The sequence below is a fragment of the Semicossyphus pulcher genome, unplaced genomic scaffold (assembly GCF_022749685.1).
Source record: "Semicossyphus pulcher isolate SPU_LCO1_2020_fin unplaced genomic scaffold, fSemPul1.0.p SCAF_4, whole genome shotgun sequence".
Taxonomy (NCBI): Eukaryota; Metazoa; Chordata; class Actinopteri; order Labriformes; family Labridae; genus Semicossyphus; species Semicossyphus pulcher.
This window is the reverse complement of record NW_027211715.1, coordinates 32,584,800-32,688,994: the sequence shown is the minus strand read 5'-3', so window position 1 is coordinate 32,688,994 and position 104,195 is coordinate 32,584,800. Positions and strand designations below refer to the sequence as shown.

The 104,195-nt window shown below is 43.6% G+C and overlaps 3 protein-coding genes across 4 annotated transcripts; 1 reads left to right on the top strand and 2 right to left on the bottom strand.

Annotated features, from left to right (window-relative positions):
• Nucleotides 1-3,450: 3,450 nt before the first annotated feature.
• igfbp3 (insulin-like growth factor binding protein 3) lies at nt 3,451-21,543 on the top strand. The gene is made up of 4 exons (XM_069679623.1): nt 3,451-3,897; nt 7,067-7,317; nt 11,042-11,161; nt 21,410-21,543. Exons 1-4 carry the CDS (start codon nt 3,534-3,536, stop codon nt 21,533-21,535), a joined length of 861 nt encoding a protein of 286 aa, XP_069535724.1. The 5' UTR covers nt 3,451-3,533; the 3' UTR covers nt 21,536-21,543.
• A 4,263-nt stretch (nt 21,544-25,806) lies between these two features.
• On the bottom strand, nt 25,807-28,502 carry igfbp1a (insulin-like growth factor binding protein 1a). 2 transcript variants are annotated; one of them, XM_069679695.1, is made up of 4 exons: nt 27,975-28,502; nt 27,647-27,864; nt 27,228-27,356; nt 25,807-26,948 (listed from the first exon to the last, which is right to left on the bottom strand). In XM_069679695.1, exons 1-4 carry the CDS (start codon nt 28,354-28,356, stop codon nt 26,838-26,840), a joined length of 840 nt encoding a protein of 279 aa, XP_069535796.1. In that variant the 5' UTR covers nt 28,357-28,502; the 3' UTR covers nt 25,807-26,837. The 2 variants fall into 2 exon arrangements, with proteins under 2 accessions (XP_069535796.1, XP_069535795.1); XM_069679694.1 differs by having other exon boundaries at nt 27,647-27,816.
• A 15,970-nt stretch (nt 28,503-44,472) lies between these two features.
• On the bottom strand, nt 44,473-100,663 carry LOC138607124 (adenylate cyclase type 1-like). The gene is made up of 20 exons (XM_069679682.1): nt 100,009-100,663; nt 98,079-98,228; nt 91,087-91,205; nt 86,415-86,526; nt 79,003-79,130; nt 76,463-76,621; nt 74,401-74,542; nt 72,975-73,130; nt 67,050-67,244; nt 63,777-63,874; nt 63,484-63,568; nt 61,415-61,504; nt 59,614-59,891; nt 59,385-59,511; nt 56,274-56,390; nt 50,297-50,443; nt 49,804-49,902; nt 48,056-48,170; nt 47,386-47,510; nt 44,473-47,001 (listed from the first exon to the last, which is right to left on the bottom strand). The coding sequence occupies exons 1-20, from the start codon at nt 100,621-100,623 to the stop codon at nt 46,669-46,671; spliced, it is 3,390 nt and encodes a 1,129-aa protein (XP_069535783.1). The 5' UTR covers nt 100,624-100,663; the 3' UTR covers nt 44,473-46,668.
• Nucleotides 100,664-104,195: the final 3,532 nt, after the last annotated feature.

Genomic DNA, 104,195 nt, shown 5'->3' with positions numbered 1-104,195 from the left:
CCCCTCGGAAATGTGCTGGATCCTGAGAGGAAATGTTTTTAGAAGAAACTGGTTTTCCTCCTTTCGTCATTACAACTTGAATCATGGTTGAGTTGCTTTAGCTTTTTTACATTGTACCCACAAGGTCTGTGACCCGTATAAAAAAACACCTTTGAACAAAATGTCACCAACATGTAATTCATTCAGTTTTATTTGCTACGTATGGATCGTATCCTAGATTACATTTAGGCTGCAGACTCACCAGATTTCATGCACTCGCTTTAGGTATTATCTACGGAAGCCCGATGTGGACCATTTTATTTACTCCAATTTCAAAGGATTTTCTGTGGCGTAAAGACACGTTAAAAAATTCAGATGGTCTCTGTTCCCATTGCCAGTGAAGTAATCTCCTGTCGGTCTCTTTTCTGCGGCATCACCTTCTGACGTCACAAACGCGCCGGAGACGGGGTTAGTAACCAGTGAAGATGTTTCAGTGGTTAGGTCTTTATTGTATCTATTACTCATTCAGTCTGTTTATCTAACCCGGCGCCGACAAATTTGGAACGATGTTCGAACGCTGCTTGGGCTGAGACAGGTTGAATTTGTAGTTGAGATGACGAGGAGTCGCGGAAGTTACGGATGGAGCATAGCATCGCGCCGGAGAGGGGGCGGAGATTGACGTGTCGATACAGGTTTTGTGTTCCCATCAATGCCAACTCTACTGCAGAGTCATTTGACCCGGGTCTGAATGCTGATTGTAATCTTCCCACAAAGCAAAAACGCAGAGTGTTAGCGAGTGTTGACGTTAGCGTTTTTTTTGACCAGTGGGAAAGGGGCTTAAGTGGAGAGCTCAAGAAAATAACTAGAAATGATTTGTTATCACAGGAAAACAGAGTAATTAAAATGTATGGATGCATGTCCGCTTAGGGCTTCCGTAGTTATCGGACCATATGGTTATTAAATGTTATCACAACTGTACTGCTGTTCAGACAGGACCTAATACATCTACCAGAGGCCTGAAGGTGCACACACACTATTGTTAGATCGTTTCAGCTAAAATATGAGACTTCACGGGACCTAGGTAGGAAGTCAGTTTTCTGTTGCTTGTCTTACAGATTAAACAATGTAGATTTAAACTCTCAAAAGGACTTTAAGTATGATGGTATCCGCTAAAGCATACTGTGACCAGCTGTGTTCGTGTCGTCCAGTGAAAAACCCCAAATAACGGTGCTGTCAACACAACCCATGGCACGTAGCATGTTAAATGTCTGTTTTTCTATGAAGTGATACTGTATGCAGGTCATGACGTGGCCAGTGAGTGCGTCGCGTGCCGATGGTATAGCTCACATATGAATGCAGCGTATGTTGACAGCAAGAAAATTTGCTGCTGGAATCACATGTGGAGGAAGGAAACAAATAAATCTGTCCGGATCCTTTCGGTCCCACAAAACCACAAATTATAAAGTGCATTGTGCCAGTGTTGCTGAGCGCCGTCGTCGACTTTTGGTTTCCAATCAGTGATTTACGGCCTGAAGTTTGCTGCATTGTGGGAATGCAACGCAGAGGAATGTCGACTGAGACGCTGCGAAGAAGGACGGATTAATAACAAGACAGTATCAGTTTCTCTGAGGCGGATGATTTGTAAGATGAAGACAAGATCGTTGAGTAAGAAAAAAAGTTCTCTTTTTGCAGTTCGCTGAGACTGCAACGCAGACGGGCTGAACATGTGGTTTGAGGAATGAGATATGCAGGTTTTTGCCAGCAGTTGTTTGATTCTGTCTTCTTTATCTGTTTCATCATACCCAAACTGTCCGCAGGCAAATTACAACACACTCTGTTTTCACTGTTCAAGCTTGAAATCTGAAGGATCCCAACGGATATGCAGCACAAGGTGTAATGCCCTGATTGGTTGATCTTTACCACATGCTGTCTCTTCTGCATTGCATGATATCTGATCAGGCAAAAATGTCCTCAATCCTGCGGATGTCACATCCAATTTAGGCTGTTTATATGTTGACTGAAGACCGGTTTAGGAGCTATCTTTAACAGCACACCGGGATGAACACTCGCGCCTATACTGCACTATCACAAAGAGAGCACAGTTTCCCAATAGACTCTTTTTGCTGAATTTGTTTTAACGGTGAGGGCGCTTTAGGTAAATCAGAAACTGCACGGAGGGGCCGATAATAAACAAGCCAAAGGTCAGGAGCAGAATATTACAGGCCAAGAGAGGGAAAAAGTCAAGTAATAAGAAAACTAATCTTGGCTGTAGACGTTTTCTTGCTACTCCGGGGGTGTTTCCTTACACTCTGCTTGTTTTTCATAATGCAGTCTCAACACTTTTTCTGCTTCTGTGGTGGAAATCACACAATGGCTGATACTGATTGCTTTATTTTCTCAGTGTGTACCCCCCTCTCGCGTTTGTTATTGCAGAACAGGAGGATATGCCGTGTTCAGGGGGGCGATGCTGAGCCCGCAGAATCTGAACATTTTCATTCTAATAATTTTGAAATCCGGTGGGGTCGAATGTGGACGAATACAGGAGGGAAGGTGCAGGGGTCTGGATGCTTGCCACTGATGAGGGAGGGCTACCAGGTCTGCTCAGGGTATGTGAAAGGTGAGCACCACCTCTGAAGCTATTTGGGCTGAAGGGTCAAGTATGCAGTCTGGTCTGCACGTGCCCGGTGGCAGTGGCTGAGGTTCTGACTGACATCCGAACACTGCAGCTTCTGCAACCCAGAACAGTAAAGGATACCTCCCAGCACCGACCATGTGGTCGCGATCAGACACGCACACACACACACACACACACACACACACACACACACACACACACACACATACACACACACAGGTTATATGCAAAGAAATTATTATTCTAGTGGGTTAATATGGAGGCCACCTACACACCTGCCCAGAGGAATGTATTATCAGTACTAAATGTGGGGGGTACTGCCAATGGCATTCACTTACATACCATTGATGGCAGCAGGGGATGTGGCCAGTGGTGTGGAAACCTGCAGAGGTTTAAAAAACAGTCAACGCAGAAGAACCCTGCCCTGCTTATTCCACTTAAACTCTCTCTATGCTGGAAATCTACATGTGCATCATATCTGTGACATTAAATAATATTTATATTACTGAGAGTGAAATATAACCAACACTTTAAGCTGCATGCCATCTGCAGCTCTCCTTTTACAAGAGGCCACATTTCCAGATGGAAACAAACACCTTTGTCTGTTTTCTCAGAACACAGAGAGAGCATGAACAGCGCTCAGTAAATTATTGTAAGGGATTAAAAGAGTTGAGTGTTTGAGCAGCTCTCTCCTCAGGTTGGATGTAGCGGTCCCTCATATCGGGGCTCTCCGTTTACATTATTCATACGGAGGAGGGTGTGACTTGTTGGCTCTTTTTCCGCCTGTATAAAACGAGAAGTTCGCGTAAAAGAAATTACAGATGGAGAAGGCTAGCCGGCTCGCTGTGTCACAGAGAGTCCCCTTAAGCCTACGTGACAACTCACATACTGTCCCTTTGTGACCAGCTTAATCGGCAGAATGCCCGGTCTCTGTGTGCTTTGTCTGGCCGCCGCGCTGGCTGCGTTCGCCCGGCTCGCCGGCACCGTGGGGCCGGTTGTCCGATGCGAGCCGTGCGACGACGGGGCGCTCCTGCTGTGCAAGCCGCTGCCGAAGGACTGCGCGGAGCGAGTGAGGGAGCCCGGCTGTGGCTGCTGCATGACGTGCGCCCTCGGTGAGGGACAGGCTTGTGGAGTGTACACGGCGCGCTGTGGCTCCGGCTTGACCTGCCAGCACCAGCCGGGGGAGAGCCGACCCCTGCAAGCTCTGCTGGAGGGACGGGGAGTGTGCTCCAGCGCCGCGTCCAAAAAGCTTAACAGCATTCTCATACCGGCGCAAAAACAAGGTAAGAAGCGGTGTTTTTATTTTTGCTTTTTCTGCTTTCTGGATACAGCGTTGTTTTTGTGCGTGTGTGTTATGACAGGCGCTCTCCCCATGAGGTGTTGATCTTTGCTGACCAGGTCAGGGGAGCTCCCTGCTCGTGGAAACAGCGATCGAGTGCGTTGTGTTGGTGGATGGTGGATGGGATAAAGATGCTTAGAATTATCTACCGGACATTTAAGGCACGAAGAAACATCTGTCAAATCTATTCCTGGGCTTTTTTGCAGCCTGCCACATTGTTCAACTCTATTTCTCGCCGTGGGGTATTAGAGGAGAGGGTTGACATTGCGCAGGGATGTGCTCGCATTGGCGAAACAAATCCCATAGGCTCCTGAAAGTTTAAGTGGATAACACCAGCTATGGGCTGGAGCTTTACGCAGCAATTAATCGTTGCTTTCCCACCAGGCGGATACTTTTTCCATGCGCGCACAGCTTTGGAACTTCATGCGTAAAATGCAAAATCTAATTTAACAAATTAAAAGGTTGTCCACTGGGGTTTGCAGATAGTTTGTTTTCAGAAAAGTACAACACTGCTCAATGTCTCCTCAACACACACACACATACACACACACACACACACACACACACACACACGCACACAGACACAGAGCCTGGCTCCCTCAAACCAATAGTTAAGGAATGCCACATACATACTATAAGTATACAGTATTTAGCTGAGGCTGAGCGCAGACCATGTCCTTGTCTTCTGTAATGTCCTTATTTTCCTTCAAGTAAAGCTCAGGGATTTTTGTACACAGCATGAAAATATGTGCTGCTGCTTTCCTCGTCCAGGATGTGGGCCAAAACATCTCGAGTGTGTGGCAAAGAGGGGGGATCATTTCTCTGAGTTCCTTATAAGCAACCAACACATATACACTTGCAAGTCATCACCAAGGAGCCCAATCTGCACATTTCCTCATTACATGCTTGTATCTCCGCTCATACTGAGAGACCTTATGTCCTCATGGTGTTTTGTGTGAATGGATGCACGCTGCTCACACTGGTGAAACGGCACACATGCCACCTACATGTGAATACACACTGTTGTGTGTTTAGGCACCGCTGACGTCAGGCCTCCAGGAGCCTCTGTGTGTGTTTTCTTCTTCCTGGTTATTTGGTTTGGCCACAGTAATGTGTGTGGTGTGCAAGCGCTAAGCAGTCACATTGTCATACACACACAAACACTCCAACACATGCTTATTCATCCACCATCGACCATTACCTTGCATAAACAGTTTTGCTCTTCTTACTTTTCCACTTCCTGTCACTTAACTTGTGTTTTTCTCTGTTTACCTTTCTTCCTGTTATTGTATTGCTAATTAAAGACTCTGATTTAAGATCAACATAACTTTATTTTCACTGTGGGAGCAAAGAGATGCATCTTACAGCTCCTCTCAGGGTTGTAAAGTAGATAACCATTAATAACATCAGCGAGATGGGTATTAGTGCATGCTTCTTTGCAGTATCCCCACTATTGGAGATGGAGGAGAAAAAAAAGGTGGGAAATGATCCCAGGCGCCCCTATGGGTCACAATGTGTAAGTGCAGCCCAGTGGTTTCCACCGCCATCAGTCCCCAGCTCCACAGCAGCTTCTCCTCCCAGACATTAACAAGCTCCCCTCAACCGCAGTTTGTGCTGTTTACCCCTGTGCCATTATACAAACAAATTGCGTAATGTGTTTATCTAGAACGCCCCAGACTTCCTTGAAAGGTTATATAAAAGTTTATATTGACAATAAAAATTAATGCTTGCAGGAATCTTACAGAGGGCTCCATCATTTTGGACATTTATGCTTTTTTTTGTCTGCAGAGTTCAGAAAAGCGTGAGAAAGTTGTATCAGGTTAAAGAGCATCTGCTGCCTTCCAACTGGGTCTTGTTCCAGTTGATGCTGTTGTTGACGTCCTTGTTGTTCTAAGTTGTGGAGAGTCTGGGAGACTGTGGAGCCCCACCACGTCACTAATTGATCAGGTGGTCACGGAGAAAGGGGTGGGCTGCCAGCCTGCCTGCCCACACGAACTACACCCCTCCATGCCCGTCCGCCGCCCTCACCGCAGCTCAGAACACAAAATCTGCTTCGAGTTAACGGTTTAAATGTGTTTGGGTGTGTGTTTGTGTGTGTGAGCCGCTGCATGTGTGTTCCTATAACTGTCCCTGTGCTTCTTCGGGACATCTTAGACGGTGGCCTTGTGGCGGGGTGGCCGAACGGGTGGCACATGACTAGTAGTTTAATCCTCTCCTATATCAGGGAGGAGTGTTTGGAGCCCCCTCCTCTCTTCCTCTCAGTCAGATGGTCCGTCTTTAACGGTTTGACAGGAATCTTTGCCAGCACCAAGGGCTATTAATATACCTGCTCCCTCATCTCCCACTTTACCTCTTACTGCCCTTCCCTCCTCCTCTTTAAGCCTCAATTCCCCATCAACACTCATAAACACATACACAACATGTTCTTCCTCACAGTGTCCTTAAAAAGTCTTGTTTACACTCAGTTCCTCTGCGGCTCTATCTCTTGGTCTGCATGCTGTGGAAATTTGTGGATATGAGATCGTCATGTTTCTGTTTATTACTTGGCTCCGTCTCCGGCTCCAAACAGCCCACAAAGCAATGAGCTAACGGTATTTTGTCCCTTTTAAACAGGCCTCTGTTCGACAGTGCAGAGTTCTCTGTTGGATTAAGAGAAGCAGGCACTCATCATCCTGTATTACAATGTTTTCACCAGATTTGTGAACTTAAACAACTCAGGGATTCTGATTCGTAGTTTGAGGGCAAAGTTAGTGGAAAAATAAATGATGATATTTAGAGCTGATTGCCTGTTTTTGTATCACTTGTGAAAAAGAACTCGACTCAATTCATACTTATTGTAGAATATAATTAAATCATTAAACCTCTGAAAACTAAAAGAGCGGCAATTTTACTACTTTTTCCATTGCTTACCACCATCTAAGACCAGGTCTAACTTAAGAACCACTATCTTTATACCCGTCAAACTTGGACCAGATAATCAACAATACTCCAGAGATAGATATTCAACCACTTTCACCCTTAATCTCTGAATGGGAAGCAACAAATTGGAAACCACTTGTTGTGTTGTTCAAGCAGTCTAATTGAAAACTGACACGTTTCCTTTACCCCGACAGAGAACGCTGGAAATCAGGTAGAAGAAGGCTGTGCCAACGCGACCGCGGCGGTCACCGTGTTGCCTGGCGTGGGGACAGTGAAGGGCGGACACAGTCGAGGGTCGATGGACACCAGACCACAACTGCACAACAAGCTGATTCAGAAAGATCAGAACAGGAAGACTCAGAGCTACAAGGTGGAATCAGTGTCAGGAGGAGCCAACATGGACATGCACAACTTCTCCCTGGAGAGCAAGAGGGAGACTGAGTATGTAAGTTACATGCGGAGGAATGTCTATTAAAATATCTGTTTAAAGAGGGGGTATTATGCTGTTCCGAGTTTTAAGAAATATATATAATGTTACAATGTTGGATGTCCAGAATAAACGTGGGTAAGGTTTCAGATCTGTAGGTAAAATTGTGTTGGAGTAATGTCCAGGCTTCTCACCTCCGTCTGCAGGCTGCTGAGAACGCCAGGTTTCACACTGTTTTTTCTACACGCTCCACTTTGTGACGTCACTGTAGGCTTCGGAGAGCTGGCCAATCAGAAAAAAGTGATCTTATAGGGGCGGGGTTTCTTAAAGGGACAGAGCTGACTGAGTCGTTTCAGGCAGAGGCTGTATGAGGAGGGTTTTTTTAACTGTAAATTATGGTAAGCTACTGCACAGGTATCACAGAGTGAAATATGAAGCTTGAAATTAGCGTAATATCTCCCCTTTAAAATCTTAAAGAGTTCATATTTGGAGGTAAAATTGTTACAGTATAGGTTCATTAAAGTAATAATCTGGAAGATTTTCATTTAAATAAACGTCTGTCACTGTCACTGAATGAGGTAACACAATGGTGAGTAAGCCTATGGCCCACTGATGAAAGCCTTTGCATTTGCAGTATAAAGTATTATTACAGACTGGGTGTCTGTGGCGACATTTGCGGAAAAAGTCCCAAACAGTTAGTGACGCGTTTTCCATCAGCCAGAAGTGGTTGGTCTGCCAGAGAGGGTAGGCGGAGCTAAGCGGCTGCTTTTCCGCTCTCTGCAAGTGTTGCGAGTAAACAGTAATCTACTATGGCTGAACAAACAAAGAAAAGATGGATGACTGCAGATACAACTTCAACAAGAAGTGAAAATCCAAAGAAACAGAAACAAACTCGACGCTCAGATGAAGCAAACAGTCTGAAAAGGAAAGCGACCGTCAGCCAGGAAAATCAAGAGTTACAACCGGAGCCAACCGTGGACGTCTGGTTAAATTGGGAAGTGTCCTCCCGATATTACGGTACATCGCCATTAGGGGACGCCCAAGAGAAGAAAATGTAAATCTTCGAGATTGTCAGTTTAAGACGGATGTTTAATGTGACACAATTACAACTCTATCTGAAAATCAGCTTCCTGTTAACTTTGGTACAATAGAGACAGAGTGTGACACATCATAGTCTGTAATCTCTTATTGTCAGTGTCCACTTGTGTGTTCTCAAAGACTCATTCTTTTGTTTCTGATGCTTATGAAAACACAGTTCTTGGTTCGTTACCCTGTTGGTCAAGCATCGTTACACTCAACAGCTTTTAGATACCTTCTGTTGTTTGCTAGCAAATATAAGCACCTAGCAGGCAAGTAAAAATGAATAAAAGTGGCCACTCAAACTGAAATGATAACACCACATACACAGGAAGTTAAAGCTGGTCTGTTTTTGAGAGACTGGAGGTTGATGCTGATCCATGCGCTGCACTGTGTGACTGCATTCTTTGGAGACCGTCTTTATGAACCTCTGCTGTTGAAGTTTAAAGCTTTTCTGGTGTTATCATATTTCGCATTCCCCCACTTAAAGGTTCCCTGTGGTGTTTTATAAGATCCCTTGTGTTAATATTCAGCAATACTTGAGAGACTGTGTCTCCTTAGAGGTGCACAAGTTTCCAAGGCTGTCTTTTAGAAATTGTCAGGAGCCAATGTGAACGTTAAAACAAACACATCTTTAAAACGTTTTCAGCGCTCTGTTGACACTGTCTTAGTCTATTAATTACTGCCAACTCTGTTGTATCCTTTTTTCCTCTAATTACAACAAAGCTATGTTCAGAGACATCATCACCATGTGCCATTGGAAGACAGCAGTCTGCAACTTTTTAAACATTTTTGGGTGTTTCTTTGCCTTTATTAGAGAGCTGAAAGATAGGAACTCAACGGAGAGAGAGAGATGCCTCACTAGGACGCATTCACTCCACAGGTTGATTCTATTTTAACAAAGACTCCACCCACTCATTAGCTCTCATAGTATAAGCCGAGAACTCATCAGTGATATCACCTGCTAAGTTAACTTGTTGGACTAAAACCTTGCAGACTAACTCCCCATGGCACATGGATGGCCACCCCTGCCTGTGCAGTCATGCTAGCATGCATATTGCTGTCAGCCTGTGGTGGGTGGTGAGAATGAGCAGCCTCACGCACTTGCAAGGAAAACACAAGATCCAAACAGAACGGGTTGGGTCTCATCAAAACATTGATCCGCAGAGCAATTTGTGCACAAACACTCCACAGGGTTCCTTTCAGTTATCTGCTATCATTCAAACAGCATAATGTTTGATTACATGCAGTGAGCCAACATTATGCAAGAGAAGGTACCACTTTTACAGAGAGCTGACATCTAATTTTGGAACAACCTCTTCAAACTGGAGCTGACAGGGAGATTGTCACTGTTACTGTTACAGAAAAACATTTAGATTCTGTTTAATCTCAAAGGTTACAAAATCTTTTTGGGGCTTTGCAAACATTTTTTGTTATTGTGACGATGCAGGCATGGAAATTACAACCATTGTCTGTTTTATTGTCTATAAGCAAAATAAAGCCTTGAGGGCGGTCCACACCACGAAATAACTATAATAGTGAATCGTTTTAATTTGATTTAAGGTATTATTGAGTCAGCTGCAGGACAACTTCAGCATCGACGGTGGCGACAGATGTTTTTTTATTACTTCCAGAGTGATTTGATAAACAACAGAAACACTGAAAGCCAATCAAAATCCATCGTGATTTTAAAGTGCTAATCTCGAACATTTCAGTCTCGTTCTCTTCGGCGGCATCTATGGCGATAAACGATAATTACAGGAGCACGCTTCCCAGATATCCAGACAGTGCTGCATGTGTGACGTCCACGGTTGGCTCCGGTTGTAACTCCTGATTTTCCTGGCTGACGGTCGCTTTCCTTTTCAGACTGTTTGCTTCATCTGAGCGTCGAGTTTGTTTCTTCTTCTTTGGATTTTCACTTCTTGTTGAAGTTGTATCTGTAGTCATCCATCTTTTCTTTGTTTGCTCAGCCATAGTAGATTACTGTTTACTCGCAACACTTGCAGAGAGCGGAAAAGCAGCCGCTTAGCTCCGCCTACCCTCTCTGGCAGACCAACCACTGCTGGCTGATGGAAAACGCGTCACTAACTGGGCGCTGCTTGTGATTTTTTTCTGTGAACGTTGCCACAGACATCCAGTCTGTAATACTGCAAATGCAAAGGCTTTCATTAGTGGGCCATAGGCTCAATCACCATTGTGACCAAATGTTCTTCAGTGCTTATAGTGTCTCTGAAGTTTGTTTTGACCTGTCTGACCATCACTTGGAAACCATCAGATTTATTGTTGAAAACAAAAGTGTGAATAAAATGAGTCCTCAGAAGATGACAGGGATCGTAACTGGGTGTCCGAGTTTCCTTACTCCTTTTTATCTTATCATGAACTAATATCCCTCTTATGTTTCTCTGCACATATTTACATAACGCTATTGTTAATTAATGGGGATGCTCACATTGTTATAATCACTGATTGTGATGTGTGCGGCTCTTAATAGATGTACCACTTTCAAACTACTTGATGGGAAATTAGGGGTTCAGGAACTTGAGACTTTGATGTTCACCATAAACGTATAATTGCATGATCACTCCTCATGTTCTTCGTGTTTGTGATTGTGTAAGGATGAGTGTGTAATATTTGTGTCGTCGGGGTGTGTTTGCCGTGTTGCTAGGGGCCGTGTCGGCGGGAGATGGAGAGCATCCTGAGCAGCCTTAAAATCAGCAACGTGCTCAACCCGAGAGGTTTCCGCATACCCAACTGTGACAGGAAGGGCTTCTACAAGAAAAAACAGGTGAATGGCTCTCCCTGCTGTCCTTCTTTTTTTCTCTCACACACACACACACTCACACACACACACACCTGCAGACATGCAAATAGACCCACCACATGCCTGAACACTACCAAAGAATCTTCAGCGACTCATCCCACCCACTCACACATCCACAATCCCCCTTTTTTCTGCTACTCAGGTTGCCTTGACAGCCACATCAACACTATATTATCAGAATGGCTAATAAGCATGTATTACTCCGGTAAATGCACTGCAGCCGGCTGACTCATGCCTCACAGGAAATGAAGTCGGTCAGGTGTGTTTGTGGGTGTGCGGTGTGGGAGAGTGTGGGGGGTAGGGAGGTAAGAATGTGGTCTGGGAGTGTGTGTGGCACGGTAGATGTGGCGGCAGGGGAGTGTATGTATGGCGCTTGTTTGATGGCGGTAGTTTTGGTGAGGGTGTGTAGGAGTGGGGTGCTGTTGGTGAGGTAAAAAAAACAAACAGGCTGTCACTGGTTTAGTTTTTCTTGTCCGTGGTGCAGCAGGCTGGGGCCACCCATACATAGCCTGCTCATTTGTAAGACGGGGAAGCTAAAATTTGTCAGGGTAGTTCGCTCGCTAACCTGAGGGGAGGAGGGGCGAGACAGGAAAGGTGGCGCTTTTGCCGAGGCATACGGCGTGTCAAATAAACACCAGCAGCCAATTTCCTGAGCATGATCGCCCTTATCGGAGGGATTCCACGGAGCTAGAGCCGTTCTGAGAAACGCATGAGTCATTTAAACCCCCCACCCCCCCCCACACACACACACAAGTACCATGAGTCAGAGACCAACTCAAGCCATAACACACACACACACACACACACACACACACACACACACACACACACACACACACACACACACACGCACACACGCACACAAACTCACAATCACCCTCAGATTCTTACCTCACTCTTTCCCCAAAGTCTCTTATTCTACTTTTATTAAAATCAGACTCTTCCTCTCTTTTCCTGGATTTGATCAACAAATATCTACCGGGAAAGCGTTTTGGTCTACGTGCGTGTGTGTGTGTGTGTGTGTGTGTGTGTGTGTGTGTGTGTGTGTGTGTGTGTGTGTGTGTGTGTGTGTGTGTGTGTGTGTGTGTGTGTGTGTGTGTGTAAATGTGTGTGTGTGTGTGTGTAAATGTGTGTGTGTGCAGCAGTGTGCCAGCCCTTGTCGCCCTTTTTCACAGAGAGCCGGTGGGGTGCAGGGTGTTGTGTGTTAAATCCATCCGAGGGGATGTGCCTTCACGGTGTGTTGCAGAGATTTATGACCGGAAGCACAGCGAAGAGGAGACCGTGTGAACCGTCTAGGGTGACAATACTGTGAAAAGAAGGGAGCAAGGGAGCGGGGGGAGGTGAGGGGGTGGAGGGGGAAGGATTGAGCAGAGGGAAAAGGGGCAAAACCATGCACATGATACACAAGCTGTCTCAGTGTCGTAAAATGAAACCCCAACCCAAATCTTTTAATATGAAACAGTCACGAACTGCTGAAAGGTGTCCGATAAAAGCTGGAAGTTTCACCTTTCATACGGAAATTAAATCAGGAACTAACAGAGCTTCAAAATCACGTACGTCCACAAATGAAGGATCAGCAGGAACTAAATTAAGAAGTATACATCCGTCCCTTTTGTGCGTTCCTGTTTGTGTTTTTACAGGTCACATACGGCCAGTTGGACACATGACAGATGAAAAAGTGATAGTTAAATTTTTATTGCAATGGGTTATTCTCCGTGGCAGAACTACTATTGTCCTTCCATCCCAATCACACACCAGTGCTCTGAGAAAAAAGAGGAAATGTAAGTATCTGTAATAAGCCTGTTCAATCCTTTGCTCTCTGCCCCTGCAAGCACCGAGCCTTTAGCATGCTAAAGCTAGCAACAGTGGTCGTTGGAAACAGAAAGCAATGACAACAATGAGATGAGCATCTCTCCCCAACTCTCTCTGGTGCACCTGAGGAAGTGGACATTCATGTGTTTATGAAGGAGCGGCTTCGGCATTTTTTCGGTTGGATTCTTTTAAAATTGAGTTTTCAGTGGTCTCTCCAAAGATGCAGTGGTGGAAAGAGGAGATCTTCTGAGCTTCTCCTGTTTGTTTTAAATGCTTGTTTCTAGCATTAAGCTAGACAGCCTTGTTAAATCCCTTTCCAAATCCAAATGCCGATAATAGCAACAACCAGTTCTTGCTTTTTGTTTGAATGAGAACAGCACAGAATTTTAAGGAATGGAGGCATGTGTTTGATCTAGGACACCAGAGAATGTGATATTTAGTTCTGCAGGGAACCAGAAAGTATCGACATAAAGGGAAGGCCTTTTGGTGGCCGGGACAAAGACTGACAACAGGTTCAGCCCACTCGGTCCCACTCGGATTGTGTGTCCAGACATCAACAACCTATCTACATGGTTTGCTGCAGCAACGGCGTATTTCACAGAAGCAATGCAAGCTGGTAAAGCGGCTTACCAACGTTTGAAGCATGAGAAATGGAGATCCAGCATCTCGCCCTCTGAACAGAAGCACTGTCAATTCATGATGCAGAAGTCCTCCATCGCATCAGACAAAGTCGGTGACGTAGGAGGCTCGTGTACATATTTTTCTGCTCAGCCGTTTCTGATGCACTTCCAATGCCCTGGATCGGAAGTTTTTCCTTTATGTTGCATTGGGAATGATGCATGTCACGCTTCGAAATTCAGTTTGAGCGTCCAGACTGAGATGGACCTGTAGAAATCAGATTGGAAATCCATTTCAGATCACCTCCAAATGTTGTTTAGATTGTTTTTTGTTTGCTGAATAATCAAAAAAGGAGACAGATTTGGGCTGACGAGAGGAAGGAGACGCTGAAACAAAAAGTAGAAATCGTGCTTACCTTCTCGTCTCCACTTGATCACTTTGTAAGGTGGACAGGATCGTTGATTTCAGAGTTACAAAAAAGTGTTCCAGTCTCACTACTTGTGACTTCGAGGACCTTTGGAATCCAAAACAACGTCAACCAGAACTTCTGATCTCCTTGAAGGAATACCTACTCTGAAAAACCACTTTAAAGACAGGCGGCGAGTTTTGGTTGATTAGTCGTTGAACGGTTTTAAGGGTTAACTATCATGAGTAAGAAGTCACAAGGATATGTTGTTTTGTGTGTATGTTGCTGGTAATCTGAGTGCCCCAGCGCTGCAGGAGAAGTCTGAGAGTTACCTCGGCTACAGAGAAACCTATTTTTAGCAGCAGTTATATGAATTGGCCCAGTATCCCAGTTCAGGCCATGCATGCTCAACACTGACCCTCTCATTACACCCCTCAAAGTCTCTCTCTCCCACTGTCACTCTCAGGCTCTCTCTCTCTTATTCATCATTTCACCCACCCATCATTACCCCCATTGTGCCCTGCCTACAGTCATCCACCCGTCTTTTGTTCTGCCTGCCCGCTCCATCATTCTGTCCATCCTGCCCTTCCGCCCACCTGGCTTTTCCTTCCTTGTTTGGCCAGGAATCACCCCGCAGAGGGCTCGTGAATGGGACGACAGTGTCTGCGTCTCTTCTCTGTGTACTCTTTCAGAGTTTAGTGTGTGTGTTGAGAGGAAGAGGAGGAGGAGGAGGAAGAGGCAGTGGGTTAAGGATGTGAGCCAGGTGCCTGCGTACCCTTATCCCTCCTCCCTCCCTGGGTCCTGACAGAGCCAGGGCCCATAAGGGCTGACTTATTGAGCGTGACTCAGAAGGATCTGTGGAAACGTACACACCGACCACAATGGCTTTATAATAACTGGCCAACCTTCAGGGACCCAGACAGCTATTTTCACTCTGTCTCTCTCCCTCGTTCTCTTCCCTCCCTGGATTTCTAATCCACCTCGCCATCCTTCTTGCTGGGGGAGCCGGAGTCTTTTTGTTTGCTATGGCTGTTGCATAATGTTTATGGTCGAGTAAACTTTTATTGCTACTTGTGTTTCCGTCCTGATAATGAAACTATACTTAGTTTGAGAATGAAAACGTGTATTTTTCTACAAAACAAATTTGCATTTAACATAAGTGAATGACGTCTAAACGCAAGCAACTGTGAAGGGACTTAAAAATTAAAGTTACAGAGAATTTGGTCAAGCACCTGATAATGCTCTCTGCTGCACGGCTTCATGTAATGTGAACTTTATATCGGTATCAGGGAAACACTTGTGAACTAACCTGGCCTCATGGCAGTTTAGGAAAATGTCAAAGTCAAATTCTTCTAACTGACCTTAAATACATACGTAACATGACTGAACTTCTTTTATCATTTCATTGACGTACGTCTTTTTTGTTCACCTAACCAAACTGAAACCATTTTTTGGTAGTTTAAGGCACCAAAACGACTTTGTTAGTTTTGGCCTCAAAATTGCAGAAAAGCATGAATTGTGCTAAAATGACATGTCAACGTTTCCCTCTGGTGCTCTCGGGACACCAGCAGCAGCCTCCTGGGAGAAAGAGGAAGAGCTTTCCAGCAGAGAGCCAAGTGTGGTCTTGCCGACTGACACGAAATGCTGTCGTTTTGCTGGCACAAAGTATACGTCCAATTATAATTTGTACTGAGTGAAAAAATGGGAAATCGTGTCCTTCGACAAATTCTTTGTATAATAATCGTGTGTGTCTCTCACTAAAGTGAGGAGTTCGGTGCTGTTAGCCTGTTCAGCAGATTTATGATGGACGATGATGAAGGCAGAAAACATACTGTAGGGCTGGGTGTTGATAAAGATTTCTCAATTCGATTCCGATCCAATTCGATAACGACTTTTGTTAGGGGTATTTCAGTTACAATATCAACCTGATGCATTATCAAAATGTTTAATGTTTACAATAAGGATTGACCCCGAAGAAGTTACATCATGTACTTTTTATTTAACATGACCAACCACACAGCCGTCAACACAATTTTATGAATTAGACAGTTTATGAACTTTTTTTTCCAGTTTCAGATTTTTAGTCCGGCTCCTGATTTTGATTAAACGAACTAGGGTTCAACTTGTGCAAGATTAACAAAAACATCAGTGAAAAACTAACTTACATTTTCATGGACGCACACACGATAAAAAGAGTCCATCGACTGATGTCTCCGTAGGTGCAGTAAACAAGTCCGTGCATGTCTCCCTCACTGCCCTGTTTCGGGGGATGCACTGAGTAGTGCTGTGTTCAGGAGCGCCCAGAAACGTGAGTGCTCAGACCCATTTTTAGACTTATTTTTACAGATCGATCTCGGGATTTATGAATCGATGTTTGGTCATTCAAATGAGAATTGATTCAAATTGGAAAAATCGATTTTTTTAAACCCAAGTGTCTGTGCCTCATCTTTGGTACCAACGTTTCAGTCGATAAAAGAATCAACATGGGGCGCCAGCAGCAGTTACAGCAATGTGATGCAAGTAGCTCTTGGCCACTTCAACTTTTTCAAAGTAGCTCTCAAATGAAAAAAGGTTGGAGACCCCTGCTCTAAAATAATGTTCTTCACAAGTAAGTTTCAAATTGCTCTGGTTTACCCACGTTTAGGAAACCAAAAGGTTTTGTATGTAAAATACATGACATTGATGTTAATGAAATACTCAGCTGACATTTTTTTTTCTATTGATAAACAACTAAAAATATATATATATGTCCTCCTGTTTCCTCCATGTCACACCATCTCTTACTTCTACTATTGATTATTTAGGCTCCTGTTTTAAAGCTTGTGTGGCTCCATTCTTCAAACGCAAACACATTTTTCTCTGGAGCTGAATTCACTGAGACTCATTAACTAAATATTTTTAGAAAAAGTAATATCCTGCAGCTACTCCCAACACTGGAGAGCACATGCAAACACATACACAGATGCCCCCTCTTTCACACAAATACATATACATGTGTCCCTATACACACACACACACACACACACACACACACACACACACACACACACACACACACACACACACACACACTGCATTTTATGAGCTTATGTTTATCCTGTGGTCAGACCAGGCTCTTTTTAATGTCCGTGAAGCCCAGCAGCGCTGCTATTAGCTATAAAGACAGGCATCACAAGAGCACGCATTCATACGCACAACACACACCCCATAAAGGTAGCATTATGAATGTTCGGGGTGGATGAAAAGTGCTTTTTTAGTGACGGCCATGTGGACCACGCAGGGCCAGTGTAACGCTGAGAATATGGGGCACGAGGTCTGAGGTGACCTCTGAGCTGAGGTTTAGTCTCTGTGGTTCAGGGTGCTAGGATTAGTAAATGAGTACAACTCCAAAAACATGTTTTCATAATCAAATTCTCACCTCACTGCACTTGAAGACAGGTTTGTATTTTGCTTCTTCATAGCAGACGCAAACTATAGTCAGTTTTGGATGGATACTCAAAAAGCAACCCAGTTAACAAAAATCAAGAGAAACTTTAAAAACTAATATTGTTTGTGCAGCATGATTCACCTCTCCTCCTGGTTGTGTTTTAAATAGAGCCTGACCTATACATCATCTGGAACCTGTTGTACAGAAATACCAAATATAAGTATTTTAATAATGGTTCAGAAATGTTGACACTTTTGTTCACAGGTGTAAAATGAAATATTTATGTTTAAGTGTTCAGCTCACTACATATCATCGAAAGGAATTATTAAAGGGCCAGTTCGCCGATTTTCAACCTCAGTCCCATCATGCTATTATAAATAGCCATTATGGTAAAAAAAAATAATGCAAAAAAAAATGCTGCTTCTCCAATGGGCCCTGGAAAACTATAATCAGTAATGAAAAAGTGAAAGTGTAAGATCTAAGACTGTGAACATACACTGGGGATAAACTAGTGTTTCCAGCCATATTCACACGGGTTTGTAATATACAGTAGCTCCTTCTAATCAATAACATGTCATCTCTTTGCCTGTTGCTCATGGAAGAACGAGTTCTTCTTTTCATGCACTGATTCACATAGCTGAACTGAAACATTGTCTCTTATGCTAACCATGCTCGCGACACATTACACATGCGTATTTACCTCTCATAGAACATCTTCATTAGCCACTATCAATATGCTAAGAGTGGCTTCATACAGACCTTCCATTTGTAACTAGCATGGTTTGCATTTTAGCATAGTTTCCAAAGCGTAAACAGCTAGCTGCTAGCATCAAACGGACGCTGGATATTTGGCCATTTAGCCCATTTTCACTAAACTATGAATGTTTGAGACAGCGAATAAACAATTAGACAAACCAGGACTGAAAAAAGTTGCATAAACTGTTTGAGAAGTTTCTATTTTACACTGTTTTTATTCTTTTTTACACTCAGAAAGTAAACCATTGTTTGAATCAATGCTAGCCGCCATGAATCAAAGCACGCTTCGAACTAACTGGTTTTACTTTTCCGGCCTACAAGTGCTCAGCTGTGACCAAAAATGTAGGTATTTGGTGGATAATTACTTTAAGCTACTAGTTTATTAGTATTTTAGAAGTAAGCATTGCAGATTTAATTTTGTACAACAAAATAAGACAATGAAAACCTTCAGTCTGTCTTAGGTAGTTGTAAAGTGTCAGGAGGTGCAGTCCTCAGTGGACATGTGGCTGTCTTTGGCTCTCTAACTGTGTGCATGCGTGCATGCGTGCATGCGTGCGTGCGTGCATGCGTGTGTGTGTGTGTGTGTGTGTGTAGATTTAAGCAGTAAAGAAAGGATTGCTTGAGATGACTGCTAATAGTTCACAGATGAAAGAGACTGAGCGGAAATTCAAAGGTAGCCAAGCAACAGGGGAATGCACACATGCACACTTTGCTCTTCCTCTCCCTACCGCCTCTCCTTTGGCTTTTCAACCCTCCCATACACACACACACTTACACACACAGACACACACAGCAGGCAAATACAGGACTCCATCATCATTAACCAGAGCTGAGGAACACAATGTTAAGCTCCTCTCCGCGGTCTCGTCCACTGGGTCAGGGCTAAAATAGAAGCTGGCCGCAGCCTCAGACGATGGCACCGAGAAGGGGAATGGAGGGAGGAGAGGAGAGACAGAAAACAGAGTGAGACAGAAGAGGAGGAGGAGGAAGAGAGGTAGGTAGGTTGGAGGAAAACTGTGTTCCTCGAAAAGAATCCTTCGATGATGTTGCTGTGTGAGAACGGGGCGTGCTGGGCTGCGTACTTGCCCCCAGACTGCTGCAGTAGTTGTTGGTATTTTAATGGGCCTCTGTCTCTATAAAGCTGCCTTTGATCATGCACTCAGGCTGCACGTGGATGTCGACTACACCGGAAACAGACACCTGGTCACACTCTAAAGCCTGTCTGTCTGTCTGCCTCGGTGTCTGTCGCTGCGCGGTACAATGCAGTCCCACAAGTGTCAGGAGTGGTTTGTTTTTGATCGGCACTCCTCGGTATTTAAACTTCATCTCACATGACACTAAGATTTAAGTGCAGAATTTTTTGTCTGCTACTAATCCTGCATTGTTTACCTTAGACATGAAAGTTCTTATTCCTTCACAGCAACATGTGCATCTTGATATTACCAGATGTGCCTCAAAAACGAGTCATATTAGAATTTTATGATAAAGTTAGTCTGGGCAACTAAAACTAGTGGCTTAAGGAACTATTTATTAACATACAACACTTCATGACTGAACAGCACTTCTCTGCAGGGATTAAATGGCACAGAAGTGCAGTCAGTGTCGGCACCATCTTCAGAAGTCTCTCTTGTTCTGCAACAAACTGTACAAAATGAAACCACAAAGTTTTAACGTCTTTTTAAGTTAAAGTGTTTTTAAACTTTGGAAATAGACTAGCTGTTTTCTCCTGCTTCCAGTCGTTATGCTAAGCTAGGTTAATAGTTGTGGAGGTGCACCACTATACTTAACGTAACAATTAGGACGTAAAGCTGCCCGTGTGTTTCACTGTTATGAGTGTTGCAAGAGGCTGCCTCTCAGGAGAACAGAAATGTACTGTTGGTTGTTTAATGTATAGAAGGATTAAAGTCCTTTGCCAACAACCAGCATCTCAGTAATGATGTGAACACCTCTAAATACCGTGACAGCCACACACAGAGGCTTGAAACACTCCTGATAGACTGCATGTTCTGTACACTCCATCTTTGACTGCAGCAGCAGCGTGACAACCAGAGACGGACCGGCGTGTCTCAGCTGGCTGGTCACCCCGACGCTCTGTCACCCCTCCCCCGGGGAGAAATGTTGGGTTGGATGAGGATTATGCTGAGCCAGAGTTTAACCTGGCCCGACTGATTGTGCCGTTTCATGTGAACCCCAAATGGAGCTCATAAAGTTGCCACTCTACAAAGCGTGGCCCCCTGTGGGACATCTGATATTACTGCATACATGTGTGTGTGAGAACTTGTGTGCAAGCAGGTGGGGGGTATGTATACATACAGTACACTCAACTCTTGTTTGCTGATGTGTGTTTATGCGTGCACATGCACGTGTGCTCGTGCACGCTCGGGCCATAATCAGCTCCAGATGATTTTGAGTGTCTGCCAGCTTCCCAGAATAGCAGCGCTGGTTTCCTTGCAGCCCTCCAACTGGCCTTGGCAAATATTTTAGCAACTCCATGTTTACCTTCACACTCCTTCACTCTCACTCACTCAGAGCGTTCCTCATTCCCCTCTCTATAATAATCTGCTTTTTCATCGTTTACTCCCACTGGCCAGGAGCGCATAAGCCTGATAAATACAGCTCCTAGACGGGACAAACTCAGCAGCGTGCTGGTTGCACGTGGATGCCTGAGTGAAGCTTCCTGCTCTGATCTTCATACATTTATTACCGTCTTTCACGAGGCCAGCAGCTGCATCATCCACAGTGTTTATCTCTGATAGATTCTGCACATAAAAACCCTGCGACAGTTCCAGACAGCAGGGCATTCCTCCCCGTGATCGATGAGATGTTTGTCTCATGAGAGTTCTGCTGAGGCACGACTTGGCCTCCTGACAAGCATCCAAACTCTGAGAGCCAACAAAGAGACGGATCGTCTTATTATGATACACACATGCATGTTGGAGGTGGTGTTGATAAAGCTGTGTCAGGGTAATTCCTCACCTTGGAAACACTAATCTGTTTTCACAATGTGTCTCAAAGTGATAAGTCCTCGGACTCGTTCCAGTCTTTTCCTGCTGCAGTCTTGAAACTAAAGATGGAAGTGAGTGATGTTTGTCTGTGCCCTGCAATGCTTCCCGCTGGTGGCTGCACGCTTTAATCTTTAATAAAAGCAAACAAGCAGCAAACTAATTTAACTTTCTCTGCCCTCTCTTTGCAGTGCCGTCCATCCAAAGGAAGGAGGCGGGGCTACTGCTGGTGCGTGGACAAATATGGGCAGCCTCTACCCGGGTACGACGGCAGGGAGCGGGGCGAGACGCAGTGCTACAACCTGGAGAGCAAATGAGAGGACGCAGGGAGGACGTGGGGGGAGGGAGAGGGAGAAAGAGAGAAAGAAAGAGAGCCTACTTTGCTCTTGCATGTAGTTTAATGTAAACATTTGAAAGGGCTCTGGACCTTTGATTTCAGGTCCCATTTCTGTCAGAGAGTTAGGGAGAGAACAAGGGGAGGGAAGGGGAGGGGAGGGGATGGAGCACGGCCTCGCCGACAAGCCGAGCCTCCTGTCCATCACAGCTATCTGTCCCGTGCTTAGGGAACCTCTATCCTTTCTTAAAAAAAAAAACAAATAAGCTGAAAGCTGCGAGAGAAGGGGAAGAAAGAGAGAATCCTACCATCTGCACTATTCTATTAGCGAGAGAGGAAGGAGGGACTTTTCCACTCACTTTAAAGAGGACTTGTTTGTGACTGTGACCCGAAAAAAACGCACCACCACCGTTTCTATTGTGTGTGTCTGTCTGTGAGTCTGTGAGCCTGTGTGTGTGTGTGTGTGTGTGTGTGTGTGTGTGTGTGTGTGTGTGTGTGTGTGTGTGTGTGTGTGTGTGTGTGTGTGTGTGTGTGTGTGTGTGTGTGTGTGTGCGTGCGTGCGTGCGTGCGTGCGTGCGTGTGTGTGTGTGTGTGTGTGTGTGTGTCTTAATGTGTGAGCACCTGCATAACATATGTGTGCACAGCTGCATGTCTGTGCAAGATGGCATGCAAGATGGTGTGCGCTTTCCCAAAGGTGTTTATTTGTGTAAATACTGTATGTCACTAAGCTCAGTGTAGAGATGTCTGACTGCCCCTCCCCAGCCCTGCTCCATTAAACAATGCAGAAACATAAACACTCTCCGGCTCAGGGTCCATTTTGAAGTGAAGGATTATGGGATAGCAGGGCTTTGACTTCTTATCCAGGGCCATCCTCGCTGCCTCCCCCTTGCCCTGCTATTGGGAAGGGAATGGAGGCAGCCTGTGCAGATACAGTGCCTTAAAACCCGACCTGTCCATGCGTCCCTTTCTCCCTTTGCAGTGTCCTGGAAATCCACCTTTTCTTGTATCAAATACTCGTCCACTGCCGGCTCGAAATGTGGCTCTAGCTTAAACGTTCTCAGAAGACGGCAGCTGTAGTTAACCTAACAGCAACAGTAGATTTGAAGACACTTCTGAGACCACTGCTCCAGCATAATCAGTAAGCTATAGAGTTTCTCAAGTTACTCAAGCACGATAGTAAACTCATTGTTTCTGGCAGGATGAGTTGTTTGTGGTTTTTACCAGGTAGCAAGTGAAGTCTATAAATACAGACAGCTAAAAAGCCAACTGTGCTAGCAGTCTCTACAGCAGGGCATCTACAGCATTTATCCTAAACCTCTTTGTTCATATTTGTTTCCTTGGAGCGTTATCAACGGGCGCAGAACAAATTGCCTGTAGACGCTACAACATGCTAGGCCTAGCTGTAGGCTGCTAAGCTAGGTAGCTAGTTCCAACATCCAATCACTAACTATTCCAATTCAACATAATATACAGACGGCATGACATGATTTAGTAACTTTACAGTTGTACGTAACATTAACTACCATCCAGAACTTCATCAACTGCGTTTAGTCCCGCCCATGTTAGATCAGCAGGTTTGATTGGCCCGTCCGTTATCAGGGCGGAAGGAAATTTGTCTGAACAGGAGGGGACCCGGACACACTTGCCAGAACAAATAAAACATGAGCTTGTGGATTCATCTGGTTCCCGGGCTATTAGCACATTATTATTAAACATGCAAATGGACAGTGGAGAGGTGGATTATGCTGCAGCAGTGGTTTAAGACATTTCCACTGATATTTTTTGGTAAATTCTGGCTTGCCAATTTCTTTATTTATCTGGTAACTTGACATGTACAGAGGACAGAAATGAACATCAAATTTAGACTACAGGAAGTAAACAGCCAGAGTTAGCAAGAATGCTCATTTACATCTGTAGTCCCATGAATCCACTCTAGCAGAGGGCGAGTACTTGACACAGAAAAGCTAGATTTCTTGAGGTTGTAGTATTTTGAGGTGCTCACATGCCACCCTTTAGTCTTAGTGAGTTTAGCTAGATTGGTCTTCTGTCTCTTTCCAATGACCTACTGTTCCCATCCACATCCATGTCCCTGTCCCTCTGTAGCTCTAACCTGCTCTAGTGTCTGTCTAACACTTTGTCCTCGTCTGCGTGCCTGATCCCGTCCACGTCTCCAACCTCACTAACCCACGCTGTTGTCCCTCGCTCCAGCACCCTGCCCCCCTGCTCCGGTCCTCTTCCTGTCAGGGGTGCAACCTGGTGTAGGCTTGTTTGAACGGGGCGGTACAGCCCGGTGTGACCGGCTCGCCCTGCCGCAGGTGCCAGCTGCCCCTATTGCTTCAAGCACAAGCACTTAAAGCACTTTAGCTGCGCCGCTACTCGTCAATGCATGCAGTTAAAGACAATTGGACCTATCTGCATCTGCATACCTTTCCTGAGAGGTAATGTCAGATGAAACAGTGTGATACTGTAAGAAAACAATAATAACCTAGAGAGGAGAGAAAAAAGGAAAAGCTACACCAGGACTTCTGACAGCAAAGTAAGCGAACACCCCTCAGAAATTTTCCATTCAATGCAACTATTTTCTTTTTTTGTTGTTAATGTTTTTGTTTCTTTGAAAAATGCTTGTATGATCGTATGCCAACAAATCTCCACAAGGTGGACACAGCACCAAATATGCATTCACACAAGTGGTAGGGGGTCTGAGGGAGGAGGCAGCTTCCTGCCCCGATGCTCTCCCACATCCTGTGTAAAGACTTGAACAGTGGAGAGAGTGCCGACAAAGAATGCTTGCCCAGTAGCTCGGTAGCATGAAATCGGCAGTACACTTCCTTTGATAGACAGCAGCAACTTACAACCAGCCTGTTGGTGCTATATCCCATCTATTCAAAGACTTGATGTAAAGGGAGGAACATACATACAAATATGTTTAAGCTATTCCCTCCCGAATATTTGTAAGTGTGTCTTTTTATATATATATTATTATTATTTCCTGGCCAGCTATGTGTCTGACTAGACATCATGTACAGTACTTAAAAATGAAAATTATTTATCTAAGAAAGAATTATAAGCTGATCCAAACTAGGTTTTCTTATGAACAATTCAGTGACTCACCGATTGCACAGTTAAGTCTCTATGATTCAGTGTATTTTGGGGAATATAATCACTAATGAATGTTTTATTTTTTAATGAACCTGTTCCTTCTGTTGCTCAGCAGTGTCATTTTTAAGCTCCGCGCCCTGCAGGCGAGTTTCAGCCTCAGGGGCAAAAAAAATCTGTGTCAGTCAGTCACTCAGGTCTCTGGTCATCTGCGTTCACTGCTTCTTAAGGCCAGTGAACCTCTCACCTCTCAGTCAGTCACTTCTCTCCATGCACACCCAGCCATCCCGCCTCAGTCTGTTAGTGCAGAGCCACGGTCACACTTCTGTCATGTCACTTCTTATTTTTGATTATTTGTTTCCCTGCTGGTCACGTTAAGAATCTCTCTGTTCACGGGTAAAATGTATTTTGTTTTTCTTCTCAAGTTTATCCTTCAAAGAGTTTTTGATTCATGATACTAAACTAGAAATCACACAGCTATTATTTTCTCTACGAAGGAAATGATTTTGATTCAAAGTATAATTTGTATTTAATGTCTTTTTTTAAATAAAAAGTGAACACATTTTAAGATCCTGTCTCTTGAGTTTGTTTTCACCCCTCAGGCCGGGCAGTGTTGTCACCAGCAGGTAATAGAGCGATCCATCCGCTCAGGGTAATTTCTGCAGGCTATCAGGCCTCAGATTTGCTCCTGTTGAAGGCCTTGAATGCAATCAGGCTCCCCTCAGTCTTGGAATGTGTCAATAAGGATAAAGCAAAGGTTCAATTTGTAAAAAGAATAAAAATAAATCTGGTGGTGCCAGGCAGGCTGGCAGTGGGCACGAGAGGTTGAGGCGAATTCCTGCGCCCCGACCAAGGCAAACAGAGAGCGGGTCAAAAGGCAGCGCAGAGCTGCATGTCCCCGCGAACCGGCTAAAGTTAGACAAGGACCTCCACTTTAGATCACCGTGATAACACTGCACACAAACACACCTAATATAGCAGAATGTGGTCCAGCAGTGCATCTATACACAGACTTTCATAATCATGTCCTGATGAAGCTGTTATGATCCTTATGTTTTGCCACCTATGGATGTTTGTGCACAAATGAAGCACGCCTGAGGTGAAAGAGAGGCCGGAGCGCATAGCTGAGGTTAATGTTTTTATTAAATATATCACCTTTTTTCTTACATTACATCTCAATTACAAAAGTGTACATACACACGAGTGAGCAGTTAGTCACTTTGGAATAGACTCACATAAACAATAATTCTCTCTCCAACAGCAGCATGTGGATGGAGGCGAGCTGCAGGGTTCGCTGCGGGACTCGCTCGTTGTGGTCATGTGTTCTTGGTCAGAGAGAACAGCGACACATAAAGTAAAACAGCAAGTCTTTTTTGACACACACATCAACACAACTGACAGCAGACACATAAATATCGGAGGTAGGTTAATGTAGAAATACCCGTCTGAGAGGCAGCGCGGCAAAGCACCAGCCTGTCATGCTATCTGCAACCCCATGGAATCATGGGAAATGTTTTCTGAGACTGTTTTCAGGATTCCCGACTGAGAGTTTTGCATTCTGATAATGTGTCACATCAGAAAAAAAACGACAAAAACATAAAAAGACATAAAAAATGGCAGCAATGTGAAAATGAATCATAAAAACAACATTTAGAAATACTTCTAAACGACATTTGGTCACTCAGTGCTTTTTGTTCTTGCTTGGTTTCGTCACAAACCAAACCTCCAGACAACTCCTTAAGGGTAGAGCGAGCTCAACTCAGCAGTGGAGTTCCTCAGGGCCAAGATACATATATACACTTTATACACCCATAAAAATAATAATATAATAACAATAAGGCAAAAAATGATATAAATACTCATAAAATAATTACAAATAACAAATAAAATGAAATAAAATGGAAATAAATAAGGCTGAAGAGTAGAAGTAAATGCATCAATATTAAAAATCTCCGTTTCAGAAAAACAAAAATAGATTTTTTTCTCTTTGGGACGGGTGTTTGAAGAGGAGCGGGGAGGGGTTCAGGGTGGTCGGGACCAGCAGTCCCGCAATGACAGTGTACCTGAATTAAACACCACCATGGACGAGATCAATAAATAAACAGCTATCAAAAAGGAAACATCAGTGGCTTGCTTGTTCTTCTGCTTGTTCTTGTTCATGTGAGATCTGCATCAGTGGTTGATCTCTCTTAAGGGCACTCGGCGTCTGCAGGCAGGTCGGTCGAGCCTAAAATCTTCTTTCCGTTCCAGGAGTTCACACACCAGCATCGACCCCTCTGCCCGTCCAGAGAGGATTCACACTGCGGAGGAAGAGACACACACATCCTGTTATCACACTTGCTTTCATTTTCAGTCAGTATGTCACACACATGTACGGTCATGCATCTGGGTGACATCACACCGGAAGCAAAGACACACTCCCTGCGGCAACCACACACTATACATCATTTCAAAGCTGTGATTGACACAATCTTGGCTACACCCGGCTGGGTGGGATTCTTTCACGCTGAGTGGAATCAGCCCCAAACACACAAGACACACACTCATCCAAAGACAACCAATTAGCTGAAGATACCAACCTGTTTGGCTTTATAGAGGCCGTGTTTGTCACAGTTGGGGAGGTAGAATCTGGTTAATCTGTCCCCTAGTTTCTGCTGGGATTTGGCGATCTTGTCCAAGGCTCTCTGCAGCTCAACTTGACAGGGCCCCTGTGGAGAGGAAGCAGGAGAGCGAAGGGTTAACGGAGCTCTGTGCCAACATGCAGAAATAATAATCATCACTGCTTTGTCATCAGCAAGCAGGCACCAAACTGCATATAAAACTTGTAATAACAAGCATCCCCATCCTCTCTTTCATTATCTCTTCAAGAAGCACACGTGCGCTCCCTTGTGGTGAATAAACCTTCTCTCCAAACCTCCTAAAAACTTTTAGTAACACACCACACACTGAGGATTTCACAGAATGCACAGAAAACAATGAGACAGTCTCTGACTCTCACCTGTTCAACCACTTTCTTGCGGTTGGCGATGACTTTGGCTTTCATGCTTTCCTGAGCGTCCGCAGCAGCCCGCGGGTCGTAGGGCTTACTGTGGCCGGGGAGGTAGTGGCTGGAGCCGAGGTCCGAGATGATGGCTGCGTTCTCCATCTCAGTCTCTGGCTCTCCCTGATCTGGAGGAGGAAAATGAATGAATATGAAGCGGCACTGACTGGATGTGACTGTAAAATGCTTCAGAAAGGACAGGTCAAGTGTTTTGGGGGGTTTGTTATAAACAGGATTTGCTGGATGTAAAAGACAGATGTAATAAATGTGGAGGTTGTGGGCCTACCTTGTGTCTGGGGCTCCGGGGTGGACTCTGGCTGTGTGCTCTCCGTGCACAATGCTTGTCCCCGGGTGAGGGAGTGCAGCGGCCGGGGGTCGCCGGGTCTCGGGGTGCACCTCAGTCCGGAGCCGCACGGCGCCGTGTAGATCCCGCACAGCTCCCCAGCCGTCAGGGCGCAGGCGAGGCAGCATCCACAGCCGGGCTCCCGCAGCACCTCGGCGCATCCGGGCGCCACCACTGGACACTGGCTCAGCTTCTCCGGAGTACACGGGGCGCATCGGATCGGCTCTGGCCCCAACACCGGGGACCCTAACGTGCCTGTGGCCAGCAAGGAGCACACCGCTGCCACCACGACGTGCTGCAAATATAATCCACCCATGGCCAACATAGTGAGCTGGATACTAAAGATAGAATATAAAATGTGGAGCAAGGTAGAGAGAAAGATCAAGGTAAATGCCGGATTCCCACGCTTCTTGCTCAGTTGTCTCTTTCGTTTGATTTGGGGAAAATGTCTAACTGTGCGTTGCGCGCAGCCGTATTTATAGCCGGCTCCTCTGTGAGTGTTTGACGCATCGGCGTTATGAATGATTTCTGAAAAGAAGGTGTGATGATACGATGGGCTCTGATTGGCCCGCCTATGTCCGGTCAGCCAGCTCATTAGAATACAACAATCACGTCAATATTTATTTTGGAACAGGCAGTGCTTGCACGTATCGCTGACGAGTGACGACACCAGTGTTTGATGTTGCAATCAAGGACCCCCCGTTTCTCACCCCGGTGCTACACTTTACTCCACTCTGCCGGCTTACAGTAACAACACGAGGGCAGACTTTGATTCTCTGAGCTTGTTGTTAGAACTTGTAATAAGGAGAAGTTTACACAGCGGCGCTCTGGAGCTCATTTCATCGATTTTAGTCGCGGAATATTTCGTTGTTTACAAGCAGGACTCAAATGAGCTCCTCTCTTTAGGAACAACGTTGTCTATTCATGATGGGGTTCCATTAATTGTCCCCAACAAACTTCTTACACAACTTTGGGGAACAGCAATAATGAGCGCACATTACGCACGCCCACGCTACGCGCACAGAGCGTGGGCGTGCTGGGAGCGAACCAGCGGCTCGAATGTGACATGAGAAAGCATCCGCGCATCGCAGAGGGATAATAAACCCGAGTTTCAGAAATAGCTTCGCAAATGAGGGTCGCCGTTTACGCCTGTGTGTGGAGGGAACGGGACGCTGTGGTATGCGATCACTCTGTCCCAAAGCGCGCGCACTGAAGCCGTCTTTGGGCTCAGTCCAGGAGATGTCCAGTACACGTTTCCTGGGACAATAATAGACCAAAGCTTTGAACAGGGGCTGCGCTGACATGGCCACAGACACGTCCCGAGCCTCCCCACTGTCTTAGTGAGTCACACACAACAAAGACATGCAGAGCAGCATGAAAACGAGTCTCACAGTCCCCTCAGCAAGTTTACAGCTGCCACTGCTGTGTCCTTCTGCTCCTCGAGGTCCTGCTGTACCTGCACCCAAAAGGCAGTACAGTAAAGTGATGATGTAGTGGGGGTATAATGTGTCTCTGGAGGGGTTTAATACTCCTCGATGGATAACATGCATGTTTTCACAGTTTGCTGCAGAGCATTCTGTGTCCTCTCACTGCTGACCCCCGACCGGCACATGCTATGTCCTTTCAATTGCAAAACCACACAAAAAATCCACAGTGCATATAAATTGATTCATTTTAAAGGCTTTATTGGTATTAAAGGAACAATTTCTCCAAAGAACCAGAACAAAATGATCAAATATTTGGATATTATGCCATTTATAGACTCATAAATACTTTACAAATCTTATCAATACTATATTTTTTATTTCTCTCATTTCATTCATCTAATTCCTCCCTACTTATCAGTCAATTAGTCACATTCATTGATTCATTACCACCCCACATGGAGTCTTTCTGATGCAAGGGGCTGCACTGTGTGATGGGGGGGGGGGGGGGGGGTCCATGCAACTGCTTTATAGGATTGCATCATCTGTCAACTGGTGTTAACAGATTTGTATTCCTCAAAGCTCCGGGCTAAATAAAGCTTTTAGAGTAATCTGATGTGGCGTGTTATCTCGACCCACTGGCCCCCACATGACATGCGGACATCTTCATCTGTGTGTCAACCTGATTTCAGTCTGATTACACACCTATTGTGCAGGTGGTGCAGGTAACAGTGGTGGGGAGTAATTACTCTTTAATCTAACTACATCAAATATTTAGGCCTATGCATTATTTTAACCAACTATACTGTATTTGTTTTGTATACTACATTTTCAGTCTGATGTATTTGTGATCTTTGCTAGAATAAAGGTCAGTGACTTTGACCAAAGTTGCTGCACAGCATGACTTAGTAGTGACTGACCCACTAGTGGGACAATGAGGCTTAAAAGAGCTGCATTCAGTCCATGCTATTAATAAAACATGGGATAGGATCTGCACATGTGCAGCCAATACAGTTTGTCCTACCGGATATCCAAATGTTTGTTATTTCTCACTCTCACTGAACAGGAAGTCCATTAATGAATCACTGGATTCATTAAACGAAATGTACTGTAACAATGCAGGTTTCTACCCCACCCTTCATCACATTCATTCAGATACCCCCTCACTGATTCCCACCCGTCATGTTCTAAAATAAAAACAATACATTGCATTAAAGTGGATATTATAAAATAATTATTTTATCATACAATTATAAATATTGTCAAGTGTCAATATTTATAAGGTGACTGTTTCAACTGTTCATCAGTTAGCTACTTTAGCTAACAATTTTAACTGTTTTTAAGCTAATATTATGACCACCTTCCTTTAGTTTGGCTGACATTTTCAACTATCTATTGCTTATTATTTCAACTCCTTAACTATAACTTCAGCTAACTTTGTCAACTGTATTTTGTGATTTCAAACATTTAGGCACCATTTTAGCCGTCTAACTGTTTATCCATTATTTTAGTTTACGATTTCATTATTTAGCTAACTGTTTACCTTAACTAAGAATTTAATTCTTTAGCTAATTGTTTATCCATTACTTTAGCTAACGATTTCGTCTTTAGCTAACTGTTTATCCATTACCTTAGTTTACGATTTTGTTCTTTAGCTAACTGTTTATCCATTACTTTAGCTAACGATTTCGTCTTTAGCTAACTGTTTATCCATTACCTTAGCTAACAGTTTAATTCGTTAGTTAACTGTTTACTTTAGCTTACGATTTCATTCTTTAGCTAACTGTTTATCTATTACCTTAGCTAACGATTTCGTCCTCTAGCTAACTGTTTATCTATTACCTTAGCTAACGATTTCGTCCTTTAGCTAACTGTTTATCTATTACTTTAGCTAACGATTTCGTCCTCTAGCTAACTGTTTATCTGTTACCTTGGCTTACGATTTCATCCTCTAGCTAACTGTTTACCTTAGTTTATGCTTAAGCTACTATTTAACATCCATTACTTAAGCTAACTGTGTATCCATTACTTCAGTTAACTATTTCAACTGCTTGTCCATTAGATAACTGTTTGTACCATGAATGTATTCCTTTAACTATTTAACCGTATAGCGATTACTTTAGCTAAATATTTTAACTGTTTATCCATTTAGCTCACTACCTTGGGCTGAATATTAATAGGAAAAAAATATATCAGCCATTTCATTTTTATGTTTAATAAAAACTAGCAAGTTTAGGTTAGTTTGTGTTTTTGTGGTGACACCTGGATCCGTTACTTGAGTAGCTTTTAAGGTGGATCTTCTGTATCATCTTGTTCCTCTCAAGTTTACACAGGGTGAAATATCCAAACAGACTACATGCTGTCATGGCTGTGTCATCAAATGGGAATACTTGGTTTTTATAGGCCTACACATTTACCCCAATTTCAGTGTGATGTATGTGTGATCTCCACCACAGTTCAGAGAGTCTGAACTGAACCACCTGTAGGACAATGAGGCAACATCCCGTCCATGATAATAAATCATGTGACGTGTAGGCTACACATGAGCAGTCAATACAGTTTGTCCTACAGGATATACACTTTGTTTTTTCTCACTCTCACTGGACAGGAAGTCCTTTAATGCATAACTGAATGCATTAATGTAAATATGCTGCTGTAACACTGCATGTTTCCCCACTATGGGATTGTATCAGGTTATTTTATAGTTTAAATTTGCTATATTTACTCTCAACCACTGCACAAGTCTGCATTTTACGAGTGAAGTGTATGTGGTTAATACTTTTACTGAAGGAAAACAGTGAATGCAGGAAATGTAAAGGAGCGTTCTTCATTGTGGGGCTGCAACTTTTGTATTTCTTAACACCTTTTAACTCAGTTAGATTTCAGTAAAATACATCAACATCTGAAGCAAGTCTTTTAGAACGCTTCAAATGGATCTTGTGAGACTTGCTCCTGAAAATACAAATGTTTCCAGCTGATTTCAAGCAGAGGGAGCAGCGAACCTAACTGCAGCCTCTCTGGGTTTACTCCTGATTTTACTGAAAGTTATTTGTAATACGTCCTCTGGAGTGAAGAAACTACCTTCCCATACTTTTTTGAAGTACGTAGATCCAAAGACAACAGCTTTAGAAAGTAAATACTCTAAGAATGCGGCGTTCTTATCTTCCCTACACACAAGACTGTAATTAAAGTGTTAAAAGTACAAATTTGACGACTGCAGTCACATGTCTCCCGGTGCACATGCAGTATATTTGGCTGAGTCTGTCCTCAGCTGAACTGTGATTTGAGGACGACGCCTGCAGTCTGCGTCCTTGTGAGGGAATGTGGACTCCCGGGCCGCTGGGAGCTGAAACGTGGACTGGATGCTGCATGTCAGGACATTTATTCTCATTTCACCCAAATGTTCAGCTCTACTTTTTATAGCCTGCTTTATAAGGGTCTCAACTCCTCCAGTTTACTGCCTGCCTGTGAGATCCTATGACAGGCTGACTGACTGCTGCGTAAAGCTACAGAAGGGGAACTTTTCTGCAATTAGCAGGTTGAGGTAAAGACGAGGGGACATGAGGAATTAAAAGTATTCTTATAAAAGAGCCACATGTGTTCGCTCCTCCAGCATGTTGTGCTGTCAGATCAGAGCGGGCCGTGTTATCTCAGGTCAGGGACAGACCTACTTTTTCAAAAACACATGTACACAGCAGGGCCCATCAGAGCCTCGAGACCCCGACCTGTTTGGGGGAGCGATGATAAGCAGGATTTTCCATCTCTTTCAGATGCAGATCAAACGGCGCTTGGCATTGAACGTCCCAAGACTGGAATGTTTACCTTTGACAAGAGCAGCGGGAAAACAGTCATGTTGTCTCAGGAGACGCTCACACCCACCCACCCACACACGCACGCACACACACACGCACAAACAAAACCTCCAGGTTCCGTTTATGGTGATTTAAACCTTGCCCTTTGGAGGGCGTTGAGAGGGGGGCATCTACGACAGATGAGCTCAGAAAAACACGGCTGTTTGAAATCACACCCACAGAAAGAATGCACACCTGCATGAATTCTACTCAAGCAGAAACCACCAGGTTTTCTGAGGTTAATGTATAGATATGTGCTTCTGTCAGCTATAAAAAGAGGTTCACTGGAGACAAGAGTACTGGAGTTTTTATACGGGATGATTATGATTTACAGCAGACCGGGGAGCTGCGTGTTACGACACACTTCTGAAGGGGTTTACAAGTTGTTAGTCAGTGTTTTAGTATTTATCAATGTTAACAAGAAATCGCACCATAAGGACCATTCAGCTTCTGTGCTGAAGTTTAAATTTTTGGACTTTTTGGGGAACTTTTCCTCCATGCTCATGTTCAGACTGAGGCTGCGTTCCAAAAACTTCCAAACTATTTAGCCTGCCAGAAAAAGGTCGTCTCAATGCACGTGTTTCAAGTGCACCCCAGGATGTCTGACTACATCTGCTCCTCTTTTGCAGGATGCAAGCTTTTCTTTGCTATTCTAAAACCAAAATCCTCTATGCAACAGTGAATACGTCACATCAACTGAGAGCAGTCACAGATAAAAATATATAAATGTAGGGCAACAAAAAACAAAGAATGTAGACTGAAGAGGGTCAAACCTCAACATGCGATGTTACGATGAAGTCTTGTGAGCATGCTGCACGCAAAGGTTTGGAGGCTGGGGCTCAGCAGTAGAGCCGCTCATATCTCAACCACAACTTTTGTTCTTTTATTTGAGAAAACATTTACAGTGTAGTACAAGTACAGTGTAGTTAGAGCAGGTTTAGGTTAGAGATAGTGAGTCCAAAAAAAACTGCTGTGACACTTTTATGAGACTTGTTGCAGTGGAAACATGATCCCAGCTGTCACCGGGCAAGTCAATCACAGGGCTGACACACAGAGACAGACAACCTTTCACGCTCACTCTCACACCCTCTCACGTCTTTTGAGGTACCCCGGGAGAGGACCCATGCATGCAAGGGGAGAACATGCGAGTTCCATACAAAAAGGGACTTTCTAGCTGTGAGGCGAAAGCACTAACCACTGCACCCCCGTGTGTGTCGCACACATGCACCGTTAAAATCTTGCTGTTGGTTTCATGCTTTTCCGCCGATCAACGTTGGTGGCAGTAAATAGAACAATGCTGAATCAAAGGCAGTGTTTGATTTGAATGATCTGCTCGTTATCAACCAACTTAAGCGTCTCAGGGGATTGATAACAAGCAAAACATTCGAATCACGTGTGTTAGATTGCGGAGGAACCTAAATCATGCAGTAAGTTAGCTCTCCAGGAGCAGGGTTGGAGACCCCTGATTTACATTCATGCACATGATTGTTTTAGGAAGGAACTTGTAAGATATCTGTTAGGCCTGAAGGATACACAGAAAGACAGGAGGACAGAGAAACACCACATGTAAACATACAAGTTTGAGCTTACATGATGGTTACTGGTCTTTGACTGATAACTAAGCATTAAAAAGTCTAAATGATCAAACAGTGGTAACAAGGTTAGCATCACAAGGTTAGCATCACAAGCTGGAAAAGCACTCTCAGTAGGTTTGTTGGTACAGACTTAAATTAGATCTGATAACATGATTTAGGATTAAATTACATTAAAGCACTTGTATGTCATTGTGTGCAGATCGTGCAGATGAGTGAGCTGCATCTTTAAAGCTGGAGTTCTGGTGCGGATGGGAGCTCTGGTGCGAGTGGACCGACCGGCCTTGTCCCTGGTCCCGGGAGGACACGTCGCTGGCCTGCTCTGGTTAACCAGTGTCCTCTCCCAGGGCTGAGAATCAGCGGCCAGGAATGTGATGTGAGCGGGCACAATGACGCTAATCCCCAGCAAAGTTGTTCTTTTTCTTCTCCTCTCCTTCTCACAAGATTTCCTTAATCGGATAATCCACGTCTTATTAAACAGGCAGGTCGCAGATGAGGTCTGGGAGAGAAACATTGAAACGGAGCCGGGGTCGTTCATGGCGGACACTCTCGCTGCTTTCATGTCGTGAAAGGGGAAATGGATTTATTCGTTAGACCGCGGCGTCTTGGCATGTTGCATGATGGTTCACGTGTGTGTGTTTGTGTGTTTTGGTGTGTTTCCGAATAAGTGTATATGTTTGTGAATTGTGATTGTACACTTGTGTGTGGGAAACCCAGGAAATCCAGGCTCCCATGCGCCAGCATCCATTGTGTTTAGTTTCCTCCTCTCTCTGAGTGACTGTGTGTGTGTGTGTGTGTGTGTGTGTGTGTGTGTGTAGCTGCAGTGCTTCCCTCGCTCTCGTGGCTCTAATGAGAAGACGGAGGAAGCCAGAGGATTGCACTTGGCAAAGTTAACTGGAAACAATCTCATGAATGGGTCAGGGAAGCTGTGTTGGTCGGATTGAACATCATTATGTCCCCATTTAAAGGTTTTCATTCCAGACTCACTGTTACTTTCCTTACACTCCTCCCCTCTCGCTCATCAAATCTGTGTCTGGAGATCCTTTCTTCACTTACAATAGAACAGTGTGTCCAGAACATCCACATCAAAGAGCTCAGAGCAGTAAATAAAGACTGGAGATCATAACGTGTGAGGAAGAGCTTCAATCTGATAACGTCTCTTTGTAATGTCGGAGGCTTTGACTCTATTTGGCTCAACTTTACTCCACTTTCATCTTCATTGTCCCCGAGGGGAACAAATAAATGTGCAACACGGAATTACAGTTGAAAAATGTATTTTTTTCTGACTACAACAAGCGCAGCGAACGAGCGTCACACGAACATTTGAGGCCCCACATGAAGCTGCATTTGTGCTTCTATCAGCTGAGCGGTGTATTTTTCCTGACCAGGCTGTGAGGACGTTTGGTGACATTAGGTCACAATGATCTTGACCTTTGACCTCCAAAATCTAATCAGCTCTACCTGTGTCAAAGTGGTTACAGATTTGCATTTTCTTCTAGGCGCTCCGTACACATCGTGCTGAAGTAAGGTGAACGGACAGACAGAGAGACAGACAACCAGGAAACAAAATGCCTGAATGAGGTGACCTCTGACCTTGCATGGGCATCATCATGCATGATAGAATCTAATGATGACTTTTCATCATCGCTTCTCAGCAGTCTGACTGAAGCAGACAGCCGATGATCGCTCCTTTTTGTGTGGAAGAAGCATCAAATGGCGCCTAAAATGGCCATTTTTCTGTGAGCGCGCTCAGAGCCTGGAGCAGAAAGCCTGGGTCAACAGAGAAAGTTCACAACCACCTTCATGATACCTGTTGTCTCAACCGGGTTACCCAGTTCCAGGAATGAATTGTATTTTGACAGATAGATTAAATGCACTTTGGGGGGAAATATGCATTTTAGATATCCGACAGCTCACCACGAACATCTCAGTCCCTTCTCGTCTGGTAACGAAAACAAAACATCTGTGTCGTTGATCTATTTTTAGCTCGTCAATGTCCCGTCTTCGTCATCGAAAAAATGTCGTCGACGATCATTTTTCGTCATTATTTTCGTTAACACTGAGACGTAACTATTACAAAAGTAGCTGACTGGAGCACAGGGCCGTCCACAGCTGTAAACAAGGCCGAGACAGAGGAATGATAAAAAGGTAACAACCAATATTGAGCGCCAAATCACAACCAAAGTTATCCCAAGACACTTTACAAAAAGAGTAGGTCGAGAGCGTTCTCTTTTTTTATGTTACAGAGAAACACAACATGAATCCACCATGAGCGGCACTCTGCAACATTTGGCAGCAGTGGCAGAAACCTGGAGCAGGCTCTGGATGGGCCGAAAAGTGGGATAGAGGGAGATGCAGGATAGAGACAACCAAACCGAGCAACAACAGCAACATACCATTTAGCCGCTTAGCATCAGAGACAGACATTGCTCGTGTCTAAAAAACCTAAAACTTGACCTCAGTCTCGGATTCTTTACAAGATATTTAAACGAAAACTGTTTTGTCCTATCGTCACAATATCCACAACGTCTGAAGGCCTTTGCAAAAGAAAAACACATCACCTTGTTTCTTTATTCCAGACAAGTGGAGCTTTTTATTCATGAAGTGGATCTGAGCGATGAATATACTTTCTTTGTGCTTCTCAGAACATTTAACATTTCTTTGAAGCTCATAGAAACTGCTCATCAGTCTGTGGATTACATTTTTCCTGGAAAGACCTGCTGCTGATCACGTTTTCTTTCATTCCACACGTTATTAAAGCGCTCACAGCAGAAACTCAATTTCAAACTCAATTTCTACAAACTCAAACTGCCTGGCGAGACGCCAGAGGTGGTTTTGTAATGTTAACGATGGGATGTCCCGTGTCTGTCCGCACATGCCAGTCTGTAGGTCAGGGCATTGTTATGCAGACCTGTTTTCCTGTGGTTTATCGGTTTACCTCAGGTCACCCCGGGCCGCCCTGTTTTGGAGGTTATTATGACATCTTGCCGCCCGGGTTTGAAGGTGTTTTCTCTCGGCTCGTCACATTCCATCTGCGTGGACGTTCAGAAGAGACCAAACATGCAGGAGCAGCAACACAAGGTTAGTAAGGGTCACTGCTGTTCTTACACAACATGCAGTTCATTGACCGTGTGTGTATCTGTGCAGGGAAAACACAACGTACGAGATGGAGAATAACACGGGCGCGCTGGGGAAATCCTTGATGAGGAACCTTGTGGGGGATGTTTTTCTCATCTCATCAGAGGAGAGAGAAGTTTGTGTTTTTGGCTCTCGATCGAGACCTCGAGGAAACGTTTTCTTTCACTGCCTGAAGTTCTTGGAAGAATGTTTTCAGCTCTGCGAACCGAGAGCGCCTGACAGCTTTAGTCCTTGCATATGGCTTCGATTAAGTTTAAAATGTGATCCTTGATGTTGAATCACTTGTTATGAATCTTATCTGTTTTTTGGCAAACAGTGTGACACTCAAAATGGAGCAAACAGTCTGTACCGGGAACCTGCTCCAGATTTAACCCCCGAGGTTTCATAAAAAAAAGATTTGAAAAACATCAGAAACGTTATCACTTTCTCCAACAGCAACCTTTATGAAGCATGTCATCACCGATGACACTGAGGCGTCAGACGAACGTGCGCGACACTTAAGCGTCACGTAAGCGTCACGTAACGGCCAAAACTGTGAAAATGTTTCCTCGTTATCTTTTCACCTGCCGCAGATTACAGCTCCTGCAGCAGGAGAGTGATCAGGCTCAGGGAGGCCACCTGTGCCTGGTTAGACCCGACGTGCTGCCCTCAATTAGTTTCTTGTTTTACCTTAAGAGATCATCATCATGTTTCATATTGTCAATCTGTTTTAATGTGCTTGAACTTTGAAATATTGTCGTACCATGTCGCTGTTTTGTGTCTGTACTTGTTTCTAACCTCTCTGGTCTCCCTTACCCCCTGCAATGGTTTGATCCAATTAGGGCGGGGCCAGGAAAGGTATAAGAGTGACCCAGGCATTGTCTGGGGGATAGCTGTTGGTAGCAGCTCGCTGTGAAGCTGTATTCAGTCATTTTTAAATTTATTTGATTTGTGTTGATTCACCTGGGACTCTTGTATTTGCTCCTTTTTGGTTTTTGGTTAATAAAATAAAAGTGCACGTTTCTTTGCACAGATTTCTGCCTCCTGGTTCTTCAAGCGCCAAACAGCCGAACTTACATCCCTTTTTGTGTAGAGTAACTCTCTGTATTGCTCCAATGACAAACCCTGCCTTCCATCTACGCAGCCACAAAGCTCATCATAATCAGCAAGGACAGAAATGTCTTTCCTCCTCTTTCCTGCAGACCCATCAGACTCAGGGCGTTTTCACATTACCAGTACCCGAGTACGGTTGCCCCTGTCCCCCGTCCTCTCCCCCGCTGGTCAGCGTTCACATTAATAATTTTGTTCCGTACTCGAGTACACTTGCGGTTGCACTCTGAAGCCGAAGGTGGCGGTAATGCACCTCAAAAACAAGGAGAAGAAGAGGAGTATCGTCAACTAAGCGACATGGCAACAAGTGTAGAAAAGCATGTGAATCACATGGGCCTGGGTCCCGAATGTTAAAGCCCCCTTACTTTGCGCCCCATTCAGAGTCATGACCCCCAGCTTGGTAACCAGTGATCCAGGAGGAGAGGCGTTCTTTATTTTCTAACTGAGAGACTCTTGAGTTTGTTCTCAGGTACCTGCTGCAGACGTAATGCATGTTTGACGTTGAGCTTTGAGTTCAACACTTGTTTGGCCTCACTCACACTCAAGAATGCGCTCACTTAAACACAGACACAAACACACACACGCACAAACCTGCACGCAGATGGATGTATAAAAGATGAAAATACAAAGTCATGCACATATGTACACACACTTAAGCAATGGAGGTAAATGTTTGTCCTCCCACGCTCCACTGTGCAGATTCCAGCAGGGCTTACTGTAAGGGATGTTATGACACACAGGGTCATTGGGTAAGCAGTGCGAGGGAGGGGCGGGGAGGGGGGGCAGTAAAACTATCGTTAACCCCGCTGAGTTTCCCGCTGGCTGCGTCACCGCTCTGATGTCCCCCCGGCAGCGTCTGACTCAGGCTGCTGATAGACGCTGAGCCGCAGCTGTAAAAGGGCCGTTTCCGCTCACTTATCTCAGAGCGTGTGAGTGTGTACGTCGAGCCTGGGCGTGTTTGACCCTATCAGAGAGTCCAGCAGGTGGTAAACACACACTTACACACACACACACACACACACACACTTACACACACACACACACACACACACTCTTCTACTGCTGTAAATGCGTCCGATATCATCAAAAAGTGGAGTATTGACGTCCTGTTACAATCAGCATGAATCACAGAGAAGAAGAAGGCCGACTGGTTTATCATTTACTCGCTCAAAAACACAACCTTGATCTGTGTTTTTTTTTCCTCGTGTCAGGCCACCATCTTTTTGTGTTGCCATGACAACCTGTCACTCAGGATGCTGCACATGCCACCGCACTTCCAGCTGCTCTACTATACACAGACACACACACACACATTTTCACATCGCTGATGACTGTTTGGAAGTGGGCTCTTCCTGTGACAGGACTCGAAACATCCCCTCACACTCACACAAACACACACACACACACACAATGATCACAACCAGAGTTTGTTTTGTTTTCTTTTTCCTTTTCGACCTCCTGTTCGTACGTTAGATTCTTCTTTCGGGGGGGGTGAAGGGTCGGGATGGTTGAGGAGACAGAAACATGTGGAGCACACTGACGTCTTTCTCACACTCCTGACGGCTCCCAAACAGGACGACTGTAGAAGAACGGTTGTACACCAGAGAGTGCAGTTTGTTTCCCATTTCCCAAGCAGCCACGACTGGCTCCTTCAAGCAGAGTAGTTCTAAGTTAATGACAGATATGGCAGATCAGAAAGCACCGGGTTTTTTGGAAGGCGCTGGGGTACTTCAGTTTTTTAGGCTCAGTCACGTAGTCATGACGTATGTTCTCAAAGTAAGAACCCCTCTAACCTAGTTTCTGGAGACGGCCCTCTAGCGAAAGGTTTTGATGTGCGGTCAGAGTCCATTGATGTAGTATAAAGAGTGAGAGAAGTCCATGTGGGGAAGAGGCCCCAGGGGGGGGAGTAGTTGGATGGCCAAACAACACAGTTTCTCTGACCAGAAGACCGGGGGGTTTCTTTCTTGTGTGAAAACAAAAGCACAGAAGTTACGTTCTGTAACTACAATTAATGCTCCTGTGAGGAGTTTTAGATGGTTATGAAACACACCAAAATTAATCCTGATGCCTCTTTATGACCTGCAAAGGCAAACAAGACCATCAGTGAGAAGATTTCTATGCAGTTACTTTTACAGCTGTGTTTTCACCAAGTTGCTGTGACTCAAGGTGATTTGTGTGTAAGTGACGAGTGGAGACAACAATCATTGAAATCGATCCAGTATTCAGGGAGGGAGCACCGGCCGGCAGCTGCCAAATGAGATACAATGTAAACGGGGCACGGGGCATACGCCAATATCCAGCCACTAAACGCGCTTGTTTTTGCTCCTGACAGGCTCAGATCGTTATAATAAGTCTGACAACACTGTGGCAGCCATGCTACTTTACCTTATTCTCTCTGTTGTTGTCAGTAACCAAGTCTCGCTCACGGAGAAGTCTCGCGCGAGACCGTAGTTGTTGCAGGAAGAAGGAGAGATGGGGTGAGAGAAGACGAAGACGAAGACTACTACAGTGGCCGACAAATTCAGAAACACATGCAAAGACAGAAGCGCGCTGCAGATGACAAAAACATGCTGCAAAAAGCCGAAAAAAATTTGTTTACATCAAACTTGATAGAAGAAGAAAAGAAAAACATTGCAAATGATCAGCTGACTGCTTGATGTCGGCCTCTGAGCACAGAAGTGTGTTAGCGTTCACTCTTGAACGAGCACCGGAGCTTCAGACAGCCGGGACTGCGCGCTGCCGAAACATCCTTCGTTGACATTTTCCCTGGAAAAGATTGACAGTGAGCGATACGACCGACTGGACAAAGACAGCAGGAGGATTTTCTTTGCTGGATAACACAACTTACACATGGACAGGGTAAGATCAGATCTTTCTCCACAGGGATCCACATAAAGTTCTTTGAAGTAGCTTTAAATAAATAATGCACATATTTTTGCCTAAACTAGGATCTAAAACTTAACCAGGCAGTTTTAATAGTTAAACCTTTCCAAACACCTTAGACTAAACGGCCCCCTGCACGTCCAAACCTCAAGCTTTATTTTGAAAGTCTAACACAGTCAGAGAAACTCTCATTTAATAGAAACATTATTTTTCATGTCGTTACCACAGGATTAACACGCACTGCTAACCAGCTCTGCGCACATGTTACCAAATGTGTCTGTGCAGACTTCAGGCCCTCTGCTCTCAGACACTGACGGTGATGTGACAGGCGCTGACGTCTTTAGGGGGAACAGAACATTGGATCTTGACCTCTGACCTTTCAGGGCAGAAAATCCACAGGTGGATTTAATCACATTAATGACGACTCAAAGAGCCTGCATGCACAATATCAGGAATCTGGGGTAAGAAATGGGGTGATGCTGTGACTCATGTCAGTGATTGGATTTAAACTTCAAGACTTTCCAATGACATTGGACGACATTTGTGATGTTTTCCTCCTGCTTGCTCCAGGTATGAGGTCACTCTGTTGAACCCAACCCAATACCTAAGAAAGAAAGAAGGGAATATCTTAAAATTTGGCACAAACGTTAACTCATTAACTGTGTCCCAATTCAGGGGCTGCATCCTTATAAGGACGTATTTGAAGGCTGATTGCGTCACAGCGGCGTGTTGAAGGCTCTCCCAATTCAAAGGCTCCTTTAGATGCTGCCTTCTTTTCCCAACGTATCCCGAGATTCATTGCGTGCTAAATCAAACGAGATGACGGACACTTAAACGGCCGAGGAGTACACTTTAAATGTAAACGTTTTCGGTTTTAACTCAGAATATCTAGCAATTAAAAAAAGAAGGGGGCCTTAAAACAAATTATCTTCGCGACTAAACTACGTTAGTTATGATAGCTAGTAAGCCTGCTAGCTACCTGTTGCTAGGCGACAGGAGCAACGTTTGGTGGCGCAAGGTTAAGGGCGGGAACAGCTGGTGACCCAAACATGAAATCCTCCGTAGACTAGATTCGTAGACCACGTCCTTTGAAGGATGCAGCCCCTGAATTGAGACGCAGCTATTGAAGACCTGATAGGAATTTGGAGGTCAAAAGTCAACATGCTTGTGACCTCATGTCATGTCCCTTTGTCAGAAACACCATATCTACATCTGTCTTCTGTTCTGCTCTGTAAAAATAGTCTCTAAGAGGACATGTAGGTTTCCCTCTGAAATGTATTCAGTGCGATCAAACATGTTTCATTTAGCCCAAAAATAAAATCAATACCTTTATTTAAGGTCCCTTAATTCCTCCTTATACTGTATATCTATAAGTCTGGACAGATCCATCCATCCATTATCTATGGAGCCTCTCTCAGCTCTCATTTTTCCTATGCAATCAATTTTCTAATATTCTAATGTGTTTTTGAAGTTTGTTTCTTTTTAAAAATCTTATACATATTTCAATTTAATCATTTTTCGGAGCCTCTCCTTCCTCCTGAAACCAGCAAGCCGTTTTGCCATTCAAAGGTCAGACCTTAGCCACGATTGGCTGACAGTGTTTGGAGTGACCGCGTAGCCCCTCCCCCACGTGGGGGAGTTACCGCACTGCGCTGTCACTCCAAAGTTGTAGAAAACATGGCTGCTCTAGGATCGGTTATTCGGCCTTATATGTACGAGCCAGAATCACCAGGAGGTTTCAGAATGACAAAGACTACAAGCTCGTGCGAGAATGCAGCCTGAGGTGAACGAGTGTGAATGATGATTGGTCGATTTTAGCGAAAGCAAGGTTCTACGTAGAAACCTGCAGCTCTTCTGAACCGCACGTTTCAGAGGCGACCTTTTTAAACATGTATTTCTGGAAAAACACGGGATTATGCAGTTTGAACTTTTTCACTTTGATCAATAAACATATAAAAATATGAGAACCCTTTTATGTTTTCTATTGTGGAATAACTTTGTAACATTGAAGTACTGTACACAGAGAGGATATTATTATTGTTATTAATGATTAATTGAAGATGAACTGATGACTTTAGTTTCAACCCTGATCACATGAACCCTCTCAAAAACATCTGTCTGACATTAAACAGTTTGTTTTCCTTCCCGTAACAAACTTCACGAGGTCTGAATAACAAATGTGGGTGTTTGTTATGCACACGTATCGTACAGTATCTGCCCTCCACATGCACACACACTCTGCTGTGGTGTTTTTCTGATAGCTGACGTGTTCATAACATCAGCGTGAGGCTCCTCCTGTAAAAACACTGCGCAATCGGGCTGACATTGACCCCGATGTTGCTGCTTACATCAGCTACTGTGTTTTTCTTCTGTTACGTAACTTTATAGCCGAGTTTGATGGCCTCTCCATATGTGTGTGCGTGCGTGAGCTCAGACGAGCACAGGAAGAGCCCTCGTACTTCAGGAGACGCATCCCCTCTGGCTTTATTTTTACCATCTTAATACGTCAACATCGTCGCAGTGCAAACACTTAGTATAAAATATCATCTTTAACAAAATGTACATTCACATAAAACATCTCGATAAATACATCTGCAACAAAAGAACTTGACAAATATCGGATCATTTGTAATATATCTCTGAAAAAGACTCTACAATGTACAATAATAGCTAGTAATACCTACATATAACAATTGAACCCGTATCATACAGTATGAAAATATCCAATTTACAGGAAAATATTGTACAGAAGTCCTCTCCACCAACGTCCCATCAACTGTTTAAAGCAAGTGTATAAAAATCCTCATTTTTAATCTCTTAGAAACTCAAAGTTAGCGTTCAAGCTACGATATAGACTTTAAAATCTATGTTAAGTATGATAAGAAGAACAACAACATCATTTCAGTCAGGTTATAGTCGCTCCAAAAATCAACACTTGCCGTTATTTTGAGTTAGAAAACTGTTCAGCTCGAACAGCAGAAACAGGCATTCAACAACAACAACAGAAGGTAAATAAATAAAGTCCACATCAACTGTAGCCACACATTCAGTTGTGCTACAGCTCGACAAGAAAAAGTTTGATATGTTTATGAAAATAGGTTGGCACATTTGAAAAACCAGCTACCTGCAGGAGCGGGGGAGGAGAAGGAGGAGGAGCCCCCCCCCCTCCCACTTCCTGATGTCACGCCGTCCTGAAAATGTCCTCGCACTCAAAAAACTCATGAAGAAGACACGGGTCAAAAAAGCACCTTACATTCAAGAGGACCGCTACCTTTAGCGCATGCATGAGGACATTATAACAGAGTCACTGTGTGTGCGCTGCTCGGCCTGTATTAGCTTCATCAAAGCATGCATGTCGGAGCCACAGGCTTGCAGGCGGTGCATGCTGGGACAGATTAGAGGAGAGTTAATGGCTGTGGTTAGCCGTACTGTGAGTAGCATGCTTTACCATAAAATAAATCATCTGGGTTTGTATGAGGAAGCCAGACACCGAGGTTTGGGTGTCTCCTCATAAACAGCAGTATTTCTTCTCTCTACCAAAGCAGCTTTTTAGTTCATAAAAATAGTAAAACAGAATATCTCAACAATAAAAATATTTCTTATTAATAAACAAGCACGCAGAAAAGGTGTTCTTTTTTAAATATAACCCTGTGAGGAAGGAATCACACTCGCACAATACAGAAAATAAGTTTTCTAAGTCATGCTCCACAGAGATACAGACTGGTGTGGCTAGCTACACACACTCTATTGGCTACATACACTATCAGGTCAAAAAGAGGATCCAGCTGGCTACAGCATGCAGGGGGTGAGGAGGCTGAGAGAGGAGACAGACCGCTTTATTGCTACACTTTGACGAGGAAGAATCTGGAAGTCAAGCATCACAGGGAAACAGACAGCAAACATGACTGAAATGCAGCGGTGGCATCATGCACTTAAAGACGCTGAGCGGCTCGGCTCAGGGAATCAAGAAGAGTTCACCTCATGTGCCGTTAGAGGGTTAACGTGAAGGGCCGTGAAGTAAACGTGCGGCATCGCCGACCTGGAAATGATTGAAGGCGATGCCCGGTTGTATTTTGGCAACTTTCTACCATAACTGCCGTTTACAATTCTACATTTGGCTTTAAAAACATGTATCTCTCGGACACCTGTAATGAACTGAACGGTTGTCCAATAAATCAATAAAAGATCTAAAAGGCAACAAAAAAAATGGCAAGAAACTCATGTGAGGAGCGGTCGCCAAGGCAACAGCACTGTTTTGGTTTTACACTGAGATAAAAGGGTCAGCTAAAGTCGTTAAAGGAATTATCTGGATGCATGCTACACTGTCAGTTTTTATTTGATGCAGTTTCTTATTGGAGTGGATGCAGTTTCTGTGAGTCGACTCGGAAATCCCGGAGATGCACTTGGCCTCTGATTTATAACAGAGCAACGTGGCTGAAGCATCCTACAAACAGAGCTGGAGTGTGCGAGGGTCTGATCCACCTCAGACTCCTGTGTAAGTCTTAACGGTGGTCCAGACTTGAGTCAAGGCCTCCCATTGGGCGATGAGTGTCGGACAGTAGAAGAAGAGTGGCTCTACTTCCTCTTTCAACGAGCTCTCTCTGCTACAGACACCCATGCTAGTTCCCCGCCTCCACGGTCGCCTTTGAGACAGCATCCATCACACCATCGCTGTGGGGGCAGAGGGCAGGTACCTGGTGGTGGTGCTGGTGGAGGTGGTGGGTTTGGTGGTGCTCGGGCTCGGGGTCCTGATGGAGGCGTAGGTGGTGACCGTAGGGCCGGGGCTCAGCCGGGTGCACACGCTGCCGTGGTTAAAGGCGCTGGACCGGCGCTCGGAGCTGGCTGGCTGCTGCTGGTTCTGAACCGGCCGGCTCGCTGACCGACGTCCTTCCAGGAAGTACGTGAGCATCTGACCTTTGCCCTTCACGCTGACCTGACCGCGGCAAACAAAGTTGTAGTAGTCTGTGATGAGGCGATGCACGTCCTCTGTCACCTGCAGGAGAAAGATGGAAGGATGAGGAGACAGAAGAGGAGCAGAAAATATTTTAAAACATTAAGCACAACTTTGAAACTCATCTCAAAGCGGAGTTTTAATTGGGTTTGTGTTGAGGCCCAGAGCACCTCGAGCCTACGTGGAATGTAAATAGGATTAAGACAGGAAACACGGGCTACATGATACCAATATAGGTCCTGTACAGACCCCATTAAGGGCCCTTCATGGACTAATTTTTAGGAGCCTTGATGGAAAGTGAGGACAATCTGCTTTCCAGATATGGAGTGAGCCTGGTTTTGGATTCATCAGGCATTATGGTACCAAACCTGCAACTTTACAATCATAACAAGACTACTGTTTGACTGGCGTACTGCAGAACCACACCTGTATCTTTCCCTGTACTCCAGTGCTGTCCATCCTGCTGGCTACGTTCACTGTGTTTCCCCAGATGTCATACTGAGGTCTCCTGGCTCCGATCACTCCTGCAACCACCGGTCCCACATTGATGCCTGGAGTAAACACATCAAGAGAGCTGAAACACACCCGGATCTTTACCCGTATTTATGTTTTAATGCTTTCAAGAATCTCTATATTTCCTGCTGAAAGCTGCAACTACACACCGTCCTGCAGGTTGTAGAGGTTGACCTGCAAAATAGCATCAAGTAAACCAGGCCAATCTTTATTTTTCTTTATTACACATGTTCCCAAAAGTTGCATTTCTGCAGAGAGGGTTCGGCAAAGCACACAAACATATGCATATTCTTACACATGGAGCCCCTCAGTCTGCAGACAGGATGGCATTGTGTACAGCAGGCAGTGCTGGGATTAAACACGGGCTCCTGTTGCAGGCTCCCCACAGGATACCCAACACAATGGAACCCAGAACTTCAGGTCTCGCTGTGACGAGCTTCCTGCACGGGAGCGCTCTTTCTGTGATGCATTTCCTCCCAAATTTACCGGCATTGAGCGTCCATGGCGTCCAGTGCAATAGGTCAGAAGCTCCCACAGCAAGGTTTATATAGACCAGTGTGCGTATGTGTGTGTTGTCACTCACCTACTCTCAGGACAAAGTCATTGTAGGACTGGTAGTTGATGGCATCCAGGACGTCAAACATCTCGATGGCAAAGTCAGACACTGTGCATAAATGTGAGGTGATGGACTTCTTCGCCTACGAGTCAGAAAAAAAACACACATATAAAGAAAGATTTGCACAAAACACAGAAGGAGGTGATGGGTTTGCATTCATCAGAGACACAGACAATAAATGCAAGATTACACACTCGATCTTTGAGGGATTCTATTTTGATTTATGTCTCTTGAAACGGACGAGATTGGACCCTGAAAATCCCAAACAGGATGATCTCTTCGTATGGAAGGTGCATCTTTCATGTGCATCTATGAGGATGTTTGGGGGAAGGTTTACAAGTCTCCAATAGGAGCCTTTAACTTGCATTCTTGCATGTGCAACAGATAAGGCTGCAAACAAACCACGTCACGTAGGACGCTCTGACAAATCAGAAAACATTCAGTACTCTAAGTGATGCATTAAAGAAATCATGTGTGAATAATATGTTAAGCTCAGTTCAGATATCGGTGTATGCTCGCCATACATTTTATGGTTATGTTACCAGTGGTGTAATGTAACAACGTTCTAATACAGTATTTAAGTATGTTCTGGGAGTATCTGTACTTGTCTGACTTAGATTCCACTCCGATCCATTTCCCCTCAGAGTCTTCATTACTCAAAATTGAATCTGGACAAATTTGGTCATCTAATGATGTGGATTTTTTTCTTTCTGAAAACATGCTTAGAGGTTAAAGACTGAGGGTGCCAGTAATGCAACATAGTGGATACTGACTGGTGTAAAAACCTTGAAGAAGAAGAAGCGGAACAAAAAGAGAAAGAAAACGAAGAAGAAGATGAAGAAGGTAAATTCAGTGCAAACGTGCAACAAGGGATGTCAAAGCCTGCGGTTTGTGTCAAGTCCAGGCGTCAGATGCAAGCGAGCAGCGGCTACGTGAGTAGAACACAACTCAACAGTGATGCTGGATGCATGACGCAGTTAGAGACAGCAACGGCGTCGGAACCAGCTACTCTGGTGAAAGATGACGGTGGTGACGGTGGTGACGGTGGTGGCGGTGGTGACGAAGACGAACTGGTCAAGGAACAGCTCTTAAAGTTGTGACGACCTTGTTTTTCTTCAAGTGACTTTTTTTTAAGGTGGTTTACAGATAAAAATTCAGTTCCCCCAAATTTCTGCCAACTGTCTTTTTTATGATCATTTACTTGTACTTTTACTTTCAATACTTAAGTTCAGTAAAGATCTGATACTTTAACTTTTACTGAAGTAATATTTGAACAGCTGACTTTCACTACCAAAGTCATTCTCTGGTTTGATATCTGTATTTCTTCAGGTATTTTACCCACCACTGTATCTGACAGATAAACTTGTGTAGGGTACAGGTTCCTTTTGTCCACTGTTTTACACCTCACCATCCATGAAGGCCACAAACTCATGCACCAGGGTTTCCCCCCAAAGGTAAATCAGGTCACTGAGTGAGACGTTTGCGCACAATTTTGCAGAAAGGCCTCTTTTGTTGATCAGCTTTGCAGGATTTCACCAAAGAAACTTCATGAATGTCGAACATGCTGACGCACACAGAAGCCTGTAATCCCTCACAGCGGATTTGTGGAGTGAAACGTGACAGAACATCAACACTACCTTGAAATACTTCACCCTGAACAGTTGTGAAACGTGTTGCAAACACACAAAAACTAAATATAGCTGCTGCATGTGTACCTTGGAGGCAGTTGTAGGAACCAGCCCTACAGCGGCCATGTACGTGCTGCCAATAGTCTTGATCTTCTCGATGTCCCTGTAGCACTCTTTGTCCATCAGCTGCAGCAGAGCAATACGAGAAAACTGTCAGTTTAAGTTCATAGAAATGCAATTTATTTTTTCACATCCCGTCATGACCACAATCCTAGTAAATTAATACTTTATGTTGCTGATTATAGATTAACTCAAGCCAAAACTTCATCATCTGTTAGTAATTCCTTATTTTGCAGAACTTTCCCAGCCGCAGCCGTTGCTTATCATGTCGCATCAGTAAACAGAGTATTTTTGAGAAACCTCAGTCATGGCCACAGTGTCATCTTTAGGAATGACGTTAATGAGGTCACAGCGCTGCAGAGTTTCCCTCAAAATTCCCCAAAGGCTGACATGAAACCTCGTAGAAAAAATATATATTAAAAATACGGAAGATTTACGATGGGACGAAGCGATGACTCACCTCATCAAAGTCAGCGATGATCTCATTGAGCAGCCGGAGACACTCGACGCCCATGTTGTTCCCGTCCAGCTCGATGTAGAAGTCGTTGAAGTTGGCGATGGAGGCGAACAGCACTCCGACCTGAGCGTAGGACTGGTAGTACAGGTCCTGGAGGGGAAGGAAAAGATGTCAAAGCTGGGTTTGATCTACAGTAGCTGCTGTACCACCAAGAATGTCACTGTGGGAAGGGGAATCACCAAGATGAATCCTGTGGGAAGCATCATGTAGCTCGTTAACTTACTCATTTCAACCACATGTCACAGTCTTACTCTGTGAATCCACCATTATCTTGTAATAAAAGCTATCGAAGATTCTCAAACATCCATTTGCTGCAGAGGAACACGAGACGGTTCGGAAAGCAACAATTTTACAACGAGACTCCCCGTACAAAGATTATATTAATGATTAGTTTGTTAATAAGTCGTTCAACCATTTATCTCATAACACACAAGTTTTAAAGGGTACCAGTGACCTCTTGCTTGCCAAAAAGTGAGCCTACATTTATGTGCTTTTAAAGCCTCAGACCTCATCAGTTACTTTGTCTTGTCCTCCATCCAGCCTTTACACCTGACAGCCTTTTAATATATTTCTTAACAACTTACAGGTAATTAACCACTGTCAGCATATCTTAAAGACCCCCTTCATGTGGTGTCCTTCATGTGCTACAAGACACATCAGGGACAACATCAGCAGTCATCTCCATGGCTGGGCCTGTCTGCTTTTAACCTGCAGTGTACCAAGGACAGGCTGAACAACACGCTTTCAGATTGGCAGGTTTGAGACGTCACAAACCTAAGGAGCCAATCCCGTTAATGGACGGGGTGACGCTACGCATATCATTATGTGTAACCTATGGCAACCACTGCAGCGATGCGCGAGCCAGCTGTAACCGTCATTGTAAGGTTTGCAAACTCACTGCTGACTACTAAGTTGCCACTAAACGCTGGGCCAGGTTAATGAGGGAGAAGGAGGAGATGCCTTAGGAGAAGGTAATGAAAAAAACATCAGGTACAATTTATTATTTCAAGCAGAGCATTTTATATGTCTTAAAACATGACTGGAGCTGCTCTTTAATACTCAACAAGTTTCAACTGGCAAATCAAGTTCTGATATAAGATGTGTTTTACACTGAAATTAAGCCCTTTCATATAAGTAAAGGTAATAATGATTGTGCATTGATGTATAAATCTGTTAAATCTTGTTTACAAATGTTTCTTAATCATCTATAAAGTGTTTACAACCTAATTTATCGCCCTGGAACGTTCACAAATTCTTCATACAGGGGAAGTCTGATTTCAAAGTGGTGCAGATTTTTTGTCTCATGCTTCTGGTGGTTTCTGGCCGTGCAGATAGTTTGGGTTTTATTTGCTTCCAAGATGTTTAAAATTTGTGACTCCACCGCGGAATGATAATGAATTAAGCTTCTGTTTCCCTTTGAGCTTCTTTGTACTGAAGAAGTAGTCCCTTTAAAGACGTGCGGACATTGTGTTGTGAGGATTGTGCTCTCTCACAGGGAGGCTGTTTCTGGAAAGATGCAGCGATGCTAATTTTTAAGGCAAAACTATCACTTTCATTACACTGAGGTCTGGATGAGTCACTTCTGGTGTACCGATAACTACTGCTGAATATCTCCACATGACATTTAATTTACATTAACTCATGCAAAGACGAGAAAAACATTATGTCATTGCTTTAAGATGCAGAGTTTCCCATTGGAATCTCTATTTTTGCAGATTTCCTTTGCATACTCTATTTGTTCTGTTGCGAAATAATGTTACACTGGAGGCGTACAAACAAGTAAAAGCTTGCATCGTGCAGTCATAAATTGTTCATGCAACATACATTGCAGCTGCTGGTATAGATTCAAGACCCCACAGTTTCGGGTCCATCAGAAATATAAGAATAGGATATAAAACACCAACACACGTGCAAGTGTCAGGATTAAATATGAGCACAAAGACCAAACAAAACCAGCGTTATGTTTGCAGGAGGCTTCTCTAGTTTCCAAAAGCAATAAAATGCGTTTTCCAATCATTGTGCTGCAGAGAAACTTTGAGTTCCAGGCAGCGGTCCCACTGCGCTGTGTTATGAATACACTGTCAGGGTGAACTTTAGCCCAGAGGAAAGAGAGGAAGCCTTTCTATACACTGCTGCTCCGAGGGGGTCACCACTGTGCCGGAAACATCCTTCCTGACTTCCTGCCTGCACTGTTTACTAGTCTCAGCCTCAGAAGATCCCCGAGCCGCCTGATTCACAGCCCGACGGTTGTTAGAGGACTTAAAAAACGGGTGCTACCAAATGTTTGCATCTGGATGACACGTTCCTTTATAACGATAATTAAGCCAAATTAGCACTTTCAGATGCTTGTGCACTTAATAGTCCTTCACTCTTTACCTTTATTTATTCAGCTTTGTTGCTCTGTCTATTGTTGTGTTAGAGCCATGTTAAACTGGAGTCAAACTCCTTTTATGTTTACTCATATTTGGTCTATAAAATCGCTCTTCCCTTTTTGACTACGTGATAAAAACACGTCACAGTTTGTTTTAAGGTGTTCATGATCATGGCATGACGGTAAAGTAATTTGAATGTTTAAAAAGAGAAAGCTTTGGAGTGTTCTTGTGTTTTATCTGTTTTGTCTGTGTGTGTGTTTTCCTCATTATGCTACAATTTACACCAGATTTTGTTCTAATATGCTTAAAGGGCCAGTTCGCAGATTTCCAACCTCAGTCCTATCATGCTATCATGGGGAGCTGACGCCATAATGTTAAGAAAAAAAGCAATTTGGCTCTGTGCCTTTGGAGGACGCTATCTGCTTCTCCAACGGGCCCTGGAAAACCTCCACCAGACTACGTAAAACGAGTCATCTGGCGGAGGCCAGCGAGCTCGCTAAACTACACTTCCTCAATCTAGGACGCCCGCCTCCGATGTCATGTCTCGTTCAAAATCGTCAGGTTTGAAATGTAGACTGCAGACCTGAAGATTTTTTAGACGATCCACTGGTATATTCTCGTCGTATTTCAGATTCTGTTCCGCTCTGAGCCATCGCCTGCAGCGATCAATGTCCTTGACCTGAAAACGTTAGTGTGTCACTCCAGCGTCTCTCGCTAGGCCGTTCCTTTCAGAGGGAGGGGCGCAATGCATGCTGGGTGTTGTAGGAATGTAGAATGGGCGAAACTACGAGCTGTTTCTACAACTTTCTCCGCAGCTATGGCGCCAATTTCAAATATTATTGCTTCTATCGATTACAGAGAGCACCAGCTTTGACTGACAGCGGCTTTTTTCCAGGGGAGAACTGCTCCTTTAAAATAAAGCTTTGTCAAACATCAAAGCAATGTCCTTATTGCAGTTCTCTAGCAGTTAATAATTTGTGATGTACAGAAGTGTTACAGATACAGAGTACAACCAGAACAGATGTATGATTTTAACATCAGATGAAGATTTCCTATTTTATTATTTTGCAAAGATAAAACAGATTCTTCACAAAAGTTTTGCAGCTTTTAACCTCAAACATTAGAAGGCGAATTTTCTTCCACTTTTCCCCACTGATGTTCATTTGAAAATGTCCCTGACAGGAAGCGCGTCACAGTTGTGAATGGTTATGGGCCATCAGCTCCATGTTTTAAATTTACATGCTAAATTTGGATACAGACAACACACCTTAAAAAAATGTTTTCCACAACACAAGTATGCAGCATGAAGAATGTGGACGTAGTCTCAGTGTTTACAAACCGAGCCTCTCCTCCTGAGAGGCTTTGAATTTCCTGACAGGATGTATGTTTTCATCACTTCCTGAGAAATGGAGGAGGGGGGTTCGAGGAAGGAACCGAGATCAGTGGAGGGGATGTTCATCAATCAGTGGATACAGAAACACACAGGGCTGTCAGCTCACACTTCCACTTTAACACCACAACACAGGGTGATGGAAGCAGAGCCATTGTCCCAAAACAGCTGAGATATTTTCCCACATTAAACCGAGGAGGGCATGAGGGGCATTTCTGGGCAAGATCTCAAACTGTCCAGCTTGTACTTCTTAAGCATTATAACAAGACCTGATTATTAATGCCCTGGTCAAACTGGGCTCACAGTGTCACTACAGCGTCTGTAGTTTCACAGCAGTATAAACTGTCTGAAGGACCAGCAGCAATGTTTGTGCAAAGTTAGCGGTAATCAGGCTGCAAGGGTGGCTGTAACAGTGATCTTAGCTGCTGAACTTTATCTACCCAAGATCCTTCTGTCATCTATACCGCTCTGCCTGTTCGGAGGGGGGCTGGAGCCTATCCCAGAGGAGGGGTTACACCTTGATTGATCACCAGTCAATCACAGGGCTGACACACAGAGACAGACAACCTGTCACGCTCACATTCACACCTACGGGCAATTAAGAGTCACCAATGAACAAGCATGTCTTTGGACTGTGGGAGGAAGCCGGAGTACCCGGAGGGAACCCACGCATGCACGGGAGAACATGCAAACTCCACACAGAAAGGCCCACTACGCCCGAACAAGGATTCGAACCAGGAACCTTCTAGCTGCGAGGCGACAGCGCTAACCACTGCACCACCGTGCAGCCCTTACCAAGATCCAGACAAACTTAAATTTGGTTCCAGCTGCTGGAGGAAGTCTGAAGACGCCTTCCTGCATGCACATTCAAATCTCTGCAGATGATCCAGAAGGCAGCAGCACGACTGGTCTTCAATCAACCCAAAACAAAAGGGGCACATGTCCCTCCACTGCTCATATCCCATCACCGGCTCCCAGCTGCCGCCCGCATCAAATTCAAACTCTGTTGCTCGCTTACAAAACGGCAACAAAAACGGCTCCTGCTAACCTGAACACCCTCATCCTTGTCTACACTCCATCCAGCTAACTAGACTCTTCTCCTCAGTCGTCTCCCGGTGGTGGAACGAGCTACCAGACTCCACTCGGTCCGCAGAGTCCCTTTCACCTTTAAGAAGAAGCTAAAGACCCAGCTCTTTGTGAACACCTCTAACCTTAATGATGATGATGCTACTGATGATGATGACATCGAGGATGTAGTTCATGCTGACTAAGATTTCATGATGATGATGATGATGACTATACTGATCTTTTTGATGTTGCTGATGAAGATTATTATTATTTTATATAAAACTATACACTGCCTGTCAGCACCAGTTCTATTAGTCTTCTATTTTTCAACCACATCTTTTTTTCATCATTATGTATTCTGGCATTATTCTGGATTCACACCATCACACCACCAACATTACTAGAACAGTGTTTCACCACTAACCCTAACTCTAACTCCGATCATTCATATCTCAAACTAACGCTGAGAAATTAGTCCATCCATTTATTTCATGTAGGTTATAAACCACGATGCTCTATGTGCAGGGTTGTCGAAACAGTCGGTTGGACGCTTCCAGCTCATCCAAAATGCAGCAGCCAGAGTCCTGACACGTACAAGCACATTTGAACACATCACTCCGGTATTCAAAAAGCCTCCCTGTACAATACACTTTTAATATCATTGTCCATAAAGCACTCAGTGGTTCGATTGCTTTCCTGTGCTTTTACACCCAATGTAAAGCACACTGAGCTTACCTGTAATCAAATGCCATCATTTTGTGTTCCTTAATTATGGCACTATTATTAATATTATTCAGCAGGGCTGTGTTAAAAGTGTCACTGGCGGTGTTCCCACACTGTACATGTTTACATGTGACAAATAAACTCAACTGATGGACTGAAAAACAAAGTGAAAAACTTTATTGCAAGCGCTGAAAAAGCACTGTCCAATACTTTTATAATATCCCTGTAGAGATTTGATTTAACAGTAGACATGTTCTTTAAAATATGGCCCACTTTAAACTAGATATTTGAAAGTCTTTTAGCCTAAGAGTGTAAACTCTCTTTATTCTGCTGCTGGAGGAGCCTGAACGTGCCTGCGGATGCTCACCATGTTCCTGGGGTTCGACATGAGGAAGTGCTGAGCCACATGAGCCGGCAGCAGGTTGAACAGGATCCTCTTGTTGTCCAGCTTCACCTTCTCCATGTCGCCTCTCTCCTCCTCCGCCTGGAGAAGAAGAAGAAGGAGACGTAGAGGTGAACCTGATGCTGTGCTGTCTAAGTACAATGAAGCTTTATTGTGGCTCACAGGCAGATGTAATTACCGCTTCTTATCACTAGAGGGAGATAATGATTTGCAAACAAGACAAACGTTCACTGTCATTCTAAAAATAGAAACATAAACGCTCTCATGATCCACTGAGACTGAACAAGACTGAGCATGCACACACACGGCTCAGACACACGCTGGAAAATATCTGCATGATATCAAACTGTCTGCACAAAACAGACTCTGACAGAAAAGTGCAAATACTTCAGACTGTTTCCATCAGAAGTCCAAAATCTCTCAGAAACTGATGTTTGTTTCTTCTGTTTTTCAGGAACATGTTTAGTTCAGCTCTCTTACATAAACAGATCAATTACAATTATGTTCAATAAGAGAGAAAAATCAAAAACACTTCCATAGATAGTCAGATTTTCACTAAGTGGGCAGCACCTGAGACTCTGATACACATGAAACATTAATAAAAGACTTCATCGCCAATATGTTCGGCCCATAACAGGCCTACAAGAGACCGTAACCTTGTGAAAGAGACAAGAAACCACAACATAAAATACAAATTATACTAGACAAATAAACCACTCATCATGTTTTTTCCAAGCTCTAGAAACTAAAGTACCCAACGTATAAACTTTAAAATTAAAGTTGCACTTCAAAGAAGGAGGCATTATACTCAGTGGTGTAGTGCAGGGTATACGCGGGTATACGGCGTATACCCACTTCTCAATCCCCTCTGATGCTCAACATTCATGTATGCAAGCCAAATTGCCCAATTATCTTAGGATGGTGGCATGCATGACCCACCCTACGCTGCCTCTCATTGGCCAGTACTCATTATGCAGGACTGATGAGCCAATCAGAGGCAGAGTAGGGCGGGTGATACCTGGGAAAAGAATTATTGCCTAACGGTAATTTTGTTAGTTCACTTTTAAACTATTTGCCGTTAGAATACGCTCTGTAACGTTTATGAACAGCCAGGTAAGATGAAGCGAGCTATTCAAACAAAAAAGTCCTTTCTCAATTGCAAATGTCCTCGCGAATCTACACCAGCCAGCAGCTCAGCTAATCTTAGCGATGCTAGCAGCTCCGTTAGCCCAGACTCTGTCTCCCCCAACCCTGACTCAGAGGATGCTGGGGTGACTTTCCACATTTGAATAGCTTGTGGTCATTGTTTACCTTGTTACATTTAGGCTATAGCCTGTCAGTCAATCACGTTTTTCTGTAGACATCTCTCACTAGTCTGTGGGGCAGTATCGGGTCAGTAATTTCATAATTTCATAATCCTTATTCCCTGAGGTCAAACTGCAGAAATTATGTGACAATGTGCAAATACTACTGGCCCATTTTTGGGTAAACTAAATAGAGTAGTCTTACATGTCACTGTTTATAAAACAGGGCGTCTGTCCTTTGCTGAATGGGCTGCTCAAAAACGGCATGAATTAAGAGTACACCCACTTCTCCAGGGACCACTACACCACTGATTATACTACAGTAGAATTAAGAAGAGTAATTGGGAACATGGGTCCTTGAAGAGAGATGGATCTTATGGCTTCCCTTCTTTCCGAGAGCAGATGTTTTAGGTGGTCAAGGTTAAACATGAGGCAGGGGGGGTTAACACTGCTGAGTGTGATGCTGAGTTTGAAGGATTCTTTTCCTAAACACGTCTACATCTTAACACTGGCTGGTTCTCACTTTGAATGTAAACAAAAGGGGTGTAGATTCTTCTTCTTCTTCTTATACCCCTTTCCCACTGAAATTAACGAGTTGACGGTTTTTCAGACCCGGGAAGACCTGCTAATAAATGATGATTGTCTCTTTTCCCATTGCCAGTGAAGTATCCTCCTGTCGGTCTCTTTTCTGCTGCGTCACTGTTTGACGTCACAAACGAGCCAGAGACAGGGTTAGTAACCAGTGAAGATTTTACAGTGGTCACGTCTTTATTGTATCTGTTACTCATTCAATTTGTTTGTCAAACTTGGCGCTAAAATATTTAGAATGACGTTCGAGCGCTGCTCAGATGGAGACGGGTGGAATTTGTAGCTGAGATGACGAGGAGTCGCAGAAGTTACAGACGGAGCATAGCATCACGCCGGAAAGGGGGCGGAGATTAGCGTGTCGACGCGAGTTTTGTGTTCCCATCAATGCCGATCGGAGCCGAGGCGATAGTTACCAGGGTCTACTGCAGAGTCATTTGACCCGGGTCTGCAAGCCTTTCCCACTAAGCAAAAGAGCCGGGTGTTAGCAGGTTTTTTCGACCAGTGGGAAAGCGGCTTTAACTTTCTCCTGTTTGTTGTCAAATGCTAGCTAAACTAATCATCCTGGCTAGTATTTTCGTATGTCACAGACAGTTTTGAGAGCTGAATAGTGTCATGTTACTCACTGCATAAAAAAAACTAAATGTATTCTTATATTTCAAATTATTTAAGCATCCAGTCTTCTTCTTCTTCACTTTGTGATGGCCGGCACGACAGCTAACTACCACCTACTGGATCTAGGGCATGCGTTGACATTCTGGCACACAGGAGTAAAACAAAGGGGCTCTCACGTATGTCTTTTTTAACTCACCTTTGAAAAGAATCGTATTTTTCACGAATGCCACATCATTTCTAAATAAAATCTGGACTTGAAACATATTTTATCTGCTTTGGAACCAGCGTTAAAATAGTTTTACTGCATCGGCATAAAACACAAGACATGATTTTATTAGACACTTACACATATGTCTGAGTATCAAACCCAACCTGACAATAAAAAGCCGACCTGCTCTACAGTCTGAGCGCCTGCCACCCCATCAGTATTACTTTACAACTCAATTACAAACAAACACGACTTGATGAGAAGAATTTCATCCAGAGCACTTTAAGAGCACTGGATGTAAAAGCACAAAGCCTGATGCAGTGAGCATGAGCAGTAACAGGTGTGCTATGGGTACAAACCTACCTGAGTAGCCCAGAGATAATCGAGCCGCAGCTTCAGGTCCAGCTGTCTCGAATGCAGAGCCAGAGCTCCAGAAAACAGCAAGACGGCCAACACAGGGTCGTATCCTCGAGTGTGGAGAAACCCTCCTCTGAAACACACACAGACTTTGATGGGTTGTTTTATACTTTATTTACTTTAGTTATAAAATCTTTCTCATATTAAAAACCCATCACATGCAGCTCAGCCTCACCCCACAGCTTGCCGATATCCGCTGGTCTCCATGATGACGGTGTAGGTGACAGAGAGGAGGAGGAGCAGGATGATCTTAGGGAGCGAGGAGACTCGGAGGTAGGGGACGACGGTGAGGGTGCCGGCCACGCAGGACAGCAGCGCGTACGCCATGTTGGTACAAGCTCTGTCTGCCGCCGTGCTATTGGGCGGTCCGACCCCGAGAAGAACCTCCGCAGGGATGTCCTCCACCGAGCGGTTGGAGTCAGTCCCAAATTTTCCCCAAGGAACGCATCCGACCTGGAAGAGGGGATGAAATAAATGAGAATTAAGCATCTTAGCATCTCTCTGAGGCTGAGTCCAAATGCTATGTCAGCATCCAAACACGCTCACACTGACAATATATGTATCTGTGGCTGATATGCTCATTGTAAGCAGGTAAAATGTTTACAATACTCATCGTCGTAGTTAGCATGCTAACATGGCCTATCTAGCACTAAACTAATGGAAATTTCATAGTTTAGTTACCGTAAAATTTGGTGTATAAGGCACACTTTTAATACTATTTTTGTCATCCATTCATTCAAAAAGTGTGACCAATATACCGGTATAAAATGAGAGAGGTATTCTTTTTTGTTACAATATTTTACCCAGAGGAGCCGCTATAATCTAGCTGAAGCTTCGTCACGGACATGCGCCATCATGATCGCCAGTGCATCCGCCGGCCTCACAGCAATCAACGTTACCGTAGGCTGAGCTCAACTAACGCACCGGTAGCTAGCAGGATTGCAAAGTCGACATGGTGAAAACAGATGTTAAATAGCTATAGAAAACCTTTTTCTCCTCTGGGACACCCCCCAAAATCTGACTGTGTCTTACATTCCGGTGTGACTTATATTCCAGATTTTACGGTAGGTTTTTATTCAAATAAAATTGGTGCTATGTAAATAGGATGATGACATTGATGATCCTTTAGCTGAGGGCTAACAGGCTTAACTAAAAGAGTCAACAAACACACGCTAAACATGCTAGCTTGTTAACTGTGAGCAAGGTAGCATGCTAATTATAAAAACTAGCTTATAGCACCCTGTGTCTCTGCATGGATTCCAAGAGCCGCTTGCATTGTGCTTCTTAAACTCTAAGTCACATCTTTGCAGGCTCTTGTTCCGACTGGTTCAACTTGGACATTTTGTAGACTTAATTAAAAATCACACACTCAGGCATACACACACACACACAAGTTTGATTAACCAATAATTAAAAGTCTCAAAGGCTGTAGCTAGCAGGGACATCCCTTCTCTGCATCCCTGCCGCCTGCTTTACCTTCGCTTTATTGTAGCCGATTTACACACACACACACACACACACACACACCCACACACACACACACACACACACACACACACACTGTTGACACTGACACCAACCAATTTAGAATATCTTAATGGGTGTTTTACACTCCAACAATAAATGTTTTATTCTTCTGAGGCCCTTCAGCACCATCTGCTCAGCTGTTATGAGTTAATCTGCCAACTCATGTACTGCAGAGACTTGGTAACAGTGGAGTATGCAGAATGTAAAATAAAATGATGACGCTGCTTCTAGCTCATCTTGCTCAAGTACTTGTACAGCATTATGTGCCATATTGTTTATTATCACTCTTTTTATACACGCTTTTAAGGCCACTTAAGGATGAACATGAACCACACCTTTGTTAAACCTCATGTCGCAATCCAGTATCTGCTTTTAATCTGTCTAGGAGGAGCTCATCTACGCTCAAGGAAACTCTAAAATTACTATTAGGGTGTTAAAGACAGGCTTACCACACAGGCCTGAGTTACAGAGTAGGTGAGCAGAGCGAGGAAAACAGACAGCACCGTTCGGATCTGGATGGTGAGGCAGCCCGGTTGGCACTGAAAGCAGAGCAAAGAGAAGTGGGGGAGCAGTCGTGAGTAAATGAAGCACCTGTTTATCTACCTCAATAGCATTTTGGACACATCATTAGCCAGGAGTGGAAATGAAATGAGAGCATTTTGTGGTGTGGCTCATTATGTGCGGGCCTATTAGAGGAGACGCTTAAAGGATATGATGACAGTTCAATGTAGCGTGACTGTTATATAGAGAGGGGAGGAACGTGATGTCAAGCAGTCACTCCAGGTAAGTATGTAACAGTCAGCAAGGTAAAACATTTAAGCTCCTCAGACCTTCATCAGATTACATTAATTTAAGCACCTGTATCTTTCATGTGTACACGCAGCCTGTCAGAGTTTATGATCCAACACAGCTTCAGAACTTATTTAAAACTGAGCTAAAATGGTACCAAGTTGTTGTTAAATGGGCTGCACTTAGAGAGGTACAGTATCAGGCAGAAAGTTTACAGTCTACTAAAGAGAAAAGAGACGTAAAGTGAAGTGATTCTTTCAAATAAGGAGAGGTGTAGTGTCAACCGTCTAGACCATCTATGGTCACTTCTAGCTCAGAAAAACAAAGATGGCGACGGCCAAAGAGTCTTCAAAACAGTGGTCTACATCCACAGTGTGACGTCAGCAGAGGTCAAAGTAACAAATTACAAGTACTCACGTTACTGTAAGTAGCTTTTTTATGTACTTGTATTTTTCAAAGTCAGTAATTCAAATTTTTCTTACGTATGTTTTAAATGAAGTAAAGTAACTCGCTACATTTGTACATCCGTCCGTTACTGAGTAAAATATGTATCTACAGATATTGCGAGCAAGAAAGAAAAACTGACTTGGATCAGACACCAATCAAACGCATCGCATCAAAAACAGGGCAGTCGGATCAAAGTGTCATGCATCGCGTCAAAACATGCCAAAGTTTTTTGTATAACCAGAAACAGCTGTTAGATCACTCTCTTCAAAGCCTACCGGCTTCATTAACAAAAACATTTTACCTCACAGAACACGGGACTCTACTGCTGCCCCCTTACACGTTGTAACACACGTGAGTTAGTAACCGAACTAACCCTTTAAAACAGCACACAATAACACAACTAACAGATGGAGGCAGCGGAAGCCCATCAGCAACTCCCGTGTTCTGAGAGGTAAAATTACTGTTTTTGTCAATGGAGTCTGGTGGCTATGAAGAGAGCTATATAACAGCTGTTACAGTAAACAAAGGATTTTACTCTTTGACACCAAAACATGTAAACAAAGGACCCACGTTTGAAAATAACAATGGGAGAAGTGGCCGTGACGAGACGGTGGATATGCATTGCTGCTTCACCTCTCAGCTTATTAGTTCAGTTCTTTAACACTTCGATTTTTGGATTAAAAGGCTCTAAAATGTAGTATTTTATCATTTATTGTGACTTTTGTGAAAGAAAATAGATCAGATTTCCTAAGAGTTAAAATATTTTTGCATTAAACAGGTTTTGGATTCAGAGTATTGTGATGTAACACTGAGACGATTAAACAAATCTGTCGAGTTACAAAAATGCAAAACATTTAGGACGTCCAGCCTCTGAAATGTGACAGTTTCTTGCTCTTAATCTTTGAGCTGCTGAAAAAATTGTCTGATAACAAAAAATAAAGTTGCAAAAAGCTGGAAATCAACAACTTAAACAATTATTTCATGTCCAAAACGTAGGAGTAGCGTGAAAGGAAAGTCCTTTTTGGCACAGTTTTAACGCCTGGTACTGATGCACTGGCTGTCTAATGAATCATACAAATCATAATTGTTTCTCTTTTATTTTACTTGTCCTTTAATTAATTTGTATTCAGTCCACTGTCAGTTCCAACCATTCAGAGCAGTCGCCTATTACTGTGTTTTGCCTCCGAGCTGTGTTCACCTGAAAATGTGTCGTTAGTGTATACCTTCTTTACAGCTAAGTGTTAGAGCAGAAACCCTGCAGGAGGAGGCGTGGGAGTCCTACCTGAACGCTGGTGAGATGCAGGTACATGACACAGGCCACGTGGAAACACACACACAGCACGAGCAGCAGCAGCACCAGCATCCCCCTGAGAGAGCAGAGGAGAGACCAGAGTGAGGAGGGCTTTCCCAGTTTTCCACTGACTGCACTGAAAACACCTTCCTCTTTAATTGTCTCGCTGCAGCCCAGCGAGATCGATCCAATTACGCTGCACGGAATGGGCAAACTGCAAATGTGGAAGAGTGTGTGTGTGTGTGTGTGTGTGTGTGTGTGTGTGTGGGTGGGTGTGTACGTACTGTGGGATCATTAGCAAATAGATAAGGCCAAACAGAGCAGCGAGGATCAGAGAGAGAACCACCGCACTGATGAAATGGTCGTCGTACACCTGGTGATACTGCGGAAGAACAAAAGAGACAGAAAATGTCAACATGAGAGGCATCCATCCATCCTGGTGCTGTTTATGTGGGTGTAGGTAGGACCTGCCTTCAAACCAAATGTATAATTGTGACATTGTAAGACCATTATTTTCAGTGTTCTCTCGGGCATGTGCATTAAGGCCGGATCATGCTTCTCTAGGCTGCAGCGGATATGCATGGGGATCTTTGCAAGCCAGTCGCATGGTACAGTCGGATAAATAACCTGTGTTTTCTGTTTTTCATCTTCAAGCCAACAAACATCATGCTGCAAATTCTTATTGCTTTAACTTTCTTCATTCAAAGTTCAACCTTGCACAAACTCAGGGAGTCAGATTAGCTGTTTCCAGGCTTGTAAGGATTGACTTCCTGCAGGTAGCTTTGGGAGTCCGCCCAGAAAACCTCCTCATAGATCAACCTGAACTCCACTCCAAACCTTCCCTTACCCCCTCTTGGACTTAGATGTTCCATAAAGGGAGTGAAAGTTCATTCAGCTGCTCGTATTTATCATCTTATCCCGGCTTTTCCCGTTCCAAAACTCCTGGAAGACAGCTGATATCTGGAGTGTAGCTTGAGCTTCACCTTAAGCACAACCATTCTGAGAGAGCTAATTCCACCTGCTGTTCTCACGCTCCATCTGACCCCCTGAACCACACAACCGCACAACCTGAACCAACACTCTAACCCAGATAAAGGCTTACGTCTAGATGGTAAACCTAGATTCTCACACCTCTCATTGACATCTGACTCCTCTGTTCTTCATTTTACCTGTTGTTTGTTCTTGGAGAAAGCAGGCAGGGGTGGATGATTGGGTTAAATATAAGACCTTTCATCCGGGAGACCAGGGTGAAACCAAAACTTTAGAACTAAAACCCATACTTAGTACTTTTGGTGAATCTATAACTTCACTGCAACCATCCTATGCATGAGAATCCTTATAAATCGGCCACAGTTTGCTAAGGTTCACATAAAGTACCTGGTTAGTTTAATCAAAAGATCATGGAGCACAGAAGTGCAAGAATATTGCAAATCCAGGGTTACCATCGCTACGAGGCTCATCACAAAGTCATGACCTAAAGCTTTGAGCGTGATGAGATGTTGGCCCTGTGGTTGAAAAGGCAGATAAAACTGAACAGAAGCCTTAAATGTCATGACAATGAATCCATCCAATGTTTTTTAAGATATCCTAAGGTCAAAGAGTCATTGGACCAATCATCTGGCTGCTAACTGACCTCCCTGCATGGGGCCATGTGCAGAGGAAATAAGCACAAATTCAGCAGCTGTGCTACATCGGTGCCTAGTTCACATGACATGAAGTTTGTTGCTTTTATGTCGTATAAGTTCAGATCTCACCACACAGTAGAGTCCTTACTCTTACTACTGTTTTAGGAGCAAATGACATTAGATTCACTCCAGAGCTGCAACAGTTAGATCAATTAGACAGTTAATCATCAATTAATCGGATTAAGGTTAAAAAAATCTCTTACTATAGCTTCTTAAATGTATTTTTTCTCGTTTGTTCTACATCTCTACGACTGTATACTGAATGTCTTTGGGTTGGGGGGGGGGAGGAGATTTAAGAATGTCATAATTCAGTCCCTCCTGGATCTCGTGGGCAGTTTCTGTGATTGTTGCAGCTTAAAATGTCTGATTTCGCGGCAGCTTTTGCTGCAAGTTGCTGTGTGTGTGTTTTGAGGCTTTGAGACATATGACACAAACTGTGAGTGACTGAGACAAATGCTTCAATAAAGCCGTCTATTGGCCGAGCGAGCTGTCTGTCTTCAGGTTTGGTGTCCGTGTCAAGATGCCAAATAAAATGTGTAAAAGCTGAGTGACAGGAGCCGTGAAATGACTGCATGTAAACATTACAGTGCTGTCAATATGCACAAAGGAGAATCTACATCTACATCTAAGTGGACTGCCAACAGTTTTCAGCACAGAAACATGGATAAATAACAACAAACATCCATCAAGTACTGGATTTATTATCACTGTAGAGTCTCCTTAAAGACACTGTAGTTGGAGGCCGGATGAGGAAGCTCCTGAAAGGGAGACGATCGGAGCCTCATTAGAACGGATCAGCTGTCTGCTTCACAGCAAAACAAAGTACTTCTTTAGCGTGCAGCGTTCTGGAGATATTAAAGAAACTATATCTTTTGATGTTTACCATTACAGACAATCAATATCTTGAATATCAAAGCAGCGAGTGGTGACGTAAATGACTTCACGCATGCGGAGGGGAAAAGTACGACTGGTCAAACTTGCAGAAAAGTTGCAGCACTTGGTTGAATTTGCAGGAACGCAACATTGCAACTTCCGGGAGGGACTGATCTTTGTCTTTTATTAACATTTTTTAACTAGTTGATAAAAAAAGAACATAAACAACAGATCAATTGAATGATGATAAATAAAATATACGTTTGTTGCAGCTGGATATGAAACATTGGCTCCAGATAAACGTTCTCTTCAGTTGTGCAGAAACAGAGAATTTGCTGTTACACGGTTTTCTGTATTCTCGTAGCATCCGATGAAATAAATCTTCTCAGTGTAGTTGTGTGGGAGTGAACAAACTGATTTGTAATTTTTCAGTGGGTGGCATTTTCCTGAAGGATCAGACTCCTAACGTGTAAAAAAAATTAGCTAAAATTAACTTTTATAATGTTTTTAGAGTTCTGTATCTTCTGTTTGGATGTCTAGATTGCACACAGGCAAAGTCACAGATACTGACACCAACACACACACACACACACACACACACGCACACACACAATCCAGTCCCTGTTCTGTGTCTCCTTTATGGCTCTACCCACGCACACATAGGAGAAGATATCACGTGCGCCGCTCAGACGTTCCCAAATCATTATCTGCACCCCCTCCTGAGAGGGTGGGTGGATTCCTCATACACACACACGCGTACACACACAGACATCATAGACAACAGGCGTGGGAGAGAGGGAGAAAGGGGAGAAGAAGAATTAGAAACTGTGTAGGGTGTGTATGTGAGAGAAAAAGACGGAGGGAGGGAGAAGCTGCAGTCACGAAGCGTGTTACTTTATGTTTAATGAGGAAAAGTACATATTTGTTACATTTCATACCCGTTCATAAACCGTGTAACTGACTCCACTGCAGATGTTCAGTGTGTGCTTGTGTCCTCACCCTGCGCTCCCTGTCTCTGCTCCTGTAGAACAGGGTGATGAAGTTGAGGTCTGTTGTCTCGGACTCGGTCTGCCGCGCTTCGATGAGCCGCCCGATGTAGCGGTTGACTCGTGTTCCCGGCGAGTGCTGCACGGCGGTGGCTGAGAAGGACGTCCGACTCCTCAGCTTCTCTGAGGCGGTCCGCAGGGCCCTCCGCTGTCAGACAACAAAAAAGACAACACAATCAGTGTCTGCAGAGGTCGGCCTGTCTGCTGTGGTAAAGGTTACTGGTTCTCAAATGATGTAGGAAGGCATAACAATGCAGAGATGTGTTAGCTCAGAATCATGGCAAAGGGAAGGAGTGAAAATTGATTCTGATTTTATGTTCTTGTTCTTTACTTTCCATTTCATGCTACTTTCTTATCAGTAAAGAGAAGAAAGTGTTACAGAGGAACAAAGGAGTGCCCGACACTTTTAAGACCTCAAACTATGTCTTAAGCTAAACCATAAATGTTTGTAAATTGTCTTTTTAATGTGTCTGTCTATGTTACCTGCTTAGTGACAATAAATATAAATTAGCATTCTTGCTAACTCCGGCATTTTTACATCTTTATGATGTTCATTAACATGCTCTGTCCCTAACAAATTAAATTAAACATCTCAAAGGCAAATACACCTTTTATTCCACTATGTTTAGCTTTATATCATTACATATACATAGTATAGTAATAATGCCAATGATAATATTAATCCATCATCCACACAGCTTATCTTGTTCAGGGTCGTGGGGAGTCTGTGGGAGGACCTGGAGGGAACCCACGCATGAAGGGGGAGAACATGTAAACTCCACACATAAAGGGCCACTACATCCGAACCGGGACTCGAACCAGGAACCTCCTAGCTTCTAGCCACCGTGCTGTCTCCAATAATAACATGTTAACAAGTATCAAATTGAATGGTGCCACTCTGCACAATGATATTTACTAGTCTGTGTAAAGAGTCATTTTGCTTCATGTACTTTTACACTTTTGTATTTTTTCTTAAGGTAAGATTTCTTAATAACTCTTTCAATAGAAGCTTTTACTTAATAACTGTGAATACTGTCAGTTTAAATGCCACCGTTACTTCCTGCCTACTTGAGTGTTGTAATATTGTTTTTTCTTTTAGGCAGCGTCTATTGAACTGCATTTTTTGGAGCGATCTGGTTCTGTAATTTCCTTCGGGATTAATAAAGTTTTATCTTATCTGTCATGATTCTGGACTCTGTTTTCATGGACTCTGTTTTTGCTGTTTTTAATTTTAGTTTCATCCTCATTTTGTGAAAGCCTGACCCTGATCTGTACTGTTGCTGTTCTGACTGACCTCCTGTGTATGACCTGCTGCCTGGCTTAAAGTAAACTGATTTTACGCCTGCTCCTCTCTAGTGTGATCCCTGCATTTGAGTCTTTTTTGGAGCACCAGTTGTTATCCAGTCCTTGAACTAGTAATGGAGAATTTCTATACGGTGGTACTGTTACATTTAACTTAAATAAAATCTGAATATTTCTTCTGCTGGTAGAGACACAGCTATTGCAAGGACAATAGGAAAGGCTATGAAAGCAAGCTAACTATGCTAGCATCAGCATGTCTTTGCTTTACAACCCTGCGTACATTATTTCCTGTCTTTTCCGCATCATTTCACCACATTAGACACCACAGTGAGAATATTTCACCTTTCTTACTCTGAACACAAGTTGCTGTTTATATTAGCTGTACTTTGTCAGCCCCTGGTGTTTCAGCTAAATGCTAAAACGCTAGCAAGTCAACATTCCGACAGTTAGCAAACACTAGATGTTAAAGCACTGATATTTTGCATGTGCCATTTGTTGTAATGATAATGTAAGCATATCAGCATGCCTATAGTATGTTAAGTTACAGTCCGGTAAGAAGCCTAAGATTTGCCCCTCATGTTACTTCCAAATGGGCAAAGATACACCAAATGAAGCATGGTAACATGTTTTATAACATCAGTATTCATTAAAAGCTACAGCTCAAGCTAACAGGAATGAGTGAGTCATAAATGTAAGTGGACAGTTTGAGTCACTTTACATCTGAATCTGCTTTCTGGATGGACTTTCTCTCCGTACGTTGGTGGTGAAGCGAGCTATTTGAAAGCTCTGTGATTTACTATCTGACAATATGAAGTTTTATATACTTGCCAGGAGCGAGTTAATCTAGCACTAATGCCACATAATACTGGAGTCGTTTCAGGCCGAGGTTAATCAGAAAATAATATGTGGGAGGATTCCTCTGTGGTAGAGATGTTACTGTGTGATTTACAGTAATTGCTTTTCGGGTTTAATGGAGTTTGCATAGGTCCTGTGGATGCTTCGTGTGGAGATGCTTTTCTTGAAACTTGCATGTCGTGATGCCATAAACTAGTTAAATAAGGCCCGAGTTGAAAATTACCATAATTATGCCTGCAACAAACTCTACAGAGCAGCGTGTGAAGTACAGAGATATCATCCAAAGTTCTGTAACAATATCACATTCAGCAGGGACAGCCTGTGAGCTCTTTAATATCACGAAGCAAGCTGTTGTATGTGCTTCATCTCTCATACGGGTGAGCATACTGTATACTGTTGGCATTATTTGGAGGGTTTTCAATTAGCTGTTTGCGTAGCTAACAGGGCTATGACATCTACAGTATGAGAAACACAACTTTAAATTTAGCAGTGCAGAGGCAGTGCAGGGGCTAGTTTGCATGCCGGTGATACGCCAAGCCTTACCATCCTTTCTGAAATTAGAAAAGGAGTCTAAAAACATCTCAGAGAATTAATTAAAGTAACCTGATCACGTGTTCAATACGCAAACATTTAGTACTTTAAATATATAAAAAACAATGTCATAAATATGTTGAGACATGTTTGCTTGGAAAGCTTTTAAAAGGTTGAAAATCTTGACGTAAAATATTTAATTTTCAGGATGTTATACCAAGATTTTTGAACACAAACAGTTTTACAAATGCATGTAAAGCTGTTAGTAAGTGTTCTTTAAAATCTGGGTATATTTAGTGTGGAATTATGAGTACTCAGAATTATGCAAAGATCATTTTACACATTGCATTTTTAGATCAAACACATGTGTGACTTTTTTTTGTCTTATGATGGTGATGTGTATTGTGTCACGTTCTCTCTCTCCCCCTCTCTCTCCGTCCTTCCTGCCTGGTGATCAGCTGATTATGGGTGTCTACTACTTTAAATATTAAACCAACCTGATTTAGCCTCGACTTCTGTCGAACAATCATCCTGCTGCTGTCAAATTTTAAAGCTGTTCTCCCTCCGCTATCAGTTCGATCATTACGACCACCCCAGCCTCCTCAGATCGTCCTTTCACCACCACCACCAGTGCAGACTCCATCAGGGGGTATCCTATCCTGCTCTCAGCCTCACTACAACTTCGAGTATATGATGACATCATGATGGGGTCCAAACTTGTAAAATAAAGAATTGTCTCTCCCGATTGAAATATCTCTGAATACTTGTTTGAGCTTTTATTTTGACAGCTCATTTTATAACCACACCCCGAGTGCCAACATTTACAAGAAGGTAGTAGAATGAAAGCTTCTGTAATGTGCCAACACTATGCACCTCATCAAAAATCTTTCATTTAATTCTTCGTCTATCGTGTGAGAAAATATTCTTTTGCCCAAAATATTTGCAGCGTCATAAATCCATTACCAAATGTATCACAATGCTAGGGTTTTGACTACTTGGATAATCATGTAACAATGTGACTAATGCTATTAGAGGAGATGATACCAGGCTGTGGGTGATTACCAGCAGTCATAATGCAACCTCATCAGAATCATGAAGTACTAATGCCTGGCCGAGCTCACACAGTCGGGGGGGATTACAGCTAGCTGGCTATTTCTGTGACGACACGGCGACACCAATCATCGACCGCCAAACACCAACCGGACCAACCGAGCAGCTCTGTGACTGACTCACTGCTGCGTCACAGAGGATTCAAAGCACATATACTCACATCAACAAGATCAAATTAATAACCATATGCACAAACATACACACACATGAATTCATAAAGTGTCCACACACACTCTCAGTGAGCTTTATCCCTGGAAATCCTTCATAAAAATGGTTATCAAGTGCTTAAATTAGCATTTTTCTGAAGAATTTTCAAATGATTCATATATCTAGACTCTGTACAAGCTTTGTGATAAAAGGTTATGTAAGTCGATGAACCATAATGGTTGATCAAAGCATTAAAAATACAGACATTTGATGTGTTTTCATCCAATTTTGCAAAATAAACACAAAAAGACACGTCGGCCCAAAACATATCTGAATGTAGAAACATGAACAAAATATTTCTAAACTCTCCAGAAGTTTGAACTTTGTAAAAATATTTTGTTTGTGAGAGATGCTCAATTTTTTTTAGCAATACGCAAATTATGAAAAGTTCCTTTAGCGGTTTAATATGTAATAAAAATACAGTGCCTACATTGTGATGCCATTTCTTGTTATATTTTTTACATTATTTCAAATCCCTAGAATTTGTACAACCTAAGCTTAAAGGTTATGTAAGTCAATAAACCATAGTAGTTGATGAGAGTATTACAATAAATATAAACATTTCACGTTTTTTTGTCAAATTTCTCTTTATAAACACAGATTTATTTTGATCAAAAATGTGAAGAATGAATGAACATTTTATTCATTTGTTATTTGAGCTTTGTACAGACTTCATTTTTGAGATACTCTCGTGTTTATGAGCACAAGTGTTTTAATTTACTCTTTTTTTTACTCCTGCCTTCGTGTTTATAATGTTTCTGTTTGTTTTGACTATTTGTGTTTCATGATGAGTTTGGATTTCTTTTCTTTTAGTATATTAGATTCTCTTTGAGTTTTAAATGTGGACTGTTTTCAAGCACTTTGTAACTCTGTTTTATAAATGAAGCAACACGATTATTTATTAGTTATTTATAAGTTTCATCTTCAACAGAAATACAGCGCCTACATTGTTATGTTTGCATATTGTTTTAGGAACGGGGCTGCAGTGGTTAGCGCTCTCGCCTCACAGCTAGAAGGTTCCTAGTTTGAACCCTGGTACAGACGAAGTGAACCTTTCTGTGTGGAGTTTGCATGTTCTCCCTGTGCATGAGTGGGTTCCCTCCGGGTACTCCGGCTTCCTCCCACACTCCAAACACATGCTCGTCAGGTTCTTTGGCGAGTCTACAATTGCCCGTAGGTGTGTGTGCGAAAGACTGTCTGTCTCTATGTGTCAGCCCTGTGATTCACTGGTGATCAGTCCAGGTGTAACCCCGCCTCTCGCCCAGTGACAGCTGGGATAGGCTCCAGCCCCACCGTGACACTGAACAGGATAAGCGGTATAGATAATGGATGGATGGATTTTTTGGAAAGTATGCTTTATACCTATAATAGTATATATATATATATATTAGTATAATAGTATATAATTATTATAATTGCAATTAGCTAAACAGCTACATAGCCCTTATAGTTTTTAAACAACAATATGCACATAATGATCTCTTTCATATGGGTCAAGAGCAGTGAGTTTAAGTGCTCGAGATAAAGTTGCTCATAATATCTATTCCACTGGCTTACTTATCAGCATGTAGTTGTAAAGCACTGTACTGTAGTATTAATGACGCTGCAAAATCTAGAAATCCAGATTACAGTGTGACAGTGTGTGTGTGTGTGTGTGTGTGTGTGTGTGTGTGTGTGTGTGTGTGTGTGTGTAGCAGATTAGGAATCCAAGCGGGATTTCACTCCATCACAAATGCACGTACAAACCCATTAAAAGGATTTTCCCCACTGCATGACCCAGATATCTTCATACCTTTTCTCTACTGTACAGCAGCAGTACTCACATGCATGCAAACATAAAAATGATTATTTATTCATATATTCAGTCACATACCTTGTCGTCGTCCTCGCAGGTCATGACGTTAGAAAAAGGGATCTCAGCCTTGAACATCTTCCTACAGTGCATCAGCTGCACCAGCAGGTAGCACACGGTCTTAAACTTCATCCTCTTGGCTGGTTTGATGTCTGACAGAATCAGGCCTGGAAAGATCTGGAAATAAGGACAGATATAATGACATGATTAGAAAAGAAAGAATAAGCTCGGTAGAAGAGACATGTTAGCTCCTTGAAAACAACCAGGCTATGTTTTTATGTTCATTGTGAATCTCTGAAACAGCTTCACAAATGTTGAAATTGGCTCCTTCTTTTTGAAACTGAAATTCTGGTGCTACAAGTCTCTCAATTGAAACAATAACAAAAGACATAGTTTAATGACATTGTGAAGTAACAGGGGATCATGGGCGCCGTTGTCTTCGTTGCTTAGTAGCCACAACTGCCAATAAAATCTATCCAACGTCACCAAGACAGAGACCATGTTCACAGACGAGGTAATGTATTAAAATGGTACTTTTACTACATTTTGTCACTCTGTGTAATTTAATTCAAACTGAATAGCCTTAAGTTACGTGAGCTAGCGTAATGTTTTGAACTGAATAGCCGTAAGTTGCATTAGCTAGCGTAAATGCTTCAAACTGAATAGCCGTAAGTTGCGCTAGTACTGACAGTGTACTTGAGTTGGAAAGGGAGGAATTTTGTTCAAATAAGAAATCAGACAACACATGGAAAGTTTGTCCTTCAAATGTCATGGAAAGACTAAAACCTACAGTGACTGTCATCTATTAACTTCCACTCTCTCAAACCTGAAAGTAATTTCAGCGTGTGCATTCTTTTCTTCTCTCTTCTGAAATTAAACTTAAAAACACATAATGTACAAAGCTTTTTAATGTACAATCTTCCAGTTTACTATTCTGGAAACTCAAATCCAGTTTCTGTAATAATAAAGCCGAGAAATATTTGCATTATCCAGTCGAGCATGGGAGGAAAAGGACGACCTCACATCCCTTAAAAGATGAGAGAATCAATTCTCGTGTGTTTTGGAGAATTGTCTCATTCTTGGAAATAAAGTCGGCTTGAGTGGGATGTTTTCAGTGAACTATGTGTGTGCAACATGAGAAAACCTACATATGCAAAGTGTTTACTTTTCTGTGATTGTGTTTGCTCACAAATACTGTGTGTGAGCATTTAGCTGCGGATTTAAAATGCTATGAGCCGACTCACTCTCCGCTCTGGTTCACATGTACAGTTGGTGTGAGATAGCGGCACTAGCCATGTGTGTGCCAGCTTAACACACGGCCTGCCTCCCTCTCCCTGCATCAGAGGATTAACTATTGTAACACAGATAGATGTGTCACCTCACGAGTTGAACGCTGGCGAGAGAAAGTGAGACAGAAAATGCGAAGGAAGAAATTATTCTGACGTACTTTGCGTCTGTGTGATGGCACGATGAAATATGTCTCTATGTGGTGCTTCTGAAGGAAGGCATGTCTCTCGTGGCCGAAGCCCGGCTCCACCTCGTAGTCTCCGTTCAAACACTCCAGGGTGGTCCGTGTGATGTGCACCTTGCTGGGAGCACAAGCACAGCAGAGGACACAAGGCAGTTAGTGATAAAAGCATGGCACTATAAGGTCTCAAATCATTATCCCCCTCATTATTTTTATCGTCCTTATAGTGCCGCAGCCTGCTCAAAATTCAGCAAAGGAATTTTCATCTTAACGACTCATTTAATCTGGTAACGAGTCCGAAATTCTTAACGCTTCACTCGAAAAAAAAGAGCCAATTGAGCCAACGATGTGACCTCATTTAACTACTTTTTAAATGCAAATAAGCCGACCACTATATATGCGTTTTTTAATAGAGTGACATTATTTAATGCAGGTGGACAGCTTCATTTTAAACTGCTGTCACTGTCCTTTTTTAAGAGAATTCATGAAACTGCATCAAAGCAAAGGAATTTAATCCGTCTAACTTTTTAAGACTGAATAAGAGATGAGCTGGCTTTAAAGGAAACACTTAATTATAGGTTTAGAATTAAAAAAATGCTTTGAATGATCAAAACCAACAATGAATGAGTTACAATTTCGTTTAGCAGACGCTTTTGTCCGAAGCGACGTACGTCTGAGAGTTAATACAACACAAGCAACGATCGAGACAGGAGGGAACGAAGTCGGTGAGAGCCAACAAACAGCTTCAAGTGCGATCGGACACTGGTGCCAACAGGCAGTGTGAAAGGAGTCTGCGGACCGAGTGGAGTTTGGTAGCTCGTTCCACCTCCAGAGGACGACTGAGGAGAAGTTAACGACTTAGGGCCCTGTTGTGATGGGAGCACCGAGCGCCTTTCATTGTCAGAGCGTAGCGGGCGGGACGGAGTGTAGACCTGGATGAGGGCGTTCAGGTAGACAGGAGCCGTTTTTGTTGCTGTTTTGTAAGCGAGCAATGAACACAATGAACTAACCAACAAGTATTACCTGTGTAGGAAAAACGTATCCCTGTGCATTATAAGTATTCTTATAGTAACATCCTGTTAATCTATTTGCAAAAATATAGAATCATGTTGAGTACACAACCCATATTTTGCCATTGTAGTGTCCAAGCTATGTCGAGAAATTGAAGAGGAATTCTGGTATTTTTAAACTAAGGACGCAACGAGTTGATGTCGGCAAAATTACCAACGAATGTAATTGTCGATAATAAGTTGGTTACGCGTGTGTGCGGATATAACATCGTGGTCCGCAGCTGATTTGCTCGCATCCTCACTATCTCTGCTGAGAGTTACACGTGCAAAACAGCGACCGTGAAGCGACACGTAAACAAAACATAGCAAAATAACAACAGCTGATGCAACACCATCGCGTCCTAAAACCTCTGGGAGCCTTTCACTCTCGGCGCTGCAAAGAAAAGGATCGCCTACAAGATTTGCAAAGCGGACCTAATGAGCGAGCTTGTGAAGGGAAGGCGTGATGCACGATCAGCACTTTGTCTGTCCTGGTTTTAAAAGGACAAAAACTTAATATTATTTTTATTTTATCTATCTTTTTGTATCAGCAGGAGCCAAATCAGATGCAAAGTTTTTAAACTCATATTTATTGTCTTTATTGTTAGTTAGTACAGGCTTAAAATAACCTCCAACTACAGCTGAGACATTAAGTCATTGTGCAATTCATTATCAGATTAGTCGTTTAATTATTGATGATTAGTCAACTATCAAACTTTTACATATTTTAGGGGTTTCATTAACAAGTGGTGCAAAGGTCTTCGAATTGCTTCAGTAGATTACTTCAAAATTTGTCAAAATATGTCACCTGAAAGTGCTCATTATTGTGTTGTTGTAGTTCATATGCAAATCGTGTACATAACCAGATACTGTGATTACATGCACACATAATGAAGCCGTATTCTCTGTGTGTTGCCAGGATACTGTGTGTGAGTACGTATGTGTTGTGCGCTCAGAGTCTGGCTTCAGTGGGTGTAACAGTCAGCACTGACCCAGGCAGCCCTCCGGCCTCCATCACATTTGCCAGCGTGACATCGTTTGACCAGACGTCATACTGCCATTTCCTGAGGCCCAGCACGCCACACAGCACCCGTCCTGTGTGCAGACCCACACGCATGTTCAGATCCACCTCCGTCGCCTCCACCACCGACCTGCAGAGGGGAGGGTGGAAGGTTAATATGCAAAGCTACTGACACAAAACCAAGCAACATTCATTATTCGTCTTTATTATTATTGCTAGTTAGCAGAGTCTCAAAAACCTGAATACAGATTTGAATAAAATTTGGTGGAAATTTAGGCAGTGGATCCAAGAGCAAGTTTTAGTTTAAGGGTGCTGATCTGCTCAAAGAATACGTAAGGGTCCAGGTATGACAGCGGGTTTATACTTGGGTCCTTCGGTCAACACTTAAATACCTCAACAACCTTTTGATACATTGCCATGAAAGTTTGTACCGACACTCACGGCCCCAAGAGCATTCAAAGTCAGCAAAACTGATGACATTTCCATCAGCCTCAGCTGTACTTTATATTTAGTGCCAGTTAGCAAATGTTAGCATGTTGAAACACACGAAGACGGCAAGCCTGGTATCTGCTCCAATCCTGTCATAAATAAGGTCCAAAGCACCAGCTGGAACAAACAGGAACTCTCTTTTTACCTACGACAAACAGGCATTTGGCACAGGATGACATTGAGATAATATTTGTTATTTTAAAAGATTGAATGAACGTCGCTGTATTTGGGAAAAGCCAAAGATAATTAAGTTAAAGGGGTGATACCTGTGGCGTAGCTTATCTTCTCACACTGGTGCTCTGTGCAGGCCCTCATACAGCCTCTGCCTGAAACAACTCAGTCAGCTCTGTCCCTTTAAGAAACCCCGCCCCTACAAGCCCGCTTCCTCCTGATTAGCCAGCGCTCTGAAGCCCGCTGTGACGTCACAAAGTGCAGCGTGTGGAAAAAACTGTGTGAAACCTGGCGTTCGCAGCAGCCTGCAGACTGAGCTGAGAAGCCTGGGGATTACTGCAACATACTTTCATCTACAGATCTGAAACCCCCTCTGTGATTTATCAATGAACCAAACCCTGCAACCCTGCACATACTGAAGTATACATGAGCTTAGATATTCCACCACTGTAAGCCAATGAATCGTCAGTTAGCTTATTTTCAGGCTGAGCTGGATTTATATAAAACCTTACCAGACTACTGTTTTAGAAAGTCTTGGTGGAGATTTCCTTCCTTTAGTTCACAGAGTTTTCGGGCTTTTTTAAGAATAAAAATACACAAGAAACTGCTGAGTCATGGTTGAAGATCTGCTGACCTTTTAAATAGCAGGAATAGACATCGCAACTTTGTTCCTATCCCATGTAAAGATCTCTCTGCGTCTATGTCAACATGTTGTATGTGTGTGCAGGTACGTGTGCAGACCGCCTTCCCTTCCCTGAGTTGTGGTGCAGCAGGAGATACAGCAGGAAATCACCACACAAAGCTCATCGGCACCAACAAAAGGTCAGCCACTTCAGACTCTGCTTGTGTGTGTGTTTACAGGGTGGTGCAAAGGAAAATGTGGTCTGCCCGTCAGGCTGAGGAAGGGATGTCACACACACCCCCCCCACACACACACACACACTCATGCAGAATGAAGGATGAGTGTGTATGGCAGCACCTGTCCTCTGAGATAAAGGACTCCTACAGCAGCATCCATCCACTCAGACAGAGCGCAGGGAAAGGGAACATGACAGGCGAGTGTTCACACGAGGAAATGAGGTAAAGGCTCAGTGTGTGTGTGTGTGTGTGTGTGTGTGTGTGTGTGTGTGTGTGTGTGTGTGTGTGTGTGTGAACATGCTGGTGGGGGGATGACTGTTAGGCATTTGTTGCACCATGAGTCTTTCTGATTGTGGGATTGTCATAAACTGAACTCCTGTGTGAGTGTGCAGGATCTATCTGTGGTCAGTATAAAGACTTAGATTAACATTTCTGACATTGCTTTGCTGCGACCAAACAGAGCAGTCCTTGCTGTTAAATCCCTCCTCAGCATGTGTTCCCACAACATGTGTTGCATTAGTGAGTAAGCAGTCAGCTCTTTGACAGTGTGAGAGAAAGCTGTGATGCAGAGACAATCTGTCAAATGACTCATGACTGCTCAATTTAGTTTGAGCTGATCCAAATCACCCACCAAACTAATCCGCCTTTGTTTTTCACCCAGCTTTTAATAACAGCTGGACTTCTTGTGTTTGTGCTTTCTATTTGACGACTGGCTTCTTTAAAAATGTGTAAGAGAAATCTGCACGAGAAGTACAAGAAAAATGTTTGCAAAGATTCCAAAATGGTAGTCATCTGTTGACGTGGAAATGCTTCAAAACCTCTCAGTTGAGCTACAAAACTATTCTTCTTCATTGGCGTTTGAACTTTCCACCGAATTTCATCGACATCTAGAGATCAAGCTGAAAAGCAAAGGACATTGGAGGCAACAGCAGCTTCGTGATGCGTGTTATATAGAAGATGTAGATGTTGTGTGTGTCTGTATGTGTGACTCACGCGATCGTGTCAATCATGTCCAGTCCCATCTCCACACAGCAGTGGGCGTGGTCTGCTTTGGGTTGGGTCAGTCCGGACACACAGTAGTAACAGTCCCCGAGGATCTTTATCCGCCTGCAGTGATTCTCCTATAGATGCACACACAGATGGACAGGTGATCTTTGGAAACAACCCAGTGCAGTCCACCAGAATACTGGAGAAACTGGTTTTTACTGGTTACTACAGAAAAAGTGTGAAAAGTGGGTTAAGACTGAGAGGAGTAGCCGGTGAAGACAGAGGTCAGAGTGCAGTGTAATGATTTTTTCATCAACACTAGCTGCACTTTAGTGTTAAGATAAAATGCTAGCATGCATTTAAGTTAAACCTTAACATATCTACATGTTTAAAGCCCCTGTGAGGAGTTTTTCAATGGTTATGAAGTAGACTGAAATGTATTCTGATTCCTCTTTATGACCTACAAAAGCAAACCAGACCATCAGCGCCAAGATTGATCATTTCTGTAGTTATTTTTAATGCCTGAAACTGCTGGCGGGGGGGTAGGTGTCAGACGAAGGGATTAACTGCACGCTGCCTTTGTTTACATTTACATCAAGACAAAATTTAAAGTGAGTGATACAAATGACTGTTAAAGAAAGCAGGATGAGATTTTTTTGTTAAAAAACACCACTAAAGCATGAACAGGGTGAAATCAGCAAAGTGATAGGAGGTACAGCTTTGTCCACAGGGGGCGCCAAAATCAACACAAACTGAAAGTTCTTCACAGCAGCTTTAAAGATATAATCCTGAAGACGCCTATGGCCCACTGATGAAAGCCTTTGCATTTGCAGTATTACAGACTGGGTGTCTGCGGCGACTTTCGCAGAAAAAATCACGAGCGGCGCCCAGTTAGTGATGCGTTTTTCATCAGCCAGCAGTGGTTGGTCTGCCAGAGAGGGTAGGCGGAGCTAAGCGGCTGCTTTTCCGCTCTCTGCAAGTGTTGCGATTAAACAGTAATCTACTATGGCTGAACAAACAAAGAAAAGATGGATGACTACAGATACAACTTCAACAAGAAGTGAAAATCCAAAGAAGAAGAAACAAACTCGACGCTCAGATGAAGCAAACAGTCTGAAAAGGAAAGCGACCGTCAGCCAGGAAAATCAAGAGTTACAACCGGAGCCAACCGTGGACGTCACACGTGCAGCACTGTCTGGATATCTGGGAAGTGTGCTCCCGCAATTACCGTTTATCGCCACAGGTGCCGCCAAAGAGAACGAAACTGAGATCTTCAATATTAGCACTTTAGGAAAGTGTGTTAGCGCTGTCTTTGTGAGCACGTTGGCATTATGACATTAGCATTTAGCTTAAAGCAAACCAAATGCAGGCGCTTTATCTTCTGTTTACCAGTACACCTAACTGACCATCACAAATAGATCCAGATCAAGGGAACTGAATCCTATGTCACAGATTTTATAAAGTTAAATCGCAAAGTTTGTAATTTTGACAGGACCTTTGCCTCTCTTTTCCACGAAAAAGAAGCTAGAAAGAAACTGAAAACACTGTGAGAACTACATCAAGAAAAACATCTGTGCACCATTTCTATATTTAGCAGCTGAACTCCCACTGAACGAAGAGTGTACTTCTACTGTTACAGGTTACATGGGCCCTCACTGTACAAAGACTGCATGGATGCTCATCTCTGCTTATGTAAATCAGATGTGTGTACTTGTGCAGCCATGTGTGTGTTTGTAGTTGAGGCCAACTCTAATTGCTCCGACATGCTCTTGAAGTAGAATCCCGCCCACACATTCCCAGACAGATCAGCTATTTGTCACAGTGCACACACTCTGCAACGATGACACGCCAACACTCACACACACCTCTTAACAACATATAAACACACACCTGCAAACATACCTGCAGGAAAACACACACAGCAGCATGTTTGGTTGCATGCAAACACTCTGTGCAGGTACTTCAGTTTAGATGCACACAGGTTTTCCGTTTGGCACTGTATCACTCGCAGTCATCAGGAAATCATATTGGTAGACCCTACAAAGCTTAGCCTGCAGGCAGCCTCTGAGTGACAAACATGCACACCACAAACACACACACACAGACACACAGAGAAATACAGAGGATTCACGACAACTGCAGGGTAAGAGGCGGAGATGAGAAGAGAGGAGACGGGGTGCTCTGGTTTTCTGCTCACGGGAGCAGAAAGATTCTAGCGTGGGAGGATATGAGAATTCAGAACGTGGATGATTATCCCAGTGCTAGGAAAAGACATGGAGTGTGTGTGCATGTGTGTGTGTGGGAAAATTATCAGCTGACAGCAAATCATGTCTCAAGAGAATGTGGTATCTGCGTGCCGTTTTAGAGACAGATTTGGGATTTTAAAACCAGCTGATTGGGGGCAAAATCCGTTTCCCAAGATTGGCTTAAGTTCATTTCTGTCGGCGTTAAAGCCTCTGGAAATTTGGCTCGAAATACTAAAAAATGCAGTAAGATATCGAGGCTGAGAGTCTCAAAGAGCATCCACAAATATCTGAGTCAAATATTCTAATTACACTAAAAAACAAGTTATAAAACAGGATCGTTTTGCCGTTTAGACCAATTCTCAAGACTGTGTGTAAGACGTGCGTAGCTGATGACATTTTGATTGACAGCTGTCTGGCTCATCGCCACAGCAACTGTCCATGTGACAGTCAGTGTAGTGCAGCCCTAAACATGACGTTTGAGTCTGAATCAGAGGAGGAAGCAGAAGGTTAACTGGTCACTGAATGATGAGTTACAAAATGCTTTTCTATCCATACCATAGTGAGCACTTAGCATGCACATGCTGAGATGCACCTATTTATTTGCAAAGCTAGGAATGCTATGCTAAACGATAGCTCTGTAGTGTTAGTCCCCCTGCAAATGCTCAACATCCACCACCAAAAGAAGATCATCAACAGTCTGAACTCCTGCAGCAGAAAAAAGTCAACCACGATGGACACTCAACATTTGTGGTCGTCAACAGTTGGCCCGACGGATGACGCTAACGCTGCATGCTAAATAGCTCCTGAGTGACTTTTCCTCTGATTGGTTTGCAGAATATATTTTGCATTAAATATCGAAGTGTAACTCTGCCAAATTCAATCCAAACATCAGGATATTTTACAGCAGCAGAAATGAAATTTGGATTGAGGCCTATTTTATATCCATTAGATCCCACATTGCATATTTAGAAGGCTTTGTGGTTCTGGTTATTGTGGACCTCCAGAGGCTTTCAGGTTAGCTGAAGGTTAGGGTTAAGTTAGGTGCACGTCCGTTCTGGTTAGCTGTAGGTCGAGCCTCCGAGGAATAAATGTGTTGTGCAGCATAAAGCAGTCAGACAGGCTCAGCAGCTGTGACAGAGCCGCTTTAAAAGTGAATTTCCCTTTTGCTAACATGACAGGGTATAAATCTCAATTAGGATGCAGCTGCAGCTTCAGACACACATGCACACTACACATCCTCGTCACAAGACATCCATATAGTGCCTTTCTGAGTGCTGGAGCACTGATAGCAAGCTACGTATCGCCTTGTATCTCCCTCTGTCTCTCCCTCTCTGCCTGCGTTAAGCCATGACTGATTGCTGAGATGCAGAATGAACTCAAAAGGGATAATCCTGCTGATCATGTGACTTCAGTGCGTGTGTGTGTGTGTGTATATGTGTGTGTGTATGTAGAAAGCGAGTGCAAACTGTCTGAAGGGATCTGGTGGCCTGGTAGATGAAGAGTTCAGGCAAGTGGCAATCTGAGGATTGAGTGTGCAAAGATTTATATGTCATTGGAAAGATGTGTTTGATGATGCACATTAGAAAATATGTGAAAAAAAACACTGTGTTGTAAGAGCAGACAATTTGGTTGTTGTCAGACATCACATGGCAGTTATCAGTCGTCAATGGGAGCACATATCTGAGCGAGAACGGCCCTACTGTAAACTCCTAAACATCAGAGTAGACTGTTATCATCTTCTGGTAAAGCTGAACATCCTGGCGTTTAGTTAGGCTTGTGCCAAAGCGCCAAAATCTGCAGATGCTTCAGTGGCTGCTTGAGGCTGAAAACTCTAAAAAGACTGAACCCCAATTGAACCCCATGTTACAATGTCAAACTTTTCAGCCAATGTTTACAGCCTACCGAGCTAATTTGCACATATAAAATAACTGAACGTTAAGGGTATTTTTATTTAACTCACCTGTTCTTAAATATTTTAAGGATCAGGTCATGCATAATTAAGGTCCCGATCAGACAGAGCACGTTTAATGTAGCTGGGGGCGTTTTTTTGTAGTTGTTTTCAATGAGAGAGACGCGTTTAGCTTTTGGCTTTTGGCTTTTAGCTTTTTGCCCGCTGCTGTTGCGTTGCTGAGCGCCTCGCGTTTTTGAGGAAACGCTCTGAGCGCCAAGCGCCCGACGTCATGGCCGTTCTTTTTTTTCATTATCCAATCAGGACAGGCCGACCTTCTGTCGGGGTGATGACATCGAGTTTCTTGTCGCCGTGATCTTTTCTCTCTCTGAGGGTCTCATGGAACAGCCTCTCCATCAAAGCCAGAGCAAGTGCTCTCTGCCTGTCCTTTTTTTATATTAAGATAGATTAGATTAAGAAGATTAAGAAGTATTTTAGCTAGCCAAAATAAATGGGAACATCTGTGACTTTACAAAATAAAAGTTAGTTTAATGACAGCTAATGATTCGGTGGTTGCCTTAACAACATTAAAAAAAAAAGCTGCAGCGAGCGTTTTACAGCCTGCAAAGCGCACTCTGTCAGATCGGGACCTCAGGCTGCTCTGCAGGACAAGCGGATGCAACTAGGTGATGATAGGTGTCACTACAGCTCATTAGAGTCACTGAACCTCTTTGGTATCCACCGTCTTGCCCAAATATGATAACTTTTGTTTTGGAAAGAGGAGACCTCTGCCGATAATTTGGGCTCCCAGTAAAAACTTTGTGAACGACGAACACTGAAGGAATCTTTGCCTTGGAACAAGCTCAGCACCGACACCTGGAAATGAGCTCAGCTAACATTTGTTGTCCCGCGGAGGGCATCGGAGAAATACAGATTTTTTAAATGGTACCTTAATTTAAATTAGACTTAATGCCCTTTTCTAGTCTTCCAACCACTCACAGCGCTTTTACACTACATTTTACATTCACCTTTTCAAACACTCATTCATACACTGATGACAGAGGCTGCCAAACTGCTAACGAGGATTGTACTAATAATTTTGTGGCCTAGTGTCTTGTCAAAGAACACTTTGACATGTAGACTGCAGGAAACGGGGACCAAACCACCGACTGATTGAGGGACAACCCACTTTTCCACTGAGCCGCGGCCGCCCCTGCTTTGAATCTGTTAGAGATAGGACGGTCTCGAGACCGCTTGATCTGGATAAGGAAGAAACCATGAGATAGAAAGCCCCGAGTCTGTTGAGTGGACACTGAGTTATGACGATTTTGTCAAATAGTATCTCTTACAGCCGCACCAAGTGGATTAAAAGAGTGAGTAAACCTGTGTGTGTGTGTGTGTGTGTGTGTGTGTGCGCAGTATTATAACGATTACAGTAGTCTGGCGGCAGATAACCTGTCACTCACCTAATCTTCTTTCCCTGAGAAAACGCTACACAGGCTTACTGACGGACAGTAAATGCTCCCTTACTCACTCTCTCTCTTTCTTTATCAAGAGCAGTTTAGTCCAACTACTGCTCACACAAACACACACACACACACACACACACACATCACAGCTCTTATCTTCCCTCTGTCTAAAAATCAGCTCATTCATCTCTTCCTCTCTCATCCTTCAGTTCCTTCTCTTCTTGACCTTCCTCTCCTCCTCCACCTCTTCCACGCCAGTCAGCTTCTGCAGCTTAACTGTCATTGTTGGATCAATATACAGCTTGGCATATTAAATGAGCTCCACAGCTAAATAATATATATGGTTTTCTTGGAGGCTTTTTGTTGCAGAAAAAGGAGTCAGGAAAGCTCTGAAGAACGTCTTTCAGGTCATTTGTTTGGTTTCACGAGCTGCAGTGTAACTAGGTCTCTTCGGTGCTGTTATACTTGTATCTATTTCATAACAAAACTATCCATACAACAATATTTCTCTCAGGGGAAAGTTGGTGGAGACCAAAATCAGAGCTACAAGAGAGTGAATATTGTCCTGCATTCATCACACAAACTTTAAGTGTTTTTTGTCACTAAGTACTGGACCGCTCTCATTCCCAGGACGTCCAATACAGACGCTTTTCAGCCCCTTCGCCGTCTCATACAGAAACACAAATGTTCCATTAGCATGAATTTTAAGGAACCCTTTAGCTGAAGATGCTCCAGGCGTACAACTAACTCAAATGTTGAATATTTCAAGACATAGCTGCTCAGAGAAACTGCTCAGATTGATGTAGAATAACAGATAAGGTGCAGCGTGTGTGGCAGTCGAGGGGGTGACGGGTGGGTCAAACAATGCAGGACTGTCACCAAGGAGGCCAGGGCTGAAGCCCCATTCAAACAACTTTAAACCCAGACTATGATTTGTTTTTATAAATCTTTCAAGTAGTCTCGGTGCCTAATCCTTAACAACCTGAGAGCATCACAACCTTGTTCTTTAGAAAGAGGAAAAACAGATGTTAAAGGGCGACCTGTGCATGTCAAAGATGCAGGGAGAAAGCATGTGTCGGCTTTATGTGTAAATTTGCAATTGTTTGCCTTTTGAACTTCAGAAAGTGATTATATGTCTTTGTTAAATGTGTTTACATCTTAAATTAAAGATAATTTAAACATTCAAGCAACATTATGGAAGAATATTTATCTTTTGCAACTTGGAGCCTCTAAAATTTGCAATTCACTCTTTGCTGACTATTTAGGAGCAGGTCGTTATTTACTCTTGTCTGTCGTAGCAAAGACTGGAAAAGTTTGCCTTCCTGGCTTCCGACGTAAAGTTTAATCCACTTCTCGCAGGAGTTCTTAACCTGCTCGAACCAATTTACAGAATGCAAGAAGAGGCAGCCGGGAGGCAGATTGGGAATAAGAGAGAGGCACAACACTGCCTGTTACAATTTATTGTACAATCAAAATTAACTTGAAGCAGTTATTTTAAGGTAAAACTATAATGTTGCTTTAATTTTGACAAGTGTGGATAATAAAGCTGAGGAGTTCAGAGTCGCACTTTACGGTACGTTGTGGACGGTCGACTGTTCCTGTTGAGGTAATAGTGACACGATATATCAAACCACTTGTAAAAATAATCATCTATCAATCATGTGAGATCCATCAGTTGTTCCTCAACGATGTGGGAGGACTTCAGTCGAGACTTTGATGCACACTGATGACACTGAGGCCATCATTGATTCATTTCATTACTTTCATTCTGACGCCCGTGAACTGAGGGGGCAGCGGTAAACGGAGAGCACTTACTGTAGCGAGCTCGTCAAACTTCCCAAAGAGTTCGTTGAGCAGTTTGACCAGTTCCTGAGCGGTACACTGAGAGGCCAAGCTGGTGAAACCCACAATGTCTGCAAACAGGATGCTGCAAGAGGAGAGAGAGAGACATTTTGAATATTTTTCTTCCTCTCCTGTAAAAACACTCACAGCTGCCAAAACACTAAAAATACATAAAACAGAGCGGGGATGTTAACCGCACAGATACTTCCTCCCCTTTCTGACACAGAATACCCTCAGATCACAGCGAAGCAGATAAATTGGCTAATGGCGATAAAAAGTGAGTGCCATAATCCAATCCATGATAAGTGAAAGCATCTTTCAGGCCAACCTCTAAATCAATTGCGGAGCTAAATTGCCCTGCTGTGTGCTCGCTGCTGTAGCGGGTATGAGGAAGGTGTTGAAAGCTACTTAGCTCCTCATTCATTTGCTCAGAGGCAGGCCAGATGGCAACAAACAAGGTGTTATGGATCTTATTGACTCTCAGTCTTAAAAAAAATAAATAAATCACTGCTCCCGGGGGAGTTAAGGAATCAGAGCGAGAGCTGTGTGCAGAGTATCATCGTTAACTGTTTCGTACTCGTGTCCGTTTGAGGTTTAGCGAAAAAACTGCTTTACAATGACAAAAAAAACACAGACAGTCAAACAAGTAAACCACAGACTGTATAAAAAGATGGACGACACATCTCCACCACTTCTCATTGTACTTATTCAGAGCCAAAATATGGCAGAGGCGAGCGCTGCCACCTTGCGTGGTGACAGTGTTTGCACCTCTATGCAGTGGAGATTGGCAGGTAACGATGTCCCGCCCCTTCCGCTAACCAAAACACACAATGAACTTACTGAAAAACGACAAAGGGCGCACACGTCAGCGTCATGTGTCGGTCTGAAGCAGATATTCAGGCTTATGTAATGGTCAATGACTGTAGTGTTAGTGTTAGTTACGTCTCCTCTCGTCGTTCCTCCTCTACTCTGCTACTCGGGAACGGAACGCTGCAGGAGCGGGATTTGTCAACAGAGCTGTCAATCACGAGGCCACGCCCCCTTTTTATAGCATCAAATAAGTAACTAACTTGTCAGAAAAATTTAAATGAAATGAAAAATGTATTTGACGTGTATTTTGATTTTATAGTTTGACTCATGTCCCATCTGTTAACAAGAACGAGGTGGGCTTTACGGCCTATACTGCAGCCAGTCAGCAGGGGGCGATAGAGAGGGTTAGGCTTCACTTTTAGGGAGCTGTCATGTCGTCCATCTTTTTATACAGTCTGTGGTATAAACAGTTCGCCTTGTTTCACTTTTCCTCGGCCTAAACAACCTATTTGTCATTTTCTATCACCTCCGTCAGCAGGAAGTGTGGGAACCAGACGACTTTATTTGTTTCGGAACGTGCGTCCAGTCCTCCTCATATTCAGACAGATTTCTATCCACCCTGATTCAGGTCAGGCCAATCACAACCGTCATTTTTGGTTTGTACCCAGTAAGTTCTGCGGTTTGATTCCCAGCTCTTCTCACATGAGGAGGGGGCCTTCCTCTGCATCGTGACTGAGCTGCTCTTTTTGGCAGCACAGCGCAGTTTAGCTGCTCGAGGGTCTGATGTATGTAAAGCTGGGATCACGACTGCTGCTCGACAGAAGAGCTCTGCTGAGTGACTTGGCTTTGAATGAAGCTGTACTGCGTGTCGTGCTGCTGTGCGTGGTGGGTGATGAGGGGGAGGCAAAGGAGGGCAGGAGGGGAGCAACGTTGTGGGAGAGCAGAGCGGTGGCGGAGCTAAAAAGGTGTGTGATCAAACGTTCCCTGGGCCACATCAAAGACGGGCCGTATTAGGGAGATGTCATGGCCCTGCAAACTATCTTTTTTTTCCCGCTTGTGTTTAGGTGTGTGTGTTTGTAGCAGCTCCCCTGAGACCGGCTCGCTGTGTGCATCAGCGTGATGTTTGGCCGAGTGCCAGAGCGGCAGCAAGGCTGGTGAACGGGCGGTGATGTTCCCGCGCTGTGGCTGAGCGTGGGAGCCGAGCAGACAGACAGACAGAGAGAAAAGAGAGAGGCAGAGAGCGGAGAGGATTGTCTCTTGACAGGAGTGCTGTTGACATGCTACCTAGCCCTCCACTCCCACACTCAGCCGCACTGATACAGCTCTCAGCTTCTCTTTACTGCCTCGTTGGAATGTAATCAGCTCAAAGTCAAGCCAGGTTCTCACGCTCTGTAATATTTTCTCCATTACGAGGGCAACAGAGGTGGCTGCTGAAATGAATGCACAGGGAAAGAGCTGCAATGGATGATGGGTGCAAAAAAAGTGCACATCACAACTTCCCAGAACCAAAGGGACGTCCTCAAACAGCCTTTTTAGTGGGATTAGTCACATTTCAGTATTATTAATTTGTAATTATTAGTTAAATAGTTGTCAATGCACTAATCTGTTGCTGCTAATTCCTTTGTATCTTGTTCAAATTACTTTATTATAGTGCTGGCACATGACTAGAAGTGTGGAGGTCTGGTTGTGGAAGGCTAAATCCTTGCAAACATAAGAAATATGAATTTAAGTTGCATCTAAGCGCGCATTTTTTCTATCCTCCTGATCAACATAGGTCCAATATTCGCCCTCTTTTAGCTCTGTTTTTGGTCTCCACCAGCTCCTAAGGAAAATATTTCGTTTCTAAGCGGCCAAAAGGTCTCAAACGTTCACGAGGGCAGCAGAGGTGGCTGCTAAAAAGGCTGGTATGAATGCACAGGGAAGGGAAAGCTGCAATGGATGATGGGTGCAAAATAAGTGCACATCACAAGTTCTCAGAACCGAAGGGACGTCCTCAAATAGCCTTTTTTGTGGGATTAGTCACTCAGGAGTATCAAGTATTAATAATTGATAGTGAATTTGTATTAACCCACAGCTACATCTTCAAATGCCTTCTTTTGTCTTATGAGCTAAAGTTTGACTTTGTCCATGTAAACGATTAGAAATGATTAATCAACTACTTGACATCTAGGGTCAACATCGAGACCATTTGATTATTTTACAAACTAAATTATCCACAGGACGGGATATCAGACCAGCTCTTTATGAGCATTTATGGTAATTAAAAACAGCATCACCCAATTCCCTCTTTTTATCTTATCTAATTGACTTCAGTAGCGTGCTGGCACATGGCAGGAAGTGAGGAGGTCTGCCCATACATGACTAAATCCTTGCAAACGTGAGAAACATGAACTTAGCGCTCATTTGAAGTGATTTTTCAGTTCACCTGGTCACCGTAATCCAACATTCACTCACTTTTTGCTCCGTTTTTTGTCTCCACCAACTCCTAAAGGAAACATTTTAACTTTTTTTTAAATTATTTTTTTATTATATTTATTATTAGGAGGAATAGGACATATTTGGATTAAACAGTGAGGGACGACATGCAGCAAAGGGCCGAGGGCGGGAGTCGAGCCTGCAGCTGCTGCATTAGCATCTATGAGCTAAACCAGCTCTCCAGTATTTTACTTTAAGCAGCCAAATGGTCTCATGTGTTCACCAGCGTGTTGACAACTCTTTGGGTTATCCGTCTGGTGCTAGCAGGTCGAGTACGGTTGGTTTCTTGTCCTTTGTCTGAAAACATCTGCCTGCTTTGCCCAGAACAATGCTATTAGAGCGGTGAGAGCAGGGGCGGATCCAGACGTTTTCGACTGGGGCGGCCCAACTGGGGCACTGACTCATGCAGGGGTGGCATGAAGTATGAGTCCACACACACATGCAAATGAATAGCATTTAATTAACCCTTCCTTCTTAGCTTAATTCTTTAAGGACTCAAACAGAAGATGTGGTCAGAGTAACAATTTAAAGTAATAAAGGAAATGTGCCACAGTGAAATGGACAGAAAGCTACTGCCTGTCGCAACACAGTCCACAAGTCCCGCCTCTGACGAGGCAAATAGCCAATCCAAATTTAGGATTTTGGGGTGGCACTTGGGGTGGCCAATCAGATTCCACCCCTCTGGTGAGAGTGAACCGGAACAGTAAAGTTGTGGACTTGAGAGCTTAACAATGAGCTGAAACTTAACGTTGCAAACGTGAGAGGAGCTGCAGATTCAGGTGAACATTATCTGTAGGTTTATTGTAGCTGCTTTAAATCTGTGATTTATGTGCTGATAAACCACAAAGCTGCTGCTACTTTCAAATATGTTATGAAAGTCCAACTGGGGTAAGAAATAATGTTGTTTTGGAGCCGATCTAGAAAACCTTTGATTGTAAAATGTCACTTTTATTTTTGTTGCAAAAAGGAAACAGCTCTGCCTTAAAGCCAATTCTTAACAAATCTGAGTTAAAAGTCAAACACGTCCTTTTGGGCCTCTGATTAAACCACAAACTCAAGAGTTTGATATTTCTTAATTGAGATCACAGTCAGTGCTTTGATTAAACATTTCTCATGCATATTCAAAGATCCGTCTCTAACACAGCACCAGCACAAACGGTAGGAGAGGCGGAGGAATGTCCGTATCAGAATCCTGGACATCAGCGCTCGGCCCCTTTGTCTCCGTCTAACCTTTACCTTTCCCGTATATTCTGCGTTAATCTTAAACGCTCTCCTTCTATTCTTGACCTTGACGTCACAGCAGGTGACACCTGGATCAAAACACTCCAGCCCCTCCGCTGTTGTCATGACACCCCCGTACCTGACATTGTCGTGACGTTGGATGTAGATCTTGTGAAAGATCCGCTCGGGCGGCTTCAGGAAGTCCTCCTTCATCTCCATGGCAACATTCCTGGGCAGAAGGCTCATTAGCAGACGCTCCTGAGCAGGTAAGGGTTAAAAGAGGAGAAATGGGAGCGTTAGGAGAGTAAACTGGGAGGAGAGAGAGTTAAATGGACACACTGTACGTTTGCATGTGTGCAGGTTTCAGCACCAAAAGGTAACAGTTTAATCTGCAGACAGACCAGGTGACGCTGCTCATGATGTTAGCAAGAAGAGACAAAAACACTCATCGTGCATGATAATGACATTATCACTCAGTCAGTTCAGTCGTCCATCAAATAAGGAATTGATTATTGTTGAAGCCATTTGTGGATCGAACACTGGTTCAAGCATCTGTAGGGACGTTTGCTGTTGTTTTAGGCTGAGAGGAAGGTGCACGTTCCTCTCACTCATGAATCAAGGTTTATTTTTTAACTATACTTATTGTTTCTGTTTAAATTAAAAAATGTAAATGTTTGATTTATTTACTTCTTTAATAATATGATTATTTTGGCTAGACCTGTTTAGAAGGCACATTTAGTATATTTTGTTAAAACATGATTTAGTCTCGTTGAACTCCAGGAAACAGGGTTTAAAAGGTGTGGGCAAACAGCACACTGGTTGCTCTGTGTGTGTCGATGTGAGGGCTGTGAGGAGGGACAGTTTTCCCTCATATATTGTGTATGTGTGTGTTTCCACTCACTTCCTGCCATCCACAAGCACGACACGTAGCTAATGTGTTGTCACTCTGCATTGACATTTTAGCTGCTGATCAATAGGGAAGTACTGAATCCATAACAATTTGTCAGATTCCCTCGGTTTATACGATAACAACATTTGATATGTCAAACCTGAGTCTGACTTCAGAGGAAAATGGCTTCCGTGTGACTGCGGTCAATACTGTTAATGCAAAGGGTCCACAGGCTGAATCCCCACTGTGTTCACTCCTTTGGCAAAGGTTAGGGATTAAAGACATTTATGCTACTGAAAACATATGATGTTAGAAGCTTTTACAAATACAATATAATATAAATCATCACTTATAGGCCTCTATGCATGTGTGCGAGTGTGTGTGCAGACCCTTGTGAGACCCTTCCCTCTGCATCTATTCTGTTGTTTTGCTTTGCACGGGACGTTTTCAGGAGGGGCGCTGTTGTGGTCCCCTGAGCCAATCACAGGTGAGTGTGGGAGTGGTTCAAATTAGCAGCTGGGCCCCGTTCAGACCGGAGAACATGGCGAAAGAGCGATGCAGAGTTGGCCTTCTTTCTGTTGGACAGGTAGGGGCCTCGAACCGGGTAGGACAAGCTAACCGGCGGTTAGTGTGCTAGCACAAAGGTAACCGTGATGCTGACGGTGTTAGCTCGGCGGGGTGGGCGTGTTCTCGCACGAGAGAGTGAGAGCGAGCTTCTGGTGACGAAGAGCCCAGGAGGAGGGGCCCAGTTTGAATGTGTTGACAAAATGCAAGAAAATTCCTACTTATTATACTTTAAAGCGAGGGGAAAATTGTAGTCATGGAAAATGAAATTAAATGTTAGATTTCGTTAGTAGAAAATAAATGTTATTTTGTTTATCGTGACAGAAAGAAAACAAACTCTGACTTCCTTTCTATCTTGCTATATTAAAGATACACTTCCTTCCTGCATTGACACTAATTAACACACTAACTGCTCCATCAAGCAATATGGACTTCATTTCGAACAATGTAACCCACAGCTATTATCTGGAGAGTTTTTAGCTGTGGGGGCTGATGGCCAGTGTTTCAGGTGTAGCCAGCGGAAGTCTAGGTAACTGTATTTGCAGAGAATCCCTCTTATGTTTGCCGGACGTTGTTTACAGACTTGAGAAGCGAGAACTCGGTTGGAATTAAGAGAGGAAGACTACGGGGGCGCCGGTTCAGCTCAGCGGTTTAAATCTGTGTCCCATGTACAGAGGCCAAAGTCCTGATGCGCCGGCCCTAAGTTCAACTGCCACCCTCGGCCCTTTGCTGTGTGTCCTCCCCCGTCCTCTCTTCCCTGTTTCTAACACTATCCACTTTCCTCTCTCTCTAAATAAAGGCATAAACACTTGCAACACAACTGCTGGTACAGGCTCTCGTAATATCACGCATTGATTACTGCAACTCCCTCCTGGCAGGCCTTCCTGCATGCACATTCAAACCTCTGCAGATGATCCAGAAGGCAGCAGCGCGACTGGTCTTCACTCAACCCGAAACGGCACACGTCACTCCACTGCTCATATCCCTCCACCGGCTCCCAGCCGGCGAGCGCATCAAATTCAAACCCTGTCTCTCGCTTACAAAACAGCAACAAAAACAGCTCCTGCCTACCTGAACGCCCTCATCTAGGCCCACTGTGCTCTGCCAGTGAAAGGCAGCTGGTGCTCCCATCACAACAGGGCCCTAAGTCTCTAACTAGACTCTTCTCCTCTGTCGTCCCCAGGTGGTAAAATGAGCTACCAAACTCCACTCGGGCCACAGTCCCTTTCCACCTTTAAGAAGAAGCTAAAGACCCAGCTCTTTCATGAACAACGGGTTCAAGGATTGCATTTTATCTCATGCATTTCACCTTAAATTCTCTCCACATGGACTGCTCCTGCTCCTGTAAACAACAACACTTAAACTACAAACGGAAACCAGAGGAAAACTCTGAAGGCTCGTGGATGGATCTCGATGTTTTGCACCTTTATTTCTCTCCGCACTATAAACAACAAAAGCACACTTAAACACTAAGTTCAATACTAATCAGACAGAGCACCCAGTAAATATCGCCCTGTGCGTACAGAATCTGCACTCGCAGGCAGATATTTGTTTACAAAGATTACTTTAAAGGGTTGATAGATGTAGCATTTTATTTCCAGTCTCATGGATTAATCAGTTAATCTCCCCAGCAGCAGCAGCCTGAAGTAGCATCCACACAGATTTATGTGTGTGTATCGTCTCAGTTACAGCAGCATTAAGTACAACAGTAGCAGGATGTCAGATGGTTGTGAATGCACAATGAATCATCAGGCGGCTCTGCTGAATGGATGCTGAGAGGCAGCCGGGGCTCTCCTGTGTCTCCCTCCGACACTGTTTCACATTAGACGTCCATTCACACAACTGCTCCTCACCTGCGGATACAAGCAGCCTTCACGCTCTCTGAGGGTGTTTGTCCATATGTGCTTGTGTGTCAGCACTGATACACACGCGAGCCAGGTGTAAGAGGAATCACCACTTAAGTGTGAAGACGCTTTTAGTTAAATAATTGATCTACCTGCTTTATTAATCTCTTCCGTTTCTCCTCCCTGAACGTGTTTTAATCGCACATCAGTGGTTCCCATTCCTCTGATCCGTCTCGGGCTTAATTCACTGTGTGCACTGTTTGACTACGGCTCTCCTCGCCGTGGTTTATTAATGAACCGCTGGCTCACTGTCTCTCACATTCACATTAATAATCCTGCCCTCCAGAAGAACAAGAGGAAAAAGGGGAATTTCCCGCAGGTTTTTTTTTGTGTCTTTGAAATCAACAATTTCAAACTGAAAGAATCCAACTGTTTGCACCAAGTGGAAAAATCAATGTGTAGTCAGGAGGAAGGAGGAAGACAACAATATCACAGACGCACTTAAAGAACCAGTCTGTGATTCAGGAGGCTCTTACAAGAGAAAAGGAAGAGAAAAGTCATGAGTTTGTATAAAAAATAACACACAAATATCTGTTATTATATTCAAGCAAACTGTGCATTACATCTGGTCTGTCAATGGCATAATATAATCAACGTGTGTCATATAGATGCTTGTAGCTTGGGGGGGAAAACGCAGATAACACCGAATGATACGTCAAAGAGCGCTGAAGGAAGCTGGCACGCAGTGTTTAGCTACAGTAGCGGTGGTAGTCACAAGTTAGCATGTTAACGTTATGTTAGCTTACGGTAATTTCTAGTTATTACTCGATAACAGATTGAAAAGTGGCAACAACAACATGTCAACCCGCAAAGAGAGGAAACAATACTTATTGCACAGCTGTGTTAAATACTTGATTCTGATTGGCTAATTACAGCATTCTGAGATCTGCTATTTTTCAATAACAGACCATTGCTATGAAGAACAGACAGTCGCTAGGGATGCTGCTTTAATCACACAATCCGGAGGACTAATTGTAATCATATCAATCAGCCGAAAGAAGTTCTGTAAATTTGACGTCGGCTTGTTTACAGAGGGAACAAAAGAAAAGAGACAAAACAGCGGAGAGAAAGCAGCAAAGGTTAAACGATGCAAAAACTGGAGGCTACGACAGAGAGATCTACAGAACTGAAGACGGCGCAGGAAGTATACAGAACACAGCACAGGATGCAGCGGAGTTTAAAGACAGTGAATGGAACAGAAAAGGCTTGTTCGAGATGACTGCCGGCTCGTCTCGAGAGTAGCCAATTGCAGTCGGGGGAGGAGTCAAAAAGTCGGACACTTCTTTGTTGACAAGTTTGCTGCTCGCCTCGTCAAGCATCTTTAACACCTCACTGTAAATTGAAGTGAATAAAGTCTTATTTGTTGTTGTTAAATTATAATTATTATTATTACTATCATTATTATTTTAAAAGGAGGGATCTAAAGGAAGAGCACAATTGGCAATGCCCTTGACCTTCACATAACCCTTAGCCCAAAACAAGTCTTTTAAGATCAGATATGTTGTATTTATTGTCAGTCTTGTCCTTGGTATAATTGTATTTGGACTAAGAAATCCACATAATTTCCATGAAGCTTCCACCCGCAGCACATCAGCACGTGGAGTTGCCATGTATTTGGATATGTTGAAGTCATACTCAGTGGCTGCAGAAAGCCCAAGAATAAACTACAGTTGTTCCGATACTGTTACCAATATCAGGCGTGTCTCCAATACTGCCTAAAACACAGAATTGTATCAGTCAGCGCTTGCTGATAACAACATTTATTATTCCTCACCCTAACCCGAGTTTTGAAATTGTAGCTCTTACATTTTAAGCAAACACAGAAAAAAGTTCCAAAGGTGCTGTAGAAGAAGCAACGACAGCTGATGAGTTGCATATCAACAAATCAGCCTGACAACTGAGGATACTTAACTGCATCTGATCTAAAGATTTAGAAAAAGCAAAGCAGTTTGTCACGGTCAAATGTATCATCTTATTTTGTTGTTTGTGACGTTTTAAAGGTTCGGAATCACTTTTTGTCACATCTTGCACAGAGGTTGTCTTTTACCGTGACTGCTGTCACTTTACGCGAGCCAACAGGAAACTACACATTCCTCCCGGTTTCTGAGATTGCTATTGAGCTGAGAAGTCAATTTAGCGCCCAGACGTACAGCACATAGCCTACACGTGTTCAGGAATCAATACAACCTATGGATCCGGCTCAAAGCGAAAACCCCAGCAAACAGAGGCCTGTTTGATAGCTGAAATTCAAATCTGAGATGTTTTGTGCTCCTGGTTTGCAGGCTGTTGGCTGCCTGGTGATGGATCCCAATCAGAGGTCTGTGTGTGTTTCACTCACCCAGATAAACTGTGACCTTTAGTGGAGTAGTGAGGCCATGAAAGCAATCTGCTTGTGTAATTACCTGTCAGAAGGGAGCCTGTTACTGCTGGGGAAAACACAGCGTATCATCATCTAATCTACAAAGCACAGGTGCTAAAAGTGTGCGTGTGCGCTCGCGAATGTGCTGCAGAACGAAGGTGAGACGCGTATAGAGTCATATTACATACACGGGATAATTAATTCTCTATTTAACAAGCGGTGTGGGTGGGTTTCGTGCACATGGCGGGTGAGGAGGGTGCGGCGCATAACAAAGTGTTTCTGTGTGTGAAAGTTGCCTGATTGCTCCTTTGTTAAATCGTTACATGTAGGTGTGCTCGGTGGGGGAGGAATGTGTGGCGGCGCTGGTGCATGTGCCACAGTAATTGTTCTTTCCTTAAATAGCTGCTGTCATAGTTACTGCGTGCCTGTGGGCAGGTTGTTAGAATACATTGGCACCCGAAACCTTTAAAAAAAACAACTTCTCGAGATACTGTGAAGATTTCTCGAACATACGCGCTCGAGAGGAGGTAAAAAGCGTGGATGCATGTCTTCCTTTATAATCTTATGAAGGCCATTTTTAACCCAGAGAGAGGCTACATGCTGCTTAGACTCCTGCCAACCTGTTTTTACTGGCCTCCCAAAAAAGTTAATTAAAATCAAAGTTAATTCAGAAGCTGCAGCCAGGATTTTAATCACTACAAAGAAAGGAGATCAAATCACCCCTCTGTTTTCTTTTCTTGGCTTCCTGTTTCCTTAAGAGTTTACTTTAAAGTCCTTTCACTCATCTACAAGATAATTTCCCACCTCCTTATATCACTGACTGCCCTTCATTTTATATCCAAACTCAAACTCTTAGATCTTCAGTGCTTTTGTTTTAACATTTCCTAGAGTGTCCGTCTAGAGAGAAATCTAGAGAGGAAGCTTTCAGCTTTAATTGCCCTCAACAAGACCTATTCAATCTGCGGCCCCTGGGCTACACCCGGCCCTTCAACAATCTCAAACTGGTCCTTTGATCCTTTAGCACAGAAATACTTGTTTCCTTAAAAAATCTGATTGAATTTAGGAGCGTCAAACTAAATACAAATAACTTAAATGCAACGTTTTGGATGTTTACACTGTTTGAGTATTAGATCATTTTATTAGAAGGCTACAAGGCCCAAACATTTGTCATGTCTGCTTTTAAGCATGGCGGATTTCAGAGAGTCAAACTGAATTATAAAGATTTTAAATGCATCTTAACAGGTATATTTTTTTTATTCCTTTATCATTGTTTTTTCTTGTTATTGTGTTTTTATCTGATCTTTTTTGTAAAGCAATTTGGGCAGCATCTTTGCATGAAAGGTGCTATACAAATAAAGATATATTTTCAAACATCTGTGCATTTTCATGTGTTGCTGCATAAATCCACGCCCCACCTGTTTCTCGTTCTCGTCCTCCAGCCTCAGCCGCTCCTCGATGCAGTTGCGGGCCTGCAGGAAGACTTTCCTCTGGGTGCGCTCGGTGAGAATCCTCACAAACACCCCCGACAAGTTGACGCTGGTGAACAGCACCGCATTGGCCACCAGCTGCACACAAACAAGAACAGACTTGTCAAACAAAGCCGGCAGCAGCAGAGACACACTGTATGTGCATGTGAGCCTGGAGGAACACACGTGTCCATATGTGCACTTCTGAGTGCAGTCATACATCCTGGCTCAGATTAGACTTTACATCCATGATTAATCCACAGGAAGGATTGAACGGCAGACATCGAGGGCAGCACGTTGATTACGACATGAACCGAAGGTGTGACTTCAGGAACAAAAGCTTTGCATCGGAGTGGCTGAAGACAAAGTGCACGATAGGTTAATGATCAGGGCTATTGATTGTGCCCAACACTTAATTTAGATGATGAACTCTGTGGCCACTTTATGTCATCGATTCTGAAAGGTCAGAGGTTAAAGGTTAAAGAAACACTCTAATCCAGCACAGACAGATGGATGGCACTTTGCTCTGTGTAGTGATGAGGAAAACACCACTTCATAAAGAGACTTCAGTTCATACTGTAAGTAAGAAGGAAACATTCGGCTGCTTTGGTTTCCCACAAAGTTTCACAAAATAAATCTTCCTCCTGTTTGTTTTTCAAACTTTTCTCTAATCTCTTAGAGAAATGACTTCCTGATGTCCTCATTGCTCTAAAACTATAACATCTATTTTCTTACACATTGTTTGCATGCAAAGATAAGGGGTGGCAAGTAGAGAGGGCTTTAAATCAAGGACTGACAAGTAAAAGCATTTAATGCTTTATTTCGAATGATGCCTGTGAAACTCTGAATCACAGGAATGTTGCAGGGTCAGAAAAATCTGAAGGGTCAGGGCGAATAAACATAAATATATATTTCCAACACACCAAAGCCCATTTATTTTTCTGACGTTTTTTCAAACCCTTCTTTTTGCATGTGTATTGCTGGATCTTCTACATCTAAAGCCATCTAAGAATCACTCTGAGGAGGAAGAATAAGCCTTTAGTCCTGTGCCTCTGATCGATTGATTTCCCCTCTGCACATTTGTTTCCTTTGTGGGACTTTGGGCAAATAAAAACACAATATTTCAATATAATCTGCACTGTGTTTTTATTGCTCTTTTTATATATCGGATGCTTTTCTCTGCCAGCACTTTAGTTTTAACAGTGTTTGAAATGTAAAGCTGCCTTCCCTCACCTTTAGTAGAACTGTTCACAACTTGATATTTGTAACCCGAGGAGGGCATGCAGCTCTAGCTTCATATTAGGGGGTAAAAGCCTAAAAGGCTGGGAACCACCGTCTTATAAGACATTAACAAGGTGTTGGTGTGTGGAAAAAACATCCTTAATGCTATATTTAGCACAAAACCAGCAGGAATCAGCACGAAGTTGTCTGTGTGTCTCAGCAGGATCCAGGTTCAGCACCGGCTGCTGGACAACTCCTCGTCTGCCTCGTTACAGAGGCGCGCGAGAGTAAAACTTTCTGCTCGTTTCTTATTTTACAACTATAGTATCCTGCAGCCAAAATCGATCACTGGGGGCGTTTTAACTCTTTTCCTCTTTAGGGAAAGTCGGATGTGTAAAAGTGCTGTTTCTCAGCTCCACTTTACATTCATACTGCTTCTCAACAGCCGAGCAGGGAGCCCACAGGTCAAACTGTAGCCTCCTACTCTGGGGCTGTTGCTCAAGGCCACTTGGACTGTAGTTTTTGAGTGAACGGGGGTCTCGACACGCAACCTTTTTGATGTGATGATGGCTTAAATAAAAACAAACAAACAGTGGAAGTCCTGTAAGGCAGTAGAGTTGGATGATCGAGCTGTCCAGGATGCAGGTGCAGCACTTACCGGTCTCCACAGCCTCTGCTTCCTCCCCGTGACCGACGTCGCTATGACAATGAAGTGGGACGCAGCCAGCATCACTCCGAACAGCACCGCCAGCAGCGTCCGCACCGGCAGCAGCACGTAAGCCACGAGAGTGACCAGCATGAGCTGCCACACGCCTTGCTCAGGGGCTCCGGCGCTCACCAGCTCCGACGTGCCGAGCGCGAGCGGGAACGGGCAGCAGAGCAGCGCAAAGGTGAAGCTGAAGAGCAGCGCCAGCTTCGCTATCTGCTGCAGCTGCGTCACCTGCAGGTACTTGACGTTGGTGACGATGAAGAGCGACAGGAACACCACGCAGTGCACCGGGTACGAGCCCTTGGACAAGGTGAGACGCGGGTTGGACAGCAGCTCCACCAGGGACAGCGACGACGCGGCCACGATGAGCACCGCGAGCGCTTTGAGGGTGGCGGTCTGCTCCAGCTTCAGGTTGTAGTTCTGGAAGAGAGCCTCCAGCTCGTGGCTGTTGAACTCGTCCTCGCAGGCGATGGCGCCCAGGGGTGCACCGGCCGGGCAGTGACCCTTCCTCCGCCGGGTCTTGACTCTTTCGAATGGCATCTCCTCCATGTTCCGGCCATTCATGAAGCGGGGATGGCGCACGAGCCCCTCAACTTTTCGGTTCCTCTCCTTCCTCGCTGGGGAATCGAACCCGGCACCCTCTCCCAGTTCATGCGTCCTAGATGTCGGGCTCGGTGTCAGAGGGGAGAGGGTGGCAGTGGAGACAACAGAGCGCCGCACGCGCCCTATCCACAGGTTGACGATTGTTGGTGTGTCGTCAGAAAAGTAGCCCGACCAATGTGCAGCACGCCTCCCCCCCTCTCTCACTCTCTCACTCTCTCGCTTTCTCTCCACTATCTCTCTCACTCTCTCGCTTTCTCTCCACTATCTCTCTCCCCCCCACTTTCTCTCTCTCTCTCTCTCTCTCTCTCTCTCTCTCTGACCACCTGCGGTGCCTCAGACAGGTTTACTGGTGATCCTGCGCTCCAACAGGACTCACAGGAAGGATCACGCTTGCGTTTGATGATTGTCAAAACACCACGAGGCTCAACAAACAGCCCGTGTCACAAAAACAAAAACCATCTGACGATATTATTTGTGGAATGACTTTCTCTCGCCTCTGAGTCACACATCAACACACACATGCAGGAAACATGTTATTCTCCCGTGTGTCCTTCTCCGGCTGTAATTTAAGGAGTGAAATGTGGTTTGGTGAAGACAGCAGCAAACAGCGCTGGTGATTTCCCCTCACGGTGTCTGCAGTGAGAGCTGATGTAGTTCCCAGCTAAAAATAGACCAGCTGCACCGGTGGATGGTCCAATATAGCAACAATTTGGTCTTTCCCGCATCTCTTCCCCTCGTGTGTTTTATTGCAGGGTAAAGTGCTCATTCCACACAAGGATTTAACAGAAAAAGCACAAGTAAGAGAGGGAAGGTGATGGTCGTGCAGGGAGACTAAAAATAGCTCCCCCTTCCTGAATTAAATGTGAAAATGTAAGAATGATGATGCGCATCTTAAAATGTGATGCACCATTGTTAGTTACGGTTGAGAGCATGCATTTGAACACATTTGCATGTTTTGCGCATGCATTCCTGCACATTTCTTTGCATCATCAGTTTGATATTTGCAGGAACTTAACCCCCCCCCCCCCCCCGTCTATTCTGCAGAACACACACTGACAACATAAAAGCACATCATAGGAAGATGTTATTCACACATGCAATTCGAATTATTTAAAATAAACTGTGAGTCAGAATTTCGAAGAAAACAGGAAGTGGTATGCAAAACAAGTTCATGTTCTTATATGCAAAATGAAAGTTTTCATTAAACATGGTCAGGTTTTTTCCCCAATGCAATATAGGATATTGACTTTATGTTTTCGCCTATACTATATACTATACCTATACAAAGTAGCTTAAATTATTGCAGCAGCAGTACAACTTTTGTGACAGCTCATTAAAAATGACTTAAGTTGTACAATGTGTTAGAATGAGACCTCAGTGTGAAATATGATTTACAGCAAAGATCTGCAGGATATAGTTCCTAATTTGCCTTAAGGACGTTCCTGAGTACCTGTCGAAGGTATATGGAAGAATCCACATGCCTCTTCATGATATGTGCATACAAGTACATTATATGTATTCACCATAGGCTGTATAGGAAGTGCCTTAAACCTGCATTCTTTCTAACGGCCAGCAGGGGGCGACTCCTCAGAAAGAAGTCAGATTGTATGAAATCAGATGAGAAATAAACCTTCTTTTCAGGTGGACAATTAACTCAGTAAATATTTTCCTAATGAGTTTATGGTCTCAAACACTAGTTTCAATGTGTCTTCAATACAGCATGATGTTCACTTAGTAAATTATTGTCTTATTTAAATTAAAAAAAGAGGGTAAAGTAGGACAGCTTCAGGGCGTGTCTTCCTGAGATTGATAATTAGAGGCTTCCAAACAGTCGTCCCCAAACCAATGGGTGACATCGCCGTGGCAATGTCCACTTCTAATGTACAGTCGATGAGTCGCAAGTAAGTGTGTTGTGTTAATTTTACATTAGCTAACTTTTAAAGCTGCAATCATTCGAATTAAATCACAAAACTTGAAGACTTAACATAAAGGTGGGTGGGCACCGAGGTGCTTCCCATATACAGAGGCTGCAGCCCTCCAGCGACCCGGGTTTAACTTCCACCCCCGGCACTTTGCAGCCTGTCATCCCCACTCTCTTCCCCAGTTTACACTATCCACTGTCCTCTCTCAAAAAATAAATAGATAAATTAATACCTCACCTGGGAAAATGATTATGCCTGAGTCCTGTCGGATAGATTTTTTTATCTGCAGTGGTGGATGTTTAACTAAGACAACATCTCCCATGATCCCTTGCTACTTGACCTCCTCATAAACTATGATTTTTTTGTTACTATTTAGAGTGAAATACCACCTGGGGCAGAAATGAAATCCTGGATCTATCCATTAATTTCTGAGGTTTGACCCAGACCCAATAAAATAAACAAAGTACATGCTGGGAGTTTCAGTTGCCCACTTTGCCTGATTTTAAAGCCTTCCCAGCAGTGCGACGCCATCTTTCCATCTTGATTACATCCCACAGCCTGATTGTCTGCTCAGAAAGGAGGCCCAAATAACAGGCTTTTAAAGTCTAAAACAGCTCCTCTACCTTCAGCTGTCTTCAGCAGCCTGACCGATGACCTTGCTTTTTGTTGCTCATGTGCCTCAGATCGCTAAGATCTCTGAGGAAGTCAATGGACCGACCATCAATGAAGAAGTCAATGTGAAGCACTTTGGGCCCTCCAAACAAAAAAGTCTCCACATGCGCACAGTCAATTACAATGTGATCAATATCCACTATCGTCCAGCCTGTTTTCAATCAATAGGCTGCACAGTGGCGATCACAACAGTAAGAAGAAGACAGTCTGACCCCCATCAGAGGAGGACTAATAAGATTTTGTCTAGTGGTCCTGCTAGAGGAGGGAAAACAGCTCACACTCTCTGATCTAAAGTCCCTGCAATGTCTTACAGGAAGTATGGAGACTGTTTAGCTCTATAAACCTTTCACGGACTTATTTGCCTCTAAATACGATCCCTGATTAAGTCCCGTTTCTGTAACCCAATGTACCAAAACCTCAGTGATACCACGTGAGAGAAAACGTTCATATATTTGAAGAATTTCAGAGGTTTAAAATAAAAACAGAACAGTGAGCATCCGAGAGAAACTGTTATCAGTGAGAGACGGACTTTAAATAATGGTAACACGTCATTTGAAACATATTGAGCATTTATAAGTGTTTATTTAAGGATGAATATGTCATATAACATATTTTAATAAGCAGATATCCAGAAATCTTTTTGTCAACAGGAGGAGTTACTTGTTGACTATTACCAGTAGAGGCTCCCTCGAAACACCTTTTCCCCCCCATGATGGCCGTGATTTTGGCCGTAAAAGCTGAAGCAAGTCTGAATGCCGATTGTAACCTTTCCCACTGAGCAAAAAAGCCGGGTGTTAGCGGGTTTTTTGACCAGTGGGAAAGGAGCTTTACCTTCTTCTCATTCACCCTAGACATCACCATGTCTTAATAAAGTCGAGGTGAAATGAAAATGTCATTTTAATCCTTTTAGATCACATCTCCGGTCAAAATCCGATCATT

What these genes read in the sequence shown, in the direction of transcription:
- igfbp3 (XM_069679623.1), top strand. Translation starts at nt 3,534, where the DNA reads ATGCCCGGTCTCTGTGTGCTTTGTCTGGCCGCCGCGCTGGCTGCGTTC. An exon ending in CATACCGGCGCAAAAACAAG is followed by an intron (nt 3,898 to 7,066) that starts GTAAGAAGCGGT and finishes TTACCCCGACAG; the next exon opens with AGAACGCTGGAAATCAGGTA. An exon ending in GCAAGAGGGAGACTGAGTAT is followed by an intron (nt 7,318 to 11,041) that starts GTAAGTTACATG and finishes CCGTGTTGCTAG; the next exon opens with GGGCCGTGTCGGCGGGAGAT.
- igfbp1a (XM_069679695.1), bottom strand. Translation starts at nt 28,356, where the DNA reads ATGTTGGCCATGGGTGGATTATATTTGCAGCACGTCGTGGTGGCAGCG. An exon ending in CCCGGAGCCCCAGACACAAG is followed by an intron (nt 27,865 to 27,974) that starts GTAGGCCCACAA and finishes AGCATTTTACAG; the next exon opens with TCACATCCAGTCAGTGCCGC. An exon ending in GCAAGAAAGTGGTTGAACAG is followed by an intron (nt 27,357 to 27,646) that starts GTGAGAGTCAGA and finishes TCCTCTCCACAG; the next exon opens with GGGCCCTGTCAAGTTGAGCT.
- LOC138607124 (XM_069679682.1), bottom strand. Translation starts at nt 100,623, where the DNA reads ATGAATGGCCGGAACATGGAGGAGATGCCATTCGAAAGAGTCAAGACC. An exon ending in AGCAGAGGCTGTGGAGACCG is followed by an intron (nt 98,229 to 100,008) that starts GTAAGTGCTGCA and finishes GTTTGTGTGCAG; the next exon opens with CTGGTGGCCAATGCGGTGCT. An exon ending in TCATCGCTGACTTTGATGAG is followed by an intron (nt 49,903 to 50,296) that starts GTGAGTCATCGC and finishes GCTCTGCTGCAG; the next exon opens with CTGATGGACAAAGAGTGCTA.